This window comes from Haliotis rufescens, unplaced genomic scaffold (genome assembly GCF_023055435.1).
Source record: "Haliotis rufescens isolate VD_foot unplaced genomic scaffold, xgHalRufe1.0.p SCAF_15, whole genome shotgun sequence".
Taxonomy (NCBI): Eukaryota; Metazoa; Mollusca; class Gastropoda; order Lepetellida; family Haliotidae; genus Haliotis; species Haliotis rufescens.
Genome location: NW_025963835.1, coordinates 20,391,952 through 20,536,130, shown reverse-complemented (window position 1 = coordinate 20,536,130; position 144,179 = coordinate 20,391,952). Strand labels below are relative to the sequence as shown.

Sequence of the window (144,179 nt, the reverse complement as noted above, 5' to 3'; positions counted from 1 at the left end):
AATCTAAAAGCTCAATGTGGTTTGAACAAAAACAGATTAGAATTGGGTCGTCATTGTTTGGTAAAATTTGCAATGCCACTGAGAGAACAGATTTAAAAGCACTTGCTACAAGTTTGGCAGATATGAATGACTTATCATCTCTCAAACCTATTGCACATGGCAGGCATTATGAAGCTAAAGCGGTTAAATGTTTTGAAGAAGTGTCAAATTGTAAAACTAAAAAGTGTGGTTTGTTTGTAAGGACTACCCATACCTTGCAAGTTCTCCTGACCGAATTGTTGATGGTGTTGATGGCAGGTTGCTTCTAGAAGTTAAATACCCTTATACATGTAAAGATCAATTAATAACAAATATCACAGTTCCCTACTTGGTGCACACTGGCAATGGTGAGCTAACCCTGAAACAGAATCACCAGTGCTATTATCAAGTACAGGGTCAAATGCTGTGTACTGGTGCTCAAAGAGTTGAATTTGTTGTTTACACTTTGAAAGATATGAAGATTATGCCCATTCAAAAAAACGATGTATTCATAAAACTAATGTTAAACAAATTACAGAAATTTTATCAGACATACTTCAGGGAGGCTTTATTAAATTCTTTTTTGTACAGGAACTACAACAAGTACAACTTTGAAGGTTAAGTATGTTGAAGTTATCTTGGATCAGCATGTTCTGAATTGCATATGAACAAGATATAGATGAATCACTGTCATACACAGACTAGCATGTCAATTAATTGATTACATTCCTGCTTGTACAGGGTAACACACAATGCATTTTACTTAATAATCAAGCCATGCAACAGGAACTCTTCATGATATTGCATAAGGGAGACACGTAGCCCCATCATGAGATGAGATAATACTGGTACACATATTTTTACTGATCAGCTAATGAAATAGTGAATTTATCTGAAAATAAAACATACTGCAGGAACTACTTTCAGTCTGCCCAAATCAGGCAATGATCAGTGAGAAATTACATTTAAAACATTCTCTTTGTATTTCTTAAATTTGTAAAGCCATACTTATCTAAACACATAAATGTAGTAATCATCAATTCATGTGCACTTTATGTGAGATAATAATTATATGATTGGAGAACAATGAGAATATTCCACAATCAGTGTTTAATTTTATAACAACTTCACATATATACTAACATCCTTACCAGGGCAGTGAGAGAGGAACAAATTATTTCCATATACGTACATATCAAGAATGATTATGTTATGGTTAGGTCATTTGGCAGAAACAACATTAATAGTTTTCACACTTGTGGTGACATTAGCAGGAGGGTGCCCTGGAATGCACTGACATCATGATACAATGGATACTCAAGATTATGTAATTTCAGACACTGCACAAATACATTATCAGACTCACCATAAATATTTCAGGATTCATAAACAAAATAACACAATGTCAACACCACTTTGTGGCAGCCACCATTATCATGTAAGTACTGAAACAATGAAAGAATAATTATGATCTCAGTATTTGACTATTTTTGTACTTTGTTATGTAGAATAAATACAAGGGCTGTGACAATACGCCAACTGGTGATACAGTAGGTATTGTCAAGCCTTGCTCATGATCAGATACATATCACGACACTTGCATGTGCTCTTATCTGTGTGTGTACCAATTATCAAAGCGAACATTTAAGGTAAGAATCAATATTTTTTACTTAGTTTGTATTTTTACTTGTATTTGGAAGTAAAAACACTGCAATCCACCGATGCATCGGTATTTTGTCCCATCATTTATTAATAAAAATGTCAAGCATAATATCTCACAAATCACCAGCTGTAGTGTACATGTAATGAAATTTTAAAGATGAATTTAGGCTTTGTCAGTCACCAGCTTGTTTCTGAAATTGAATAGCATCGCACAGATGAAAGTGATACGAGAAGCTAATTTTATTTCTGTAGCATTCAATTTCTCTGTAAGAATCTTTAATGTTTTCATACCACCAATAAATCTTTCAATGTGTGCTCTCTTGCTGGATATGCGTCGATCTTTCATAACAGAAGCTAATTTTATTTCTGTAGCATTCAATTTCTCTGTAAGAATCTTATATGTTTTCATACCACCAATAAATCTTTCAATGTGTGCTCTCTTGCTGGATATGCGTCGAACTTTCATAACAGAAGCTAATTTTATTTCTGTAGCATTCAATTTCTCTGTAAGATCTTGTATGTTTTCATACCACCAATAAATCTTTCAATGTGTGCTCTCTTGCTGGATATGCGTCGATCTTTCATAACAGTTTTACCACTCTTTCCTGAAAAATGTTGGCATATTTATATGAACATCATATGGAGCAAATAAGTCCTGGACATTAAAACCTTTGTCTGCCATTATAGAATCTTTGGGGTCACACATAGAAGGTAGGGCAGAACGTTCTACAATTTGTCTGTCGGACGCAGAACCACCATATGCAGGTGAAAGATAAGAAATCAAGCCATGGGATGAGCTACAAACAAGAACTTTAACTGTATTTTTATTCTTATATCTGCTGTAAGTGACTCTCTGTGATGTGGGGTTTGATGGTCTTTTGATAGGACACTCGGTTGCATCAACAACAACTCGAGTAGAGGGATATTTCCTCCTAAAATCGGAAGGCATATGATACTTTATTAAATCTCTGCATGGCCATAAATTAAGCTCACCCCACTGCCTGGAACAAAAATTGACCCATGTAATAAATACATTCTCAGCTGTAAACTGGGATGTACCAAACTTTCTACTGAGTTCAAAGTATGTATGATGTTGTCTTAATTTTACAAGCATCAACAAAAACTGGTTCTGTGGAGATATAACATCAACTGTACCAGTGCGACTATAGAACAGATGATCAAGAGCTGGTCCAAGACTAACAAACACACACTGAAATTTGTCATAATTTTCTAAACCAGTGTAAAAATGGAGACCTTCATTGTCATACTGCAGTTTTTCAATACACAAATACACACTATCTGGCACATGGTCAGTTTGAGTTTGAGCATTATCTACATCATGAATATCAATACAAGGACACTTCTCATCAACCATTTCATCATTCTCCTCGGTCACATCAGAAGAAGTTAAGGTAACCTCATAACATACATATGGGATACAAGTGGCATCTGACTCACATTTTGCCAAATCAGCCATAAAAGCATTAACAGTCCTTCGAACAGAAGCACGTCGGTGTCTGTCACGAGATTCAGCTGTGTCTGTCGCTACAGACCAAGCGAAAATACTTGGAACAGCTCCCCTCTTCAAACGGCGTTTAGTTCTGTTGATATCTGCGTAAAACAATGAAAAGGGATATCATTGAAATTCATAATTCGTTGATATTGCTTTTTGGAATATGTTTAGTTAATGGTATTGTGTATAATACTCTTTTTAATGTTACTCGTTACTCTCCTGACAGACGCTTTCTTCAGTAAACACATTATGGCCGATTTCTAAAAATAGAACGTTTACTCGCTATCCCAACATTTATCATGCACGCGAAATAAAACATTTGAACACAAAAGTAGAATCTTTCTATATTAATCAAGTATTTGGGAGTAGTGCACTTTACTATTTGTAAATTTACCTGTAGTATTCAGTGTATGAGCGTTGAATGAGACGAAGTCTTCATCGGGAAAGTGTGCCGCACAAACAACCGAGTGGTTCGTAGGTTTCCAAGAATCTCTTTTCACAGCGAAAATCCATTGACTGCGGGTATATTCGTCGAGTGGGAATATAAATCCTCCTCTGTTGGGACACAACGACATGTTCCAGGCATCGTAAAATTATATATGAACGTGTGTCAAATAGTGACGGTTGTTATGCGTTTCCAGTGTACACAAGCTATCGAAAGTGGTGGGTTGGACCGTCCGGAACAGTGCCACCTAGCGGGTTAGTTCGGGGGGGGGGGGGTTATTTCAAAAAGATCGCCCATTGCGTGGATCGATGCTCATGATATCAATCACTGGATTGTCTTCACTCAAAAATCTAGTAATGTTTCTATTATTTTGGTTTTCAGGTAATACCCTCAAGGAAACTGTCATTCATTGCTTCAGCCAAATCAAGAAGAGGTTCTTCAATTGTGGGTTGAGGGAGGGCAGAAAATTGAACCCAGGATCAACAACAGATGCTTGTGGCGTTACCTTTTTTTAGCTCCACGTCTGTGTACCTCTTTGAAAGACTTTTAGAATGGCAACTTTCATACCTTGTGATAGGTTCTGCAGAAGGGGGCCACATTGATTTGTCATGTTAGAGACATATAGATAGTGGTAATGTTGTTTTTGGAGGGCCCAGGATATTGATGAGATTCTCAGCATGAGTGATTGCGTCGGTTTTTCTCTTTTTACCTGTTGTCACATAAGGACTGTCATCACAGCTGGCTGCTGTTCCAGGTAACGTTCAATTATGCCATAGGTGCTGTTACATCATGTTTTCAGTTCTTTAATGAGCTGATGGTCAGGAAGGTGAAAAAGCTTTTGTTTCAGCTCCAACTGGTAATTTGTAGTGGTGCTCTGATGGAAAGGAATGACAACTCTGCTAACCCTCCCAGGTAGACGTTCGACTTCATTTATCTTGAGGGCTGCAAGATTAATGACGCAAAGCATCGAATGTGAGGTGTCATCTCAGCAGGGTCAACAGCCAGGCACAGATCTGCTGTCTGGTGTAACAGGCTGCTTCAAATCCCAGTCCTTTGTGGCTTGTTTCGACACATCAGCGACATTGGCACCAGTGTGTGCCTCAAAAATCGGGCGTGTTTGAATGACTTTATTTTGAAGTTACCACTGATAATTAATCAAATTAGCTGTGATGTTGATGTTACTTTGTGTTGCTCGCGAGGTCCATGCATCAGTGTTCGGTGCATCACACAGGGAAGCTTTGAGAGCAGCCGTACTTCAATTTCTGTTTTATATCCTCATTCACAGCAGGAAGTACCTTCTTGCTGAGAGTAGAACGCGATGGCAAGGTATATTTTGGATCCAGAATCTTCGACTTTCAGAGATGGAATAAGGCATCGAGTCCGTTGCTATACACAAAGCAAGACTGATTAGTTGAGCTCTTGAACTTCCTGGAGCTAGTTTTGTTTGAAAGGCCCTTTGAATGCAGAGCTGACCCGTGAACCTGTTGTTACAGATCCATTCCTTCCCGAGTGAAAATAATAGTGGGATCCCACCGGGATTCCGGTAGGATTTCCATCCCAGTGGGGATCCCTGTGTGATTTTCATCCCAGTCGGATCCCACTGGGATATGGTAATCTTATTGGGATATATATATATTTATCATTTAAAACTTATCCCAGTGGGCTATTCCTACAAGAAGCATATATGCATAGATCTATATCTAAAGTATGTAGCAAAGTAAATGTCTGCACAAAATCAAAACATTTGTGTTGCAAATTATGCTTTAAGAGCAGAAAACTTAGACTCAGGGTTTAAAATAACACAAGTCCGCAAGTCCGACGACAAGCATAGAATTAATTAGCTCTTTCAACAACGTAGGCCGGTACGTCTGCAAAGCCGTAGTCACGTCAAAATAGTTTACAAATGTATGAACCTACCTGTCATATCATTCTTGTACTTAATCTATCACATTTTACAATGTCTGGAATACGTATTCAATTTCAATTTTTCATTTTTTATAGACACATCTAGATTAAAAATATATTCACCTTTTCTTGCAATGTTGTAAATAAAATTCTCGGACACATGCACACTTTGACAACATCGAACATGTCAAAGAGGACAAATCAAGACGTTGCAAGCAAATCTTTAAATATATTATACAAAGTAATAATCTCGATTTCTCTGCTCGGACACAATGTTTGATGCAAAAATATATGCATGAAAAATCTTTGCCACAGCTCGTATACTAGCACGATACATCCACGAAGTTTCATATTTAAAAAAAAAGAACGCAATTTCCTGCTTAAAACGTTTAGAATTTACACGATTTAACAAAACCCCTTAGATGCATTTGCATGGTATATCAGTACAGGTAGTTGATAAAAATCATATTGCCATGGCAATTTCAGATCACAAAACACAAACAATCAGGAATTTACATTGTTATTATTTCCATGTATTTGCAGAAGAAAACATACATTTGTTATTTACATGTTATTACAGAGGAAAACATCAATGTATTGTAACAACTGAGTGAACTTTCACTTCTTGAAATAGAAAGCATCAAGAAGTACTGCCCACCAAGTACATACAGCTTGCTTCTATTAGTTTGTTTCATGTTTTATCTTTAAAATATTTACTGGTACATAATTAACAAGAGGCCCATATGGCCTGTATTGCTCACCTATATATTTACACAATCATGACAAAATATACATTTGCATTGTCCATGTATATATACTACTGCAAATCATTCGTAATTTTGGCAAATCTGACAGCATGAACATGTACTTCTCTAGATACAAATGTAGCATATAAATCTGAACCGTTTCCATGTTATGATCCAGGATCTAATTTTCCAGAGGCAAGGCTGGTCCCCGGGGCGAATCCTATTGGCCTAGTTGTATTATTCACTTCCTAACAAACAAATGTATACAATATATCGGTTTATTTTAGGGTGGGCATAAATTCCGTTTGCAAGTTCGTCAAGGTTCTAACTCCTTTGGGAGTGCAGGACAGATGAACAGAAGGGCCAGTCCTGCATGGTAGCATGGATGTATTGTCTAATGAAGATGAGCATGGGTATATAGCATAGGGATTTCGACGTTTATTTAAGTAATTTTGACCCAAAGTCCATTCGGGTTGCAACAGACTCAAAGGCAGATTTTGGTAACATGAATGTATTTGTGTTATGATGTCAAGTATATGTATATATTGATTCCAAGTTAGAATTAAATTTCTCCCATCGGCCCTACTCCATCTATACAATGACGATTTTAAAATACGGTGAAAATTACTCCATCTGTACGGCAAGACAACTTCTAAAATTTACTTGTAAATCAGCTATTAAGCCCCACCCACTTTGTTTATACACCACTGAGTTTTCTTGGCCAAGTTAGGCAAGGGGTCACACCTTTGCTTTAAAAAAAGGTTTGCTTGGCCATATTTTGGTACTAAACTTAGTACAACTCTAATCAGCCATTCTGGACTAGTCAACCAAATTAATTTTAGAAAAGTAAATTAACATCCAATGGGAAATAACTTTTGTCACTATGCTGTAGTAACGGTTAGAGGGAAAAGCTGCGGTACATCACAGGATAATTATAACTTCACACGGCTATTCGGAATGAAACATACATGAAAACAAAGGCAAAGTTTTTATATACAAATTAAGTTGCTTTCAACCAAATATGGTTGATATCTAGAGTGTGTCATAGCTGTGTTATGAATTACCTGTTCATACTCCTGAGTGACATCCAGTGTGGTTTCCGAAAAAACAGAAGTACCATTGACCATTTGGTGCGTTTAGAATCGTTTATAAAAAATTCCATTGTCAACAAACAACATACTGTATCAATCTTTTTCGATCTAGAGAAAGCATATGATACAACGTGGAAACATGGTATTTTAAAAGATTTGCATGAATTTGGATTGAGGGGCAGATTACCTCAGTTCATATCTCAATTTTTAAACAACAGACAATTTCAAGTACGAGTGGGCTCTACCCTGTCTGATCATTTTGATCAAGATCAGGGCGTCCCTCAAGGCAGCATACTATCAGTCACCCTTTTCAGCATCAAAATAAATAGTCTCACTAAAGTATTAAACAATAGCATTGATGGTTCACTTTTTGTGGACGATTTCAACATTTCTTGTCGTGGTAAGAATATGAATACAATAGAAAGACAGCTACAGCTCTGTCTTAACAAAATTCAAAAATGGGCAAACGAAAACGGCTTCAAATTTTCTAAATCCAAAACAAACTGTATTCACTTTTGTCGTAAATACAAACCTCACAAGGATCCAGATTTATTTTTAGATGGTACTCCTATCAAGGTAGTAGAGGAGGCCAAATTCCTGGGCCTCATATTTGACCGTCATCTCACATTCTTACCACACATTAAATATCTCAAGGCAAAGTGCCTGAAGGCTCTCGACTTGTTGAAAGTCGTTTCAAATTCCGAGTGGGGAGGGGATCAGACCACCCTCCTTCACTTGTACAGATCATTAATACGCTCCAAACTGGACTATGGTTCCATTGTCTATGGTGGAGCCTGCAAAAGCAATTTAGAAAAATTGGACACTATACACCATCAAGGCCTAAGACTTTGTCTTGGAGCTTTTAGGACCTCTCCCGTGGACAGTTTGTATGTGGAGGCCGACGAACCTTCACTCGAACTGCGCCGCATTAAACTTTCACTGCAATATATTACTAAATTGCACTCAAATAAATCTAATCCAGCGTTCAATTGTGTTTTCCACCCTCAATATGAAAACCTGTTTCGAAATCTATCAAAATTGGTTCCACCACTTGGGATCAGAATTCAACCACACATCACTGCAGCTAAAATAGACTTAAATATTATATCACCCCACCGTCTTCTGTCTTCTCCTCCCTGGCAGATGGTGAAGCCAGAAGTAGACCTCACTCTAACCAATCTAAAAAAGTCGGCTACCAATCCTTTGGTATATCAACAATCATATAACCAATTACGCTCCAAATATAATTCTCACAGGTCCATTTTTACAGACGGGTCCAAGGATGGTGGCAAAGTTGCAAGTGCCACCGTCGTTGGATCCAGAACTGTCTCCTCAAGAATCCCAGATTTTAGTTCAATTTTTACTGCCGAGGCCAAAGCTATCCTAACAGCTTTGACCTATATTAAACAACAAAACCAATCTAAAAATTTCATCATCTTCTCTGATTCGTTATCTTGCCTTCAGGCACTTAAAAGTGTCTCACCATATCACCCTATCATCCTTGACATTTTAGATCTCTATAATGATCTTTCCACTGGCCAATGTGACATCGTCTTTTGCTGGTTGCCAAGTCATGTAGGCATAACAGGTAACTCAAAAGCCGATGCTGCTGCTAAAGCAGCTCTTGACAAACCGTTATCTCCACTTCGTATCCCGTACAGTGATTTCAAACCTACCATCAAATCTTATACTCGGGATCTTATGCAAAAGAGGTGGGACACCCAAGTAGGAAGCAATAAACTCCACGAATTGAAACCAACAATCGGTCATACCTACTTGGGTTGTCAGTCAAGACATGACGAGGTCGTTTTACGACGGTGTCGTATTGGCCACAGTCGGTTTACAAACGAATATCTGCTTAAGACAGATGAGGACGAACCTCCTAAGTGTATCCCTTGTGATGAAAGGTTCACCGTTAAGCATATATTGCTTGACTGTGTGGACTTTGCAATCGCAAGGGATTCACATTATCAAAGTGTAAATCTAAAAGATCTCTTTTCCCGTATCAGCGGGCATCTCATCATAAATTACTTGAAAGAAATTGGTCTGTATAATAAATTTTAAATATGTATGTGAATAATTAAATGCTTGTTTTTAAATTTGGTGTGATGCTATTAGCAACTGACATTATTAAAGGCTCTGTCCAGGAGGTTAACGTAGCGTAAAAATATTGTCCCCCTGTGTGACACGTAATCCTCTAGTAATGGATGTAACTATCATCAACCAGTGTTTTAAGCCAACTCATTGATGAGTATTTTTTAATATTGGCTAGTATTGTGCACAACCACCAGTGGCTAAAGTGATGACGTAAATCCTGCTGGGTATCATGCAGGAAGCAGAAGTACTGTAAGTCCCCATGATCCCCAGCGAGGTGGCCTAGCTTTGGTTACTGGTGGCCTATAGCCTTTTTTTTAACTGTATTAATGATATTGTAATGCTCATTTGTTTCATCAATTGTTTTTAAATATAGTATGCTCCAATATGTTTGATAAAGTGTTTTTAAATATGTCATTGCATAAATGACTTAATTGTATATACATTAGCTTGGTCTCGTCGCTATATGGCTGAAATAATGCCGATGTGACGTTAAATTTTAACTCACTCACTCACTCATACACTTGCATTGCATCTGAATAAACGTCACAATGTCACCTTCTTTCAAAATGTTCATTTATGATACATTTTAAAACATTTGTGCTATTGTTCTTATTTGTAGCTAAATTCTGGTTATCATTAGTGCAAAAGACTAATTTGCTTTTATGACGGACATGATGGACATTCCTTTCAAGGGTTAGAAACTAAGTTTAAGTCCACTAGTCCTAAATATATGATACATATAGCACAATCTTTTACTATCTCAAATTTCTTCAAGTCCTTATGATACGTTAACTACTGGGCACTTTGGCAAGCACTTCAGGACTAATGCCAATTTCTAACGCTGGTATAATGTTACAACTATGAGTATTTAGTTCACAATATAGGGCCTATAGAAATAGGATGATTTTGGGTGAGACTTTGAACTAATGCAACACAAGCAATATATTGCCTTTAACACACATTACCCTTTCATGTAATGGCTACTTTAGGGACGGTAATAGTAATCATCATGACATAGCAATATCTTCTGCAGATTCTCTGAAGAAAAGGTTCCAACCAAAATGTCTTAGTTGTGCTCAAACTGGTTTGGTGAGTGAGTGAGTTATGATTTAACGTCACATCGGCAGTATTTCAGCCATATCGTGACGAGAAGTACATTAATAATACATAAATGTATACAACATAAAAAGCTGTCAACGATGGACAGTAAAATTACTAGAATATCACAGATTAATATTTAAAACTAGCATACAACTATAAAAGATATCACTATATATAACGGTACAATATAAAAAAGGGCTATAGATCGCCAGCAGCTGAAGGTAGATCACCATGCTAGGGTCCATGGGGACTTACAGTACTTTTGCTACCTGCATGGACCCCAGCCGGATTTACATCATCCCTACCGCTGTTGGCGATTAATGACAAATCTAGCCAGAATAAATGAACATATATACTACGTCTAAAAACGAGCAGAAATAAACATACTTTGAAAGACGTGGTCTTACATACCCTCTCAGGGGGACAATAATTTTACACTACTTTAACCCCCTTCGAGGATATAGCCACTAACAATCCCAGTTACTGAATAATTCTACCAATTATAAAAGTTATTTATTTAATTACAAACTATAACAATCAAAATTTATGCAGTAATTCGATTTCCTTTAAAAAACCAATAATTAAATGACTACTTACCTGATAAAAAAGATCCTTGATACCTGATACCTTGAAATATTTATCCCTTGTGATGGAAAAATCAATGCAGTCAAGCAGGACATGCTTGACCGTGATTCTTTCATCACAAGGGACGCAGAATGGAGGATCTTCACCTTTTAAAATATATTCATGAGTATAACGTGAATGGCCAATACGACATCGTCTTAAAATGACCTCTTCAAATCTGGACTGACAACCCAAGTAGGTATAACCGATATTCGCTTTTATTGCATGTAATTTATTTATACCCACTTGGGTGTCCCACTTCTTCTGCATTAGATCTCTGATGTAAGATCCAATGACAGGTTTATAATCACTGTATGGTAAAAGAAGTGGTGTCACAGATTTGTTGAGTGCTGCTTTTGCGGCAGCATCAGCCATTGTATTACCAACAATCCCAACATGGCTTGGTAACCAACAAAAAACGATGTCATATTGGCCAGTCGCAAGATCATTAAATAACTCAAGAATTTCAATTAAAAATGGATGTTTAGATGACATATTTTTAATAGCCTGAAGGCACGAAAGTGAATCTGAAAATATAATGAAGTCTTTATATTTTGATTTCTTCTTGATATATTGTAGTGCTGTTAAAATTGCGTGCGCTTCTGCAGTGAATATGGAACTATTATCGGGTAAACGTGAAGATACTGTTCTGGATCCAATGACGGTGGCACTAGCAACTGCGCCACCATCCTTGGATCCATCTGTAAATATAGATTTATATGTGTCATAAGTGTTTCGTAATTGATTGTATTCTTGTTTATAAATAAGTGGATTTGTATCATATTTCTTAAGTTTTGTTAATGTGAGGTCTACAGTTGGTCTTACCATCTGCCAAGGAGGCGATGAAAAAAGTTTTGTCGGAGCTATATCCTGAAAGTTAATGTTCGCAGCAGAAATGACTGATTTAATTCTTATTCCTAGGGGTGGAACAAGAGATGTTTTCTTATTGTAAATATCTTCGTACAAAGGATTAAATACGCAATTAAAGGCTGGATTTGACTGATTGGAATATAATTTAGTGATGTATTGTAAAGATAGTTTCAGACGGCGTTGTTTAAGAGAAGGCTCATCCGCCTCAACAGACAGACTCGGAATAGGAGAAGTGCGAAAGGCTCCAAGGCAAAGCCTCAGTCCCTGGTGATGGATAGTATCAAGTTTTTTTAAATTACTTTTACAGGCTCCACCATAAACGATGGGGCCATAATCAAGTTTGGAACGGATCAGTGACCTGTATAAGTGTAGGAGGGTAGTCTGATCCCCTCCCCACTTGGAATTAGAAACAACTTTCAACAAATCGAGTGCTTTCAGGCATTTAGCTTTAAGAGATTTAATGTGTGGTAAGAAAGTTAAATGGCTATCAAAGATGAGTCCCAAGAATTTGGCCTCTTTAACAACTTTGATAGGGGTGCCATTCAAAAATAATTCAGGGTCTTTATGCGGCTTATATTTTCTGCAGAAGTGTATACAGTTAGTTTTAGACATAGAAAATTTGAACCCGTTTTCGAGAGACCATTTATGAATTTTATTGAGACAGATTTGTAACTGCCTCTCTATGGTATGCATATTTTTACCACAACAAGATGCATTAAAATCATCCACGAACAGTGATCCATCCACTGAATTACTTAAAACCTTGGACAGACTATTAATTTTAATACTAAACAAGGTGACAGACAATATACTGCCTTGTGGGACACCCTGATCCTGATTATAATGGTCAGACAGGGTGGAACCCACTCGGACTTGAAATTGTCTGTCTGTTAAAAATTGTGATATAAAATGAGGCAAACGGCCTCTCAAACCAAAATCATGTAAATCCTTTAAAATGCCATGCTTCCAAGTAGTATCGTAGGCTTTCTCAAGATCAAAGAAAATTGATACTACGTGTTGTTTGTTTACAATAGCATTTTTCACAAAGGATTCTAATCGTACTAAATGGTCGATAGTACTTCTATTTTTTCGGAAACCACATTGGATATTTGTAATTAGATTATTGGTTTCCAGATACCAAATTAATCTATTATTAACCATTCGTTCCATGGTTTTACATACGCAGCTTGTTAAGGATATAGGTCGATAGTTAGAGGGATCTGTATGATCCCGGCCAGGCTTCGGTATTGGGACTACAATGGCATTATGCCATGAAGTAGGAAAATTCCCTGATGTCCATATTTGATCAAATATGTCTAAAAGTGTCTCCAGACAAGAATCTGGTAAATGTTTTAAAAGCTGGTAATGAATGTTATCAGCTCCCGTTGCTGTGTCATGAGCTTGCCCAAGGGCGGTATGTAGCTCATGTAATGAGAAGACTTCATTATAGTCTTCACCATTATCAGAAGTGAAATTAACTTTGATCTTCTCCTGTTGTTTCTTAAATTTTTGAAACTCCGGGACATAATTAGAAGTTGAAGAATGTTTCGCTAACGTTTCTCCAAGTTTATTGGCAATATCTGTTTTATCCGTTAATAACGTGTCACCTTCCTTAAGATGGTGAACAGACGATCTTGAACCTTTGCCTTTTATTTTCTGCACCATATTCCACACCTTGGATATGGGCGTGCGGGAATTTATTTTGGAGACATAGTTCCTCCAAGACATACGCTTATTTTGTTTAAAAGCACGTCTTGCTTTGGCATTTGTAATTTTAACCTTATTCAAATTATGGACTGTAGGATGTCGGCGAAAATATTTTTCTGCTTTCTTCCTACACTTTCTGGCCTGTTTGCAGTCATTTGTGAACCATGGTTTACGAATATGGGAATTCGCAGAGGACTTAGGAATGGTTTGGTCAGCAATGTCATTCAGTAAATCCGAAAACAACTGTATCGGATCTGGAATATTCTGGAAAATGTGATGTTTTATTGTGTCAGTACACAGTACCTCATATAAGGACCAATTAGCCTTGGTAAAGTTCCATCTGCATGATGGTGGCTCATCAGTAGGATTAACAGTTTTAAGTACTGTGGGAAAATGATCACTCCCGCACAGGTCATCATGGACTGACCATGCAAATTCGTTATACAAGTTTGAGTCTGTGAGTGACAGATCGAGGGCAGAATAAGTTCCAGTGGCTGGATGTAAATATGTTGCAGAATCATCATTAAAAATACACAGGTTGTTGTCAGAAATAAATTCCTCAATGATTTTTCCTTTAGAACTGGTATTTGCACTTCCCCAAAGCGGGTTGTGTCCGTTCAGATCACCCATGATGATGCAGGGCTTTGGGAGCTGGTCATACAGATTTTGAAGATCAGACTGTCGAAGATCAGAAGAAGGAGGGATATACAAAGAGCACAGCGTAAAAGCAATGTGCAGAGTCAGACGAACAGCAACAGTTTGAAGATTGGTATTTAGGGGGACAGGACTATGTATTATCCCCTGTCGCACCAAGATAGAAGAGCCTCCCGTTGCTTTATCTCCTGGAGGAGAAAATGAATGATAATCATTGTACTGTCGTAAGGTGAACTGATCTGTAGTTTTCAGGTATGTTTCCTGAAGACACAATGCTGACGGTTGAAAATCCTGTATTAATAATTGTATCTCATTAAAATTATGCCTAAGTCCTCTGCAATTCCACTGTATTATGTTGGACAATTGAGTCATGGTGGCTCAATTGGAGATCGCTCGCGTGAATGTGAGGAGGAAGTACTCCTCCGCCTGTCCGGTGAGGACAGAGTAACCTCCATATCCAGAGGCCCAAATGAGTTCTGTAAAGGAACGTCTGAAGGTGAAGGGACGATCGGTGCTTGTTTTCTATGCAATTTCTTTTTCCCTTTTTTTGACTGATTAACAGGTTCTTTCATAGACGTTTGAGAATGTTTCTCAGGCTGAATCTCAGTTTGAGATCCTGAACTAGAGTGAGTGGCAGTAATATGTTCAGTGAGTTGAATAGTAGCAACAGGTTTTTCTGACTTGACCCATGTCAAGTCAGTCTGGCACGAAATAGAGGATGTTGCTACAGAGCGAGAGACTGCAGCAGAGTAGGAAATGGTAGATGGAGTCGTGGTCTGATCTTTAAATAGTTTTTTGGCATCCAGGTAGGATATGTTTCTTTCACATTTGAGTTTCATTATTTTAGATTCCATTTGCCACACAGGGCAAGATTTTGACGAAGCAACATGTGGGCCAGAACAGTTTGCACACTTCAAATCATGATCGCAGTCAGAGCTCTCATGGCTGTCACCACAGCGATGACATACCACAGAGTTGCGACAGGATTTGGAACCGTGACCGAAATGTTGGCACTTGTAGCATCGGAGCGGATTGGGGACATACACATCCACTCCGATGTTCATATAACCTGCTTTAATTGCCTGTGGAAGGGATGTACGGGCAAACGTTATGAGATAAGTATTAGTGTTTGTGATGACACCGTCTTTCTTCATTGTGAAACGTTTAACTTCAGTAACGGCTTGGTCTCCCAACTCTGAAACGATTTCTTCTTCAGACATGTCGGACAGACAACGAGCTCTGTCACGAACAATGCCTCGACAAGAATTTAATGTTCTGTGCACAGACACAGCAACCTCAATATTGGCAAAGGTAGAGATAGATAAAAGATTGAGAGATTGCTGTCTCCGTGCACACTCCACCAGAAGCGAACCACTACGGAGACGGGTGACGTTCTTGACCTCACCGCAAATCCCAGACACAGCCTTAGATATGGCAAAAGGATTCAATTTGATGGGTAGTTTGTCAGCAGCCTCAATTACCAGGAATCGAGCCCAGGAATCAATATTTTGAGAAACATTTCCAGTTGTAAATTCAATTTCCTCTAGACGTCTCTTTTTTTCATTTCGAGAAGAACCAGATTGTTGTTGAGCCATGATGAAAAGAATATAATTCAGCACCCCTGTTCCCCACCCGCCATCGAGTGTCAACAAGGACAGTGTTATATTGCACCGGATATCCAGGATGCAAACACCAGGGATACAGGGATGTTATACTCCAGCAAATATGACTTGAATAGCTATATTTATCTACCAGATGTAGTGCCAGGCAGGTTCAGTCCATGACAAGAAACTGGAGACATACAGAATACAGAGGTCAACATCACCAGATTGGCCCATGAGCCACCGCCTTCTGGCGTAAGACTCTAGGCAATTTATTACATCCAAAATTGAGTAATCACACAAGTTATGCACGGCCAAGACCAAAATATACAGTAAAATACAACACAGGTGTGCATATACAATATTACGCACAGGGCCTGGCATGACCAGCCGATTGATAAGACCGGGCCCATCTTACCACCCGTCTAGGCGAAGTAAGGGTCGAAGAAGTGTGTTGGGCAAAGGAACACAGTTCCAGGAACCAGTGCCCTCAACTACCAGACTCCCGTCCTCCGCCGACACAGGGACGCAACCCACGGCAAACGGGCTGCCCACTTTGGTCGCCTCTTACGACCAGCAATGGGGTGCTGTGGAAATATTCTACCCCGGTTCCACACGGGGGAAGAGCTATTAGCGCTACCCAGCACTCACCACGAGGAGGTTGCTCTTCACGAGTGCCCAAACTGGTTTGGTGGATTTGCAATGTACATCACATTGTTAATGTCAATTTGAATACATTTCCTGTGGATATGATCAACTGGAAGAAGTATTTCTTCTTTTGAATCTGTCACCAAAATGATGTGTTTGAAGGTCATACCACGATATTTTTGCAGTCTGACAGACACAAGGCTAAAATCTCCATCAGGTCCTACTGTAGAGACATTAAACAGCTTAACAACTGCAAACAATTTGTCTTCATTATCTATGAAGTACAGAATTGAACCATAACGGGTTGCATCTTTGTAGGTGAAGGAAATTTCTGATTTTGCAACGCTGGTATTCTGCACTCCACAGATGACCTTTGTCAGTTGCACAGCGGAAGAATTTATGAACCAAGCCATGTAACTGGAATTGCTCTACAGTTGGGTCATCTGCCTTCAGTTGTCTCCTCTTTCCCAGTACCTGAGCATCCTGTTTTTCATCATCTTTTTCGCCCCTGCATTAACAGCAAAAATGTAAAAATATTATATTGAAAATATACATATATGTCATATATTAGAATTTCTGAAAGGCCAGGATTATCTTGGCATAGTAATCAGAAACAAAATTTGTTCTCACAAAGTAAAAACATTAAGAAGTTGTTAGTGATGAATGTAACAAATAGAGACAAGAAACAATAAATTGTACTTCAGTTTGAAGAGCTCTACCAAGAATCGAAAAATAACCATGCATATACATATTGATAATTTTACCTACATGGTAATCTTGCTGGACAGAAGCTTGGCAAGCTTTTTTGTGTCATCACTCTCTGTTCTTTGAATAATGTTTTTCACCAAGCCAGGAAGTGAACGTGTCATAGATATGGCACAGGAGATCTTGAAAAGTAAATATATTTATCTTTATACCATGTTTTACATCATTGCATGTATGTTATAAGGGTAACACTATTTTTCAGGGTATTATCATTTGCAGAAGCCCGAGGTCTTCAATTAACTGTCCGACGAAGGAGGGCTGTTGAAAAGACCGAGGGCTTCTGCAAATGATAATGCTCTGAAAAATAGCATTAACGTTATCATAGCTAAAATGGATGGAATTTGTTATCAAATAAAAAGAAACAACAATATCGGTTTTGAAACATTTACTGCTATCAACACGAATGTCACTGACCCACTTTTACAAATATAGAAACGTCATAGAACAAACCAGATGACGTCACTATTGAACGTGACGTCACGTATCCCTATCCTATGACGTCACCTAACACCTAACGTGATAATGGCCCGTCGTCAAGAAATATGAGGGCATTATCAAGTTACAGTGGCCCGCGCATTCCTGATAACATACGGGCGTTTTAATGATAATTCTATCCATTTTAGCTATAATAAATAATATTCAATTTGAATCAATGAAATATATACTGTAGCACAATTTAAAAAGTTCCTTTTTATGTTAAAGTTAGATCTGTTTTTAAAAACAACAACATTATTTAACAAGCTTGATCTAATAACGAACAATCAGCAACAAGCAGAATACAGAATCTTCGAGTGAGTACCTGATGATTGATGTGTCTTGTTCCGTGTATCATACTTTTCAAGTGTGCATTCATTGACTCGAAACCAAAACATGAAAAGTTCCACAGTGGCCCAAACAGCCGAACAAAGTGAGGAAGGGGGGTCAGCATGTGTATGTTCATGCTCTGTTTGGCAACACCTAAATTGAAAAAGAAACATAACATAAATATCATTAAATTCATCCTAACCCCATCTTGAGTGAGTGAGTTTTATGCCGCTTTTAACAGTATTCCAGTCATATCACGGGGTTTCAGCTTAAAGTGGGAGGAAAGCCCGAAGTGATGCAGGTCTGAGACGTTTACCACTTCGGTGAAACCCACGAGCACGGGTATGGTGCTGACAAACCTAGAAACATAGTCAGGGCGTAGCAGGATTGGAACCTACAATCATAGGTTTCTGACGTGCCCCAGGGACGCAATTCTGCACTGCGAATTGCGGCGCCTTAGACAACTGGGCCACCCATCTTGAACCTTTACAGTTTGTACATACATTTCAATATGAATGTAATTATATATCCTAATATTATTTGACATCACATTTTGCCAACTTCAAAAGTGCTATACAGAATTATTCATCTTAACAAATTTCTATTCTTACTTAAATTGTTTCTAAAAATGTAATAGTATGCAGATTTCCATAATTTTACTTTGGAAGTGATTTACAATCAAGCTAAGCAACATAACTAACTCACCATATATGTCAGGAAACACAGTACAGAAGTCTGTCAACATGTCTTCGGCAACACTGATGTCTTCCACTGTTACAACTTCCTTTGTTAACAAGCTCATTGCATAAACAAGCAAGAAGTAGTGGACACTGACTGGATATTTCAACAGACCCCTAGAGCACAGGAATTGAGAAGTTTATCAGCCATTCCTGGCACTCAGTAGCTGAAACATGAAATCCACAATTGATACATATGCATGGACATACGCACATCAACCAAAGCAAAGATGCATTATGGGATCCACAAATATCTTGACCTTGTGAACCGTCCAAACTATTGCTGGGACAACTTTATATGACAGTATATTTTAGTGAGTGAGTGAGTGAGTTTGATTTTACGTCGCTTTTAGCAATATTCCAGCAATATCACGGCGGGGGACACCAGAAATGGGCTTCACACATTGTACCCACATCGGGAATCGAACACGGGTCTTCATCGTAAGGAGCGAACGCTTTAACCACTAGGCTACCCAACCGCCCACTGTATATTTGAAGATACAGGATGATGTAAAATGCTACAGCTGACCTTTGCAGTGAGCATGCTCAGCTATGCTGCTTGGTCGTCGGGCTATGAAATCCGGCACTTGAATGTGAAGGAGCCTTCTATCCATCGGTGAAACCTGGAACAACACACTAACACAGATGCTGAGGCTTACAAAGTTGTTTTCAAGACAGCAAGGATATTACTTAGAATCAAAACAAGAAGGGGTGAAACGGCACAGCAAGGTCACGATACGATATGTATCATTGAAATGCTAATTTTGCGATATTTGACTGACAAAAATGCTGATGTCATTTAATGAGTAGTAAGTGAATCGAGACAGAAAATAACATTGTGTATCGTATCGTCATTTGAAAGCACCAGTGTAACGATGTATCGTTTCACCCTTAAGAACAAGTTCATCAAAATTACACAATTGCACAATTTTTTAAATTACACTATGAACTAAGTTTGCCCTTGGAGAAAGACATGAGTGAAAAGAAACATTGTACCTTATCTCCAATATAAAAGGATCTGTTCTTGTGTGTAGGACACAGCCAAAGTTTCATCAAAGCCTTCACTGCTCCAAGGAGCACACAGTGCATCCAGTCGATTGGACAAATCTTGGATAAGTCCACATGCTTTAAGGCAAGAAGGGCAGAGCCACCTTTCATTCCTCTTACCTAAACTTAAAAAAAAAAAAAAAATTATTTGCAAGTCTGACATGTACTGTACAAAAGTAGACCATAATATATATATATAAATCCAAAACTGGCACCCACAGGATATGTCGCTTGGGTGAGATCATGCAATATCTACATTGTAAATATGGCTTCTACATTGTAGATATTGCTGCATTGAAATTGCATCACAATGCTTTGAATACCATTGTGTTGTCATTGGTTACCATGATGTCAATCAAATGACATTGCAAATGGTTCTGCTACTGAAGCTGTTAGCTTATACTTTTTACACTTAAGACTGCTTATTACTGTCAACCAAACTGAAAAAGTTGGAGGAATGATGTAGGATGATAAATAGAATCTCACCCTTGTGTCTTTTGATATCAAATATTTATTAACAAACTACATAAATATGATAAATACTTACAGCTTGTCCACTTTGGAGAGCTGTGCGGACATCATTCAGCATGGACTTGTGAGTTCTTTGTGAGCTTTCTCCAACTGGATAATACCTGATCAGTGGGCAATTTGGCAGAGTTGCTCCCTCTGCATGAGAAACATTGCATCCATATTTGCCATTAAATTGTTTCATGTTTAAGACCATGGCTCTGGCTGGCAAGTCAACACATACGGCTAGTAGGGGTCCTTTGACGAATTTCTTTCCCAAAAAGGTGTCAATTTCAATTCCTGAAACAAAATTTGGACTTAGTTATGAAATAATATAGTTCATTCTTTCACACTGGACATGATATATACACTTAAAGGTTAAGTGTGTCCAACATTAGGTCATCATAACATTAGGTTAATAATTATATACACACAAAAATGTTTGCATGCTTGTATGATAATGATTTAGTGCACAGTTCAATTCAATTCAATTCAATTCTTTATTGTATGAAAGGCCACAGGCCCATATACAACGGAGTTACATAACATATTTGATAAAATACAAAGTCAAGGTAACAATTCACTTCGTAACAAAAAAACATTATGTATGTACCAAGCCAGTTGATGTTGTGTTATAAGATCCTTGCAAGACAGTAATGAAGACAATCTTTTAGCATTAAAATGAGATAGAGACCACTGCGGTAAGTACTTAGGTAAGTCTCTTAGATTTTCGTATATAGGGCAAATAAACATGAAATGGTATTCATCTTCGAAAACAATGTCCCAAAATGGGCATAATCGTATCGATTTCTCAATAGATGAAAATCTCCCTGTGTTAATTTTTAGATCATTCAGGCCAAGTCTAAAACGAATAAGGTTGTTACGAGAATTCCTGTACTTTGATAAATAAGATTCTGGTTCAAGCAATGACTTGAATTGGCGATAAGTATCATATCTTGAACTTTCATAAATATCTGAATGCCATTTCTGATGAAACATGTCAATGGCACGCATGCGAAAGTACTTAATGAAAGCATTTGCATTACCAATTGTCTGGGACAGCCAAATGAAACACAATGCACAGAACATACCCTTTTGAAAACTATCGAGTGTCTGCATTAAGACTTGCCAAATAGGTCAGCATGTTTCGTTCCTCTGTTTGGCAGAACAACAGGCATGGCAGTAGGTACCTCCTTGAAAACCTGAAATATTTGTAAATTAAACTTGAAATGGCAATTGCTACATTTAAAAAAACATGAAGTGCATTTATCACAGTCACATACATTAAATAGGCAAGTGATAAAATATTGTTAATATTCTTTCATTTGTACATAATTAAAATACCTGCACCATAAACCACATAAATTTGCCAAACGATATGGCACACGTAAGAGCTGAACTATGGTCTAACAAACATACCTCAAAGCTATTGGAAGTTCATTAATAGCCAGATAGACTGGCCACAAGCTGCCTTTCTTTGATGAGGGAGAGACAGCAATCCCATCTATACAGGAAACGGAATTGAATTATGCACATATCATTTTTTTCACAAACAAGTGTTCACTGGCCAAGATTTGAAATTGTTTCAAGTACAAACAGCCATTTTTACTTCCTTTAAATATGTATTGGCTGATGTCACTCATCAAGTTATCAAATCTAGAGCACTAAATAATTCCCTGTTATCTGATTGGTTGTATAATTATATCGGAAACTATATGCACATTATGGGAATGCACTTCTCAAGAACATTATTGTTTGAAAAGAGTTTAACAATTACCAGTATTCAGCAGAAAAGTAAGATGAACTGTGTTGGAAGGCTGAAAGTCTGACTGGTCACATAGTAGCTTCCTGTACTGCAATCCATCACATATATCTGCCAATTGTCCATCTTTTGATGATTCCCTCTCCTTCGTTACAAATTTGCAGAAGTGCTCATCTGAACAAAGAAAAAGAATCCATATATCATAGATATATAATTCATGTACCTGGTACATTTCCTTCAAGCTACATAGGAGTACTGTGTTTATGTATTACACAAGAGACAAAGGAAAACGCTCGAGTATTTAAATCCAAATTCTAGAAAATATTGCAAATAACGTATTGACGAAAATATTTCTTTGGAAGGCACAATTCGATTCTAGACCATGTAAAGTAGAGTTATTACTTTATGATAATCTGATTACAAACCTTTGAACAAGTCTTTTATCTGTTGTTCAACATCTAAATTGTGATATTCCAACACAGAAGATTCGTCACAGTGTGACATCTATTCCGTTCCCCTGATGGAACTTCCACCTGACAGGTCTCACAGTAGAAATGTTTTTTGGGTTTCCACCCTTGCTGAACTAGGTTGGAATTATGGAGCTATAATTTGGCTGGACTAACGAGTCTATGCATAGTCCAATCAAATTCCTGTATAAAAATCGAGCGTCGACATATATTTTGCAAGTAAGTAGAGAAAGTGCAGCATAAACACACACAGTTAATTTTTAACAATGTTTTTCAAATGACTGCGGTTGGGGGGGGGAGTTAACTTTCAAAACATAACCTGAGGGTTGCAGACTTTCCTCCTGCACTAATTTAAACTTATTTAAACTGACCATTGTGATATGACTAAAATACTGTTGAAAGTTCCGTTTAACTCAAGTTCACTGACTCACTCACTCACTGAAACAACTTGGTGTAACATATAGTTCTCATTTTCAGCTTAACAAAATGGATGACAAAATGTCACAACTTTTGTCTTTACGACAACAAGACCAGGAGATGTTGAGGAACATGCAGGCCCAGATTGATAACTTCAAGTCCTGCAGAGCTTGCGTAAAGGGTGTATATCGGGTGAGATTTTAGATTACAGTGATGTTAGAAATATTATTTCATATTCAGGGTTCACTCAAGGAATTTTCTGACATGGGCCCTTTATGTGAAAAATTTCAAATAATCCAGAGGTACGCTCATACAGCACAATGTTAAAATGCCCCATTGTATTTGAAAATGTGGGCATTTTCTTCAAATTTAGTGCCTGAAAGCACAAGGCCCCCCCCCCCCCCCCCCCCTTGAACTATCTCTGCATTTTGAAAAAATATGTCCATGCATCTGTTCAAGGTCAAATGTGGAGAAAACTTTGATGGTGGTCTTCATGGTGCCGATACAGCTATATATAGTTATGTTCAAATACAAACTCCTCTTCTGCTCTTTTCTTCCTCTTAAGTATTTGGTCAAAACATGTCAATTCTTCTGTTTTAGAAAATAAATGCTAATAATAGTACAATATGTATGTGTGTGTAGCTTGGCTTCGTTTCCATGTTTTGTTTCTAAGTATTATGTTGAACTCTTACTCATTTTTCAATAAGAACCTGAAGGACAATGACAGTGGAAAGTCTTGTACCATTCAGTCACCACAGGCAAGAAAAAGCCTTTTGCTTGCTTCACCCACATTACTGCCATCTCCGCCACCACCACAACCACAACCATCATCGTCATCATCATGGGTCAGTCAAGGGCAGCCTCAAGTCCTTGAGGATATATCAGACTTGGCAGAAGATATTGTCTCCACAGTTGAGCCAGGTACATATACAAGAACACTATCTACTAGTCATTGTAGCTAGTGACCAATTTCAGGAGGTTTCTTCTGCTGAAAATAACAAGAAATTAATCCTTTGGCAATTATATAGTCATATTTTCTTTTCAGTTTCAGATATTCCCCCTCTATCTGAAAGAAACCACGGTGTGTATCCAGTTCATTGTCCATTTATCTCTCTATGGATCAGTTACTCATGTTTCTATGGGGTTTTAAACATTCCAGAACTGATTTTAATTTCCTTTGAAGTGTCAAAGCAGTAATTTGTGCCTTTTTGACTCAATAATGTTTCAGTTTATCAACATTAATTGAATAATAATGACAGAATAGTACTGACTTATCAGTACAGAAATATTCCTATAGTATGTGGATTACAGCATTTCTAGGTGATCCCAGGCATGGGATAAAGGTTAGAGCCGAGCGCCTCAGGGCTTGTGAGGAAGCCAGCACCACCCTAGTCAAGCTTGCTTTGAGCCTTCTTGTTGTGTGATATGACATGTTGAAATGTGATATAATATAGGTGTGATATATGGTACGATGGTATGTATGGTATGTTATGATATGATAATGGTATATGAAATAATACTATATAGTATGATCTTATAATAATGATACAATATGATATCATGTTATAGAATATGTTGTCTGATATAACAAGTTGTGATATGGTAAAATAGAAATTATGAAATTACAGGGTATGGTATTGTACTGTATGTGTGAAATTATGTGACTGTTGAGATGCGATGTGGAATGACGTGAGGTGATTTGGTGAGATATGTACATAAATTGTATAAAATTGTATATTCTTCAAATTGTACTATAGGCCTGTGGCCTCTTCAGTACGTGAAATAAAGATTGAGCCTTCTTCCTCTGCTGATAACCAAGGAAGACTGCAAGACGCTATCAGTAAAGGGAGAGGCTCGAGGTAAAAGGGCAATGGATGAGAATGTCCGACGAGCTCTGCAGTGTAAGTTGAACACAATATTATACAAACAAACCTGCATGGCAAAATTAAACTATTAAAAAGAAGTCCTCCAAGTATGTAGACACATTACCAGGTATAATGTCATCAACAAAATATTAATAATAACTATGTAGTTGCACAATTTCATGGGCTGGAATGTATTGTTTTCATGCAGTTCTTGTCATTTTGTCTTCATACATGCGTCCCAGTATTTTGGGAATACTTTTCCTGTTTGTAATTTTCATCACACAGCAATGATTTTCTACTTGATAACACTGAATACCTTGTTTATAAGCTTTATTGTGCCTTGTCTAATGAATGAAGTTATCCATCTATATATAATTCTGTTCTTCAGCTCACATATTCCAGATGTTTTCGGTGTCAGCGATGAAGATGGAAGAGACATGGGCAGACATTAGCAAGAAGTTAAATGATAAAATAAGGGCGGTTAAGAATTGGAAATGTAGATTAGAGTAGAGTGCTGGGAATAAAGTTAATGTTACGGGTGGTTGGGTGGTTAAAAACAAACAGGTAATAACATGTTAATTAAGGATAAGATTTTTATACAGGACAGTTGCTAGAGTTATTAATTACATTTGTATTTTTCTTTTTTTATTAGTTACTATTCAATGTTTTGTAGGGATACATGGGCGGACATATGCAAGAAGCTTAATGATCAAATAAGGGCGGTTTAGAATGGGAAATGTAGATTAGAGTAGAGTGTTGGGACTAAAGTTAATGTTACGGGTGATTGGGTGGTTAAAAACAACGAGATAATAAAATATTAAATATAAGATGTTTATGCAAGACAGTTTTTAAAGTTATTATTTGCATTAGAATTTTTTTTTATTAGTTATCAATATTTTGTAGGAAAGTCATTGTGTTCATTTTTAATACAAACCAAATGTAAATAAAATTTGCTCATCTTTGCATTCATTACAAGTCATGTCTTCTATATGTACAATTTAATCCATCAAGAATTAATTAGCAGTGAAAATCGAGTTACATGTCACTGATATATGATAAATACCGGGATGTATACATTTCAGTGGAATGAATATCATATGGATTTACTGACTATATTGGTGCAAAACATCATGGACTCCTGTGAGCATGTCAAGTTTTGATTAAACAAGGTTTGGACCAAATTTCCCACTGGGATCCCACTGCAAATCCCAGTGGGATCCCACTGCAAATCCCAGTGGGATCCCACTGGGATTCGACAGAAATTTCCTCTAGGGTTATGTACATGTGAAGTATTTCGGTAATGTATTCGACTTTCCGAAAAGTATTATCTCCCTTTGCAAAGAAAATAAGAGTGATGTCCCCTTTTCACGTTCACTTCCAAGCTCCTCACAGCGATAGTACGTTCCCGGAGCTCTCTATACTATCGCTGCCACCAGTCAAAACTTCGCACTGTGTAAGGCGACTACAGCCATGCATGGAGCTAGGGCCTAATCGTGACCTATCGAACTACAGCCAGGTGACCTTATGTTTACGCGCATGGCCGTGATAGAGCAGACGAAATTATACCAAATTAATTGTTTTGTTTGTTTGTCATCAGGTAATTCCATTTCTTTTATATTGTCTGGCAGGAAGTGTGTCGAGGATAATATTCTTGCAAAACTGTGTGTCCTGTTGGATGCCGAGACAGTTTCTTTGCTGCATGATCACCACGAAGCTGGTCTGTGTAGAAACTGTTTCATAGAAATAAATAACTTTATGAAATTTAAGGATGGATTGCAAACCAGCGTGAAGAAATATATTTGCAGAGATAACAAAATCAAAAGGCATTCACTATTGACGGATTGTTCCACACCTGACAGCAAGCGGCAATCGATTGCATGCGAGGTTGAGGATATTTCAGGTGAGCGTTCCCCTACATGAGGATCCTGATAGGTATAATGTACTGTGCCTAAAGTAATGTTAAGAAAATATGAAACTTTTTTTCATGCCCCTAACCTCCTTCTCAACAGCCCATCCGATGTTCCTTATCTTGACTTGTTTACTGCTTTACTGTTTACTTGTTTTCATACATTTATGTTTTTAGAAAGTGTGGAATGTTCACACATGTACTATTTCAGCAAGTTTATTAACATTTATAAATGGCAAATTTCTACTAGTCCTTATGATACCTTAACAATTGGGCAGTTTGGCAAGGACTGAAGGACTTGTGTCAGTTTCTGACGCTGATGAAGGGTTAACCCTTTGATTTGCAAAATAACAAAGTGTACATTTTTTAACATTGAAATTAGATGTAATGAAGCTCTTGAATGGTAGTCTGAAAGAGTAATCTTTAGACTCGGTTCGATTCCGCTCAAAGGCAAACACATCAAGAATACTTATTCACTGCGTGTATTCTTACTTTGTGATGTAATAATATATTCTTGTGTTAATATCCTTATTATTATTAATGTTGTATGTTTTCCAACAACAAAAATAACTTTAGTGCAAAGTAAAAATGTTATTTTTTGTGTTTAAATTTTTATGTTAAAGGGACACCTTTCCTTAAATAATGATTGATATGTTTTGATATAAGAAACTTCTTAAGTAAGTTATGTCAGCTCTTCTCAAAAATTTTAACAATGCATATCAAATGACTGCAGGTGGGGGGGGGGGGGGGGGGGGGGGGGGGTTAACTTTCAAAACATAACCTGAGGGTTGCAGACTTTCCTCCTGCACTAATTTAAACTTATTTAAACTGACCATTGTGATATGACTAAAATACTGTTGAAAGTTCCGTTTAACTCAAGTTCACTGACTCACTCACTCACTGAAACAACTTGGTGTAACATATAGTTCTCATTTTCAGCTTAACAAAATGGATGACAAAATGTCACAACTTTTGTCTTTACGACAACAAGACTAGGAGATGTTGAGGAACATGCAGGCCCAGATTGATAACTTCAAGTCCTGCAGAGCTTGCGTAAAGGGTGTATATCGGGTGAGATTTTAGATTACAGTGATGTTAGAAATATTATTTCATATTCAGGGTTCACTCCAGGAATTTTCTGACATGGGCCCTTTATGTGAAAATTTCAAATAATCCAGAGGTACCCTCATACAGCACAATGTTAAAATGCCCCATTGTATTTGAAAATGTGGGCATTTTCTTCAAATGTAGTGCCTAAAAGCACAAGGCCCCCCCCCCCCCCCCCCCCCCCCTTGAACTATCTCTGCATTTTCAGAAAAATATGTCCATGCATCTGTTCAAGGTCAAATGTGGAGAAAACTTTGATGGTGGTCTTCATGGTGCCGATACAGTGCCTATATATAGTTATGTTCAAATACAAACTCCTCTTCTGCTCTTTTCTTCCTCTTAAGTATTTGGTCAAAACATGTCATTTCTTCGGTTTTAGAAAATAAATGCTAATAATAGTACAATATGTATGTGTGTGTAGCTTGGCTTCGTTTCCATGTTTTGTTTCTGAGTATTATGTTGAACTCTTACTCATTTTTCAATAAGAACCTGAAGGACAATGACAGTGGAAAGTCTTGTACCATTCAGTCACCACAGGCAAGAAAAAGCCTTTTGCTTGCTTCACCCACATCACTGCCACCACCACAACCACAACCACAACCACAACCATCATCGTCATCATCATGGGTCAGTCAAGGGCAGCCTCAAGTCCTTGAGGATATATCAGACTTGGCAGAAGATATTGTCTCCACAGTTGAGCCAGGTACATATACAAGAACAATAAATTGTGTTGTTGATGTATGTTAACAGCGTTAGAAATTGGCACTAGTCCTGTAGTCCTTGCCAAACTGCCCAATAGTTAAGGTATGATAGGGACCAGTAGAAATTTGCCCTTTTTAAGGGTTTTGCTATTTTTTTATCATTATAAGGACTTATGACTAAAAATGTCAGTTTTTACCTGATATATATATTTTACTCATCTGTCATGACTGGTTCATTGCACAAAAGACATTTACACCTAGCTGTTATATACATATGTGCTTTTTCCAGAGAAGAAAATACTGAACTAAAGCACATCTACAGTAAAACATTTTGTAAATACAGTTTCATTAGATCAGTTCTCAGGCATTGCACATTTAATATTTATAAACACTGCATTTCTTCCTTCTTTTTCGATTTTATGTGGAAACGTGCTTGAACCATGTTTCCAGCTTCTGAAATAAAAACATTCACCCGGACACCCCTGCACTTCCATGGTTATGCCCAGAAACTAGGTCAATTGTGCATGACAAGCCTGCTTCAACTGACCAGTTCTGTTTCTCAACTGTTTCTCATCTCCACTGTGTGGTGACCTATTTTGACTTTAAGACTTTAACTTTTTTTTTTCCAAGTTCTGTGTAGAATTACACAGCCTGTAAACATGGGCAAAAAGGACTGGCATACAAGAATGCTGAAGCACTTATTCTACTACATCACACCCTCACTCATTCTGTTGTCTGTTGCCACTATCTACTAGTCATTGTAGCTAGTGACCAATTTCAGGAGGTTTCTTCTGCTGAAAATAACAAGAAATTAATCCTTTGGCAATTATATAGTCATATTTTCTTTTCAGTTTCAGATATTCCCCCTCTATCTGAAAGAAACCAAGGTGTGTATCCAGTTTATTGTCCATTTATCTCTCTATGGATCAGTTACTCATGTTTCTATGGGGTTTTAAACATTCCAGTACTGATTTTAATTTCCTTTGAAGTGTCAAAGCAGTAATTTGTGCCTTTTTGACTTAATAATGTTTCAGTTTATCAACATTAATTGAATAATAATGACAGAATAGTACTGACTTGTCAGTACAGAAATATTCCTATAGTATGTGGATTACAGCATTTCTAGGCGATCCCGGGCATGGATAAAGGTTAGAGCCGAGCGCTTGTGAGGAAGCCAGCACCACCCCAGTCAAGCTTGCTTTGAGCCTTCTTGTTGTGTGATATGACATGTTGAAATGTGATATAATATAGGTGTGATATATGGTAAGATTATATGTATGGTATGTTATAATATGATAATGGTATATGAAATAATACTATATAGTATGATCTTATAATAATGATACAATATGATATCATGTTATAGAATATATTGTCTGATATAACAAGTTGTGATATGGTAAAATAGAAATTATGAAATTACAGGGTATGGTATTGTACTGTATGTGTGAAATAATGTGACTGTGTTGAGATGCGATGTGGAATGACGTGAGGTGATTTGGTGAGATATGTACATAAATTGTATAAAATTGTATATTCTTCAAATTGTACTATAGGCCTGTGGCCTCTTCAGTACGTGAAATAAAGATTGAGCCTTCTTCCTTTGCTGATAACCAAGGAAGACTGCAAGACGCTATCAGTAAAGGGAGAGGCTCGAGGTAAAAGGGCAATGGATGAGAATGTCCGACGAGCTCTGAGGTGTAAGTTGAATACAATATTATTCAAACAAACCTGCATGGCAAAATTAAACTATTAAAAAGAAGTCCACCAAGTATGTAGACACATTACCAGGTATAATGTCATTAACAAAATATTAATAATAACTATGTAGTTGCACATTTTCATGGGCTGGAATGTATTGTATTCATGCAGTTCTTGTCATTTTGTCTTCATACATGCGTCCCAGTATTTTGGGAATACTTTTCCTGTTTGTAATTTTGATCACACAGCAATGATTTTCTACTTGATAACACTGAATACCTTGTTTATAAGCTTTATTGTGCCTTGTCTTATGAATGAAATTATCCAGCTATATATAATTCTGTTTTTCAGCTCACATATTCCAGAAGTTTTCGGTGTCGCCCATGAGTGAGTGAGTTGGGTTTAACGCCGCTTTTAACAGTATTCCAGTTATATCGCGGCGTGTCAGCTTAATGTGGGAGGAAAGCCCGAAATGATGCAGGTCTCAGACGTTTACCACTTCGGTGAACCCACGAGCACGGGTATGGTGCTGACAAACCTAGAAACATAATCGGGGCGAACCGGGGTTCGAACCCACAATCGTAGGTTTCTGGCGTGCCCAAGGGACGCAACTCTGCACAGCGAATCGCGGCGCCTTAGACAACTGGGCCACCCGTGCCGCCCATGAAGATGGAAGAGACATGGGCAGACATTTGCAAGAAGTTAAATGATAAATAAGGGCGGTTAAGAATAGGAAATGTAGATTAGAGTAGAGTGCTGGGAATAAAGTTAATGTTACGGGTGGTCCGGTGGTTAAAAACAAACAGGTAATAAACTGTTAATTAAAGATAAGATTTTTATACAGGACAGTTGCTAAAGTTATTAATTACATTTGTATTTTATTTTTTTTATTAGTTAGTATTCAATGTTTTGTAGGGATACATGGGCGGACATATGCAAGAAGCTTAATGATCAAATAAGGGCGGTTAAGAATGGGAAATGTAGATTAGAGTAGAGTGTTGGGACTAAAGTTAATGTTACGGGTGATTGGGTGGTTAAAAACAACGAGATAATAAAATATTAAAGATAAGATTTTTATGCAAGACAGTTTTTAAAGTTATTATTTTCATTAGAATTTTTTTTTTTTTTTAATTAGTTATCAATATTTTGTAGGAAAGTCATTGTGTTCATTTCTTAATACAAATCAAATGTAAATAAAATTTTCTTATCTTTGCATTCATTACAAGTCATGTCTTCTATATGTACAATTTAATCCATCAAGAGGCACTCGTGAAGAGCAAAGTCCTCGTGGTGAGTGCTGGGTAACGCTAATCGCTCTTCCCCCGTGTGGAACCGGGGTAGAATATTTCCACAGCACCCCATTGCTGGTCGTAAGAGGCGACCAAAGTGGGCAACCCGTTTGCCGTGGGTTGCGTCCCTGTGTCGGCGGAGGACGGGAGTCTGGTAGTTGAGGGCACTGGTTCCAGGAACAGTGTTCCTTTGCCCAACACACTACTTTGACCCTTACTTCGCCTAGACGGGTGGTAGGATGGGCCCGGTCCTATCAATCGGCTGGTCATGCCAAGCCCTGTGCATTAAATTGTGTATGCACACTCGTGATTTTTATAAATATATTGTTTGGTCTTGGCCAATACATTACATATTTGAACTCACAAATTATTTATGTTACAAATTGCCTAGAGTCTAATGCCAGAAGGCGGTGGCTCATGGGCCAATCTGGTAATGTTGACCACTGTATTCTATATGTCTCTAGTTTATTGTTATGGGCAGAACCAGTCTGGCAGTCAACTTTGTAGACAAATGTAGCTATGCATGTCATATTTGCTGGAGTATAAAACCCCTGTATCCCTGGTGTTTGCATGCTGGAGATCCGATGCAATGTAACACTGCCCTTGTTGGTGCTCGATGGTGGGTGGGGAGCTGAAATATTTTCCTTTCACCATGGCCCTTCAATTGTCTGGTTCCAACCGTCCAAAACGAAGACATTTAGATGTTGATGCAGAAACTGATGATGTATCACAACATATCGATACCTGGGCTCGATTCCTAGTAATAGAGACCCTTGATAAACAACCTATCAAACTCAATCCGTTTGCTGTATCGAAAGCCATTTCCGGAATTTGTGGAGAGGTGAAGAACGTGACTCGTCAACGTAGTGGTTCCCTCCTGGTTGAATGTGCAAAGAAACAGCAATCTCTCAATCTACTATCTGTCAAATTGTTTGCCAATATTGAGGTTGCTGTGTCTGAGCACAGAACACTTAACTCTTGCCGTGGCATTGTGCGTGACTGGACCCGTTGTCTGTCTGACATGTCAGAGCAGGAGATTGTTTCAGAATTAGGACAGCAAGGTGTAACTGCCGTCAAAAGGTTTACCAGGAAGCAAGATGGAGATGTTGTTCAAACAAATACCTATCTTTTTACCTTTTCGAGACCTACTCTTCCTACATCGATCAAAGCTGGCTACATGAATATTCGAGTGGAGGTGTATGTCCCCTCTCCACTCCGGTGCTTCAAATGCCAAAAGTTCGGCCATGGATCGAAATATTGCACTAGATCCCCAGTTTGTCAACGATGTAGTGGGAGCCATGACAGCTCAGACTGCAGCGTGGACCTTAAGTGTAAAAATTGTGATGGTCATCACATGGCCTCTTCAAAATCTTGCCCTGTTTGGATTTTAGAATCTAAAATCCTTAAATTAAAACATACAAACAACATCACTTATCATGATGCACGAAAGCTGGTTGTTCCCACGCTTCCAACAACTACATCAAACTTATCTTATTCTGCTGCAGTATCCCGTTCCACTCCAACTAATTCTATCACATGTCAGACAGATCTTACTTGGGTCCACTCTGATCAGCCCCTTAAAATGGCATCCATGAGTCAGAATAAAGGAACATCTACATCATCATCTGACACAGATATTCAGCCTCCAAGCGAGCCTGCACAGCAGCCTGCCAGTCAGTCTACACGTCAGCCTGCACAAAGTACTGAACATGCAAATATTCAAAAAAAGGAAAGGAAAAGACAAAACAAAAAACAAACTCAAAGAAGCGCATCTCCTCCTGAGGTACCTCTTACTAACTCGTTTGGACCTCTGGATATGGAGGTGACCCTGTCTTCCGAAGACAGAGGTAGAAATCCTTCTTCCTCACGACCACGTGAGAGGTCACCTATTGAACCACCGTGACTCCATCCAATAACCTAATCCAATGGAATTGCAGAGGACTTAGAAATAATTTTAATGACATTCAATTATTGATACAGGATTTTAAACCGTCTGCTTTATGTCTACAGGAGACATACCTTAAAAGTACTGACAAATTTGATATTAGGCAGTATAACTGTCATCATTCATATTCTCACCCAGGCGACAAAGCAACTGGAGGGTCATCTATTTTGGTGAGACAGGGCGTGATTCACAGCCCTGTTTCTATCAATTCAAATCTTCAAGCTGTTGCTGTTCGTTTAACTTTGAACGTTGTCTTTACTCTGTGTTCCTTGTATATTCCTCCATCCACTATGCTTCGACAAACAGATCTTCAAAATCTATATGATCAGCTACCCAAGCCATGCATCATCGTGGGTGATTTGAATGGGCACAACCCTTTATGGGGAAGTGTTACCACAAACAATAAAGGGAAAATCCTTGAGGAATTCATTTCAGATAATAATTTATGTATCTGTAATGATGATTCAAACACTTATTTACATCCTGCCACTGGATCGTACTCATCTCTTGATCTGTCTCTCACAGATTCAAATCTATTTAATGAATTTGACTGGTCGGTCCATGATGACCTCTGTGGAAGTGATCACTTTCCCACTATTCTTAAAGCTGTGAAGCCGAATCCTGAAAACTCGACATCCAGGTGGAATTTTAAGAAGGCCGATTGGTCATTATATGAAATATTGTGCACTGCAAAAATAACCCCTCATCATTTTCAAAACGTTGAAGATCCGATTCAATTGTTTTCAGATCAGCTCAATGAAATAGCTGATCAAACAATTCCTAAGTCCTCTGCAATTCCTCATATTCGCAAACCATGGTTTACCTACGAATGTAAACAGGCACGGAAGTGTAGGAAGAAAGCGGAAAAGTACTTCCGCCGACATCCCACAGTTCATAATTTAGATCAAGTAAAAATTACAAATGCAAAAGCCAGGCGGGCTTATAAACAAAATAAGCGTCAATCTTGGAGGACCTACGTCTCCAAAATAAATTCCCGTACTCCTATATCCAAAGTATGGAACATGATACAAAAAATTAAAGGCAAAGGAACAAAATCTTCTGTTCACCATTTGAAGGAAGGTGATCAGTTATTAACTGATAAATCAGACATTGCCAATAAACTTGGTGAAACATTGGCAAAACATTCGTCATCGTCTAATTATGCCCCTGAATTCATAAAATATCAGAAACAACAGGAAAAGAAACATGTTAATTTTAACTCTGATAACGGGGAAGACTATAATGAAGTGTTTTCCTTCCATGAGCTACATACAGCCCTAGGGCAAGCTCATGATACAGCGGCTGGTGCTGATAATATTCACTATCAGCTCCTGAAACATTTGCCTGATTCATGTCTAGAAACACTATTAGATATATTTGACCACATATGGACGTCGGGGAATTTTCCTCCTTCTTGGCATAATGCCATTGTAGTCCCTATCCCAAAGCCGGGTCGGGATCATACAGATCCATCCAATTACCGTCCTATATCTTTAACCAGTTGTGTCTGTAAAACCATGGAGCGAATGGTAAATAATAGATTGGTTTGGTTCTTAGAAACCAATTACCTACTAACAAATATCCAATGTGGTTTTCGCAATAATCGAAGTACTATAGATCATTTAGTACGATTGGAATCGTTTGTTAAAAATGCTATTGTTAACAAACAACATGCTGTGTCAATTTTTTTCGATCTTGAGAAAGCTTACGACACTACCTGGAAACATGGCATTTTAAAAGATTTACACGACTTTGGTCTGAGAGGCCGCTTACCACATTTTATATCACAGTTTTTAGCGGGCAGGCAATTTCAAGTCCGAGTGGGTTCAACCCTGTCTGACCATTATAATCAGGATCAGGGTGTCCCACAAGGAAGTATATTGTCAGTTACTCTATTTAGTGTTAAAATCAATAGTCTTTCAAAGGTTTTAAGTGATGCAGTGGATGGGTCACTTTTCGTAGATGATTTTAATATATCTTGTCGTGGTAAAAATATGCACACTATTGAAAGACAGCTACAATTATGCCTTAATAAAATACATAAATGGTGTCTAGAGAATGGGTTCAAGTTCTCTAAAGTCAAAACAAACTGTATCCATTTTTGCCGCAAATATAAACCGCATACGGACCCTGAACTGTTTTTGGCTGGTTTTCCTATTAAAGTTGTCAAGGAAGCCAAGTTCTTGGGTATTATATTTGATAATCATCTAACATTTTTACCACATATAAGATATCTGAAGACTAAATGTCTGAAGGCAATTGACTTGTTGAAAGTTGTTTCTCATTCAAAATGGGGAGGGGATCGGACAACTCTCCTTCATTTATATCGTTCTCTCATCCGTTCCAAACTCGATTATGGCTCCATCATTTATGGTGGTGCCTGTAAAAGCAACTTAAAATTATTGGATTCAGTACATCATCAAGGCCTGAGGCTATGTCTTGGTGCCTTTAGAACTTCACCAGTTGATAGTTTATATGTAGAGGCAGACGAGCCATCTCTTAAACACCGTCGAATTAAACTTTCATTGCAATATGTGACTAAATTATACTCAAATCCGTCGAATCCAGCATACGACTGTGTGTTTAATCCCATGTATGAAAATCTATTTCAATCAAAACCAAAGCTTGTTCCCCCTCTAGGGTTCAGAATTAAGCCACATATTACCGCAGCTACTATTGAACTTTCTACTATCTCACCATACCGGTTACTGTCTACACCTCCTTGGCAACTAGTCAAACCAGAGGTAGACCTGACACTAACTACCCTTAAAAAAGCTGATACAAACCAGTTGATTTATCAACAAGAATATGCCCAGTTGCGGTCAAAATATGATACCCATCGCTCTATTTTTACTGATGGCTCCAAGGATGGTGGCAAGGTTTCAAGTGCTACTGTCATTGGATCTAAAAGGGTGTCTTCTAGAATCCCAGATAATAGCTCTATTTTTACAGCTGAGGCCAATGCTATTCTTATAGCTTTGGACTTCATTCAAAACCAATCATCTCAACGGTTCATCATCTTTTCTGATTCCTTGTCATGCCTTCAGGCAATACATAATTGTTCTTCAAATCATCCGTTAATACTTGACATTTTAGAATTGAATAATGTTCTCGCCACTGCCCAATACGACATCGTCTTTTGCTGGTTGCCCAGTCATGTTGGCATCGCTGGTAACACTATGGCTGATACTGCTGCAAAGGCAGCCCTCTCCAAATCAGTAACGCCACTACTTTTACCATACAGTGATTACAAGCCAGTAATTAGATGCTACATCAATGATCTGATGCAAAAGAAGTGGAACACCCAAGTGGGTATCAATAAACTTAATGTTATAAAACCATCAATAGGGTATACCTACTTGGGTTGCCCTTCAAGACATGATGAAGTTGTTTTGCAACGGTGTCGTATTGGACACAGTCGATATACCCACGAGTATCTTTTAAAAGGTGAGGATCCCCCGTTCTGTGTCCCTTGTGATGAGAGAATCACAGTCAAGCATGTTTTGCTTGACTGTGTTGATTTTTCTCTCACAAGGGATAAATATTATCATTCAACATCTTTAACGGACCTTTTTTATAATATCAGTGCTCATTTAATTCTCGGTTTTTTAAAAGAAATACTATTATTTGATAAATTTTGAATTGTTTTAGAATAGTTGGATATTTTTGTCAACTGAGATGTATGTAGGCAGTGCCACTGTGGGGGTTAAAGCAGTGTAAAATTATTGTCCCCTGACAGTGGCACGTGAGTCCATATATATTGAAGTAATTAATATCAACTAGTGTTTTAATTCCTTTATTGTGTTTTGTTTTTTAATATTGGTTAATATTTCATACAACCACTCGTGACCAAAGTGATGGCATAAATCCTGCTGGGAATCATGCAGGAAGCAAAAGCACTGTAAGTCCCCATGATCCCCAGTTAGGTGGTCTAGCTTTAGTCGCCAGTGCTCTCTAGCCAGGTTTTACTTTCTAATAACTGTATTGAAAACGTCTTTGTTTTACTATTGCTCAGGTAAGTTTTATGTCTCCACTGTGATAATTACCTTACTGTTTTACTGTCCTTTGACGACAGAAATTTTAATATAATCAATTTGTTCTCATCGCGATATGGCTGCAATATTGCCGATGCGATGTAAAACTATAACTCACTCACTCACTCACTAATCCATCAAGAATTAATTAGCAGTGAAAATCGAGTTACATGTCACTGATATATGATAAATACCTTGATGCAGTTATACATTTCAGTGGAATGTATATCATATGGATTTACTGACTATATTGGTGCAAAACATCATGGAATCCTGTAAGCATGTCAAGTTTTGATTAAACAAGGTTTGGACTACCTGTGGGATGTGATTCTGACCAAGACCATGCATCCTTGGTGGGATCCAACACAAGTTTCCCACCCACTGGGATCTCAAATTTCCCACTGGGATCCCACAGAAATTTCCTCTAGGGTTATGTATATGTCAAGTATTTCGGGAATGTATACACTTGTATATAGCTGTAGAACATTGAAGACAGGTAATTATCCATTTATTTTACATTTAATGCACTTAATTATAATATAAATGACCATAAAAGTAAAAAATATAATTTTAAAGGTTAAAATATGCAAAGTCACAAGACCGCTACTTCCTCGGCCTATAAATAGATTTTCTAGATCTATCTGACAGCTTGTCAATAATTATTTAGCAGTGTCTTTGAAGACATCTATGCGTATAATAAGATCTTATTGATAGTTTTAGGTACATGGTATACAAATGCACATGCATTCATAGTTGTTAAACAATACTTGAGAAAGTAACAAATGTTATATTTTGGATAACACTTTCTTTGTAAAGTACAGATTCTGGAACTTTTTGGGGTTGAGTCCCGTCCGTGGTTCGAGCCCTTTCTGCCAGAGTGAGGCACCTAATCGCCAGCACACAAAGTCAGCGATCTAACCCACTCAGCCTCCGAGGCTTCCACAAAGAGAAAGTCCGACAACTGGTAGTATAGATCACGTACTTTGTGTACCCCTCTGACAAGTGTAAATTGGCACGGCTCCCATGGCCGAACGCTATGAACACACAATGCCTCACTCTGGCAGTGTCGGTTCGAATCCCGGACGGGACTCAGCCCCAACAAAAGTACGAGAAACTGTACTTTACAAAGAAAGTTTTTATCCCAAATATAACATTTGTTACATTTGACCACTTTCTAAATGGCATTGTGTGTTCTTAATAGTTACCAATGTTTTAAAATCCAGGACCCGTGAATATCCGTAGTCTTCGGCAACCCATGCTTGTCATAAGAGGCGACTTGTTGAGGCGAGGTCTTGTTTGATGTATGTCATCTTATCCCAATCAAGGAAGGACTTTTTTCTACATTCAAAGAAGACCCGTGAAAATCCGGGGTAGAATAGGTCTTCAGCAACCCATGCTTGCCGTAAAAGGCGACTATGCTTGTCGTAAAAGGCGACTAACGGGATCGGGTAGTCAGGCTCGCTGACTTGGTTGATGCATGTCATAGATCCCAGTTGCGTGGATCGATGCTCAAAAAATTAATCACTGGATTGTCTGGTCAAGACTCGATTATTTACAGACCGCCGTCATATAGCTGGAATATTGGTGAGTGCGGCGTTAAACAACAAACCAACCAACCAACATTCAAAGAAAATATTTGAGACAAGTAGAATTAATACCATGTGGATTCTCAAAACATCAAAGAATTTGCTGATTTTTTACAATCTCAGAAAAGAACCATTTTTCAACTTTGTACACCACTATCCCACATGACTTCAGGAAAAACTTCATTCATGATCCATGGGGCTTTTGTAACAAAATATGGTGATCATAGATATAGTTACATATTTTTTTTTTTTTTTTTTTTTATTTTTTTTTTCAAAACTGAGACAAATTTAATAAAATAAATTAATATGGAAAAACTGAAAGATGATATCATCTAGACACTCCATGACAGGTGACTGAATAAAACAACTGAACCACATTTGAGCTCACCACATACTTATTAGATAATTTTAAAACTATAATTGTTTCGTATATGCACTAACTGTCGAAAATGTCCAAAATTGAAAGTATCCAAAAGGTTTGTCCGAAAGGTCCCAAAAGGGAAAGTACACCAAATGTCCACTGTGATAGTAGGTGCCATTTCAAACGTCCACCTAACACACAGTGAAGAGACTCTTCAGGAAAGAAAACACAGTAGGCACACATGATCGTGGCTGCCTCAGGGCTTCTTCGTCCACAAGAATAATCTCCATATAGGCAGTGCTGGTAGGGGCTGGGACAGGGGTCAGGGGGTTGGGCAGGACAGATGGGGTTGATGCGGATCATCCACTCAGTATCAGGGCACTGGGAGGGGAGACAGAAAAGGCAAGTGTTTAATTGTGATTTGATTTCACCAAGTGACAGTAAACAAAACCCCAAACAAAGTAATGGCAGATATATGTTACATGATTGGCCAATACATTTGTTATAAGCTGGATAAAAAGGATGCTACAGATGTCCACGAATGTACATCACAAACAGGTTGTGTCCCTACAAGGGACCTACTGGGTGGGGGACATGAAGAACTGTTGGGGAGACTGCCTTGGGACATCCTTTCTTGTAGAGCTTGTCTTGACCTTGGTGGTAAACCCTGGCAGCACTTGCATACATGATGCAGAAATCACCAGATGGGAGAAACACAGAGCGAAATTAGAGCAGAGACGTGAGATTTGCAACTGCAATAAACAACAAAATGGCGTCGTTTTCTATAGTTACATATCGACCCGTGAAGATTCCGGGGTAGAATAGGTCTTCAGCAACCCATGCTTGCCGTAAGAGGCGACTGATGGCATCGGGTGATCAGGCTAGCTGATTTGGTTGGTTGGTTTTTTGTTTAACGCCACACTCAGCAATATTCCAGCTATATGACGGCGGTCTGTAAATAATCGAGTCTGGACCAGACAATCCAGTGATTAATATCATGAGCATCGATCTACGCAATTGGGATCGATGACATGCATCAACCTGCTGACTTGGTTGATTGATGCATGTCATCGTATCCCATCGTATCGATGCTTATGATGTCAATCTCTGGCTTTTCTGGTCCAGATTCGATTATTTACAGATCGCCTTCAGATATAGCTGTAATATCGCTGAGTGCGGCGTTAAACAACAAATTAACAACATATCTATTTTCAGACTGAGGTTCAAGCAAATTTGTATAACAACGAAAGCAAGTGCAATCTGAAGTTTACTGAGAAAACAACATGTGAAATGCTTATTAATAACAGCTATATATTATTTGGGGGTAAGACATTAAGGCAAGAAGTAAATATCCCCATGGGCACCAGCTGCGCTCCCCTTCTTGCTGATCTGCTTCATTATGCTTTGTTTGTTTGTTTGTTTCTTGTTTAACGCCGCACTCAACAATATCCCTGCTATATGCCGGCGGTCTGTAAATAATCGAGTCTGGACCAGACAATCCAGTGATTGAAATGCGCATCGATCCACGCAATTGGGATATGATGACATGTATTAAACCAAGTCAGCGAGCCTGACCACCCGACCCCGTAATCGCCACTTACGACGAGCATAGTCGCCTTTTACGGCAAGCATGGGTCGCTGAAGCATGTGGATTAGAATTTCTGCCCAGATTGGCAGTCAGTGAACATAAGCTTCAGATATATCGATGATCTGATATCGTTCAATAACCATCATACAACCAATTCCCTTCCACTGATTTACCCACCTAAACTGGAAATAAAGTGAGAACGCTTCATGTGTTTCATGTTTAGATCTTTGCATAAAGATACAGAGTGACAAAACACTCCACAAGACTGTATGACTTGAACTTTCCAATAGTCAACTTTCCCTTTATATCGAGCGATATACCTGCAGCTCCGGCCTTGGGTTCACAACTTTGGAGGTACAGTCGAGCATGCTGATGCGAGATTTCATAGAGCGTCATACAACTCTTGCTCAGAAGTTGTTACAAACATTGTGTCAGGTGTAATACCCTATTTTGACTTGTACCGTATGTTCCCGTGTTGTTAAGGTAAACAATTGACTTGTCTTTGCATGTGTTTGTGACGCATGCCACCAGTTGGGCAGGATACCCTCACCTGGCACCCGTGAAGATCCGGGGTAGAATAGGTCTTCAGCAACCCATGCTTGTCGTAAAAGGTGACTTACGGGATCGGATGGTCAGGCTCGCTGACTTGGTTGATGCATGTCATCGTATTCCAATTGTGTGGATCGATGCTCATGATGTCAATCACTGAATTGTCTGGTCCAGCCTCGATTATTGACAGCCGTCATATAGCTGGAATGTTGCTGAGTGCGGCGTTCAACAACAAACCAAACCATACAATCGACTCGGTTTTTGACAAAGATGATCATGGAAAGGGTTTTTAACGCTTTTATTTACATTATTTTAATACATTTCATCATCTCCCTGGTAATATCCAGCGTGGGCATTATCCGATGATAGACCCAGTGCATGTAGCCGGATGTGATGTGCTGTGATACTGTGGTATAGCTGGAAGACAACAGACGAATAAGATTCATATCACAAATGATATGTCCCGCAGGGAGTCTTGGATAGTTTGTCTCTGTACCCACGTGCCTCCTGGAGATCATGAATGAATTGTACCCTATTTGTACTCCATACTAAAAGGTCAGATGCATGAATTTTCTTTCTGTGGTCTAAAAAGCTTACTGTGAGGTTGTGCAGGTTTTTAGATGGTTATTGATTAAGGATATACATTTAGGAATGGTTAGGTTGAAGCTTGTGACGTTCAAACCAGCAAGCCAGCAAATACCATATACATGTACCTTGCTGCATATATTTAGGTCCCATGGGTTGCCGTGGTCCTACGGCGTTGATATCGATAGGCTGGGGAACTGATGTTTGTTTGGCCCAGGATTCCGCTGCACACCGGAACCGGAAGTCATATTCACCAGGAGACCAAAACTCAGCAGGACTCGCCTGAAAACAAAATCAATAAAGCAAACTTAACAGAGACACTGTTGCAGATGGACCTTGCTTTCGAAATGTCACGCTTGCATCCCAAGTACCAAGTTGATCTTGTTCTTTTTCATAAACCCAATGAAATCATTTTATATCATTGAACCTCCTGTCCCTTTTGGCACCAATGTTATTGATAAGATTCAGGAGAAACGTGGCAAATATGCGGACCTCGCTTTCGAAATTAACGCTTGCATCCCAAGTACCAAATTGTCCGACTCCTTATTGTTCTCGCGGCCTTAGGTTTGGTACATCCCAATCTGTTGACTGACATTGGGAGAGTACCCGGGTTTGTTCCCAGGAATACAACCCTTTTGACAATCTGGGTAATGTAGAAGGCTGCAGTGTCTTCACATTCTTCGAAAGGTCATTGTAAAAATGAATGAATATTTTACCTGTTCAAGGAAGGATCAGTGTTCATTCAAACTGAAATCCGGGGTAGAATAGGTCTTCAGCAACCCATACTTGCCGTAAAAGGCGACTATGCTTGTCGTAAAAGGCGACTAACGGGATCGGGTGGTCAGGCTCGCTGACTTGGTTGATACATGTCGTTGATCCCAGTTGCATTGATCGATGCTCATGCTGTCAATCACTGCTGGATTGTCTGGTCCAGACTCGATTATTTACAGACCGCCGTCATATAGCTGGAATATTGCTGAGTGCAGCGTTAAACAACAAACCGACCATACTGCCTATTAGGCTTATATCAAATTTGCATTCACGTAACCATCTCATCCTACCGGGTACCCATTTGCTGATGGGTGATCAGAGGCATGAAACATCATGATAAAGTAGACTTTAAAAACGTTTAAAACGCTAATAATCGGTTTCGAATTTCTGGCGATTCAGCGTGAACAGAATTTTAAGAAAGCTTGAAGTCTAACCTTAAAGTTGTCATGTATGTCGTAGTATTCCTTCTTGTTAAGACCAGTGCCATGGTATTCAACGATATTTGGCCCTCGCTTGTTGTAGAAAACGTTGTCGTAGATCTGATTGCCTTCATACAAGACACACAGTGAGTGGGTAAAACGTTGTCGTAGATCTGATTGCCTTCATACAAGACACACAGTGAGTGAGTGGGTAAAACGTTGTCGTAGATCTAATTGCCTTCATACAAGACACACAGTGAGTGAGTGGTTAGGTAATGGGGGGAGTGGGTGACACCAAGAATGAGCCACGAGGTTATTTAACTTCGACTAAGTCAACAGCACATGCATCCTTGAAACGTTACGAAGTGGTTTGTCAGCACTGTGACTATTCTTTCGCGGGTGATAACACCATAATGAACCACTGATATGTGTGGTTTCTGTCTTACCCATTGGATACATAGGATGATAGCACCACAACGAGTCACTGATATGTGTGGTTTCTGTCTTACCCATTGGATACATAGGATTATAGCACCGTAACGAGTCACTGATATGTGTGGTTTCTGTCTTACCCATTGGATACATAGGATGATAGCACCACAACGAGTCACTGATATGTGTGGTTTCTGTCTTACCCATTGGATACATAGGATTATAGCACCATAACGAGTCACTGATATGTGTGGTTTCTGTCTTACCCATTGGATACATGGGATGATAGCACCATAACGAGTCACTGATATGTGTGGTTTCTGTCTTACCCATTGGATACATAGGATGATAGCACCATAATGAGTCACTGATATGTGTGGTTTCTGTCTTACCCATTGGATACATAGGAAGATAGCACCATAACGAGTCACTGATATGTGTGGTTTCTGTCTTAACCATTGGATACATAGGATTATAGCACCATAACGAGTCACTGATATGTGTGGTTTCTGTCTTACCCATTGGATACATAGGATGATAGCACCATAACGAGTCACTGATATGTGTGGTTTCTGTCTTACCAATTGGATACATGGGATGATAGCACCATAATGAGTCACTGATATGTGTGGTTTCTGTCTTACCCATTGGATACGTAGGATGATAGCACCATAACGAGTCACTGATATGTGTGGTTTCTGTCTTACCCATTGGATACGTAGGATTATTGGAGTCGATGGTGGCTAGTTTGGGGTACCTCTCTGACCACGGCTTGGTCTTGTATGGAAACACCTGAAATCAACGAGTATTGGATGACGTGACTGTAACTTGCTCCACAGATGTGATGACGTTGGAGCGTAAAATGCCTCACGACATGACAGGTTTATCGCTAACCACGATATTTATATAACTCGAGTTATCGGGACATTCGTCCAAAAGAGTTACATCAAAAGCTGGGCCCGTCAAGATCCGGGGTAGAATAGGTCTTCAGCATGCAATGCTTGTCGTAAAAGGCGACTATGCTTGTCGTAAGAGGCGACTAACGGGATCGGGTGGTCAGGCTCTTTGACTTGGTTGATGCATGTCATCGATCCCAATTGCGTGGATCGATGCTCATGTTGTCAATCACTAGATTCTCTGGTCCAGACTCGATTATTTACAGAACGCCGCCATATAGCTGTCTTATTGCTGAGTGGGGCGTTAAACAACAAACAAACAAATCTCAGCGAGTTTGACGTCGAGGTGAAGATAAATTGAGTGAGTGAGTGAGTTGGGTTTAACGCAGCTCTGAACAGTGTTCCAGTTATATCACGGCGTGTTAGCGGGATGTGGGAGGAAAGCCCGAAGCCCGAAGTGATGCAGGTCTCAGACGTTTACCACTTTAGTGAAACCCAAGAGCACGGGTATGGTGCTGACAAACCTAGAAACATAATCGGGGAGACCCGGGAGGTGACTATAAGATAATGGCATCCATCTAGATGTGACTAATCAATAACCGACATTTTTTACAAGAGATGATATTTTTCTTTCCTAAACAATATCACTTAATAATGTACACCACATATACTATCCAACGGACTGGAGAGTGGAAGGTCGGGGGTTCGATCCCTATAAAACTAGAGAGAGAAACTTGCTCCTGGTTATGCGTGCCTAATGACTTAGATATCACTACCTTAAGTCTGTTAAATAGCGTCACTTTGTTGCTGTCATGCAGGATACCACGGCCGTCCACGTTGAGGGGGAAGTTTACAGCGTCGTAGAAAACATTGTAGCGTATGATGTTGTCACGGCCGCCTCCGATGTTGGCGTGGTATTGGTTCTGTCATAAAACATTATGTTGATGGTTGCATGAGATCTTGCATCCTCCATTAAGCAAAGTAGTATTATACTACTCAAAAGAAGTTAAAGAACGCACAATTCTTTCTATTCCTCTCTGTTTTCATTCTGAATGAAAATATGGATGCCGAACTGTTTCAGAAGAGACATTTGATTGACTGTTATTTTGAATCTTAATTCTGTGCTAATTGTAGCGAATGAGTCCAGGTATTTCCCCTAAGGGATAATACGTTGAATAATCGAGAATCGTGACTGTCATGGTTGTTCCTTTGACCGATACTAGTCATTTATTCATCTTCAGAAACATTTTCTTCATTTAGAACGCATCTGTAGTTAATGTACCTAAATATGTTTTACTTTCATCAAGTTTTCCTTACTATATTTTTAACATATGTTAAAGGGGGACTCAGATACCCAAACAAATAGGTGTATAAAGCCGTGTAGATTTAAAAATAAGAAGACAATGGAAACAATATCTGGCTCAATACAACACCTATAATGGATAAAACTATTTCGGAAAGCATTCGGAGTGTGCCTTAAGAGTAGAAGATCATAAGAGTGAGTGAGTTGGGTTTAACGCCGCTTTTAACAATAGTCTAGTTATATCACGGCGTGTCAGCTTAATGTGGGAGGAAAGCCCGAAGTGATGCGGGTCAGACGTTTACTACTTCGGTGAAACCCACGAGCACGGGTATGGTGCTGACACGCCTAGAAACATAATCGGGGCGAACCGGGATTCGAATCCACAATCATAGGTTTCTGGCGTGCTCAAGGGACGCTATTCTGCACAGCGAATCGTGGCGCCTTAGACGACTGGGCCACCCGTGCCCCTCGAAGATCATTAGATGGAGTTCTATTCCCCACCAACCCTGGTATCATGATGACAAATCAAGAATAACAAGCATGACATATTCATATCCCCCGCCAATATGACATGTCCGGGTGTGTGCAATGCATTAGCTCCTGTGAACTATGTTCACTGGACCTTTTTGTTAATGGCGTAATTGCAGCACTAAAAAAGTTATTACTGGTGTTGTTTTACCATCTGCAGTTTATGATATGATACGTAACTCTATTTTTAATTGGTTGTGCTATTACTTAAACAATAGTCAGAGAAGTAAGGGAGTTCTTACTTCACTTAGAGATTAAGGAGAGCAGGGGTCACCATGAGTTGTACTGAGAAGTACAGCACCAATCATCTGGTGATCTGAGTAGTAGACTGGAGTCCAGTATAGCTCCAAGACAGTGAGTTGGTGAGTGAATGAGTTGAGTCATTATCCGCACATTAAAGAAATCATAGATTTCACTTAGATCATAGTTGAAATCCCCAGTAACTAGGACATGTTCACATTCATGCTGCTTGGAGAGATCCTGAAGTTTCAATCAATCAATCAATCAAGGTTTATTTCAGAAGAAAGGCCATTGGCCCACGTTCAATAAATTACAAAAATCAATTTTGAGACAGATTGCGTTTTGTCTAACAAATAGAGAGTTGTATATAAACTTTGCACAATTAATCAACATCAATTGCAAATCCTGAAGTTTCTGCATGAAATGAGTAAGTGAATGTGACAAACACGTCAATGACACTTTTGGAGGAACATACACACAAGCAATGCAGAACTTGCCAACAAGAAAGGAAATGTATTCAATACTGCGAGATGACATTACATCACATAGCTGGACACTGTTCTTTAAACATACACAGCAATACCATGTGTAGTGTCTCCTGGATAGACTTGATATCCTGGCAGGTTTCTTTCAATGTAATCATTGATGTGTGCTTCTGTGAAACACAAAACATCAAGCACACCAACAAACTTACACTGCGAGGAAATGGGCTGGTTTGAGTGCCCCTGTTCATGTTACCGGCATGCACTGCGAGGAAGTAGGCTGGTTCAGGGTGCCCCTGTTCATGTTACCGGCATGCACTGCGAGGAAGTAGCCTGGTTCAGGGTGCCCCTGTTCATGTTACCGGCATGCACTGCGAGGAAATGGGCTGGTTTGGGTGCCCCTGTTCATGTTACCGGCATGCACTGCGAGGAAGTAGGCTGGTTCAGGGTGCCCCTGTTCATGTTACCAGCATGCACTGCGAGGAAATGGGCTGGTTCGGGTGCCCCTGTACATGTTACCGGCATGCACTGCGAGGAAGTAGGCTGGTTCGGGTGCCCCTGTTCATGTTACCGGCATGCGCTGCGAGGAAGTAGGCTGGTTCGGGTGCCCCTGTTCATGTTACCGGTACCCACTGTGAGGAAGTAGGCTGGTTCGGGTGCCACTGTTTATGTTACCACCATGAATGCGATGAAGTAGGCTGGTTCTTCTGCCCCTGTTCATGTTACCGGCATGCACTGCGAGAAAGTAGGCTGGTTCGGGTGCCCCTGTTCATGTTACCGGTGCCCACAGAGGAGGTAGGCTGGTTCGGGTGCCATTGTTTATGTTACAACCATGAATGCGATGAAGTAGGCTGGTTCGGGTGCCACTTGTAAATTGAGTTTTCACAATAATTCACCATATGCCTTGACCAAGTTCCTTTGTCAAGTGGTATACATCTCAATTATGGTAAGGGTTCTCAGACAACCCTGCGTGGATGTTTTTGTTGAATATGTAAACGGTTTCCGAGTTATGCTCTTGCTAAGTAAACATTCGGTAATACTCCCAAACTATCAAAAGGCACAAGTTTACCACTAGACCTATTTATATGCCAATTTTGGAAGGAATATTGTACGGTTTTCAAGATCTGTGCCAAGTTTGATGATTTTCAGTGTAAGCCAAAGTCATTGCCATGGAAACACTTCTTTTTTTTAAATCCCAAAGTATCAAAAGGCACCAGTTTTCCACTTGACCTATTTATGTGACAAGTTTGATGAAGAAATATTGTATGTTTTTCAAGATCTGCTCCGGAAACGAGGACTACCGCCAGTTTCAGTCTAAGTTCAAGTCGTTGCCATGGAAACTCGAAAAATATATTTTTTTAAAATTCCAAACTGTCAAAAGGCATCAGTTCACCACTAGACCTATCTATGTGCCAAGTTTGGTTAAGATATCTCTTTTGCACCAGAAACGAAATATGACGGACGGACGGACGGAAAGACGGACGGACGGCACCCATTCGTATATCCCCCTTCCACTTCGTGGCGGGGGAAAATAATCAGGGAGAATCGAGGATTGGAATACACGATCTGCAGATCCTGGCACGGGTAAGGGGTGCAAAGCTGTATCTTACAACTTACTCGTGTTTGTGACAAACAAGACTGAGAGAACAGGAGGACGGGTCGGGAGACATGGTGACCCCACTCGTTTACCTGGTAGAAGACGTTGTGTTCGATGAGGACGCCGGAGAACTGGTCGTCCAGCATGATGCCCCTGTTCTCCGCTCCCGGCATGTTCTTCACAACGTTGTGGATGTAGTTGTATCGGATCCTGGTACCACGCTGCAGATTGGATCGGCATGAATTAAAACAAGCATTGTCATCAGAACGGGTATTACTGATAGGCTTTTTACAGTGTCAGATGCCACTTTTGAACACCGTTATGTGAAGATTTTTTTTTATCTTTTACAAACCTATTACATGTTATATTCCGACGCAAAGTGGGGCTATTCTGGCAGCTAGGAATGGGAAGACTAACCGAAATGGGTCAATTTTAGCCAGGTCGAATTTCGTGATGGAGAGATAGTTATTCTGAACATATATTGCTGTTACTGGGGAGTTATTTTAAACCTTTTGCACCGTAAGTTCAACTTCAAACGTAACTTAACTATTGTTTTTTTAATAAAGTGTCTTGAGAAATACATTAGCTCCACGTTCTTTGCCGCAATTTTCTACAACTTGTCACCCTAAAAATTGAAAATGTCATTTTTATTCTGTATTTCCATGAAACGACATAGTTCAGTCTAAGAAGCGCAATGTAGGCAACATTATGCAATACAATTACATATATGTCTATGTAAGGTCATTTAATCATTTCTTTCGGACGTTTTGTAACCAGTTGCTGTAACCAGTAATCAAACTTGAATTTGAGTAATATTTGTTACGTTATCACTAAATGTGACGATATTTCGAACTATTCCAAGACGGCTAGCCTCGTTACTCATGTGTAGTTACCATTTTCAAAGCGTTCTTTACGTCTAGAGATAAATTGCAATTCAAGGTAATTTAACTCAATCTGTGGTTAGATTATTTCAAATTTCAAAACCCAGAAGGTTTATCTCGTCACTGTATAAAATAACACCTTGTGTTTTCTAGCTATTCGCTAACTATAAATAGTTGAACGGATTTACTCACTGCGGACCAATCTCTCCCTGCAATTATCCCGCCGCAATCAGTACTGTTCACACACATGTGGTGGATGTGGTTGTATTCAACTGTGTTGTCGTTACCCTGGCAATCAAAAGGTTGTGAGTTGGAACACAACGTCTATACTCCTCTGGTTTGAATACACCACGTTCACACCCTCCATGTATTTACGGGTGATGGAGAAACACTACGTTGGGATCATGTTGATAACCGTGAAGATCCGGGGTAGAATATAGGTCTTCAAAACCCATGCTTGCCGTAAAAGGCGACTATGCTTGTCGTAAGAGGCGACTAACGGGACTAGGTGATCAGGCTCGCTGACTTGGTTGATGCATGTCATCGATCCAAATTGCGTGGATCGATGCTCATGATAACAATCGCTGGATTGTCTGGGCTCGATTATTTACAGACCGCCGTCATACAGCTGGAATATTGCTGAGTGCGGCGTTAAACAACAAACAAACAAAGAAGCACCATACCCGTATTCGTACGCTTCACCAAAGTAGCAAATAACCGAGATTGTCTGCATCGAGCTGGCGCGCTGTGATATAACAAGCTAGTGGCATAAAACCATACTCACTCATTAACTCGCTAATGACTAATGACACAATGAAGATATAGGGGGTATAGTAGGTCTTCAGCAACCCATGCTTGCCATAAAAGGCGACTATGCTTGTCGTAAGATGCGACTGACGGGATCGGGTGGTCAGGCTCGCTGACTTGGTTGATGCATGTCATGGTATCACAATTGCGAGGATCGATGCTCATGATGTCAATCTTTGGATTTGATGTGTCTTAAACAACGTGTTATATGTCCCGACTGAGTTACTTTAGAGTATAAACTATATACATTCGTATTCATTTAGCGTACCGCCAACCACATGCCGGTGTATTGGCCGTCATGGAGGTGGTTGTGACGGGCTACGTTACCGATGCCGTCGAAAAACACAGCGTTGTAACCAACGCCTCCGACACGACCAAACTGCCAAATGTGGTTGTCTTCAACTAGGTTGCCAGATGGCGTTAACGTCATCCGGTCTCCACCTGTAAGTGTACCAAACATAATGAAAAACATCAACAACAAAACAAAACAACAGCGTCTTTAGTTTTCTTTGTTTCGGCGAAACGAAGTTGTACAAACAACAAAAACTGTGCGAACTGACCTCTGGACCTGACCTCAAGAACTATCATAATTTAATTGCTGCAATTATAAACTCGGAATTCTGAACGATAGGTTGTCTTCAATAGATGATTTACGGTATATACAAGAACATTAATCGTAATTAATGAAGAATGTATGCTATTTATTGTGACTGACTGACTGAGTATGGTTTTACGCCGCTTTTAGCAATATTCCAGCAATATCACGGCGGGGGACACCAGAAATGGGCTTCACACATTGTACCTATGGCTATTTATTGTGATTTTTGTCTAAACCGGCAAAGTTACGAAGTTCCAGCAGACCCACGGAACCAATGGCATAATGTATTCTCGGAGTTCCTGGCAGTGACGTCAGTGATCAGGATATGCCACTGGATATTCAGTTCCAGGTGACAATGTCCGAGAGTATTCAGACTCCAGGTGTTCGCGAAAAGGGCAAGCAAGTAAGAATGGTTGGTTGGTTGGTTGGTTGGTTTGTTGTTTAACGCCGCACTCACCAATATTCCAGCTATATGACGGCGGTCTGTAAATAATCGAATCTGGACCAGACAATCCAGTGATTAATATCATGAGCATCGATCCACGCAATTTGGATCAATGACATGCATCAACCAAGTCAGCGAGCCTGATCACCCGATCCCGTTAGTCGCCTTTTACGACAAGCATAGTCGCCTTTTACGGCAAGCATGGTTGCTGAAGACCTATATTCTACCCCGGATCTTCACGGGTCCCAAGCATAATGTATTCTCGGAGTTCCTGGCAGTGACTACTAGTGATCAGGATATGCCCCTAGATATTCAGTCCCAGGTGACAATGTCCGAGAGTATTCAGACACCAGGTGTTCGCGAAAAGGGCAAGCAAGTAAGAATGTGTTTGTTGCCTGACACCGCACAGCAGTACTCCTGCCATGCGACGGCGGCTTGTAAACAAACCAGACAATCAAGTGATTGGCCTGAATGTCTAGTAACTCGATAGTGTGTTTACTGATTTTGTTAAAACTGAAATGGAAATTATGAATTATGCCCAATTTTGAATTTAGAAAGATCTTATTAACATCTCTCACAAGTTGAGATCCGGGGTAGAATAGGTCTTATGCAACAATGCTTGCCGTAAAAGGTGACTATGATTGTCGTAAGAGGCGACTAACAGGATCGGGTGGTCAGCCTCGCTGACTTGGTTGATGCATGTCATGGTATCCCAATTGCGTGGATCGATGTTCATGATGTCAATCACTTGATTGTCTGGTCCAGACTCGAATATTTACAGACCCTCGTCATATAGCTGGAATATTGCTGAGTGTGGCGTTAAACAAACAACAAACAATTTGGACACACAATGGCCAATGGTTTAAGAGAAGTAGCAGTTATTTTATTTCACAACTTCACAAATTACGGCGGCCATTTTCAGTGTTTCAAAATGAAAAGTTTACATCATTTTAGCTTGGGACAGAGACAAAATGTTATGTGAAAATGATACTGATGTGATCAATAGATTAAAGTGGCACTGATCTAAGGCAATTCCCCGGGACTGGTTGTTGCCTTTGTTATTGTTTTTTCCCAGTGAGTACCCGGATGAAGAGCAGAAATCTAGGCTAGTTCGCGACCTCTGCTGCGCCATTCGTAAGCGCATTAGTCATTTTTATGGGTAGTAATAAGGGCGTATGGTCACATTGATCAACAAAATGAAATACAGTTTTCGAGATAATAAGGAAATGTAGGTATCTTTGTGGGTAGCATCGGTAATGATGACGAAGTTTTGATATGTCACTTGCTTGGTATTTTGCGGTTTTCGTTTACACTATTTTGACTTGCAACACAAAGTAAATATTTCACCTGAGCATTGCTTTTTTTATAGTGTGTATATCTTTTTACTGTCAAAATGTGTAACATTTTCAAATTTATTAAACGCCTAAATATTCAGTTATTTTACAAAGTGACTGAAAAACAATTCCATCTGTATTATTATGATAACGAATTCCAAACATTTTGATGTTTAATGTCATCACCAAGAGACTGAAAATGTTACGTTGAAAAGTACATTTCTATGTTGTTTGGCTTCTCATCCTACATAATAATCTGTTGTGATGTTTTTAGGCCCGTTGGATCGTCTTAATCAATTTTAGTCAATCTGGACAGATTTTTCAGTCAAAATGCCTGAAATATTTACACATTTTATAAATTGCCTGAGAGAATCACATTTTACAAATTGACGGTAATATATACACGCTTACAAAGGAAAACAACGTCTATCGCGCATTGAAGAATTTCCCAAACAAGATGTAGAGGAACAAGAACGAATCGGTTCAATGCTACAGCAAATGAAGGAAAACAAAATGTAAATACCATAATTACAACCTACCAAATTTATGTGTATAAATTTTAGGCAGCTTCCTTGTTCGAGGAATGTATCCGTGAATATCCACACAAAGGAACAATATCCTACTCGTCTGCAGCTGTACAAAGAAACTTATTCGATGTCACGTGTCTCTGTAACAATCAAATATTTTAAAAGATATATATCGTTTCGGGATAATTATAACCCGTTTTCGTTTGTCAACTGATCACTTAGATTGTTTCAGGTGTTTCACATAGGTGTCAAGTCTCAAGGGTCGGCTGAGAAAGCCCACGTGACAACTATTTTCATAACGTCCACGGTTCCTAAAAAATCCATAAAGTGATAGATAACAATGAGCAATCAATCAACGTATTACCAGTTAACCCTTTGAACAAAGTATGTTGTTTTTACATCGGCACTTCACGCCATGATATGAGTATTCCCTTTGTTTTAGTAAACCTAGACATGTAAACACTCACTTTTGACTTATCCACTGTGCAAGATAACAGTGACTAATCAATCAACGTATTTTCTGTTAATCCTTTGATGACTAGGAACGATCCGTTGATTTACCAAAAAGGTTAATCAACTGATCATTCACCTCTTGCTGGGCTGCCACGTGCATATTACATAACACACATTTCACCTCACTTCAAACCTGTATATAGATTGAATAATTACCCCAGACACAATAAATGCCAAATGGGAACCTTTGTCAGGTAATCTAAGTCGTGCTACCACTAATTATACCCGTAATAAATTCATTAACTGAGCATCAAGTGAATGACGACAAATACACAAGTGTAGGGTTATACCAGAAAACGTGGATGACAACAAGGGACTAGTAATCGTATTATCGACGCAATCCGAAATACGAAAATGCTTTCACTGCATGGATACTTTATTTAATTATTAAACAACAACCATCAGGTGTTTTTTTCTAAATGACGACATCCGATGAGCTCCGCCGTTCTTTTTGTCTGTTTGTTTAGGCTGAAAAAATTATTAACATGCGCCCTTTGTCGAAATCTTTATAGATCACAGTTAACCAATCAGTGTTCAAAAATGCGTAAAACAAATATTGCCTCCAGCCTCCAAGTTTATTTAGCTGTCCTTGCAGACGGTAGCCCAGTCTCTGGTCACGCTCAGCTGCGTAGCGTATCATCCGGGTACTCACGGGGAAAAAAACAATAACAAAGGCAACAACCAGTCCGGATAATTGCGTTAGATCAGTGCCCCTTTAAGGGGAAAAGAAAGTTTAAGTTTCAGTGCTAACGGAAGGATAAACGCCAGACGAAGATCTCTTACCTGAGAACACAGTAAAGGTGTCAACGTGGTCTAAAAATACGGATGCATGAATAATGGAAACAGTAAGTAAGTGAATTATTTTGTTACCGGTCAAGTTGACGCCACCATTTGTGTAGTGGATGTCGCACCGGGATACGGTGATGTTGTTGCTGTCGCTGAAGCTAACGCCATAGGCACCTGAGGATAAACGTTAATATTAAAACAAACAATTGATTATAAAAAAAGAGATAAGATAAGGGTCTATTCGGTCCGCTGGTAATATGAAATATTAAGGTGATAGAAGACTTGGAAATATCTGTATTCAATTATCAGAATTAGGTTCAATGGCTGACAGTCATCTCTATTTTCTTACGCTTACGACCTGTGAAGATCCTGGTTAGAATTGGTCTTCAGCAACCCATGAATGTCGAAAGGGGCGATTATGCTTGTCGTAAGAAGCGACTTACGGGACCGAGTGGTCAGGCTCGCTTACTTGGTTGATGAATGTCATCGTATCCCAGTTGCGTACATCGATGCTCATGATGTCAATCACTGGATTGTCTGGTCGAGACACGGTTATTTACAGACCGCCGTCAAATAGCTGGAATATTGCTGAGTGCGGCGTTAAAAAACAAACAAACAAACAATCGCACCACCTAAATTATGAAGCTCTACCAGATATGTTCGTCCGAAATAGTTTCAAGCACTCACCTACATTCTTAATTTCCATGTTTTGAACGATGATGTTGTGTACACCTTCTCCAGTGATTCCCGCTTTGCGACACGCCTCCAAAGTAAACCCCTCAAAATTGAGGTTACTCACGCCTCGGTCCAAGCTGCCAAAAAACACACCGTTATTCCGTGAATCAAACTATCTTCATTGAAATTCGCACCCTGGCGGCATCTGGCCTATGTCTTCTCTGATGTCAATAAGTGAAAACGTTAAAAACATTTCCCTGATCAATTTAACGTTTTCTCTGAATCAACAAACGATTGGTTGGGGTATAAGAGCATATGTGTACAATTACTTTATAAAAAAAGAGACAAAGTCATGCTGCAAACGATAAACTCATGGAACGAAAATAAGGCGAGACATGACATCATTGTACACAAATATTTACTTTACTCTGATGTACAACAAACTACAGTACATACAGTAATGATGTTTACTGTGGTGTAGAGCATTACCCCATCAACATAAGTCATGTTTTGCTACCTTAGTAGATAGGATGCTCACATCAACGTCGCACATTACTTGCAGGATGTGTGTTTGTTGTTTAACCAAGTCAGCGAGCCTGACCACCTGATCCCGTTAGTCGCCTCTTCCGACAAGCGTAGTCGCCTTTAACGGCAAGCATGGGTTGCTGAAGACCTCTTCTACCCCGAATCTTCACGGGTCTGCTGGGTGTAGACGAACATATACCGAATACATGACTCCAGGATAGACGTTCCCTTATTTCATTCAACAGTCTTCTAAGGCAACTGCTGTGATATCCCCCTGTGACTATTTTGAGCTGAGCCTGTCACGGGTTGAGCGGTGCTGGTTGTTGTATTAAGATAACCCGGAAGTACTAGTAGAATATTTCCAAAGTTGACGCATCGCTGACAAAAATTATGTTCGATGCAATTGGCTATTTTGACTTGTACCATGTTCCCGTAATTGTTTAGGTGAACAGATGACTTGCCTTTGCATGTGTTTGTGACGGAGTCACTGGGTGGGTAGAATACGCTTACCTTTTCGCGAACACTTGGTAACATCACTATTTTATAGTGACTTATAAACACATGCTTCTTAATAAAGTCGGAATCATACAATGTTTTCATTAGGGATTTCCTACGGTAATGGAAGTGATTTTTATTGTTTTTTATTGATAACATCGTTTGTGTTTCCCGGGAATGACTTCAAAATGAGTTCTTAAGTCAAACTACGTGCCCGTCAACCTCACGCTAATAGCTTGAGACACACCTATGTCTTGTCATTGTCTCGTCATGGTCAGAAATAATAATTGACGAACTTTTGTTTTTGTTTCTGAAACGTTAATGGTATTTCATTTGAAACTTCTCGTGTGTTGACCATATTTTCACTCTTAAATAATTATTGACAATGTTTCTTGTTTTACTTGTACAGGGTCAGGCCTGTGGTTGTGTTCAAAAATGTACTAGACCAGGGCCAATTGCCAGTCGTTGCAAGTCGTTGAAACATACAAGTTGATAATGTAAATTATTTGACTAATTGCTAAGAAGACAAGAATTTCACACAAAGTCGAACCACTGAGTGGAAATGGACACCGGATCGGAATGTTCCCCCAAGATAACGTAACCAGACATAAGTCACTTCTGCCTTTGGATTGGACGAAGATGGGGGCAGAGGGACAAAGAAACGTGCCTGATGCAGTCGTTGATGAGGGACACAGTGATGATGTCAGAGGAGTCCACGGTGCCCGTCTTTGTGTTGGGCCAGATGTACAGGTTGCCATTGGACCGGTCCAGATAGTACTCTCCCTGTACAGAACGATAACGCAAGATACTAAGGACGTTACAGTAGTGTGATCACCTGGCTTAGTGTGTGTCGTTGATGTTTGCTCATCCTAAAAAACAGAATTTGCCTTGACCAAGATAGATTATTTACAGACCACCGTGGTAAAGCATCAGTCGTTGGAGACAACCGGAAGTGGTGGAAATTCCAAAAACTGACTTTTAACATTATGTGTCATGTAAGTGTGATATTTATAAGTTACAGAAAGAGGAGTAGGTGGAGGAGGAGGGGGTTCTTCTCACCGGCAGATCCAGCTCTGACAGCATGTTGATAACCCGGAAGTAGCCACCCTGATTGTCAGCATAGGCCAGATGGGCCGGGTTGTAATGACCTGGACATAATGGAACCAATCTAAATCGCCACACTTTGTACTGTTCACGTATAGCTGAACTTTCAAAGTACGTCATATTCTCTATCATTGTAATATAGTCTGCATTTCAAAAGCTCAATAAAACTCTTTGCGTAATGTGATAGTAATCTATCTGCTTATTGTGACTATATTCGAATTTGTTGGAATGATTTTTAAGCACAATCTGTTGCATACCATATGTACATGTTAAGTTCCCTGATATTGACGACCGCCTCCGTGGTCTAGTTGGTAGAGCTTCCGCTCTGAGAGTGGAAGGTCGGGGCCAATCCCCGGCCGCGTCAGACCAAAAGACGTTTTTAACTTGTTACCCTGCCTGAAGCTCGGCATTAAGGGGCTAAAACAAGGACTGGTCGGCTCGAGGTCAGTATACTGTGTCTGATTGGGGTACTCCTGTTAATCTGTGGCATGGTATCTCAGTGGGCTAGCACTATAAATCGGCATCAGTCCGGACTAGTACAAGCAGCCACACACACTAGCGCATGCACGTCGCTGTATAAGTGCAATAATCCTGGAAGTTTAACGTTTAACCCTATTTCACCTAACCTCACCCAGTTATTGACATCAAGCACTGTTCTACTCATAATAAGGATATTCAACAAATAGCATAGCTATTTCTGACCACTGAGTCACCGAGCTACCCAGCCACAAGGGGGGATTAGTAGTACAAACAACATGGGATGTCCTTAGCTCTACTGACCTACTCTGAGTCCATAGTTCGTGTCGTTTGCCAGAGTGATCTGATGTTTGCTGATGTCAATGTCGCTGATCCCAACACCATCGTCCGCCCAGCTAAAATACCTGTTCAGACAGCAGCCTTGAGAATTCTTTGACAAGACTTGAATTTGTTATTGAGTCATACATTCTTATAAATACGTTGTATGAGCAGTGACATCTTTATCATTTTACCCGACATTAATGCTACTACAATAACATAAAACATCCATCCCATTCCATTACACACATTCTCCATCCCATTCAACGTCATCCGTAACGTAACTGCCGCCGCCAAAGATCGTTATATGCAACATCTGGGTGAAGGAACCACAACAACAACAACCCTGTGCTACGCAGAAACGTTGACTATTCAGTGTGTAATCGGCTGTGGGACGCATGATTTCTTGCTTGAAGACTAGTTCGACACACATCGTCACCTGGCTGAAAGTCGGCAGTGGTGCAGACAGAGCGAGATGGCCACGTGCAAGATGAAAGGCCGTTCTGTTCAGAGATGAGCTTTCCACTCCGACCTGCTGATGGGCATGCACGTGTCTACAGACGTCAGAACGAACGATATGCCCTAAATTGTGTGCAGCAGGTCGACTGATTTGGAAGTGGGATCATGATCATGGTGGCCGGCCGGAACCTGCTATCCGCTATCGAGATGAGATCTTGCAACGTCAGGTCGTCCTGTTCATTAACACCAACGGTGTACTTTTCCAACAACGCCTCATAGTGCACGTGTCTGCCAGGCCTTCCCACAACAAAGCAACATCCAGAGGTTACGCTGGCCTGCTCGATCACCTTCCCTGGACAGTCATATGCGCCGAGGGAATCCACCAGTGCATACACTCCAAGCACTGCTCATGGCACTTCAGAAACTTTGTGGCAGAACTTTCCTCAACACGTCATACAGGATCTCATTGCCTCCATGGGTCACCGCAGTCAAGTTATCATCAATGCTCGTTGAGGCCACAACAGATCCTGACGTTTTGGTTTATCATATTGTCTTTACCCGACCTCCGTATGTTGTTCGGTCAGGTCACATGTGATCATGTGATTTGTAATCAATCATATAACTTTGTTCATAAACTGATAAAATCTATGTTAGGTTTCTTTTTGTAGGAAGAGTTATACATCTTCTAAACACACTGTTACTGTTTTCTGCAATAAATCCATTACGGTTGTGGAAGTCACGTTGAATGTTACCAGAATCCGTAGGCCCATGGTTCCTTCTCGTGCACCCATCTGGCGTCTTCTTTCGAGTTGTAGGTGAAGACCCTGCTACGTCTACCTCCAGGAACAGAGACCAGGTTCAGGAATTTCTGCAAGAATTTCACACATTTGTATATTTGTTTGTTCTAGGATCTTGGACAGTGTTTAGTGTGTGGTCGATACAATATGTTCTACCTATTTTGCCGATAAGACACACTTGTCTATTGAATTATCACAGCACACTCTGTGATCAAGTGAGAATTCTGTAAACAAAATACTTAACAAATAATATGAAATCATATAACACGGTAACACCCACGCAACCCACACTCTAACAACACACATTTGTATGTACACGAGCGTTAAGAGTCTGTGGTCAAACAAATATGTTTTCAGTCTGTCAAGAAATGGGGCTGTTCTGAGGGCAGATGCAAGAGCATTCCATTTCTGAGCTGCAGTAACTTCATAAGGTGGCGGGTTCCTGGATGGCTGGTACACATGAACAGCAGTACTTTGTTACTGGACATCCAGAGCTTAACATCGGACATACAAGTTTCCATGTTACTCACGATACCTTGGTGTGGTGACTGGTCGAGGGAAAGACCGTTCACCAGCTGTGAGTCGTAAGCATAAAAGTAATGGTTGATACTGTGCTGGTGATAGCATTTCCGAGTGGACACGTACACAGAGTAAACAGGACAGGCCCTAAACAGATCCTCGACAAATTCAGACTGGGTATTCCTTATGATCACACACTGTTTCCAAAGGCACATTGTAAGCTTCTCAGGAGCTTCTATTTATCTACTGTGTCGAATGCTGAAGAAAAGTCTCGCAATACCAACAGAAAAACATTGCCATTCTCAGTAACCAAGATAATATCATTCAGAACACGATTCAATACTGTCTCTGTCTGTGATCAGTTCTGTAAGTTGACTGGTGTATATACATGAGGTTGTTCGCTACTAAATGCTCCATTAGTCTCTGTTTGACCGTTTTTTCACCAATTATTCAGACAAATGTTAAATTTGATTCTGATCGGTAGTTCTTTATCACACTGGCAATGAGAACTTTTTTAACAAAGGCTGATAAACAAAACTGAGTTAGAACCTCGGTCCTCCCAAAGTGCTCTGTAATCCCGAACCTTGACCTAAGTATTTTTAACCTTGGAGCTCTCAAAGGTTCCTGCCATGACATGGAAAAGATAAGATAATAACGATTAACATAAACACACAAGGGCAGATACAATACATTTCAGGGCTTTTGGAAAATTATGGGATTTTATAGTTCGGTACTAGAACCAGTCTTGGTCTTCCTTCCTACCTCATTGGGCTACTGGGCCAATCTGGCTCTACCTTCCTATCTCATTAGGGTACTGGGCCAATCTGGCACTACCTTCCTACCTCATTAGGGTACTGGGCCAATCTGGCTGGCTCCCCATTGATAAAGATCTCCAGCCATGACGTCCTGGATACGTAGAAGCCGAACTTGGACATCTGGCCGTAATCTGTGACGCCGGCACTAGGTAGGTGCAACTGCAACACCTACAGCACAGTAACGTGAGCAGAGTACCATACTCCTGTAAGTAACATCTTCTAAACTGTGGGTTTCTATTACTCAGAGATACTTGAGATATGATTACAAATGTGTCAAATAGGCATGATCAATCATTTGAAATCACTTAACCAAACACTTACGTGTTATATGCAGCAGCAGCAATAATACTAATAAAAATACTACTACTACTACTACTACTAATACTACTACTACTACTACTAATAATAATAATAATATGCATCCCAAGTAGCAAGTTATCCAACTCCCCATTGTTCTTGGTGCCTTAGGTTTGGTACCTCCTAATCTGGTGACTGACATTGGGAGAGTACCCGGGTTTGTTACCAGGAATACAGCCCTTCTGACAATCTTGGTAATGCAGAAGGCTGCAGTGTTGGGGAGTCTTCACATTCTCCGAAAAGTTCTCGGTGGTTTCGACGAGGCAGCGCTTCCTGGGAGAAGTCCCATTCGCTGTCTGAGCTACGTGTAGAGGGGGCCAGGGGGCTGACCTGATGATGATCCTAACCAGCCTAGCTGTGCCAGGATCACCCAAACCCTCTTTGCTGCAGTTTTTATTTTAATCTTTACATAATAATAATAATGGTGATAAACATATATGGCGCTGATGTCACTGTGATTTCCAAGAACGATCTGATTTTGATTTTGGAACCTGCAGCAGGAACTGCTGATTTGACAGAAGTGCATGACATAGTGTATTGTACGATCTTTGAGATATGATCAGCTGCATGCACGTCTTGATACCCCAATAAAAGAAGCTTCAAATCAATTCTCTCACGTATGTATGGCCAATTGCCAATGTAGGGACTTTAAAACTGGTTTAATATTTGATCTTAATTTCGTCCGAGAGATGATTCATGGTGCAGTGTTTTGGACTTCTTGCAGCCTTTGCAGTTGTTGAATTGAAATCCCTGTCAACAGTCTGTTGCAGAAGTCCAATATCTTTAGCATCACCATTATTAGTGTTATTACTACACAACCGCCACGTTTCACCATAGTCATTTAAAAGAATGACAGTATATTCATACTACCTTTGACCTTGAATTTGATGGCAGCATATTCAGCACGTTGCTGTCTGTCACGTGGGTAAACAGGTTTGCTGGGATCTGCTTGCCTCCTGTCTGGTGACGTCACAACAGAAGAAGATTGTTATATACAGAACATAAAATTGTTATATTTATTGCAATTCTCTGTGATCTGAAGGGTTAAATTCATGTATCTGTTATATGACAATGATATCATACTGAAGGTAAATGTGTTGGCTTTGATTGTGATTCTTTTATGTGCAATTCAAATATTTCGAGGACTTGAGTTTGTTTCCAATAATAATAAATAAAGGCGAAAACACCCTTTCTGAATTCGACGATTCCGACGATAGCACGAGCGCGTGTTATTGAAGTAATCAAATAGTGGACCATGTGTTCGCGAAAAAGGGAGCGTAATCATAAGAAATCATAAGAAATCCATAATCATAACTGCCAAAAAGCAGGATCCATTGTACGAGTCAAGTGAATACATTCATCACGAGTAGAAGCAGGCATTGGTTGCAACTGGAGGTGCATTTCCTAGCTTTGAGTGGAGAAATTTTAATTGACAGGCCTTCGACTCCAGACTGCACGCCGAACATTTTGACAGGGCAAAGCATGAACTGTTGGGAGTGGAAGACTACTGAGGGTTGTTTCATTTGCCCTGTGGATATTCAATACGTGTCCTTCTATACTTACCACGTGTGTCCCAACTCACCACGTGGACCTCCCCAGTAACCACTCTGGCCTCCGCACTTACCACACGTGTCCCAACTGACCACGTGGACCTCCCCAGTAACCACTCTGGCCCCCTCACTTACCACGTGTGTCCCAACTCACCACGTGGACCTCCCCAGTAACCACACTGGCCCCCTCACTTACCACGTGTGTCCCAACTCACCACGTGGACCTCCCCAGTAACCACTCTGGCCTCCTCACTTACCACGTGTGTTCCAACTCACCACGAGGACCTACCCAGTAACCACTCTGGCCTCCTCACTCACCACGTGTGTCCCAACTCACCATGTGAACCTCCCACTTACCACGCGGACCTCCCACTAACCACGCGGACCTCCCCACTCAGCACGTGTGCCCCACTCACCACGTGGACCTCCTGGTCCTGGTAGGCTCTGAAGGTGACAGGCTGGGAGTAGGCGTGGGTGAAGTGTAGGGTTGACTGCAGGTTGTGGTAGCCTCCCATCAGCTCCACGTACACCGCTGCAGGAAGAGATGGGAGTTAGAAATAAGTTAAGTTAAAATCCACTTGAATGTATTTATGTCAATCTGGTATATATAAGACAATTTAACAACATATAAATTAAGAAAATTATTTCATACATACAAGAGTTTGAAGTTAACATTCTGAAAGGTGAGCTGCAGAACCTACTCACTGTTGTCCTTGATCCCACTGCTGTCCAGTAACTGCCTGGCCTTGTCCAGGGTGGCAACCGGGTGGGACGCATCCAACCTGAGTACAAGGCACATGTTTCTATTTACTGGTAGGGCACCTTTGCAGGGCATTTTAACTATAGCAATCATTTAAGCACGATACAGATATACTATTTCGATACAGTGATCAGTACCTTCACCGAAATATAATTTGCCAATGCAAGAGAAACAGGGTCCATTTGGCGTAAATAGCTGTGGAAAAAATTTGAATGGACCACTGACAATCAGTGATGACACCTGGTGTTCGTGAAAAGAGTAAGCATGTCCTGCCCTACCGGCAGAACCCACCATTCATACAATTTGCAAAAAAAGTAAGTATTTATTGACTGACGCAGCACAGCAGTACTCCTGCCATGCGACGTCAGCCTGAAAACAAACCAGACAATCAAGTGATCAATGAACCAGACAATCCAGTGACACGACAAATACAAACCAAATGTCCGGACGGTATGCCATGATGTTATGGGCGTCTTCAGAGAGTTCATGGGTAGTGATTCATAAACACATGATCATGATATAGTCGGAATCGTATCATCGACTCATATAATATCATCGCAGATATATCTTGCAGGTTGTATTTACATGTCTCTTCAGACAAGGTGAGGGGGCACAGATGTTCAAGTTGTCTAAGATGTGGCAATTCTCAGTGTGTCCTTGGATTCCAATTCTGGTTTGGTCTGGCTAGGTATCTGAGTTTATTATCACCACACCCGTGTGGTTGTAGCTGCAGTCACTTCCTCGCCAAGTAAACATATGGCTGTGTTAAAATTGCAATCAGAATCCAAGTATATTCTTTCAAAATTAGACGGGGAACGGGTGGCCCAGTCGTCTAAGGCGCCGCGATTCGCTGTGCAGAGTTGCGTCCCTTGGGCACGCCAGGAACCTATGATTGTGGGTCCGAATACCGATTCATCCCGATTATGTTTCTAGGTTTGTCAGCACCATACCCATGCTCGTTGGTTTCGCCGATGTGATAAACGTCTCAGACCTGCATCACTTCGGGCTTTCCTCCCACATTAAGCTGACACGCCGCGATATAACTGGAATAATGTTAAAAACGGCGTTAAACCCAACTCACTCACACACTCTAAATTAGACAGCAACTGTTCTGTAAAGGTGACAGGTTCCACTGTGTAATTTCAATTACTATTCCTTATCTTTACTATGCCCATATTAGGACAGTATGAACACCGTGAGCATTGGCACTTACACTTTGAATATCCCATTGAAATAGAATTCATAACGTTCCACAGGGTTGATCTATATACCTGGTATTTTGGTTCTGTTCTGGTACCGTGCGGGTCTTATCTGACAACGAACCAAAATGCCTTTGGCAATAACGAACCTTAATAAACGTAACGCGCAGATCAATGTCAGACGGATATTTTGCTAGGAACCCGGGAATCTACCATTCATATGTCAGTGAGTGAGTGAGTATGTTTTTTACGCCGCTATTGGCAATATTCCATCAATATCACCCGTTGTACCCATGTGCGGAACCGGACGGTTCTATGGCGTGACCAGCGAACGGATTTTACCACTAAGCTACCCGACCGCCCCCATTCATATATCAAGCATGCAGTTTCAAGGATCAATAAAACTAATCTTTTATAAACAATAATACAATGTTGGTAATGTCAGCACGTTTGTGTTTGTTTACTCCACAAACAGCAGTGATGTGCGTTTCAAATGGCTGTACATTCAGCCTATGTGACCATTGCAGCGGCAGCATCATACGTCGTTCAATATGCAATGTATTCCGGCATATCGGCATTTGGATAAATGTCGTGCGACACCAAATAAAAACACCTTCAGCAATTTATCAACCTATATAAAAAGAATTGCTTACCCCGAGTTCCCGTCTGAGCCCTTGGGGCTGACGTAGATGTGGACTGTCTTGGAGTGACCCAGGGGCAACAACAGCCCCAGACACAGAGCGACTACCCACGTCATTGTTTGGTTTCAAGTGTCACAGTGTTGAAGATTACAAGCGTCTAATGGATTATATAGACAGCTGAATTGCATGGCCTTGAACGAGATAAGGATAACAGAAACTGCATGTATTGACAAAACAAATGTGGAAATGTCCTCCACGTGTCCACCATAATATCATTCTGTTCAGTCCTGTACATTTCATCATTGGTAATCATAATCTCGTATATAAATACAATTGTTACGCTGCAAATCCAGACTGAATTTGATGAACGGTTTGTATTGTTTGAAGGCGGAGCAATACGAAGTTTATTATACTGCAATTATACAGTTATAATATACCGTAAGCATTTTCCAAATGGGCCAAAGCAATGAAAATACGAATGTGGTTCAATTGATCTACATGATTCATAAAAGTTTTCAAATTTGTTTATCAATACAAATCTATAGAATGTATAGTTTTCCTTGGAGAAATATATATTTTGGTCCAAGCTAAATGTTTTGATCCCAGGTTACTTGTCCCAATTTATACACGCGCTGTGAATCCATTCGAGTTAAATCGGTGAAGACATTCCATTCCTTGTTTGCACTGTATTCCATAACCAAATTCCAAAACCGTCGGTATAAAGAGAGAAATATGGATGGGTCCAGCAAATGTACCACGAAATCCCTATCTCAAAGAATAACCATAGTCCTTAATTCAATCAAGGAAGGAGTTTCTTTATGATTCGCATAAGGCATTTGAGACATATGGAATCAATACAATGTGTATTCTCAAAATCTTTTGGAGGTCAGTCTCAGAAAAACAAGCGCAATTCCGTCAAAACGGTTGATTTTTCAGCTTTGTACCAAACTATCCAACACGACAAAACTAAGGTTAAATGTCATTCCTTGATCCATTGAGCATTTGTTACTGAACGTGGTGACCATAGGTATAGTTACTTGGTTGATACATGTCATCGTATCCCAATAGCGTGGATCTGTGTCCTTGATGTCAATCACTGGATTGTCTGAACATGAAACAGAAACAGTTAACGCCCTTGCTTCGGAAAGATGTCCCTTTCAGACTAGCAATGAGATGCTGGGGACACATTCTATCTCTGGTCCCCACCGGTACATACTAGAATACCAAAAATATGACCGTGTATGGGACATCGGTTACCCGCTCAGTAGCAACGGGTTTACACTGTACAGAACTTTGGGGAAATCTGCTTGTACACAACACTTTTGTATTGAGTGTCAAAATGCAGACAATTTGCAGTGACGTTCATAAAAGACTAAAAACATTAGCATAGCTTTTGAAAAAAATACTCAAAAGACAAACATTGTGTCAGTTGGTGGAGCTGCCGGTAGAGAAAGACATGCTTTAGATCCTCTTTGCGAACACCTGGTGTCATCACTGATTTTCAGTGATGCATGTGTATAATTTTCACCACTATGTTGCCCTATACGCCCAGTTGAATCTGTGTAATCTAATTAGTTTCATTTATTGATTCAATCATGAATAAAAGCATTGTAAGGAATATAACTACCAAGGGATTGATATTATTTATATATGTATTCTGATACGCGTCGGGGAAATATAACTTTCGATTGCTGATATAAATATTTTCGAATCAATAATGCAACTTGTAAATAATGACGATAGTGCATTTTTTTATGTTCTTAGAGTTATTTTGAACTTTCTTGTTGTTCTACATGCATTAAACAGAACAAGCACAATGGCTGCTGTGTCAATCAATGAGTGAGTGAGTAAGTGAGTGAGTTGGGTTTAACGCCGTTTTTAACAGTATTCCAGTTATACCACGGAGTGTCAGCTAACTGTGGGAGGAAAGCCCGAAGTGATGCAGGTCTCAGACGTTTACCACTTCGGTGAAACCTACGAGCACGGGTATGGTGCTGACAAACTTAGACACATAATCGAGGCGAACCGGGATTCGAACCCACAATCATAGGTTCCTGGCGTGCCCAAGGGACGCAACTCTGCACATCGAATCGAGCCGCCTTAGACGACTGGGTCTCCCTGCCCCCTCAAGCAATGAAGATTGTTAGCCTGTCACAGGTGGGTTTTATCAATGCACAAGGCTGTTGTGCTCCACGTTCTTCTGGCAGCTTTTTTGTAATATATCTAAGGCTGCAATTTATGCGTTTTATTTCGAGTAAGTCCTACAGTACCCTTGAATAACACTGGACAACTCAGGTTGAATGTAGTCAATTCTGGTTGCCAGATAGTGATGACCTCGGTTGACTCGCGAATTAATGAAGACACGTAGCGTGATAAGAAGACTATGTGATAGACAGGTGACGGGGACAGTAAAGAAGAGGCCTGGACGTCCCAGGAAACTGCCCCACAACAGGATAGTCAAAACACTTTACATGCCAGACGAAGAATACATTCGTGAGGCCCTAAAAATGACTTCGGAAATGTTATGGGCGTTCAGACCTCTACACAACATTCTACACATACAGTAAACTGCGGTTATAACGAACTCAAAGGGACCACTAATTTTAGTTCGCAATAACCGTAGTTCGTTATAAGAATATCTACAACAAATGGCTGAGACTAAAAAATAAGTTCGTTACATCGGTCAGTTCGTTATAAACGAAGTTTTCCGTATTCTATTAAAATGGGGCAGTAGGGTAGCCTAGTGGTTAAAGCGTTCGCTCGTCACGCCGAAGACCCGGGTTCGATTCCCGAGATGGGTACAATGTGTGAAGCCCATTTATTGTGTCCCCAGCCGTGAAATTGTTGGAATATTACTAAAAGCGGCGTAAAACCATACTCACTCACTCGCACGTAGGCCGGCAGTATGTCTCCATGTGACTGCAGATGTTTGATGGCACCAGAGAGCTGAGTGTCGTTCCTACTGGAAGTCAGATAATTGGTACCGTATTCGACGCTCTAATAAGCGCCCACGGCGATATTTGCTAATATATTGGCTAGTGAACAATCCCAATTGGCACCCTTCCGATTGATCAATGAACACAAGACCTATTTTTTCGCGTATAATACGCATTCGTGTGTTATATGCACCCTTAATTATGGGCAATTAAATTCTGGAAATATATATGTCGTACATAAACATTTCAGGCAGTCGGTATAAACCACGAAATTTATCTTTCAACTCTGTTTTTATTTTCACCAAAATAATATTCTAATAAGAGCCCCCTAGTTCTAATTTTGAGAGTGCCCAGAGCGCTTATTACGTCGAATACGGTAATAGGAATTATTTCCTGTCCCTGGTTGCCTGGCCATATACTGGCGCGATAAGAGATTATTTCAAGTAGTTTATAAATGTTAAAACTGCATTGAGAATCAAAGTGTCAAATTCTACAAGGGGTATGAATTCAACTTTCCAATAGTCAACTTTCCCTTTATGTCGAGCATTATTACCGAAGTTTCAGCCTTTGGTTTCATGTATTTCACAAATGTTAGGTACAATCGAGCATGCATTTTCAATGAAGATTTCAAAGAGTGTCAAATTACTCAAAAGTTGTTTCATCAGGGCTACAACATTCAACCAAAGTAAAGCTTTCGATAATGACGTCCGATGCAATTCCTTAACTTGACTTGTACCATTCCTGCAACTTCTTAATGCCAAACAAAGGTGAAGCAACCATAGATGAATTTGAAGGTTGAAGATCAAATAAAAATTTAAGTTATATTCAGATCTAAAAACTAAACTCCAAACCTTTAAGCCTTCTCTGAACGAATATCCAGGCTCAATCAAAATTAAAAAAATTAATGACCGTCGGCTAAAAACAGAGTCATCACAATAGAAGGCAACATGAAATTATAAGATTGATGATCCTGCAAAGATCCGGCCTGCATCAGAAGGCTTTCGTTGCAATGTGTGACAGTTTTGGTTTGGTTTATTGTTTAACGCTGCACGCAGCAATATTCCAGCTATATGACAGCGGTCTGTAAATAATCGAGTCTGGACCAGACAATCCAGTGATTAATATCATGAGCATCAATCCACGCAATTGGGATCGATGACATGCATCAACCAAGTCAGCAAGCCTGACCACCCGATCCCGTTAGTCGCCTTTTACGACAAGCATAGTCGCCTTTTACGGCAAGCATGGGTTACTGAAGACCTATTCTATCCCGGAATCTTCACGGGTCGCAATGTGTGACAGAAGGGAACGAGATAGCGCACATGACATAATGGTTTTTTTTAGCTTTTTATCCAGTACTAAATTACGGGTGATGATTAGTGACGTTCGTAAGAGACTAAAAAAAAAACCAGCCTGTGAACATTCATGAAATTATGCAAAATGCAAATATCCTGAAGAAAATAACAGTAAAACCATGCAGCCGGATTAGCAAACAGACATCACACGTGAACCATGCATAGTGCCACTCAGTAGGTATTATTATTATTGACACAGATCTCAACGATACTGCTTATCTCTCCGCTGATTAACTCAATGTTTTGATCCTAAAACGGGACAGACGAGATCGTTGGTCTACTTTCATCCAGTGTCAAATCACGCACACCCAAGATTCAAGTAGTCTCACACACAACTGAACATTTACAACTTTAGTTACACTGTAATAATCCCGGTTCGCCCCGATTATGTTTCTAGGTTTGTCAGCACCTTACCCGTGCTCGCGGGTTTTACCGAAGTGGTAAACGTCTGAGACCTGCATCACTTCGGGCTTTCCTCCCACATTAAGCTGACACGCCGCGATATAACTGGAATACTGTTAAAAGCGGCGTTAAACCCAACACACTCACTCACTACACTGTAATAAAAGACAAATACTCAAGTCGCCATGTCCAAAATAGTTGTATGGTAGGATACAAGGCAGAGTGAGTTAGTGAATATGGTTTTACGCCGCTTTTAGCAATATTCCAGCAATATCACGGCGGGGGACACCAGAAATGGGCTTCACATATTGTACGCATGTCGGGAATCGAACCCGGGTCTTCGGCGTGACGAGCGAACGCTTTAACCACTAGGCTACCCGACCGCCCCTTTTCGTCTAAGTATCTCCTACGTAGGACTTAGTATCTCCTACTTAGGACTTAGTATCACCTATGTAGGACTTACTAAGTCCTACGTAGGAGATAGTTATTCTAGTCCATACTAAGTCCTACGTAGGAGATACTAAGTCCTACCTAGGAGATAGTAATTCTAGGCCATACTAAGTCCTACGTAGAAGATAGTAAGTCCCACGAGGGGATAGTAAGTCCTACGTAGAAGATACTAAGTCCTACGTAGGAGATAGTAATTCTAAGCCATACTAAGTCCTACGTAGAAGATAGTAAGTCCCACGAGGGGATAGTAAGTCCTACGTAGAAGATACTAAGTCCTACGTAGGAGATAGTAATTCTAAGCCATACTAAGTCCTACGTAGGAGATAGTAAGTTCCACGAGGGGATAGTAAGTCCTACGTAGAAGATACTAAGTCCTACGTAGGAGATAGTAATTCTAAGCCATACTAAGTCCTACGTAGGAGATACTAAGTCCTACGTAGAAGATACTAAGTCCTACTTAGGAGATACTTAGACAAAAAAGATCACCGTGGCCCCACTACGCTTCCGTAAAAATTAGCTAAGGTGTGGAAAAAAAAATGTAAATGGGGTAAGGCACACATGAGAAGAGGGTTACCTTTCAGAAATCATGTGTTTAATTTAATCTATACACAAATGTTTGACTCCTTGGAACCCAAAGAAAACACCGTCCGTCCAACACTTTTTATTGCTGTATACTGAATAGAATACAGAACTGTTGACAATTTGTTGGTGTTGGCAAATCAATAGATATATTAATTAGATCATCCTCTGAGGTTGGCATAAACGTTCACATTACAACATATACATACAGAGCAAATTTACATTTACTATTGCACCTGTTCCATTGAGTGAGTGAGTGAGTGAGTGAGTGTGGTTTTACGCCGCTTTTAGCAATATTCCAGCAATATCACGGCAGGGGACACCAGAAATGGGCTTCACGCATTGTGCCCATGTCGGGAATCGAACCCGGGTCTTCGGCGTGACGAGCGAACGCTTTAACCACTAGGCTACCCGACCGCCCGCACCTGCTCCAGACATAATGGAAATGCGTTCCTGGTGTAAATATACACACATTAGTAAACATAAAAAACCTGGCTCCTTTTTAAAAATATGTAAAACAGACTACCGCACATTGTACAGGTCCTTTGATAAAGGTATGTGTGTCAGTGTTGCGGGAAAAGGCGGGAAACCCGTCTTCCCCACCCACGCTACAAACTCCAGACTTGTGACGTTTGTTTGTAGTGTCACAGTTTCGACTAACGCTACAGTAAGCAACAGACAAACAGTCAGTAATCGAGGCTGGATCAATTTGGATCATCCTGCATCAATGTGGACCGGTGGTTAACAGCATGAACAACCCACACTGTCCTGGACCGAGGACACAAAACCAGCAAGGTCACTCAAACAGCAGTTACGACAAGAATGAAGCACTGTGGGCGAAATCTGCCTTGGAAACAGATAGAATCTAGTTAACATTTGAAAAAGAATAAATTTGAGGTAAGAAAATTACATGCAGTTGTAGTTCGGATTAGCGATCAGTCGACAACCGATTATTCATATTTGTTTGTAAGGGGTTATCTACCATGTATATATAAGGAGTTTTCATGCCACGAATGCATCAGTAGATTTCTTGGCAGCATTGAGTTTAAAATATTTTACGAGTGTTTCAAAATCTCTCGCGAGACAGAGTGGCTTCCCCCGTGGAGACTCTCCAGGGAAGAGATTTTGCGGGAAAGAGAAATCAACATTTATGGAAACGGTAACAGAATTGTTTTTGTTTACGGTTTGTGTAAAAATGGCAGAGTGCACAATTTGCTTATGTAGGTCCAACATTGCTAAGGTATATTTATTGTGTCTTTTTACTACTGCATCTGAATGAATCTGTGAATGTTCTGCATGAACAGACTTGTACTCCCAGTCCCAGATCATTGAGTTTCATATGTATTGTTCGTTTAGACTCATCTCCAAACTCTGCTAAATTAAAAGCATTCCATTTTAACTTAAAAAGAAGTATGTTGTGATAGAAGAACACGCATCAGAAAATGAATAGAAATGTGTTACCATCATATTTGAAAGTATTCGTGTGAATTGACCAGTGCATATCAACACATCCCAGTGTTATGGGTTTTCGGCCGCTTCAGAAACATTCGTACTTTTCTCTCTAATTACATGAACGACTTAAAACATCTCATTCACTTATAAAAGACAACTTTCTCTGGAAAACAAGCAATCATCTGACTATGCACAATGTCTGTGTCATGCTACACTCCTGTTAAGGCGGGAGTAATCGCGATAAACATTGTCGTTCTACAACATATGACGTTCGAATACCAATGATACTACAATACATCATTCTTGAAGATCCCGGTTGGAATAGGTCTTCAGCAACCCATGCTTGGAGTAATAAGGTGACTATGCTTGTCATAAGAGGCGACTATGCTTGTCATAAGAGGCGACTAATGGGTGGTCATGCTCAAGACTTGATTGATGCATGTTATCGTATCCCAATCGCGTAGATCGATGCCCATGATGAAAACCACTGGTCCAGACTCGATTTTTTAAAAACTGCCGTCATAAAGCTGGAACTTTGCTGAGTGTGACATTAAACAACAAACAAACAAACAAAACATGTTATCCTGATTCAGGAGTGTGCTGACAGAATGAAGCGATTTCCCTGGGCTTGGTACACCATGATCATGATGATAACTATGCATACAAAATGTTTCTCTTTTCAGATTTGTAACGGTGGGAAGCTGATTTCACCTTGACTTTAATTGAAAGTGGGACCCACTGTGCGATGTGTTTCGTGCCTTCACAGACTCCAGTCGTCATGGTGTGAATAATGACCTACCTATTGTACGACCTTTAGAAGCGTGTATCCCAGACAATTCTCATCCAAAAACACTATTCAAGCCATGGTTTTCGGTGGAGGCATCACAGCAGCAGCATCCGATGATGACTGGTTTGTGGAGGGCAGCGATGAGGAGGGTGGCGCCGATGAACAGAAGGATCCTCCAGTCAACTGGACCCCAGATGCCAAGGACATCCTGGCGATGTTTGAAAAGCTGGACAAGGACAAGATGCTGGAGCTACGCTGGAAGTGTCCCGGGAGGAGGGCGCCGTCCCCGGAGAAAGGCAGCGCGGACTATGATGTAGGAGATGAGGAAGACATGTACAGTGATGATGACTCCAAGGAAGAGGAGATAAAGTAGGCATTATATTGATGTAGCGTATTCGACGTAATAAGCGCCCCGCTCCAATAAGCGCCCAGGGCGATATTTGTTAATATATTAGCAAGTGAACAATCCCAATCAGCACCCCTTCCAACTGATAAATGTACACAAGACTTGTTTATTCGCGTATGATACACACTCGTGTGTTATATGCACCCTTAATTATGGGCAATTTAATTCTGGGAAATATATCTGTCGTACATAAACATTTCAGGTTGTCAGCTTAAACCACAAAATTTATCTTTCAACTCTGTTTTTTTTCACCAAAATAATATTCTAATAAGAGCCCCCCTATTCCTAATTTTGAGAGCGCCCTGGGCTCACAAATACGGTAGTGTCAGAAATGGGAGGAAAATGGTTTTGGGATGCAATTTTATTGAGAGAAACATAAGCAGGGCAAATATAATGAAAAAACTTCAGTTTTCATAGGGATATTTTTCTCGAAGTAGAGACAATTTATGGATAACAGCTTCTACATTTACTGTAAAGGCGACGTTTCGGTATAGATCCTTATATAGATCCTTATATACCTTTACAGTAAATAAAGAAGTTGTTATCCATACAGAGGCAATGGGGTAGCCTAGTGGTTAAAGTGTTTGCTCGTCACGCCGAACACCCGGGTTTGATTCCCCACATGGGTACAATGTGTGAAACCCATTTCTGGTGTCCCCCTGCCGTCATATTGCTGGAATATTGCTAAAAGAGGCATAAAACCATACTTACTCACTGTTATCCATAAATTGTCTCTACTTTGTCATCCATCAACTTCTAAGTAATGCCTATCTAACAATTGATATTTTTCTCTCTCCATGAACATATCTGATTATCCCTTTCAAAACTGGAGTAGTATATTATAGCATCATCCACAGTACTGCTACTTCTCTTTACTGTGACATGAGGGGCAGTGGGGTAGTCTTGTGGTTAAAGTGTTCTCTCGTCACACGTAAGTCCCGGGTTCAATTCCCCACATGGGTTTTATGTGTGAAGCCCATTTTCTGGTGTCTCCGCTGTGATTTTCCTGGAATAATGCTGAAATCAGCGTAAAGCCATATTCACTCACTCCTAATATAGGGATATTTACGATATGGAAACAAATTCGGCACAAGAGGTGTGTCAGTGCTGTCCTCAAACTAAAATTGAAACCCCACTCACTCACTTGCATTGCTCATGAGAGTAATTTGATGGCTATTTTTAGAATCATGCAAATTCACAACGATGCTATGTTAGCAAATGAGTCCAGGGTTTTTATAACATCTCTCCCGCTATGATGTAAAGTTATAATGACGGCAGATGAGGAGGACTTTTCATTTTAATTATACTGAGATGATCAGGCAATGCTCTGAAGATGTAGTTTTGTTTTCAGTTTCAGCTCAGGTATATTAATCAGATATCACTAATCATCAATTCATCAATTTTACAGAGCTCCTGAAATCAGCGAGTTTGACTTTGATGATTTTGGATCGGAAGCATCTGCGAAGCCCACTCCGAGGAGGACACCAGGTCTGTTGTTAGGGAATTGGTATCTGTTAGACGGGGGCAGTTGTTAGGGGATGTGTATCTGCCAGTTGGCTATGTTGTTAGGGAATTGGTATCTGCTAGTTGAGGTCTGTTGTTAGGGGATGTGTGTCTGCTAGGCCAGATCTGTTGTTAGGGAATGTGCATCTGCTAGTCGAGGTCAGTTGTTAGGGGATGTGTATCTGCTAGTCCAGATTTGTTGTTCTGGAATTGGTATCTGCTACAATACCTGTTATATCATGACATCCGCTATGCAGGTCTTTGACATGTATGGTGCTGACAAACCTACAGCGTTAGAAATTGACATGGGTTGGGTGTCTAGTTGTGGTGTAACGATACGGCAATACAGTATTGTATCACTATATGAGGTCCATGATACAAGACATCTATTTACAACCCCTGTGACCCGTGAAGACCCGGGGTAGAATAGGTGTTCAGCAACCCATGCTTGCCGTAAAAGGTGACTATGCTTGTCGTAACAGGCGACTAACATGATCGGGTGGTCAGGCTCGCTGACTTGGTTGATGCATGTCATCGATTCCAATTGTGTCGATCGATGCTCATGATATCAATCACTGGATTGTCTGGTCCAGACTCGATTATTTGCAGACCGCCATCATAGCTGGAATATTGCTCAGTGCGGCGTTAAACAACAAACCTACCAACCAACCAACCGTCATATAGCTGGAATATTGCTCAGTGCGGCGTTAAACAACAAACCAACCAACAACAACCCCTGAATCGGATATATACAATACATTTCATTGCAAGTTATATTGGTGTAAAAACATGTGAATAATAACAGAAACACCATCTTACGCAGATTCTGTAGTATTGCATGGTTTGACATAAATAGCATAACATTCACAGTGCCCCGTACCAATATGTTTCTGCGATACAATATCCCACCTTTGATCTTTTGAAATTTAATAGTCAATGATTCAGGGTTGTGATACACTTGCAAAAGAAAGAATATCAACTTTTAATGCCACGAATGCGTCAGTTGATTTCTTTGCAATTGAGTTTAAGATAGTTTAAGAAGTTTTTAAGAGAAGTGTTTCAAAATCTCTCGCGAGACAGAGTAGCTTCCCCTGTGCAGACTCTCCAGGGAAGAGATTTTGCGGGAAAGAGAAATCAACATTGATGGAAACAGTAACAGAATTGTTTTTGTTTACGGTTTGTGTAAAATTACACAAAAGTGAACAATTTGAGTGTGTCGGTCCACACTTGCAAAAGTATATTTGATTAACTCTTAGTGTGTCTTTTACACCTGGATCTCTGTGGTTGGTCTGCATGAACAGACTTGTACTCCCAGATCATGGAGTTTCATGGGAAAGATTAACTCCAAGATACTCCGTATCCCAACTCCAATAGTTATATATGAATGCATTGCCGCTCAGTCCTTTTAATTATTCTGTAGTATTGCAAGGTTGGACATAAAAAGCATAACATTCACAGTACCAATAAGATTGATGGTGGTCAGGGCTCTGACAGAGGAACACTCAGATATGACAAAGGTGTGTTTGTTGCCTAATGTGTCCTGCAAGGGCTATAGCCTCCAACTCACTGCTTGAATGTCAGGCAATGGGTTTCAACAAGTGTACACACAGAGAAGGGCGTATTTGACTTCTGTGAGTTATCTGTATATGGTTCAGTTTCATTAACTGATTGAGAATAGACACTCATCACCACTCCACCACACTCCAGGCACAACATTATATCAGCTGCTGAGAAGAAGCCATTGTATTCCATGTACGACATAGTTAAGAGTACCTGTGAAGACCCGGGGTAGAATAGGTCTTCAGCAACCCACGCTTGCCGTAAAAGGTGACTATGCTTGTCGTAAGAGGCGACTAAAGGGATCGGGTGGTCAGGCTTGCTGATTTGGTTGATGCTTCTCATCGTATCCCAACTTATGCACATGATGTCAATCATTGGATTGTCTGGTCCAGACTCGATTATTTACAGACTGCTGCATATAGCTGGAACATGCTGAGTGTGGCTTTAAACAACAAATGGACGAGTAAACTTAGTTATGAGTAGATATAGGAGGTACCTCTCATATATTGTATGGAAAAGACAACCAAATTCAAGAAATTTGTATTTTTATACACACTGCCAAGAGAAACATGAATACCATACATGTTGGTTAATATAAGAAGAATTACTCATATTCAAGAGGCATTACATTGGTTTGATGCATAAACGAACATACAGTTATGTTGCGTGAACCGACGCTCATGAACACATCACATGTGACGTCAGAGATGCACCATTTGTCTTGTGCAGGGTTAGCATGTAAAATTTAGAAATCATGTGCAGCATATTATAAGAATTAAGAGATGCAACGGTAGCACTTGACTGATTGTTAGTTTTGTCATTAAGTGGTACACATTGGAAACATCTCTTCTTAACATACCGGTACATGCTTCTCTCTATGTGTCTATGGTTGGTGTTTCTTTTGGCGTTGAGTATATTAATGTTTTACCTGACACAGTGATATGAGAATGCTATGTAATGTTGCATTCATACTTATTTCAATAACATTTTTGCTAGTCCATTCTAGTTCCAAATTATATCTTGCCAGACAAAAAACTATAATTAAGCCATAATTTTCATCATGTAGGAAGCAAGACGACACCAAGGAGCCAGAAGAAAGTTGCAAGTATGGATAATGTTCTGAACAAGATTCGACACCAACAGATTGAAAAGGCAGCCATCAAAGAAGCTAGAAGAGGAATGTCAAGGTCACCTGCAAGTCCAGCCCGGTTCCGACTGGGCATGTCCGGAAGTCCTGGTCCCGCAAGTTCACGTCGACCTGTAAGTTCCACAGGGACTCCACTGAGACCTACATATGATCCAAGTGATGACCCGTTCGCCTCATCCACCAGTTTGTTTAGAGACAGTAAAGTGCCCCCGGCGCCCACCACCTCCGAGGTGCAGGGTGTTCCGGAAGTGAAGCTAGAGCTCCCTGACACGGCGGAAACACCCACCAGTGAAACAAAACCAAACGATTAAAGATTCAATGTTCACTGTGGTGTTTTTGTTTTCTGACGTGACGGGACCATAGTTGTCATGATGGTTGTAAATAATGAACCAGTGCTTGATAATGTGAGGTGCATGTCTGTCTGTGTGTTTCCGTCTCTGTATGTGTGTGTGTCGCGGTTATTAATCAACAAAGATAGCTGCATGTGTGCTATCCTTATAAAGTGAAAACATTCGTCAACAAGGAAAACCTCTTACAGTAATGACAATAATTGCAAAGTCTTTTGGTCAAGAAGGGGTCCAGACGGCCCAGTCGTCAAAGGCGCCGCGATTACCGAAGTGGTAATTGTCCGAGACCTGCATCACCTCGGGCTTTCCTCAAACATTAAGCTGGCATAATGTTAAAAGCAGCGTTAAACCCAACTCACTCTTGCCAAGAGTTTATTGAGTTTGGATCACATGGTTACAATATGGGTGAAACTTGGCACGTAGATAGGTCTAGTGGTAAAATGCCTTTTGACAGTTTGGGATTTTTGAAAAATGTAATTTTCGAGTTTCCATGGCAACGACTTTTACTTGTGTTTTACTCAGATTGAAAATGGCGGTAGTCTTCCTTTCCGGAACAGATCTAAAATCTATAGAATATTTTTATTTGATTTTTGAAAAAATTATTTTTCGAGTTTCCATAACAACTTCGACTGAAAATGGCAGTAGTGCAGATTTGAAAACCGTACAATATTTCTTGCCTTGCACACAAACGGACATATCATATTGGCAGGCGATATGAGTATTTCATGCTTGTTAGTTTTATGAATTCAGTCATGGGTGGTATTTAATCGTATTTTGTAGCACCTTATGCATGTTATCTTAACCAGTAAATGGCCTGGACTCAGTTGTACATCCGTCCTTACAACTATCTTAATCATGTTAATAGACTCTGCTGTGGCTGCCATATTGAAAATTGGATCAAACTCCGAACTGAACAAGTTAACTTTTCTTTGAGGGAATATGCATGCCAGTGTACAAAATTAAGCATGAAAGCCCTTGTGGAAGGTTCTCTCCTAAAAGTTTAGGGGGTACCGAGATTCATGTACTATAGGAGCAAGCTTCAAGGAGCCCCTGCTTATGCCAATCCCTGTATGGGCGATGGCGATGCAAATGCGGACACTTGAAGGTTATGTCGGACTTTTACTGCTGCACTGATCTTTTTTTCAAACCAAGTGGTGTTTGCACATCACTGGAATATCATGTGTATTTCTCCTTTATAGCCCTGGGAGAATAATATTCAAACCGAATTACTTTCAGTTAACTTGCATACAGAAACGCATGCATTTAAAGAAAAACTCAAATTATAAAAACAGCATACATAAGTACCCAATGAAGCTTTTTCAGCATGCGTACAAAGGAGCTAATTTCAGAAACATAATTACGAGCTAATTTACTTTCCGAGTCAAGCCTATATATTTACAACAGTTATTTACATCTAAAACATTATTTCATTTTTTTTTAATCTTAAAACCCAATAGAGTGATGAATGAATGAGTGAAAAAATATGGGTTATCCAATGAAAAATGCAATACCGTAACCCAATGAAAAATGCAATACCGTAACCCAATTAAGAAAGAAACCCCAGAGTAAAAACTCAATTGCTTAAAAACTTATCTTGAGCTCTGGATTTGTTTAAATGCTTTGTATGTGGATGAACAGATGTAGGTGCAGGGATTTGTCTGGGATTCTAAACTAGGTGTCTTTGACAGGAAAATAAGAATCATTCTGTTCCATTTTTAAAAAAAAAAGATCTTGTTCATTGTTTAACATCGCAAGCAGCCAGCTGTATGATGATGATCTGTGAATAATCTGGACTTGACAATCCCCTGACTGATATTGTGAACAACGATCCATGCCATCAGGGTACAATGACACACAAACCAAGTCACAGAACCTGACCACCTAATCCATAAGTTGCCTCATACGGCCAGCATGGGCTTTTTGAGAGCAATTCCAGGCTGAAATCCCTGTGTGGACTCGGCCTCTGCGCAGACAAACAATAAACCCCTATATGTGTAGGACATGCTGTTTTTTTTATTGTTGCATTGAATTCCACCTAAGGACATATTTTGTTTATCTTATTTGGTGGATATCCTCTTGGTATGTCCTTGAAATACTTGTCACTGATGTTAAAGGTCAAATTCACTCTCAAGGTCATACACTTAAATATGAATTTTGTTCATGATAATTTGAGAAGTTCACAAACCAGGACTTTTCCAATCATCAATGTGGTGGCACAAGGTTCTGTGCACAGATCACAAATCAGGTGAAGTTAAGTAACGTCAGTCGTGGGGAGTCGGATGGGTGACCTTGTTTCGGCAGCTTGGCTCCTGATAGTTTCTGGGGCTTTGGTCCTGCCCCACACTGTAACATGTGGTGTCTCCTTGGGCAAGTGAGTTTGTTTGAAATGTGCCTCCACCCCCAGCAGTGAATGGGTAACCAGTGGGGTGAGTTTGTTTGAAATGTGCCTCCACACCCAGCAGTGAATGGGTAACCAGTGGGGTGAGTTTGTTTGAAATGTGCCTCCACACCCAGCAGTGAATGGGTAACCAGTGGGGTGAGTTTGTTTGAAATGTGCCTCTTCACCCAGCAGTGAATGGGTAACCAGTGGGGTGAGTTTGTTTGAAATGTGCCTCCACACCCAGCAGTGAATGGGTAACCAGTGGGGTGAGTTTGTTTGAAATGTGCCTCTTCACCCAGCAGTGAATGGGTAACCAGTGGGGTGAGTTTGCTCGAATTGTGCCTCTTCACCCAGCAGTGAATGGGTAACCAGTGGGATGAGCTGGCAATTTGGTTAAGCTTCTAGCGCCTGACAGGCAGCTTGGGTTGTATACTCCCCAGGGAGCTGAGAATGGTTGCTGTGTGCTCACTGATCCAGTGACCGGGGTAATAATAGCACTTTCAGTATGCCTGTGTGGCATGGAAATATGAGCAACATAAATGGCCTATTTACTATTATAATTATTATTATTATTATTATTCCACTAGTTGCCCAAGGTCAGACCGAACAAAAAACAACAACTTGGTATGTGAAATTTATTCTGCGGCAATACAAGGTCAACTAAGAATACATCAACAATGTCTAAAGTTTGGACAATATTTTTTTAAGTTCAAGAAAACTGGACCCAAAAATAAATTTCAACAAGCAGTACCCATATACATAACATTAATGAAAATTAAACTTTGAAATAAGATACAACATGTGTTTTGTCATGACACCCATTGCAGGGGCCACAGACTTGTACAATACACAAGAACTACATCAACTTGTGTATTGCAAACTCCTACCTGCCTCAAGGCGTTCTCTTGTATTTCTTGGTTCACAGAACTGCTGACTCAACAGTTTGAATAAAACAACATTTGAAGAAGTTTTATCTTCCCACTGAACTTACTGAATATGTTGCCAAATTTCACCAAACCCCCATAGTGTCAAAATGGGAAAGCATGTAATTCACCAGCTGATCAATGTTTCTGAACCGCTTTGGTTTTGACAAAGATAAATTAATTCACATTAATGAGCACAATGTAAAAAGGAAATGTTTTTTGTCAGTTCCTTAATGTACATACTGCTCCATTTTTGATAGAGATACATATTTTTTCTTTCCTTTATACACAAAACTCATTCTCATAATGTCAAGAGTATGTTTAAACAGCATGACATGTCTGATTATCCCTATCAAAAGGTGAGTGGTGTATTATTTTCATATTGAGCACAAACATGGTATTTAGATCTGCAAACCAAGGAACTCCAAAGATGGGCTGGTCATTTATTATGGAAGTTGGCCAAAGATTTGTCTATTGTCACATCAAATACAACCCTCCCCAAATGTTGTTTGTCTTTTCATGACCCTCCCTGTAAAGCCTAACTTTATTATTCTCCCAATATTTATTTAATCAAATATCTAAATAACAAATTAAATCAATTATGTAGACCATGATCTTAATGTTTTCCCTCCAACGATACTGGATTCTCGTTGAAAAGGCACCCTTTTTTTTAAATAAATGACCGGTCCCTTCACTGCAGCCAGCAGTTGCACACACATCTTCATGTCCATGTAAACACGTTGATGCAACCTTCTAACAGAAATACTAAGTATCAACAACTACGCCTGGGACAAGCTGTGGGGTATAACATCCATCAGACCACAAGAAGTTGATTAGATATGGCCCATCTCCATTTCAGGGGATGGCTGATTTCTTGTTATGATCAGAATTTAATCTTTTTCCTGAACTATCTTGTGTAAATTTACTTAGGCCAAAACAAACTCATGTTAAGATATGCAATCCTTTTGATTAATTAAACAAAATGTGTTTTGAAATTTTGAAAATAACTTGACTGTGTTGTGCTGTGCCATATATATACTACTTAACTTTGGTAAGGACATTTCTGTACAAGGAGTAACAGAAATGTCCTTATCCAAAGTTGTGTTGTATATACTCTTAAATAAATTGTATACTACTCAAAAGAAGTTAAGGATCACCTGATTCTTTCATATTACTATAGTTAATCTCTCATGTCATGACAGATTAACTTTACCATTATGAAAGAATCGGGTGATCCTTAACTTCTTTTGAGTAGTATATTTTAATTTAGAAATTGCATGCGTAGAACAAATAATTAACTTGATGTGTCCCAATGGCCCAGTTTAAGAAATGTACAGAAGCTTTCAATCTCAAGCTGTTTATGAAAAAAAACCTAAACATATCTAACGTCATTCTCACAGAGAGCAAAGGGCATAATAAAATCAACATCCAACTTAATCCAATGCTTGACCCTAATAACTACCAAAACATAACAGTCGTCACAGCACAATGACATGCAATCATTTTTGTGCAACAGTAGAAAATCCACATCAAGGCCTTCAGTTCAAATGATCACACGGACAACTGACGCATTGCAATACCAAGTTAAGGTTTGGTGGCTTGTCAAATATTGACCAGTATTATCAACTTGATACACTCTATAGGAAGAATAAACCACTGGTCTTAAACAAAGCCAAGTGCTATATTATGGAGAGTAGCACCAAGCTAGAAAGTAAGTGACAGTAATTGTCAAGAACACCATCTTTTTATCATGAAATCATTTAATACAATAATCAATGTGTCTCAAACACATTGTCCTATGACTGTCATTTCTGACAAACTAATACTTTAGCTTTCATCAGTGGAGACAGAAGAATGTTGATATTTCACCTGAGTTGGCCAAGTCTAAATGCAATGCTTAGCTTACTATGCCATTAAACTGATAAAGCCTTGATGAAGTATGTTACAAGGCTTTATGTGGTACGGAATAAATGAAGTGAATTTGTGAAGCTTAGGCATGAATCTAGGAACAATATCAAGCTTTGGGTCCTATTCCAAGAAGTGAACTTTTCCCAGGCATCAGGTCAGTAGTTTAAGAAGAGAGCTAGTTAAGAATTAGTGTAGACAGCTCTACATGAGTTTACTAAGATATATATCCCTTTACCACCAGAACTATTATACAAGTCCTAACACTTAGAGGAACAAGACTCTGGGACCTCAACACACAAATGATCAAGACTTGGTCACATTTGTTTTGCCTTAAGGATCCGCTGACTTTAACAAGAAAATTCAGATAAAAAATAACATATCAATCAGAATGACAACTTTTTTTAAAAACTGTCGACGATAAAGATCACTTTGATTGTGTCCATGGTAGTCCTAGGACCATCATGTTCTAAATCCAGTGCTTTAATATGGACTGAGTCTGTTGCAGCACCTATACACTGCTGAAGACCTTTGCTTGTTGCAGTCCTAAGATCATTAAGTTGTAATTTTTATACTATACTATAGATATATATGCCTGTTGTAGCCCTCAGATAACTAAGTTGTAACACCTATACTTAGCTATAAACTTATGCCTGATGTAGTCCTAAGATCATTGTAATTTCTATACTTTGTTGTATACTTAATACCTCTAGTAGCCAAAGGATCATTGTAATTTCTATACTTAGCTATAAACTTATGCCTGTTGTAGCCCTAAGATCATTGTAATTTCTATGCTTTGTTATATACTTGATGCCTCTAGTAGCCATAAGATCATGAAGTTAATTTTAATGCCTCTAGTAGCCATAAGATCATGATGTTTTAAGTTTAATGCTTCTGGTAGCCATAAGATCATGAAGTTTATATTTTAATGCCTCAAGTAGCTAAAGATCATGAAGTTATAATTTTGATACCTCTAGTAGCCATAAGATTGTTTTTGTACTTTTTATACTCTGCCCTGTCCTAACATCATTAATTGTAATCCTATACCTCTGCGTGGCCAATGATGTTGCAGCCCCAGAATCACTTTGTGGAATAGGACCATGTTATTGAGGAAATCAAGTAAACTTTAATGCCTATTTGGATTACACAATATCATTTTGTTACAAAAGGACCAGCCTTTTCCTTAAACTTTAGAAACAGTAACAGATCAATAAAGACGAAAAGCAGATAGAAATAACGACCACCATGCAAAGTTCTCATGCTCAGTACTCCGCCACCAGGTTCATGTTGCATGACCTACAAATGTAACGTTCGCACAACTCATTGTATTAATTCGAACATTACCTTTAGAACTGCAAATCATAAATTTTGTTAGCTGTTTTCTAAATTCATTTTTTTCCTTTAATCATCAATTTAAAGGCAAAAAAAAAATTAATTTATTTTGTGCAAATACTTATTTAAAGTAAACATATCTTCAATTCAACAAATTGCATCCTATGACCAATCGACACAACTCGTAACTTTATGTCATGTACATGGCCTTTGTGATTCTTCACATCTCGACAACATTGCGCAAATGTACGACTTGTATCACAAAGTAACAGACTGGAGGATTGCATCAAGATTTATTTTCGTACACATAGAAATGCATTTGGAGCTGTACTGTGTGAAATGATGATATAAACAAGAAAAGGGGATGAAACGATTCACCAAAGCGACACAAAACGATTCATAAAACATGTACACAAATCAGCAAAACATCGAACAGCATTATCTTGATATAACTGTAAGGGAAAGGTATATTATGAAACACTTAAGGCCGGACCACCCATGAACAAGGAGCAGGACTAACTGGGGGGTCAACATGCACAGAGACAGTCATGGAAATTAACAACTTCGGTGTTTTTGACATGAAATCAAAACCTTTTTATTTGTACACCATGCTTAAGGCATCACAGGTCAAATTTTTCACCAAAAAATCTTATTAATGCTCCAATGAAAAAATCACAATTTCAATATATTTTCATGCTGTTACAAGTATTTTCAGTATGATTAATATAGTCGGCTTAATGCGGATGGAAAACTCAAAGTGACGAAGGTTTTGGACGTGAAACCCATGTACATGAGTTTGGTGCAGGGAAACCAAGGTTCAGAATTGGCAGAATCTGGGACTCGAACCCCTAATTTACTGAATACTGGTACGGCTTAAGGATACAAATCTTCACAGCGAGTTGCACTTCTTAAACCATTGCACCACCTTTTGCCCCATAAAATCTATGAAAATAAATTTGTTACACTGAAGATGATAGAGCATGGAACAGTTTGTGACCTGTGCATCATGCTGCAGACTTTGATGTATCATTTCACCCCAGTAATAGATGAAGAGTGACTGGAATGGTACAGATATGGGCGTATTCAGAGTATGACATCATATCACATCAACTGGGGAAGAAGAAAAAAATATACACAAGTACTTCACTATAAATAACATATTAAATATTTTCCAAATATTCATTGGATTAATCGACAGTCTTGCCCATCACACTTGCCTACTTTACTTGCGTAAATGGTTACCTTGACCTCTGGATGATCGAATGATCACCTTGACCTCTGGATGACCGAATAAACACCTTGACCTCTGGATGACCAAATGATCACCTTGACCTCTGGATGACCGAATGATCACCTTGACCTCTGGATGACCGAATGATCACCTTGACCTCTGGATGACCAAATGATCACCTTGACCTCTGGATGACATTCAAGGTCAGATTGCAAATTTTGGATCAACCATGCTACAGTAACAGTGTTGATGTGAGCCGCAAAGTAAATCATCCCTGACAACCCCCATTCACTTTTTACTCATAAAACAAATGTTAAGTCCCCATAAATTTGAAAGGTATGAATATTTCTATATGACAAAATATAAGCATTTCGAGTGTTGGCAAAATGTACACAAGAGCCTCTCGTTTGGTAAGGATATAAGTGTACTGTGCACTGCCATGGACATATAACAGCTTAATAGTACTGCGCAGCGTCTCTATGATAAAGCATATATTGGATGTTTTATTGTGATGTAAAAAATATAAAACACATCTAGAACTAATGTAGAATGTGGTATTTAGGTAGTTGCAGTCCCTCACTGCTGGTAGGATATAAACTGGTAACCATGGTAACACAGACTATGTTATTGTATAATTGTCTGTAGAATGGTAGTTGTTCAAAGGTTTTCCTGTTAACACTGTCAAATATTATCCATTTCACAAGTTAGCAGCAAATGGTAGAATTTTCAATGGTTAGCAATATATAGTAGAATGTTTCACACAGTTAGCGATATGGTAGAATTTCCACATGGTTGGCTATAAATGGTATAAGTTTTATACTGGTAATAGAATAAAAGATCAGCATTCTGACAAGGAAACCAATACCATTATAACTAATACAGATGGTAGACCGAGGACACACATCACTCCCTCCACACTTCCCATCACTACTCCATTCTTCAGTAAACATCTTGTCAGATATTGAGGAACCAGATCTGAAACTTGGACTGGATTTGTTTAATAGTATTTCAGTTATTTTGAATAGTATTTCAGTTATTGTAAGCTATATGTTGGAAGAAAAGCCAAAGTGCAGTAGGTTGTCGACATTTACTATTTTTGTGAAGCCTACAGACATGGTACCGAAAGATTACTACAGGCATCGGTATGGTTACAACCAACCACAGGCATCAGTATGGTTACAACCAACCACAGGCATCAGTATGGTTACAACCAACCACAGGCATCAGTATGGTTACGACCAACCACAGGCATCGGTATGGTTACAACCAACCACAGGCATCGGTATGGTTACGACCAACCACAGGCACCGGTATGCTTACGACCAACCACATGCATCGGTATGGTTACGACCAACCACAGGCACCAGTATGGTTACGACCAACCACAGGCAACGGTATGGTTACGACCAACCACAGGCAACGGTATGGTTACGACCAACCACAGGCAAGGGTATGGTTACGACCAACCACAGGCAACGGTATGGTACTAAGAGACCAACCAGAAACAGCACTAAGTCAGTCCATATGGGCTGATTGTTTACATAAGGAAATCAATGATCAGCCCTATCCCACCATTCATAACATAACATCTTTCCTCTTTAAAGTAAATACAGATGGCACTTTCTTACAAATGTAAAAATATGCAATTTTTCGGAAAACATTTCAAATCTAGCCAAAACCTTATAGTCCAAATGATTCCACCAGTCGAGAAGCAGCCACGTTCATATACCCTGTGTACCAAAGGGTCTTGTAGCTCCAGGGGATGCGCTGCCGGCCACATCTTTCCCCAGGGAAATCAGCACACAGTGATGTGCGTCTACTATACAGGTGTAGGACCAGTCTACTAGACCGGGTGATGGCATGTACCTCTGCATCTCATCTACACACATCTGGTCTACTGGAGAGTGGTGTCCATCACAACGAAACACGGAAGAGGAAAACAAACATAAAATGTCATCTAATGTATAAATAACCATTGACACACAGAAACATGAGAATGATGAAGTTTGGTAAACACTTGAATAAATACCGCAGTTAGTGGCGAAAAGAAAATATTTTTATTTATGGTTCAGTTGTAACCATGGTTACACAAGCAGAAATGATAATCCTGCAAATAATAAGTTTCTTTTAACAGTTGGCAATGACCAGTGTTTACATACGAGAAAGATATGAAATTTGAAGTCGTCTACGCGATGAAAGAAGTGCACACAGAAAACCCCAATACGAAATACTTCCAATGAAATGCTTTAACACTGGGGACTTCAGTACAAAGTCAACTTTCATGCAATTATTATTATTGTTTATGATTGTTATGATAATTGCCATACTTAGACGACAAGTTGAAACTTGAAATGAAGCTGAAAATATGCCAATTTCTTGTCACTATAAAATACTATTAGTACGACAACATCCCTCCATGATTGTTTGTTCGCTGACTTCTTTATAAATCTTTGGACTCATTCTCTGAAGGATGGGTATTCGGGAGGGAAGCAGGGGGACTTAGTGGACTGTAAAGGGTATTTATCCCGGTGCTTACACTTCTTTCTCTCATTTGAACACCAGCTTGAGACAAGATGCTGATCGTAGTCAACTCATGCTCCTTTTCACAAAATATACACGGCATGTCTTGTAGAACAAGTCATTTTGGCAGTACTTTACACACAAATCCAGAAACAACACGCAGAAAGGCAACTTTAAGACTCAGAGACCATTCTACCGAAGATACATAGAAATTTACATGTCTGATATGGTTGGTCGTCACAGCAGGGACAAAACTATCTATCTGTAATGAAGACAAAAAAAGACTTATTTTGCTTGTAGAAAAACAGCAAAACGCAGTACTTGTGTAGGTATCACATATATATAATATAATATATTTATATATTTCTCCAAATTTAAATACACATTTATCAAAATTGTAAGACATCGTAATGGAGGAAGCTGATATAGCACTTATACTGAATATAGAGGATGGGGATCACAAATATTTCGGATTTATTTTTTTGGGTAGTGAGACTGAGCACACAATTTCATAAAATATCCTAAAAAATATTCATGATCTCTACCTTTTCGGGTTCAGTATATAAAACAAAGATAACAAACACAGTATTGGAATCAGTCTTGTGGGGAGTAGTTTATCACAAGCGCAATACTGAAGTAGAATTTGTGATTTACATTTCAAGGGAAAGAAACAATAACAGATTCAATCTTGTATACACTATCTGAAGACAATCACAATGTTTATATGATCAAGAAAGTCTAAACTTGTACTTTGTTAGCATCTTGCTTGATGGGAGTTGCTGAGCTGTTGGTTCTCAGATGAGACTAAGATCCGTAATTCTTTTGAAGATTCCATCAAACACAGTTGTGATTACATAAGCATCTCAAGCAACTCATCTCGTCATATTTTAATTTAAATCTGAAATAATTGACAATTTTAATTTTTCTTAAATTCATTTAAAACACTTTTATTTCTCATGTAGAAAAAGATACTTGTTCACATTATTGCCCCTTTTATCAATGGAGTCAATATCAGGGGGTTTCAAACAAGCTACCAACGTGCATCTTGGCACGATATAACAAAAGTCTTCAGATTTAGGTCAGGACAATACTGGCGATGCGAAAATGATCAAGATGAGAATCATTCTTATTCATACTTGTGTTAATTATCACCGGCAGATCAGGAACATCGATTCCTTATCTATTTCCCAGTTCCCGTGTCGCTACTGAAAATTCTCCCTCTGTGGATTCGTCGAAAATGTGCACCACACAAAATAGAAACGGTGGAAAAAAACAGAACAGTGAAAACTGTCTATATTTTAATCTGGGGAGAGGATAGCATCATCCATTTCCTGGTCCCAAAATTCTTCAAAGTAAGCACCATACGCCCCTAACTAAAGGCTCTCTCACCCATATAGCTTTGTAAAATGTCCTGGCCCAAACTGAAATTCTTTGGAAAGGAAGAACATTTTACAAAAAGGTGAAATCTTTTTCAAAAAATATCTTGCTTCCATTATTCACCGCAGCAGTATAGCTAAGAAATAGTAACAACACAGTCCTAGTTAATAATATTAGTACAAAAGTTTGTTCTTTGCAAGATGATAACGAGGACTGAGAAATCCACGTGACAACATTGATGTATGTATACACAATTGGACCAATCATCGACTGCAAATAACAATGGACCAAACAAGATCACAGACCTCCCTCGCTATAACAACTACTGGTTCCTCTTTATAATGCACACTTCGGTATTCAACAATCGGATTTCTCAAACTGAAAGGCCAACAAACATCCCTTTGTAGGAAATGCATAAAGAGCACCATCAAGGTTTTTTGTAAATTATCTAATGACTAATAATTTAATGATGTCAATAAGTTTTTTGGTGAAAAATGATTCAATATCTCCAGCATGAAACTCCTAGAATTGAATTCTGAATGATCAATTTTCATAAAACTGATTTGGAAGGAATGAATATTTTTTTGTTAGATACTTTTTTGCTGACAGTTTCTCCTGTAACAAGAATCCTGCTGACTGGTCAGTGATGACTGACAAGAGCAACCAAGCTTCATCACAGCGAGGGAGTGCTACTGTTTACACTTGACCTGGTCATCTAGAAGGGAACTGTTTGGACGCTGTGAACATGGTCTTCTTACATCATCTCTGTCGTCACAGCTACGTCTCCCGCTAAGGACAGTAAGACAATATCAAACAGTGAGAGACTGTGCCGCAGCAGACACGGCCATCTATACAGGAAGTAGTAATCAGAGTTATCTCTCCTGGGTCCACCATAACTTGTACCTGATGGACGTGGAAAGTATATGGCCAGCGGCATTAAATTGAAGCTCACTCTGATGTTCTTCAATGTTCTGTCCTTGGATTCTTCATAGTGTCAGGAATATGGTTTCTAATAAATTCATCTGGCCTGGAAGAGTGAAACATATGTTTGTACTGACAGTATTACTGAGGTTGGTTGGTTTGTTGGTTTGTTGTTTAACGCCGCACTCAGCAATATTCCAGCTATATGTCGGCAGTCTGTAAATAATTGAGTCTGGACCAGACAATCCAGTGATTGATATCATGAGCATCGGTCCACCCAATTGGGATCGATGGCATGCATCAACCAAGTCAGCGAGCCTGACCACCCGATCCCGTTAGTCGCTTTTTACGACAAGCATAGTCACCTTTTACGGCAAGCATGGGTTGCTGAAGACTTATTCTACCCCGGAATCTTCACGGGTCGTATTACTGAGGAAACTGCTGGACATTCGAGAAGCTTGTTTTACTGGTTATTTAAACAACAACAATATTCCAGTCATGTGGAGAAGACATTACGGAGATTGTTTGTTTGTTTGTTGTTTAACGCCGCACTCAGCAATATTCCAGCTATATGACGACAGTCTGTAAAAAATCGAGTCTGGACCAGATAATCCAGTAATCCAGCAATTGGGATACGATGACATGCATCAACCAAGTCAGCGAGTCTAACCACAACAGACTATATAGTCGCCTTTTACAGCAAGCATGGGTTGCTGAAGACCTATTCTACACCGGATCTTCACGTCCATTCCAGTGACAGATATTATGAGCAACAATCCATGCTGTCGTGGTAGCACACTTCTTCCAGATTTTCACTAGTCTGTCACAAATAGGTATCAAGCTCGCCTAAGGGATTCAACTGCATCGCGAATCATGGCACCATAGACGACTGGGCCACTGGGTGAGTGTGGTCGTTACCTTCTAGAGGTTCTTGTCCGCCCGCTCCTTGATGAGGATGGTCTCCTGAAAGATGAGCTCCTTCAGTCGCTCTTTAGGCAGATCGTCAAGCTCCATCTCGAACGTGAAGGGTTCCTCCGCCACAGGCTGAAACAAGTGAGTGACCAAGTGAGTATGGGTCAGCCTTCAAAATTAACGCCAGTGCTAACAATAAGGTTATCACTAGTCCTAAAGTACTACTGTACTACAGCAATGTAACCGCCTGTCAGCTGAGTGAGTGAGTGAGTTGGGTTTAACGCCACTTTTAACAGTATTCCAGTTAGATCATGGCATGTCAGCTTAATGTGGGAGAAAAGCCCGAAGTGATGCAGGTCTAAGACGTTTACCACTTCGGTGAAACCCACAAGCACGGTGCTGACAAACCTAGAAACATCATTGGAGCGAACCGGGATTCAAACCCACGATCATAGGTTTCTGGCGTGCCCAAGGGACGCAACTCTGCACAGCGAATCGCGGCGCCTCCGCCTGTCAGCTGAATGTTAGGAGCCTACAGCAAAGCTCCACCCAGACTTTCACTTGGACATGACATATCTCACCTCTTCCACAGGGTCTTAGTATGGGCGAGACAGTGACCAACGAATCTCACCTCACCCACAGGGTCTTTGTATGGGTGAGACAGTGGCAGTAACGATGTCATCTCACCTCATTCACAGGGAGTAAGTATGGGTGAGCAGTGGCAGTAACCACGGCATCTCACCTCATCCACAGGGTCTACGTATGGGTGAGACAGTGACAGTAACCATGTCATCTCACCTCATCAGCTGGGTCATAGTACTGCTCTAGGTATGGGTGAGACAGTGACTGCTCTACTGTTATCCTCTTCTGTGGGTTGAACGTCAACATTTTGTCGAGGAGATCCAGAGCTGGAAAACAGAAACAACGCTGTCATTACAGTGGAAACTATGCACTGCAATCAGTGAATGAGTGAGTGTGGTTTTATGTCACTTTTAGCAATATTCAAGCAATATCACCTCAGGGAACACCGGAAATGGGCTTCACATATTTAATGTGGGGAATCAAACCCAGGTTTTTGGCATGACAAGTGAACACTTTAACCACTAGGCTACCCTACCTTCCCCACTGTTATCAGAAGGACAGCGTTCATACATCTTAAGTTGCCATTGCCATTTTTTTCTGCTTAACACAGCAATATTACATCACGCAAACCATTTAAATAATTGGCAATGGCAAATTAGTCGGTGACAGCATGAGTGAATGAGTACGGTTTTACGCCGCTTTTTGTAATATTCCAGCAATATCACGGCGGGGGACACCAGAAATGGGCTTCACAGGTGACAGCATGAAGCTTCCGTGCCATCAAGGCACAATGATACACACAGTCTAATCTTACACTGTGACTACCTGATCTCCACCAGTGGTTAATGTGACGAGCAGAGTACTGGGAACCTATTCTGACCCAGAATCACCCCCCAGTTTCCGGTAGAAGGATAATTGAAAGATTGTGCATCTTAAACTCACCACCAATGGATTACCGTCTCTTGTTTGTGTTTTTTGTAAGCTCTTGCACATAGTACTCACTAACAATTCCATTCCATAACAAAGGCCCCTAAATAATCAAGCCTGGACCAGACAATCCAGTGACTAAGAACCAACACCATCAACCAAGTCACCGAGCAATTTTATCACCTCTTATGTTTGTTTTGTTTGTTGTTGAACGCCGCACTCAGCAAAATTCTGTAATATATCGAGTCTGGAACAGACAATCCAGTGATTGACATCATGAGCATCGATCTATGCATCCATGCATCAACAAAGTCAGCGAGCCTGACCACCCAATGTCGTTCGTCGCCTATTATGACAAGCATAGTCGCCTCTTACGGCAAGCATGGATTGCTGAAGACCTATTCAAACCCGGATCTTCAAGGGTCTCACCTCTTATGACAAGCATAGGTGGCTGGGAACCTACTGACAATATAATCCCTTCAGGGATAGTTCCCACACTCTTACGCCTCTGTGAACTCTACGGGGGACAGCTGTACATTTACCTTTATCATCTGCCTTAGTGAATAACCTGTTCCATGGCACCTTGGGCTTGAACGGCAGAGACTGAATATACCCACGTGCCTGGAACAAAACATGATATGACATCATCATCATCATCATCATCATCATCATAATAATAATAATAATAGGCTATTTATATAGCGCATATTTCCACACCATTCACGGGCATGGTCAAAGCGCTATTACTATTATATAATATTACCCTGGTCCCTGAATCTGTGTGCACTCAACAATCATTCTCAGCTCCCTGAGGAGTACACAACCCAAGCTGCCTGTAAGGCACGAGAAGGTTAACAACCACATTGCCATCTCATCCAACTGGGTACCCATTCACTGCTGGTTGAACAGAGGCACATTTCGAACAAAGTCCCCTGCCTAAGCAGACACCACGTGCTTCAGTGTGGGGCAGAACCGAAGCCCTAGAAACACTCAGCAGTCAAGCTGCCTTGACGCGGTCACCCATCCGAGGACTCTCCACAACCAACATTGCTTAACTTCCTAACTTCCACAACATGAGACAAAATGTCCGCAGCAACCATTTTTTCAAATCATATTATTCATATGGGCAAGAGCAATGGCAATCATGCAATCCCCTCGAGGGACTACACTGACAAACCAAGGCCTATAATCAGGTCAGGCGAGGTAAAATGGGGTTTAACCTTGCGTTCAAGATTATTGCAATTCCAAAGCATGTTTGTTTATTTGTTTGTTTGTTGTTTAACGCTGCACTCAGCAATATTCCAGCTATATGACTGCGGTCTGTAAATAATCGAGTATGGATCAGACAATCCAGTAATCGACATCATGAGCATCGATCCCAGGAATTGGTATACAATGACATGCATCATCAAACAAGTCAGCAAGCCTGACAACCTGATCCCGTTGGTCACCTCTTACGAGAAGCATTGTCGCCTTTTACGTCAAGCATGGGCTGCTGAAACCTATTCTACCCCGGATCTTCACGTCTGAATATGTAGCATGTATGTGTCTGCCTGCTTGTATTAGTGCAGAGTAAAGTCGGCTTAACAGAGCTAGCACGCTGAGCTACCATGTTGCATTTCAACATGGACATCCAGCTCAGTCACAGTATACTGTCTCTGAGGCGATCAGGCTTTGTTTAATCCCCTTAATGTCGAGAAACAGGCAGTCCCGTCTTTTAACATCTTTTGTCATGAAGCAGCTGGTGATCAAACCACAGACCTCCTGCTCTCCAAGCAGACACTCCATCTACTAGACCATGGAGGCAGTCGCCAACAATCAGGTGAGGTGAGGTGAAATTGGGTTTAACGTCGCGTCCAAGATTATTGCACTTATATAGCGACGTGCATGCACGTGTGTGTCTCTGGCTGCTTGTACTAGTCCGGAGTGATGCCGATTTATAGTGCTAGCTCACTGAGATACCATGCCGTAGTTTAACATGAATACCCCACTCAGACACAGTATACTGACTCCGAGCCGACCAGTCCTTGTTTTAGTCCCTTAATGTCGAGCGCCAGACAGGGTAACAACAAGTACCATCTTTTAACGTCTTTTGGTATGATGCGGCCGGGGATCTAACCCCGGACCTGCCGCTCTCCGGGCTGACGCTCTACCACAAGACCACGGAGGCGGCTCCAACAATCAGGAAAATCTGGGATTTGTACCTACAAGAGACCAGCCCCTACACCAGTGATTGTACCTTCTCATTGATGATACAGTTGAGATCTTCTTGACTTGGCGAACCCAGCACGCCCAGGATGTGATTTAACTGATCAAGATCTACACATGTTAAGGCATAAACAATACATAAGTTGACAAATACTCTCATTTACATACAAATTTCTGATAATTCTGATGTAAGACATCTCTTTTATTAATTCAACCTTTTTATAACAATGAGCTTTTCAGCATAGTGAGTGAGTATGGTTTTACGCCGCTTTTAGCAAAAGTCCAGCAATATCACGGTGGGGGGACACCAGAAATGGGCTTCACACATTGTACCCATATCGGGATTCGAACCCGAGTCTTTGGCATGGCGAGCGAATGCTTTTACCACTAGGCTACCCGACTGCCCCTTTTTCAGCATAGGAAAACGGTACCAGGATATACTTAAGATATTGACGTTGAAGAAAAAGATATTGACATTGAAGAAAAAGAAGATAAAACAAGTATTTGTCAGAGAGTGACGAAATATCCCCAGCCATATACACCATAGTACCAAATATGAAGACAATCCAGCGATTAGTTCTTGAGATATTGTGGCAACACCGTTTTCCAACTCCAAAAACAGATTTGCCTGCTGTGACCTTGAAAATGGGGTCAAGGTCACCAAATCTGACAGGTGTATGCGGTGTCTGTATATACACTATAGTTCCAAATATGAAGACAATCCAGCGATTAGTTCTTGAGATATCGCGGCAACACCGTTTTCTAACTCCAAAAGCAGATTTGCCTGCTGTGACCTTGAAAATGGGGTCAAGGTCACCAAAACCGACTGGTGTCTGTGGTGTCTGTATATACACCATAGTTCCAAATATGAAGACAATCGAGAGGTTTAGTTCTTGAGATATCGCGGCAACACCGTTTTCCAACTCCAAAAGCAGATTTGCCTGCTGTGACCTTGAAAATGGGATCAAGGTCACCAAAACCGACTGGTGTCTGCGGAGTCTGTATATACACGATAGTTCCAAATATGAAGACAATCCAGTGTTTAGTTCTTGAGATATCGCGGCAACACCGTTTTCCAACTCCAAAAGCAGATTTGCCTGCTGTGACCTTGAAAATGGGGTCAAGGTCACCAAAACCGACTGGTGTCTGCGGTGTCTGTATATACACCATAGTTCCAAATATGAAGACAATCCAGTGTTTAGTTCTTGAGATATCGTGGCAACACCGTTTTCCAACTCTAAAAGCAGATTTGTCTGCTGTGACCTTGAAAATGGGATCAAGGTCACCAAAACCGACTGGTGTCTGCGGAGTCTGTATATACACCATAGTTCCAAATATGAAGACAATCCAGTGTTTAGTTCTTGAGATATCGCGGCAACACCGTTTTCCAACTCTAAAAGCAGATTTGTCTGCTGTGACCTTGAAAATGGGATCAAGGTCACCAAAACCGACTGGTGTCTGCGGAGTCTGTATATACACCATAGTTCCAAATATGAAGACAATCCAGTGTTTAGTTCTTGAGATATCGCGGCAACAAACAGGTGGGACGTACGGACGGACGTACGGACGGACGGACGTACGGACGGTCGTGAATACTATATCCCCCGCTTCGCGCTTTCGCGCGGCGGGGGATAACAGACAATTCTCAGTCCTTTGTAACATTTGTGCAAGCAGGTCTACTTGTTTGTTTGTTGTTTAACACTGTACTCAGCAATATTCCAGATACATGACAGCAACCCTTAAATATTCCAGTGATCAATATCGTCAGCAACGATCTATGCCGCTGGTGTACGATGTCACGTGATCAACCAAGTCATCGAGTCTGACCACCGGTTCCATTAAGTCACCTCTTTCTCAGCATAGTTTGCTATTATTTAAATAAACTGTGAAATAACTGGTAACAGTTTTTGTAATTTCAAACTTTCATGTTTTGTCACAAATCTACGGAAGCCTTTTAGGGCGATCAGTTTTTGTAATTCTTTCATTGACATTTCAAGATGCTAAGTTGAAATTTCAAGACAATAATTTGAAATTTCAAGACACTTAGTTGAAATTTCAAGATGCTATGTTGAAATGTCAAGATGCTAAGTTGGATCTCAAGATACTATGTTGAAATTCCAAGAAACATATTAAGTTGAAATTTCAAGAAAATGAACATATGTATCTGGAACTTTCAACACAACATCTTGAAAATTCAACTGAGTATCTTGAAATTTCAAGAAAAAAAACAAATGGCCCTAAAAGGCTTCTGTACAAAAACAGAAACAATCCACACAAGTGGATGCTTTTAATGACATTCATATGTCTATAGCTTCAGTTAATACAACAAACAGTGAACAAAGTATAAACTGCTATGGTAGGTGTGATGTGTCACATGGACTTTGCCCCCGACATAGATCTTGGTTACAATGGGTTTATAAAGGATACAGTGTTTCCCTGGAAACAAGGGCCTGTTGGAGAGCATCTCAGCGAGGATACAGCCAACCGACCACACATCAACTGAAAACATGCTAAGGAAAACATTTGAGGAGAACACGAAATGTTTCTGACAATAATACTTTGCTGAACATCTAGGTTTTCAGTTCATATCGTATTGTAGTATTTAAATTGCATTTTGAACTTGACGATTGACATTTTGTTAATAGTGGTAAAATTGTTAAGAGTGTGTCAGTGAGAATGGTTTTACGCCGCTTTTAGCAAAATTCCAGCAATATCACGGCGGGGGACGCCACAAATGGGCATCACACATTGTACCCATGTCGGGAATCAAACCTGGGCCGTCAGCGTGACGAGCAAACGCTTTAACCACTAGGCTCCCCGAGCGCCCCTAAATTGTTAAGAAGTTGGTGAAAGTTTGGGGGCCATATTTTTATGAAAATGTTTGGAAATATTTATGACTCACACCTAGCATGTCAAGACATTTCTTTCCATCATCTGTTGTGGACTCCACATTCAGTAAATAAGTATGACGAAAATGTGTTGGGAGTGAATGTTGTTTTTGCCACAGTCAGCAATATCACAGCCATGTCAAGCAGTAAACTGGGCTGGACAAACCTGTGGCTGACAGCAGGATTTGTTTGTTTGTTTGCTGTTTAACATCACACTCAGCAATATTCCAGCTATATGACGACGGTCTGTAAATAATTGAGACAATCCAGTGATTTGACATCATGAGCATCGATCCAGGCTCATTGGATACAACGACATGCATCAACCAAGTCGGCAAGCCTGACAACCCGATCCTGTTAGTGAGTGAGTTGAGGTTAAGGCCAGTATTGACTAGTATTCCAGTTATATCACTGTGTGTCAGCTTCATGTGGAAGGAAAGCCTGAAGTGATGTAGGTCTCAGATGTTTACCACTTTGGTGAACCCATGAGCATAAGTATGGTTCTGACAAACCTAAAACCATAATTGGTGCAATCCAGGAATCGAAACCCCAATCGTAGGTTTCTGGGTGTCCAAGGGATTCAACTCTGCACAGGGAATTGTTACAGATTGTTACTATTGGCTTTGAGTATTAGCATTGTGTATTTGGGACCTATCTCATGTAGTATCTACACTGAGTGTTCTCGGGCCAAGGATACTGGACTTTGTGTACCCCTTGGAGTTGAGCATGATCTCGGGAGCGCGGTACCACCTCGTGGCAACGTATTCGGTCAGGAAACCTGTGTGGTCGTGGTCAGGGTCGGCCACTCGCGCCAAACCAAAATCACAGATCTGAAACAAAACATACACATGTCAATTTCATTCAAATCAGATCTTTTTCTTCAATACGTAACCTCTCTGTATAAAGATCTGGGGACACTTCCATTGAAGGTCATGTCAGGTGAACTTTATAATCCAGGAAGTATTACCCATTGTGGTCCAAAAAAACTAGCTGATCAGTTCAAGTAAATACAGTGAGTAAAATAGTCTCAAAGTATTGCTGGCAAGATGGTCTAGCTAGCTAAAAGTTACAAGCCAGTTTCAAATTCCGCAAGCATAAAAATGTAAGAGTTTTTGTCCCTACAATGTTTGACATGGCTAATCAAAGTTTGTTAAGTAACACAGCTTGTGATTGGCATGATTGGTTTAAGTACAAAATACAACCAATTTAGAACAACTTTGTTATACCGAAAGAGGATAACTCTAATCTCGCAACCTCGATCGCTACCGAAATTAATTTTTATTCTATTTAATTTTGATGGTCATATAGATCTACAGAAATTAAAGGACTTGTTTTATGCTAATAAACAAAGTGTCATGCATAAACAATCCCCATCAAAATTCTGTAGAGAGTCACTCTTGGGACATTTCAGAACCTTGAGCCCGACCAAAATTTTGCACGTCACAGGCTAGCAGGCTAGCAGGCAGGCAGCAATTTCGCACACTGATCCTGGTTGCCTGTATGTATGGCAGACAAGTTTGGGTGAGGGTAAAACAATGTTGCTGACAAAGCATGGCCAACATTCCATACAGTACTGACTCACCCTCAGCCAGGCACACCAGTCTGGGTTTGTACATTTCTCGGACATGCCTCATTCTGGTTTACCCAGGCAAACCTATACACTTTGTAATGAGTGAGTGAGTGAGGTTGGATAAACGCCGCTTTAAACACTATTCCAGTTATATCGCGGCGTTTCAGCTTAATGGGGGAGGAAAGCCCAAAGCGATGCACGTTTCAGAGTTTTACCACTTCGGGGAAACCCACGAGCACGGATATGTTGCTGACGAAGCTAGAAAATTTCATCCCAAATTTCGGCCCAATAAATTCTGCAATGGAAACATGCAAATACAACTACATGTATATATGTTTGTAGTGAAAGACCCATATGGGATGTGTGTGTCAATAGAGGGATGAGGTCAACATAAGATCATACATTGTTTTACAGATGGATGAGAACATTTTGAGATCACATCTGTTAAGTAGGAGATAGAGGTGCAGTGATAGAAACTAACAGTTTTAGTCCACTGGTCCTTATAATGATAATATACAGCAAAACCCTTGAAATGGGCAAATTTCTACTAGGCCTTATGATACCTTAACTATTTGGCAGTTGGGCAAGGACTATAGGACCTGTTCCAATTTCAAAAGCTTGCAGTGGCTGGAGGTCCTACCTTGAGATCACATGTTGTGTTAAGTAAGAGATTGCAGTGGCTGGAGGTCCTACCTTGAGATCACATGTTGTGTTAAGTAGGAGATTGCAGAGGTTGGAGGTCTTACCTTGAGATCACATGTTGTGTTAAGTAGGAGATTGCAGAGGTTGGAGGTCTTACCTTGAGATCACATGTTGTGTTAAGTAGGAGATTGCAGAGGTTGGAGGTCTTACCTTGAGATCACATGTTGTGTTAAGTAGGATATTGCAGTGGTTGGAGGTCTTACCTTGAGATCACATGTTGTGTTAAGTAGGAGATTGCAGAGGTTGGAGGTCTTACCTTGAGATCACATGTTGTGTTAAGTAGGAGATTGCAGAGGTTGGAGGTCTTACCTTGAGATCACATGTTGTGTTAAGTAGGATATTGCAGTGGTTGGAGGTCTTACCTTGAGATCACATGTTGTGTTAAGTAGGAGATTGCTGGGCTTGAGGTCTTACCTTGAGATCACATGTTGTGTTAAGTAGGAGATTGCTGGGCTTGAGGTCTTACCTTGAGATCACATGTTGTGTTAAGTAAGAGATTGCTGGGCTTGAGGTCTTACCTTGAGATCACATGTTGTGTTAAGTAGGATATTGCAGTGGTTGGAGGTCTTACCTTGAGATCACATGTTGTGTTAAGTAGGAGATTGCTGGGCTTGAGGTCTTACCTTGAGATCACATGTTGTGTTAAGTAGGAGATTGCTGGGCTTGAGGTCTTACCTTGAGATCACATGTTGTGTTAAGTAGGAGATTGCTGGGCTTGAGGTCCCGGTGCAGCACGTTGGCGGAGTGAATGTATTTGAGGCCTCTAAGGATCTGGTAGAGGAAGTAGCAGACATGGTCGTTGCTGAGTTGCTGGGTCTTCAGCAGTTTGTACATGTCTGTCTCCATCAGGCACTGTACAATGTAGCTGTCACCGTTAAGAAAGATGCCACACAAACTGGAGAACACTGCCGAGGATGAAATATTGTTGGACGCCATAGTTGGCAATATTAGCATTAGCCATATGCTGGGCGTTTAAGAACTGTTTGTTGTTTAATGCCCCACTCAGCAATATTCCAGCTATATGACGAAGGCCTGTAAATAATCTTGTCTGAACCAGACAATCCAGTGATTGATACTGTGAGCATCAGTCCATGCTGTCGGAACACAATGCCATGCAATGAAGTGCTCGGTGATTTGGTTGATGGTCTGTCATCATTCCCTTATGGTGCAGAAAAGTGCTCATAATATCAATCACTGGATTGCCTGGTCAAAGACTTGAATATTTACAGGCCGCTGTCCTATAGCTTTTTCAGTGCCGAGTGCAATGCTAAACAACAAAAGAACAACATCTTGGTCGCCGAAACAACATAAGCATTGATATTGAAGGTATGCAACTTAAACACTCGACCCACTTGAGTGGGAGGAAATTGGTACTTCACATCCAGAGCCAGATTTACGCCTTAGTCTTTGTTGCTCAACACGACACTCGCAATATTCAAGCCACATGAAGGCAGCCTGGTTTGTTTGCTTGTTTATTGTTTAACGTCACACTCAGCAATGTTCCAGGTACATGACGGCAGTCTGTAAATAATCGAGTCTGGACCAGACAATCCAGTGATTGACATCATGAGCTTTGATACACGCAAGTGGGATACCATGACATGCATCAACCAAGTCAGCGAGCCTGACCACCCGATCCTGTTACTCGCCTTTTACGGCAAGCATGGGTTGCTGAAGGCCTATTCTAACCCTGATCTTCACGCCTCTGCTGGGACCTGGAATGGCCACCAGAGACAACAAGTGGATAATAATTGTGGAAAGTCCAGACCTGCAGCTCATTATGTTTTTGATTTTACTAAGGCTGTAAAGGATACACATCTTTCATTTCTTCTATGGATGGCGCTCGCAGAATATCACTGATGTTGATGATCTGAAAGGAAAGGGTGAACAGATTGATAACCGCACTTCATTTCATGCCATGTTACTTGAAGACAATGGCTCTGATGATATTGATTGATTGGTTTGTTGTTTAACGCCGCACTCAGAAATATTCCAGCTATATGACGGCGGTCTGTAAATAATCGAGTCTGGACCAGACAATCCAGTGATTAATATCATGAGCATTGATCCACGCAATTGGGATCGATGACATACATCAAACCAAGTCAGCGAGCCTGACCACCCGATCCCGTTAGTCGCCTTTTATGACAAGTATAGTCGCCTTTTACAGCAATCATGGGTTGTTGAAGACCTCTTCTACCCCAGATCTTCACGGGTCGGCTCTGATAATAAGACAGGCAGGTGCTAATAGAGTGAGTTAGTGAGTGAGGTTTTATGCCGCTTTTAGCAATATTCCAGCATTATAACATTGATTGAACGCCGCACTCAGAAATATTGGATTTAGATTTTGGCGAACTGTAAATAATGGAGTCTTGGCCAGACAATCCAGTCATTGACATCATGAGCAACGATCCATTTAAATGGGATACGATGACATGCATTAAACCATTGACGGCTCTCTGGTCAGACGCTCCAGGGGGGCAGACAAGTGAGTGTGATTAAAACTTGGGCTGTTACAATTCACTCACGTATTTGGTGAATCGAGCCGTATCCCTTCATGAATTGAATGTTATTCGTAGCCACTAGAATCGAGAATGTATGATTCTTGAACTCGTCTGTTATTTATCAAAGCGAGATATGCAAAATGGAATATGTTCAAGCCATGTAGCAACAATTTGTGTCAATTTTCAAAGGCAACTTATGGTACTGCCAACCAAAACTTGAGGATATAAGTGGCATTGTCACGATGTACTACTTGTTTGCTTCACAAAAGACAACATTGAAATGTTTCAACCAAGGCAATTACATGACGTACATTTACCTACATTTTAATAAACTTACGTTTTACACTGACACCATGTTTTACCCCAAAAGCAAAGACAATACAAGCTGAGCACATACGACTGGAAGTAACTTGTTATCGTATTCGTGAATAAATGTTCGTATTCATTACCTTATATTCGTGATACGTATCGTATTCGCCTCTGAGTGTATTCATTGCAGCCCTAATTAACACTACTTTACACTGAATCTCAGCCATATAATAGGGGGTCGGTTTCACACTGGAATAAAGCCTGAAGTGATAAAGCAGGTCGTCAACATTGACCATTTTGGTTAAACCCATTAGCACAGGTTTTGTACTGACAGGCCAACAAACACAACCTGGGGCTGAAATTTGATTTTGACACAACCAAGCATACAGTGACTAGAGAAGCATTGTATTACCGTTATACCACGTTGGAAGCGCTAATGCATACATATCAGCTGACTGACTGAGTATGGTTTTACGCCGCTTTTAGCAATTTTCCAGCAATATCACGGCGGGGGACACCAGAAATGGGCTTCACACATTGTACCCATGTCGGGAATCGAACCCGGGTCTTCGGCGTGACGAGCGAACTCTTTAACCACTAGGTAACCCAACCGCCCCGCATACATATCAGAATATGTTTGGAAAATAACAGTATGGTGCAATACATTGTGGTATGTATAGCATACATGAATCAATATTGCAATAAATTGCAATACGAAAAAGTCAGGCCAATACCCATCACTAATAAAAGTGACCCCTTGACCTGTGCCCCGAGTTGAGTGAAGCATGTTAGCTGAATGTGACCATCTTCCTGAGGCAAGGAAGTTAACTGACTGTAAAATTAGTTTCCACCCTTGCCAAACTAGACTGGAATTTCTGGGCTCGAGTGGCTATTACCAGGTATGTGCCTTCTATGTCCCTCCTACTGACTAATCAGATTCCACCTTTTGCTTATAACAAAATGGCAGTGCCTAGTCAAGACAATATTGTAATAAAACTTTGCAAAGTGCATCAAATCATGTGAGCACCTTCTTAAGAAACATGGAACGATTTGGAAAATATCTGTTAACACCGAGTTGGTGGTACACATGCTTTACAAATCCTTCAATCGACCGAAATCTGCACGGCAGTTGACAAACCAGATGTCGATTTAGATACACGATGTATAGACTCATTAGCCTAGCCAAAATAAAACTCCATAATTGCAGCCTAGTTCGGCAAGGGTGGAAAGTGGGGTTTTATAGTCAGTTAACTCCCTTGGCTTGGGAAGATGAATGTGACAGGAAAGCAACCACATTGGTGTATCAACAATCCCAGATATATGCTGCCAGACCAAGTACGAGGGGTGTTCATTAAAGATTTCCTCTAAACCACTTAGGGTTATCATATTTGGTTGAAAATTCACATGTGTAATGATACATGTATCTATAGGCTATGTCTGAATTTGCAGCACTGAACTATTAATCTTACCACTTTTACAGGTGTTATGATCGAGTAGGGTGTGACAATGGTGCCAGTAGAATACCGAGCAGTGATTAGGTTTTTATATTTGAAAGGTCGCACACCAAAAGAAACTTTCGATGAAATGAAAGCAACTTATGGGGAAGATGCCCCATCATATGACGTTGTTAAACACTGGCATCGCCAGTTCAAGTGTGGTCGGACATCTGTGGAAACAGCTGCCATTCCTGGTCGCCCCCATTCAGCCATTGATGAGGACACTATCCATCAAGTGGAGACCGCCATTTTGGCAGACCGACGTATAACTGTTCGCCAGTTAGCACAAGATGTCAAGATCAGTGTAGGGTCTGTGGAAAAAATCATCCATGACAATTTGAACATGCATAAGGTGTCTGCACGATGGATTCCCAGGTTGCTAAAACCCTTCCAAAAGCAGGAACGAGTCAATTGCTCAAAGGATCTTTTGGACATGTGCCAAAAAAAACAGGCAAACTTTTTTGACAGACTTATCACACAGGATGAAACATGGGTCCATCACTATGATCCTGAGACTAAAGTTCAGTCGATGCAATGGAAGCATGTGGAGTCGACCCCCCCAAAGAAGGCACTTGTCCAACCCTCTGCAGGCAAGGTCATGCTCACGGTGTTTTGGGACCAGCACAGAGTAGTGATGATGGATTTTTTGGCAAAGGGTACCACAATTACAGGAGCTTATTATGCTTCACTGCTGCGGAAATTGCAGGACGCTATCAAGCTTAAAAGGCGCAGCATGCTAACCAAGGGTGTCCGTCCCCTGCAAGACAATGCTCCAGTACACAACTCTCATGTTGCCCAGACAGAAGCGCTATGAAATCCTTCCACATCCTCCTTACTCTCCTGACCGGGCACCATCCGACTTCCACCTCTTTTCAACCATGAAGTCATTTTTGAAGGGAAAACGTTTCACACATGATGAAACACTGATTTCCGAAGTCAAGTCCTGGTTTGAGGCCCAAATGAGGGCTTTTACAAGCGAGGTCTCCATAGTTGCATAAAACGATGGGAGAAGTGTGTAACTCTTGGTGGTTCCTGTGTGGAGAAAGACTAATATACCTATGCCAAGTTTCATTCCACTAGGTCCATCGGAAGTGGGTCAGGGGAAATCTCTAATGAACACCCCTCGTATCACAACCAACAATCATCAGACCCTGACTCAGCTGAGGGATACAAACATGTCAGCATGGACCACTGTGCCACCCATGTGACTCTGTTGCCGAACCATGTACACTGCACTCTGTTTTCACAGCACAATAGCCAACGACAAGATTTATACGTGAGGTGAAATGGGCTTAACGTCATGTTCAAAATTATTACACATATATATAGTGTTGTGTGTTGCTGCTTGTTCTAGTCCAGACCTAGTAGTGTTAAACTATAGTGCTTACCCACTGAGATAACTTTCCACAGTGAAAAATGAATACCCTACTCAGACACAGGATACTCCACCTGACCAGTCCTTGTTTTAGTCCCATAATGCCAAACACCAGGCAGGGTAAAAAGAAGTATCACAACCAGGGATCATACCACCGACCTTCCACTCTCCAGACAGACGCAGTATCCACAAGTTTTATAAGTCAAGGCTTTTTTTTATTTTTAGGATTACGGATTTTTCAGCCTAAAGTCCAGGGTTGGAGGAGGGGGAAAAAAAAGAAGCTAGATGCATTTTTTTAATGCAGAATGCCTCTGGCATACTTTATCAACATATTCTGTGCTCAAAAGACCGCCATTTGTGACGATAAAGCCCCTTGTAACAATAAAAATTTGACCACTTACAACAAGGACAATTGGCAAGGTAGGCTATTCATGTTCGGCTTCGAGATCAACAAAGATCGATTATGTATCTCTTTACTAGTTCACAAAGGTAAATTCATATTATTTTTATTAAAAGGTGATGATAACAAATAAAACAAGCATGAAATACTCACATCCCCCGCCAATATGACATGTCAGGTGTGTGCAATGCATTAGCTCCTGTGAACTATGTTCACTGGGCCTTTTTGTAAAGAAATATAGTACGTTTTTCAAGATCTGCTCCGGAAACAAGGACTACCTCCATTTTCAGTCTAAATCAAAGTCGTTGCCATGGAAACTCGAAAAATAACTTTTTAAAAAATCCAAAAACTATCCAAAGGCACCAGTTCACCACTAGACCTATCAATGTGCAAAATATGGTGAAGAAAAATGGTACAGTTTTCAAGATCTGCTCCGGAAACAAGGACTACTTCCATTTTCAGTCTAAATCAAAGTCATTGCCATGGAAACTCGAAAAATAACTTTTTTTTAAATACCAAACTATCAAAAGGCACCAGTTCACAACTAGATCTATCTATGTGCCAAGTTTGGTGAAGAAATATGGTACGGTTTTCAAGATCTGCTCCGGAAACGAGGACTACCGCCATTTTCAGTCTAAATCAAAGTCGTTGCCATGGAAACTCGAAAAATAACTTTTTTTAAAATCCCAAACTATCAAAAGGCACCAGTTTACCACTAGATCTATCTATGTGCCAAGTTTGGTGAAGAAATATGGTACGGTTTTCAAGATTTGCTCCGGAAACGAAATGTGACGGCCGGACGGAAGGATGGAAGGACAGAAGGCCGGACGGACAGCACCCATTCCTATATCCCCCTTCCACTTCATGGCAGGGGATAATTACTGGCTACGCGACTATTGGCGGGGAAAAAAAATGTGGAAATTTGATTATTTTATTTTTTTTACATTTTCTCAAAAATCAGAGTCGGCGGGTTAGTAATCCGAAAAATATAAAATGCCTGGCCTAAAGTTCCTCATGGAAACGCTACAGTGTAGCAGAAACTTAGCCAATGCAACTTACATTTTCATGCTTGAATCTGGTGAGGATCTTGATCTCTCTTAACGTTCTTTGGCAGTATGTCTGATGCTCAAACGGTGATATTTTCTTGATGGCTACTTTTGACTTTGTTTCAGTATCAATAGCAGATCTGAAAACAGATGAAAAAAGGCATAATTAACCACATCACTGGAATGTCAAGTACAAATTACTTCAATGGTACAATTCTTCAAACCATCGATACAGCATTGTACAGTGCAAGTGTCCTTGGCCCAATGACAATGCATCAAAATTAATCATTTAATTGTGTTTTCTTAAATCAGCGTTTTTTGAAGAGGCAAGTTAATGTCCATTAACACTCATTGATATATTTGATATCAAAAGACACTCAGGTGAGATTCTCTATTTATTAGATTTCATTATCATACAGTAAAGTACGCTTATAACGAACTGACGGATATAACGAACTGATTTTTTTGTCCCGACTATTTGCTATAGTTATGCTGTATATATGCTTATAACAAACTACCATTATAACAAACTAAAGTTAGTGGTCCCTTCGAGTTCGTTATAACCATAGTTTACTGTATATAAAAAAGAAACTTGTAATTTTCTCTCAAGCATGTAAAGTACATCATTAATCTTTTACACAACATATTAATGTCCATTACACCATGACCAATGGGGACCTCTGAACACTAACAAAAGGATCGTGTGACACCTCATCGATAACAACATCTTCTATGCAGAATTTATACAGGGCGTGACAACCTTGTTATTGTCAGAAGCCACTGGAGAACAGAACAGCATCATTGACACAATGCTAATTGGATCTGCGAAAATATTCTTTTTCTAAACATACCGGAGCAAGAAAGGAGTTTACTACCTACCCATGATGCTCCCAGCCTATCATTCAATACACAGCCATGTCAAACATATAACAATCAATGTCTCATGAACATGTATAGTATTATTCAAACCACCTTGTTAGCAGAGGCTCATGGGAAGAATACACACCAACATACAGGAAGTATTTACATGATTAATGATGAATCACCATTATTATCTCATATATGATAGCTACGCGATAAATCACAAAGAAAAATGAAGAACAAACCGTGGTCTATTTCATGATGAAACTTTGTTCTATCATGAGGTCATTTTTGGAGATTCGAACATGCGCTCCAAACTTGATGACGTCATAAATAGGACGTTACTTTTGAGAGGGAAGTGTCTGTGATTGGTTCCGCATAGATCATGATAGATGTTGCTGGACAGCGCAGATGAACGCAATGGCTGAATGGTCGCACCCAAAAGTGGGAGAGATATGACAATCGGTATTGGGAGAAAAGGTGCAGATAATCAACGTGAATACTGTGAGAATACCAAACTTAACCCCCCTGTACATAAAATGGAGTTGTCCGACATTGCTGAGGTCTGATTGTATTCCGGGGAGTCATCATTATTTAAATACGGGTAAATGTTTTTAAAGCTTGTACAATTTATTGACATCCTTAAAAAGGCTTTACAAAATGTTGATATCTCATATAAGAAATGGACGAGTGGGAGTTGTTTCTCGTACAATAAAACACTGCAGAAAGAACAAACCACTAAGGCCTTGTAGCATTGTTATTAAATACTTAAATAGACAACACCATAAAATGCTGTTTAACAATCCACAGGGTTTCAGCATTGCAATACTTAGCATGCTTAGTGCCTCATATAAGCATATTATGAGCATGGTGATGTCATCGCATTGTCATTTATTAACATAAAATTATAAAAAAGATGCAGAACTTATCTAGGAAATGTAAAATGGTATGAAAATGTATTGCCAATTATTTTTCTGACTGCATGGGTTCTAAGAGTTCTCTGATAATGTGAATCTACATGTTTTTGTTAAGTATATTGTGTTTCACATATTGTCTAGATATTGCTTAATTTTGATCTATTTTTTCTCTTTGCTAATCCTTCATACTCACTTTACTGCTGCTATCTTATGCATGAATAACTTCATCGCAATAAAGATGAAATATCGCTCATTCACTACAAGAGTTATCAAGCCACTGTTAATGTAGTATTCACAAGAGTTCTGTTAATGTAATATTCTCTACAAGAGTTCTGTTAATGTAATATTCACTACAAGAGTTTTGTAAATGTAATATTCACAAGAGCTCTGTTAATGTAATATTCACTACAAGAGTTCTGTAAACGTAATATTCACTACAAGAGTTCTGTTAATATAATATTTACAAGAGCTCTGTAAATGTAATATTCACTACAAGAGTTCTGTAAATGTAATATTCACAAGAGCTCTGTTAATGTAATATTCACTCCAAGAGTTCTGTAAATGTAATATTCACTACAAGAGTTCTGTAAATGTAATATTCACTACAAGAGTTCTGTTAATGTAATATTCACTCCAAGAGTTCTGTAAATGTAATATTCACTCCAAGAGTTCTGTAAATGTAATATTCACTACAAGAGTTCTTTTAATGTAATATTCACTACAAGAGTTCTGTTAATGTAATATTCACTCCAAGAGTTCTGTAAATGTAATATTCACTCCAAGAGTTCTGTAAATGTAATATTCACTACAAGAGTTCTTTTAATGTAATATTCACTACAAGAGTTCTGTTAATGTAATATTCACTCCAAGAGTTCTGTAAATGTAATATTCACTCCAAGAGTTCTGTAAATGTAATATTCACTACAAGAGTTCTTTTAATGTAATATTCACTACAAGAGTTCTTTTAATGTAATATTCACTACAAGAGTTCTGTAAATGTAATATTCACTACAAGAGTTCTTTTAATGTAATATTCACTACAAGAGTTCTGTTAATGTAATATTCACTCCAAGAGTTCTGTAAATGTAATATTCACTCCAAGAGTTCTGTAAATGTAATATTCACTACAAGAGTTCTTTTAATGTAATATTCACTCCAAGAGTTCTGTAAATGTAATATTCACTCCAAGAGTTCTGTAAATGTAATATTCACTACAAGAGTTCTTTTAATGTAATATTCACTACAAGAGTTCTTTTAATGTAATATTCACTCCAAGAGTTCTTTTAATGTAATATTCACTACAAGAGTTCTTTTAATGTAATATTCACTCCAAGAGTTCTGTAAATGTAATATTCACTACAAGAGTTCTTTTAATGTAATATTCACTACAAGAGTTCTTTTAATGTAATATTCACTCCAAGAGTTCTTTTAATGTAATATTCACTACAAGAGTTCTGTTAATGTAATATTCACTACAAGAGTTCTGTAAATGTAATATTCACTACAAGAGTTCTTTTAATGTAATATTCACTACAAGAGTTCTGTTAATGTAATATTCACTACAAGAGTTCTTTTAATGTAATATTCACTACAAGAGTTCTTTTAATGTAATATTCACTACAAGAGTTCTGTTAATGTAATATTCACTCCAAGAGTTCTGTAAATGTAATATTCACTACAAGAGTTCTGTTAATGTAATATTCACTACAAGAGTTCTGTTAATGTAATATTCACTACAAGAGTTCTTTTAATGTAATATTCACTACAAGAGTTCTGTAAATGTAATATTCACTACAAGAGTTCTGTTAATGTAATATTCACTACAAGAGTTCTTTTAATGTAATATTCACTACAAGAGTTCTTTTAATGTAATATTCACTCAAAGAGTTCTGTAAATGTAATATTCACAAGAGCTCTGTTAATGTAATATTCACTACAAGAGTTCTTTTAATGTAATATTCACTACAAGAGTTCTGTAAATGTAATATTCACTACAAGAGTTCTGTTAATGTAATATTCACTACAAGAGTTCTGTAAATGTAATATTCACTACAAGAGTTCTGTTAATGTAATATTCACTACAAGAGTTCTGTAAATGTAATATTCACTACAAGAGTTCTGTTAATGTAATATTCACTACAAGAGTTCTGTTAATGTAATATTCACTACAAGAGTTCTGTTAATGTAATATTCACTACAAGAGTTCTGTAAATGTAATATTCACTACAAGAGTTCTGTAAATGTAATATTCACTACAAGAGTTCTGTAAATGTAATATTCACTACAAGAGTTCTGTAAATGTAATATTCACTAGAGTTTTCCAACCACTAACTGTTTACTTCTTCTGAAATTCATTCGGAAAGTAATATCTGAACATGATAAACATCATAAGCACTTCCAACATTTCCAGTTAGCATGATCAGTGTACGTGATGCCATGGCCGATAAAGAGAACGCTTCTCAGCTTTGCCTTGTGGTAATTGGTACTCAGTCTTTGCCTGCACTTGTACCATTGTAGCAGATTCTATTCCTTTCAGGGCTTGATGTAAGGAACCTGACTTAATTTGCACCAGGTACATATTGACATGAAAATCCAGTTGCACAAGACAAAACCAGGTTGCACCCATTTATCAAAGTTGAAACATTGGCTGGTCTACTGCAAGTTTCACATAAATTAATGACGTATTGCTGTAAAACATAATAGGAACATGTGCACCAAATCTTGGAGTACCCACAGTTTGATGATGTAAAAACCCACGAAAGCATGACAAATTACATATACCGTATTCGACGTAATAAGCGCCCAGGGCGCTCTCAAACTAAGAAATAGGGGGCTCTTATTAGAATATTATTTTTGTGAAAAAAACAGAGTTAAAAGATAAATTTCGTGGTTTATGCTGACAGCCTTAAATGTTTATATACGACAGATATATTTTTCCAGAATTTATTTGCCAATAATTAAGGGTGCATATAACACACGAGTGCGTATTATAAGCGAATAAATAAGTCTTGTGTACATTGATCAATCGGAAGGGGTGCTAATTGGGTTTGTTCACTAGCCAATCTATTAGCAAATATCGCCGTGGGCGCTTATTAGAGCGGGGCGCTTATTACGTCGAATACGGTAATGTCGGTATTAGTGATGTAGTATAGTAAACAAACCTTAGAGGTATTGAATGCACTCAAAGATTCATGTTGTGTGGACAAGTTAGGGTTAGGCAGACACAAATAACAATTGTTTTGACATGCATGTTGACACAAATATTTGGTTGCATTTTCAATAATAGGTTGCACTGGTGCATGTTTTCTATTGTTAAAATAACTTAATAAGCCCTGTTTACTAGTCATATTGGGTACTGTCTATTGTCTGTGAATGTCAAGTCTTGTTTACGTATCGTATTGTGATCATATCCCCACGTCACTATCCAGAAATCTATCGGGTCACTATAAAGCATATCATTACTGGGCCCACTTGCACAAAGCGATCTTAGCGCTAAGTTGATTGTAACTCACTAAGTATGCGATCTTAAATTTTTGTTATGATCAGGCGCCCATTCCACAAAGCAATCTTAACTAAGAGAGTTGTGAGTTAAGATCAAAATGCTAAGTTGCTCCGGAACAACTTAGGATTGCTAAAATCGATCTTAAATATTGTACAATAACAACAAAGATGGCGACTTTTATTATGGTGTGCAAGGAAATGCGCCATCTGCTAAACATGACCAAGGGAAAATTTCGTATCTTTATGGCTGAAGATTCCGATCTTTGTTAAGATCGGCTACTTAAGAACTTGTAAAGTTACAATCCCCCTAAGATCGCTTTGTGGAACGGTTGTAAACTTTAGCTAAGACAATTTTAGAATCGACGTAAGTCTCTAAGATTGATTGTAGTTACGATAGCTTTGTGCAAGCAGGCCCTGGATACAGTTACTGGCACAAGTCTCTGGACCAACATATTTGCCGATCCTTGTATACAATAACATTTTTAGAGTTTGATCAACAGTGCGAGTCAGGGGTATTGTATGTGAGGATTGTGCACCGTCACGACCTGATGTGCATGTTCAACAGCTGTGGACTGGAGCATAAAGACTTATCAGTGCTGAATGTATTCCAGCTGCTTCTCAAGAGGACCTGTAACAACAGCGACCCCCTGTGTGTCACCACGCCTGACCTCACCAAGATACAGGCTGGGAGACAGAATGAAGGACTGGTCTTGACACCACACACTAGTGTCACACTATATGATGTACAGCTCAGATTGGTCCACATGCTAGCTCACAGCCAGGGGCTAAGCTAGGGGAAATTAAAATGGAAGCACTCATATTGCAGTACTTACTTTTCTTAAACACTCATATTGCAGTACTTACTTACCTTTTTTAAACACTCATATTGCAGTACTTACTTTTCTTAAACACTCATATTGCAGTACTTACTTTTCTTAAACACTCATATTGCAGTACTTACTTTTCTTAAACACTCATATTGCAGTACTTACTTTTCTTAAACACTTATAACATTACCAAACACAAGCAGGCCAGAGTGAGTGAGTTGGTTTAACGCCGCTTTTAACAGTGTTCCAGTTATATCACGACGTGTCAGCTTAATGTGGGAGGAAAGCCCAAAGTGATGCAGGTCTCAGTGTACCACTTCGGTGAAACCCACGAGCACAGGTATGGTGCTGACAAACCTAGAAACATAATCGGGGCAAACTGGGATTCGAACCCACAATCATAGGTTTCTGGCGTGTTCAAGGGACGCAACTCTGCACAGCGAATCGCGGCGCCTTAGACGACTGGGCCACCCGTGCCCCCCAAGCAAGCCAGAGCAATATATCTTACACAGAGATATCACAAAATATCCTTACCATGTTCTGTACATAACACATTTCTATGAATCAAACAGTTTGATTATTGTGATCAAACCCGGATATCCTCATAAGATATAAATTCCAGTTGTTGTGAAGGGCCAAATGGCTGTGAAAATTAAATGAATAGACCACTGAAAATCAGTGATGACACCAGGTGTTCGTGAAATGTAACAAGCAAACAACAACATAGAACCAACTCATCAACCACAATTTTGACACTGGAAGGCGGTCAACCTGTAAATTAACACTTTCCCTTTCTTTGTTATTTAACGCCGCACTCATCAATATTCCAGCTGTAAATAATTGAGTCTGGACCAGACAATCCAGTGATTGACACCCTGAGCATCGATCCACACAATTTGGATACATTGACATGCATCAACCAAGCCAGTGAGCCTGACCACCCGATCCCATTAGTCGCCTCCTACGACATGCATAGTCGCCTTTTACCGCAAGCATAGTGGCCTTTTCTAGCAAGCATGGGTTTCTAAAGACCTTTTCTAACCCGGATCTTCATGGGGAGCTGTGAATGTGAAGGTGTGACAGGTCTGTCTATGATGGCTTACATACCACAGGCAAGAGTACATGCAAGTATCGTGAGACGAGCTGGATCATGAGCAAGGTATCGTGATATGTATCAGATCACACAGTTGGACCTAACAAATATACATAAAATACAGTACATAAGGTGAGGTGAGGTGAGGTGAAATGGGGTTTAACGTCGCGTCCAAGATTATTGCACTTATATAGCGACGTGCATGCACGTGTGTGTGTGTGTGTGTGTGTGTGTGTGTGTGTGTGTGTGTGTGTGTGTGTGTGTGTGTGTGTGTGTGTGTGTGTGTCTGCTTGTACAAGTCCGGACTGATGGCGATTTTATAGTGCTAGCCCACTGAGATACCATGCCGCAGTTTAACATGAATACCCCACTCAGACACAGTATACTGACTCCGAGCCGAACAGTCCTTGCTTTAGCCCCTTAATTCCGAGCGCCAGACAGGGCAACAACAAGTACCATCTTTTAACGTCTTTTTGTATGACGTGGTCAACACAGATAAAATCTAAGGAAACAAAGCTCACAGTTCACAATCAGGAGTCAATTTAACTGCTGGACCGTTGGCCCATGGCCAGTTAAAATTACAAAGGGCATGCTGAAACAAATTAGATGGCTCGTCTGGCTAGTCAAAATTTCACACCTTCTCTATGTTTGTTTAATTTTTTTAATTGGACACTGCTCGTGAATCATGTAATTTCAATGAGAAAATATTTAGGCGGGATGAGGTTGTGTGAATGGTTGGCTCAAAGATCATCTTGGTAGAATGACACAGCAGGCGGCCATTTTGTAATGTTCTGTACAACAACAACATCTCTATCTGCTCATTAAATCGCCACAAAATGAGGCAAATGGAAGTGCATGAAATGATGCTTCAGGGGTGAGGAATTCTAAAATGTTCGGAGCCCCCTAATAACCTCAGTCAGGGCCTCCAACATTTAGTTTTGGGCCAGTTAGTTGGAAGGGCCAGTAACGCAAGCCCAGCTCGCTACATATAAGTTTGTTGTTAAATCTACCCCAGGTACATTGTAGACAGAGTAGACAAATAGCATTCACATAGTCAGGAAGGGATTTAGCCAAGATTCAAAACAAAGTGACCTTGGCAGGCAAACTGGAAAACAGATGTTATTTAGTTTTAACTTGACTTTTTCATCAAGTTCTTATTTTCTTAATTACAGAGATATCTTAATGCTGTAACGCAATAATGTAACATTATACCACTTCCTCTTTCAGTTTATTGCCCCTGCGACCTTGACCAAGCCATTACATATTTATAAACATCATCATTATTTGGGAATGTTTTTCTTCTCACAGGGGAATAATGACTGACATTTCTAGATAAAACCATGTTCAGGCATTACTATATTGATTATCTGACCACAAAGTAGAGTAAGGCTATGTTTACATATTGCGACCTGTGAAGATCCAGGTCAGAATTAGTCTTCAGCAACCCATGTTTGTCCGAAGAGGCATCTAACAGGATCGGGTGGTCAGGCTCACTAACTCGGTTGATGCATGTCATTGATCCCAATTGCACAGATCGATGCTCATGATGTTAATCACCAGATTGTCTGGTCCAGACCTGATTATATTTACAGACCGCTGTCATATAGGTGGAACATTGCTGTGTGCCGCGTTCAACAAGAAACAAACAAGCATCACATATTGCACCTTTTAAAGGTTGAAGGGGATCCATTAGCCACACAAGTGGCTTTATGAGCAGCATGGGGTACCAATGACCTATGCTGCCCTCAGTAACCCGAGTGTGATGGACAAGGAAACAGAGTGAGTACTCCACAAATTTTAATTTTCTGCATATCCCTATTTATTTATTTATTTATTTATTTATTTATTTATTTATTTATTTATTTATTTATTTATTTATTTATTTATTTATTTATTTATTTATTTATTTATTATTTATTTATTTATTTATTTATGGTACGTCTTGAGAATGCATTTATTTATTTATTTATGGTACGTCTTGAAAATGCACTACCAAAACTACATGGCCCGCCATTGACGACTGTTTTGTAACCATTATTTCAGTACTGTAAACTAAATATGCAAAACCCAATGTTAATTTCCTGCCATATATTATGCTTCATGTGACCACTGCACTCATAACTGTGCTGTCAAAAGATATTAAAAAACTTCAGCTTCAAAGAATATCATTCCAACTCACTTAAACATCCAAGACAAGTTATATAATTTGATAATATCAACCACGAAACCCTATCACTGAATGCATGGAGCTAAGCAAGTGTCTCTCTTACTTCACTTCCTGACCTACACAAAGCTTTGACCTACATCTTCCCGACCATCAATTGAATTCTTAACATGTTTACCGCAAACTTCCCATTTGACATAATTCATTATCTAAAACCAGCCTGGATTTATTTCCTCCGAGACAGATGCAGGAAAGTGTTGCAATCTTGTCAAAATTGTGAAACAGCCTCTCCATCCACAAAACCCCAGCCGTGTGTGGACACACCTCCAGCCTTCACGCACCCAAAGCAAACAAGATGCCCCACCTCAATGTAATAAAACACATGTCATAGCTGAATGAGAGTCGTGCGTAGGTCCAATGCTGATGAAATAATACACAGCTCTCAAGCCTCGGTCTTCTAGCTAACAACCAAACTCTAGCCCTTCCAATGCAGGGCCTTATAATCAATACACCGACTGGCGTTACCAGCTCATACACATATCCCGGAATATGTCACATCACTGTGAACCCCAGTTGACCCTTCCAACTGAAATGAGATAATACTATAGCAGGCAGGGGGATTTGTGGCTGCCTCCTCCTCCTCCTCTGACACAAGCTGTTGTCCTAGGTGGGATAGGTTCAGTTCAAGGGCATGTTTCTGTCCTCCTTGGGGTTCGAATGAGGAAGTAGGTCAGCTCAGCCCATTTCTAATGCTCAATTAGGTTCCAGATCTATAATTTAAGGATCATGTGTTTGACATCTTTGAGATCACTGTGGTGAACTAGGTCATGACCCATTTCCCTACAGCTGCATATGGTCATTATTTAATTATAATTCATAGCTTGGCGATGTGGGAAAGATGTGTCAAAATACAATGCAACACGTAAGCATCAAATAGGATGCTAATGTACTAGAAAATCGACTCCCCAATGTATTTTGTCATCATCCTGACCCTTCTTTAATCATGGTAATATTAAACATGGCAAAGGATGTGGAATACTCTAATTGATTAATCTTGGATATAAAAATGCATTAACTCAGGGTGCAATGTTTATCAGTTTTTTTTCAACCATGGCAACAGAAAAACCATTAGAGAACTATAAAACATAATTATAATGCAAATATTGTGATTTCAAATAAGCTCATTTTTAAGGACGTACAAATCCTACTCACACCATGCCATAACAGTGCGAATCGTACCTTTTCAGACCATACCATATCAAAGTGCAAATCCTACTTAGACCATGCCAGACCAGTGTGCAAATCGTACTTAGACCATGCCAGATCAGTGTGCAAATCTTACTTAGACCATGCGATCAGAATGCAAATCCTACCTAGACCATGCCAGACCAGTGTGCAAATCTTACTTAGACCATGCCATATCAGTGTCCAAATCTTACTTTGACCATGCCATCAGAGTGCAAATCCTACTTAGGCCAATCTATATCGGTGTGCAAATCCTATGTAGGCCATTCTATATCCGTGTGCAAATCCTACTTAGGCCACTCTATATCAGTGTGCAAATCCAACTTAGGCCCCTCTATATCCGTGTGCAAATCCTACTTAGGCCACACTATATCCGTGTGCAAATCCAACTTAGGCCACTCTATATCGGTGTACAAATCCTATGTAGGCCACTCTATATCCGTGTGCAAATCCTACTTAGGCCACTCTATATCCGTGTGCAAATCCAACTTAGGCCACTCTATATCCGTGTGCAAATCCAACTTAGGCCACTCTATATCGGTGTGCAAATCCAACTTAGGCCACTCTATATCCGTGTGCAAATCCTACTTAGGCCACTCTATATCCGTGTGCAAATCCAACTTAGGCCGCTCTATATCCGTGTACAAATCCAACTTAGGCCACTCTATATCCGTGTGCAAATCCAACTTAGGCCACTCTATATCCGTGTGCAAATCCAACTTAGGCCACTCTATATCGGTGTGCAAATCCTACTTAGGCCACTCTATATCCGTGTACAAATCCAACTTAGGCCACTCTATATCCGTGTGCAAATCCAACTTAGGCCACTCTATATCGGTGTGCAAATCCTACTTAGGCCACTCTATATCCGTGTACAAATCCAACTTAGGCCACTCTATATCCGTGTGCAAATCCTACTTGGGCCACTCTATATCCGTGTGCAAATCCAACTTAGGCCACTCTATATCGGTGTGCAAATCCTACTTAGGCCACTCTATATCCGTGTACAAATCCAACTTGGGCCACTCTATATCCATGTACAAATCCTACTTGGGCCACTCTATATCCGTGTGCAAATCCAACTTAGGCCACTCTATATCGGTGTGCAAATCCTACTTAGGCCACTCTATATCCGTGTACAAATCCAACTTAGGCCACTCTATATCCGTGTGCAAATCCTACTTGGGCCACTCTATATCCGTGTGCAAATCCAACTTAGGCCACTCTATATCCGTGTGCAAATCCAACTTAGGCCGCTCTATATCCGTGTGCAAATCCTACTTAGGCCACTCTATATCCGTGTGCAAATCCAACTTAGGCCGCTCTATATCCGTGTGCAAATCCTACTTAGGCCACTCTATATCCGTGTGCAAATCCAACTTAGGCCACTCTATATCGGTGTGCAAATCCAACTTAGGCCACTCTATATCCGTGTACAAATCCAACTTAGGCCACTCTATATCCGTGTGCAAATCCAACTTAGGCCACTCTATATCGGTGTGCAAATACAACTTAGGCCACTCTATATCGGTGTGCAAATACAACTTAGGCCACTCTATATCCGTGTGCAAACACAACTTAGGCCACTCTATATCTGTGTGCAAATCCTACTTAGGCCACTCTATATCCGTGTGCAAATCCAACTTAGGCCACTCTATATCCGTGTGCAAATCCTACTTAGGCCACTCTATATCCGTGTGCAAATCCAACTTAGGCCACTCTATATCGGTGTGCAAATCCAACTTAGGCCAATCTATATCCGTGTGCAAATCCTACTTGGGCCACTCTATATCCTTGTGCAAATCCAACTTAGGCCACTCTATATCCGTGTGCAAATCCAACTTAGGCCACTCTATATCCGTGTGCAAATACAACTTAGGCCACTCTATATCCGTGTGCAAATCCAACTTAGGCCACTCTATATCCGTGTGCAAATACAACTTAGGCCACTCTATATCCGTGTGCAAATCCAACTTAGGCCACTCTATATCCGTGTGCAAATCCTACTTAGGCCACTCTATATCCGTGTGCAAATCCTTCCTTGTCTCTGCCTCATGTCAACCAGCCCAGTTGTCCATTGAGTGAGTGAGTGAGTAGAATTGTGTGTGCTGCTTCGAACAGTATTTCCTAAACAGGTATACTGCTCCAAAGAAGTTAAGAACATCCGATTCTTTCCTACTACTACTATAGCTAAACTGCCATGCCATCATTGCCATGACAGATAAACTATACTAATACAAAGAATCAGGTGACCTTTAACTTCCTTTGAGTAGAATGCAATGTATTTTCTGATCACATGCCTAAATTGATCATTATTTTGCAAAAGTCAAAATGGCCGCAGTCGTTGAGGGAGCAGTACAATAGCCACCTCCATCATGTCCATTGACAAGTCACAGGAACCAGTCGCTTTCCCAGTGTTACAGGAAACGAGAGACACGTCAATATTGTTGTCAGCAAATATGAAAAGGTCGTCCACCTCTACAACACTGCATTAAGCAGCTCACCATCTATAAAACCAACAAGACTAAAACCTTTGAACAAACGAACAAATGCCCATACTCCCGCCCCTAACATCAATTTAAGCAAAAACCCTATTTTCTTCATGGATTTTTGTGAATGTACGGCTTAGATTTCATTAATTAACATGCTGAATCGAGTCCAATAATCTACCATATTTGCTAGACAATTGAAAAATGGCCAAAAAAAACATGTTCGTCTCTTTGGTCGATAAGGCAAAGAAAGCTTTTGTAGACATGGTAGATCATTCATGTTGATAAATGATTGGGCTGCATTGAATAGTTCATGTTGCAATTCCAAAATTTCAGTACTGCAGAATTATAAAATGCACATATTTTCATATAGCTCTGTATCCATGCCAGAAATAGGCCACAACACCCTCCTGGTGCCACACCATTTTTACCAAAGGCAAAGATTCAATCGAGCACGCAAATTACCCCCTCACCTCCCTGGGGAGTATACAACCGCGCTGCCTGTCAGGTTTGCATTCACACAACCATCTCATCGATCTGGGTACCCATTTGCTGATAGGTGAAAAGAGGCCAATTTCAACCAAAACCACTCGCCAAAAGCAAGGCTCATTCTTCAACTCGGCACAGCAGCATTACTGTATCTGTTTCACTTATGACGTGACCTGTAAAGATCCATGTAAGAATTGGTCTTCAGCAACCAATGATGCTTGTCGTAAGACACGACTAACAGGATCGGGTGGTCAGGCTTGCTGACTTGGTTGATGCATGTCATCTGTCCCTAATGCGCCGATCGATGCTCACAATATCAATCATTGGACTGCCTGGTCCAGATTTGATTATTTACAGCCCATATAGCTGGAATATTGCTGAGTGCTGTGTTAAACAAAACAAATCTATCACTTATACACAGCCTACTAGGTGGGTACATGGTTTCACAAACAAAATAACCTCGTACCTTCAAAACAACATCCACAACATTAACTTTCGTCAACCTTCTGGCCTTGCGAGTATATTTACCATATTTACCATAATAAGCGCCTTGGGTACATAGAATACTGTAAATAAGTAAGTGTGAGTATGAAATTAATGCGAAATATTTTTCTTGCTGACATTAATAAAGTGACACATTTTGTAACTGGACATACCGGAGTATATTGTCATGTCAGGTTCACGGCACTTGGGCAAACAGTGACATAACAAGGCTCACAATAAATAAACATAACTATGCGCTAGATTTAGATAGTAACTGGTCAGTTTGATCAAGCTGTGTATGACAGGGTCTTTGTTGTTGAAACCTTGTCAAATAATGTTATTACAATGAGTGAGTGAGTGAGTGAGTGAGTGAGTTGGGTTTAATACCTTTCAACATTATTCCAGTTATATCACGGCATGTCAGCTTAATGTGGGAGAAAAGCTCGAAGTGATGCAGGCCTCAGAAGTTTACCACTTCGGTGAAACCCACGAGCACAGATATGGTGAAGACAAACCTAGAAACCTAAATGGGGCGAACTGGGATTTGAACCCACAATCATAGGTTTCTGGCGTGTTCAAGGGACACAACTCTGCACAGCGAATCGGGGCGCCTTAGACGACTGGACCACCTGTGCCCCCTATAACTACAAACAAAACACTGTTGCCAAGTAGTTTTAATAGTTCCATGACAGGGCTACTAGCATCCACTTCATGACGCAGTTTAGTCCAATAATCGACACACATTAATTTGGTGATGCATCAATATTTACTGTATTGACATGGCAGGCGCTTATTAAAACCATTTACAATCAGCTAAATTTGTCGTCCGAGATCGACCAGTAGTGAACCTACAATGTTTTCAATAACAGTTACCAAGTACTGATGTTTTTTGTAAATAATCTGCAACCTACACAAGAAGTAGGTCAGGGGATGCTTATTGAAGCATGCCACCTAATACCACGATTATGGTACACGAGAAAGGAACAGTTTGTATACAAGAAACCTAGTGGGCTAGCAGACTAGCGTGATTTTGAAGGCTGCCACTGTACCACCAGCACAAACAAATACCAAGTTAGTGAGCAGCCTTATGGTTCTTACAGATGGGGGATTTAATTGTATTACGTGACGTACAAATGTGCGTCCATTACTCACAAATGTTGAGATTGGAAGCAGAAAGAAATAAACTACATCCCGAGGGACACACAATAATATTCACTGTCCACATGATCATTGATTCATTGCAGGCTCTAAAGTAATTATCAAAACATACATACATACATACAGTACACTACACCATTTCATTACTTTACAGGGCCCTCATATTGCCTGTAAGGACCCTGGAGCCCCGCTTTTGTAAGTCAATGTAAAGTCCTGTTGTATCAATGGAAACTTAAAGACTGTGTGATGAACACCTGACATGGACTGTCCGAACATCGATTGTATTTCTTATCAAAACTGAAAAATATTATAAAAATTAGTTTCAATCTTTGCAACATCCATACCCTTTCACGTTTACTGGGACTAGCACTCTAGCAGTGAATATTATTTGTGTCTACTCTTAATATATAAAATTATATATGAATATAAGACGCCATATTTTGTGTCAGACAAACCCTATTTACTTGATAGTGATTGGTGCACATTCCAAATGCCATCAGTATTGTGATGGGGCATTTTTCCATGTGTTACATCCACTACTCATAATAGGGAATGGCAACACAAGACTGGACGTTGCAACATGTTGCCGGTCAGTTTCCTTTTGACCTTTTGCATTCATAGCAACAGATTACTAATATTCCCCGAAGACATTTTGCCAGAGTTGTCTGAATTTTGTCAGTTGCCATGTTCTCTAGTCATGTCACAGATAGGGAGTCGGCATTTTACCATGATCACATTGCTTCAGAGAGAAATGGACAGGTAACAAAAATCTGTAAAACTACCCTACTGAAAGCAGTGAGTGATTGAGTTTGGTTTTACGCCGCTTTAGCAATATTCCAGCACCAGAAATGGGCTTCACACATTGTACCCATGTAGGGAATCGAACCTGGTCTTCGGCGTGACGAGCGAACGCTTGAAACCACGAGGCTACCCGACCGCCCTTACTCAAAGCAGACGACCACAGCATGATGACATACAATCAGCCAAGTCACCAAAACCGATTCCCAGGCACCCAATCCATGAGAGAATTCTACCCTGGAATCCAACCTGCCGTCAAGCACCCAATCCTAGTTACCCGTGAATGCCCAAAGGATCAAAATCAGAAAGCCTCGAACAACCCTTAAAACTACTTTTTATATCAGATTTTGATTTACCATGTTACCTTCTGCTGATAGTGCTGAGGCTTGGGGCAGGTAACTTGTATACGCATATTATACCTGGCTGGGTTTCAAAAAAAAAAAATCAACCTGGATGATTTTTAATATATACATTGAAGTTTTGAGGCATTTATGTTCACATAAACAAACAAAAATAGGCCACACCCAATAGCAACCTACTGCTTTCTGATTAGCTGGAAACAGGGTGGGCGGGGCTTGGGTCGCCTTATTGCGCTGATCAATTCCACTGACTTTGAATGGTCGTCTATACAGTTTTGTGTGTTAATGATTAAATAAGCAGTCTGTGCAGTTACTGTTGGCTTATTCTTTTATAAGAATTGACTTCTTCAACATGTTTTTTGTTTATGGAGGTATAAACGAAAAAGAAAAAATGTGTGCACAGTACTACACACAGTGTAAATCAGCATAGCAGATTTACATAAAGTGGGGATACACAAATTGGCACACTGGTTTTTATGTTTAGTGAGTGAGTGAGTGAGTTGAGTTTAACGCCGCTTTTAACAGTATTCCAGTTATATCGCAGCGTGTCAGCTTAATGTGGGAGGAAAGCCCGCAGTGATGCAGGTCCCATAGTGTTCTAGATCATTTTTGCCATTAAACAATTATATAATCACATGACTAACCACAGGTCCGGGTAGTTCTGTGGGTACACGAGTCCTACTCAGTATGCACCCGACCCGGCTCTACAAGAGGAATAATAAATTTTTAACGTTTCAAGGAGTGTCCTCATTCAAATAATTATGGGTGCAGTGATTCACTGAATGATTGGTACTCACAAAATATATAATATATCGGTAGGTCAGGCATCAATACAAACGACACAGTGATTGATATTCAGGGACTTAGCTAGGATTATAAACGATGTGCCCTTGGCAGGCAAATTGAGAACAAATTATTTTGTTCAAATTAAGTATTCTTAACGTTCTTAGTTTCTTAAAATCAGAGATATTTTAAAATTGCATTATAACACTGCAATAATTGCAAAATGTACAACTTAGCATAAAAGACTCTTCCTCTATATTTTTACTACCGTATTCGACGTAATAAGCACCCAGGGCTGTACATTGATCAATCGGAAGGGGTGTTAATTGGGATTGTTCACTAGCCAATATATTAGCAAATATTGCCGTGGGCGCTTATTAGAGCGGGGCGTTTATTACGGCGAATACGGTAGGTTCAGTCGGACAGTCGGATGTTATTTTTAATGCTCTTCCCCTTTATTGGCCCTGTTATCAGTGAAATACAAGTCACAAGCCAGAACATTAGTCACAACTACATTAACACAACTGTGAATTATATAACTCCAATTTGGGAATTTTTACTGACATTTGCTGCTGACTTGTTGACAAATATCAGCATCGGAGCTAGGCTAGATTAATCCCTGATATGGTTACCAATAGTTGGTGTATACGTACAGATGATTGAATTGGTCCTGTTTTTAAAGTGTTAACTTTCTTCGACCTTTAAATATTACTCCGACCATTCGTCTAAGGAATTCTATGGTGAATTCTATGTAAAACAAAACAAAAAGTGAGTAGGACTCACTAATACCCCCAACTTCAGCAGTGAACTCCAACATATTTCTAAGTTCAAAACATGAAAAAATAAAATCGATATTTACCCGAAACATCCACTTATCGAAATGAAACTTTGCACTGCACCTCTCCTATTGGTATATAGAAATTGTACCTCCAATTTGAAAAGAATCCATTAAGTAGCTTTTAAGTTATAGGTCGCACAAATGTTGAAGCAAAAAATTATAAGTTCACAACATGAAAAACATCCTATGTTTTCAGAAAATACACTCATCTAAATTAAACTTTGCACTGCACCTCTTCTATTAGTATGGAAACTGTTCTCTATCTTTGAAAAGAATCCATGAAGCAGTTTTCAAGTTATGGGTAGCACAAATGTTGAAGCAAAAATATTCTAAGTATAAAAATGAAAATGCAAATATTGAAATGAAACTTCACACTGCACCTCTCCTATAGGTATTAAAAGTGTTCACCAAGTTTGAAAAGAATCTGTTTGGTAGTTTTCAAGTTATAGGTTGCACGCAAAAATGTCCCCAGAAGATCGGACAGATAGACAGAAGGACTGACATAATTCCATGTTATATAGATAAATTCCTTTTAGATCAGGGGTATAATAATGATGTTGATGGTGTAATAATTATTGAAACATTGATGAGTATTTTGCCCCCTTATCGCTGTCTTCCGCAATCAATGCTGTGTGTATTGTCACCGTGTGGAACAGATGTGCCAGAGGTGGCTGATTATCTGGGCAGTGGGATGTTTTGAGTTGTACATTCCACTCGTGTATCGCATCATGTGCGTACATATAGTACCTGTCGATCTGATTTACGAAGCCACTGACAACAGCTTTTAAAAAACATGGAACTGTATATACTCAAGCAGTATTTTCACATCGAACTACTTCACTGGAACATGTGACAATCAGTGAAAGCATGTAGCACAGGAACTTCACAAGCTAACATGAAGTGGTCACCCCTAAAGAAAACTAAGTAAGCCATGCAAGGTTTCATTCTATACTGGATGTCACTAGTATGACATCATATCACTCAGTGTAATGTTGTTTGTTTGTTGTTTAACGCCGCACTCAGCAATATTCCTGCTATAAGACGGTGGTCTGTAAATTATCAAGTCTGGACCAGACAATCCAGTGATTGACATCATGAGCATCGATCCACGCAAATGGGATCGATGACATGCATCAACCAGGTCAGCGAGCCTGACCATCGGATCGCGTTAGTCACCTCTTACCACAAGCAGTCGCCTTTTACAGCAAGCATAGGTTGCTGAACACCTATTCTACCCCGGAACATCACGGGTCTCGCCTAAGGATGATACCTATATATATGTATACATATATACATATAATGCTGACCACTATCATAAATAACGTGATGACGTCCCCATTGTTATAATTATTGAAACATGATGAGTACTATCACTCTCTTCCACGATCGATACTGTGTGAATACGGTCACCAACAGGAACAGATGTGACAGGTAATTATCTTGGTAATGTGATGTTGTGAGTTGTATATCCTTCACGGGTCCCACCTGCATGAAAATCTCAACCACAAAGACAAAGATTCCATTCATGTCCAGATCGACATTTTTGAATACATCACAGGGATTTCCTTGAAAAAATCCTTCATTTTCGTTTGTGTAGTAAACATAACAGTCGCGAGTATGACAGACCTTGCTTACATCAAACTACTAATGACAGATTACTTTGTGATTAATTTAAATACAGTTTCAATAAATAAAAATATCGCGCACAGTGAAATTTCAAATGCAGGTTTGATTACTTTTCTACATGATCTTTCATGCACAACTTGTTTTGAAATGTGTGATAATAACTAGATAAGCGTGAATCCTGCAATCGTGCACCATCATGGCATGCCAATATCTATGCATATTCGTTACAGGAGATAACAAGGGAGATAACTTCAGTGGAAAGATAAATGTAACAGCGTTTCCGGTCACTTTGCCAAATAGGGTACCTATAAAGACATTAGTATTAATGCACTAATATTGCAACAACAAAAACACACCACTGCATTTGTCAAAAACACCAGCGAGATAAGTACTCCTATGTTCTTACATGTAGATTTCCTATGTCGAAAAAAGCCAGGAACAAGTCCTATTATTCCAGACATTCACTGAACATGCTGAAGAGATAAGGATTGTTAGGAAGTAAAGAGAGGTGCCTCTGATTAGAGCAGTGATTTATCTAAGATTCCAAACTAAGTGCCCTTGGCAGGTAATTAAGATCAAAATTGTGATATTTTTCAAAATTGGATTTTTGCTGTTCTCATATTTATAAATTCTCAGGAATTGGGAAAATTTTAATTCAAATTGGGGATTTTTACTGTCTTTTGCTGCAATAGATAAATCCCTGTAGAGCGACGATTGGGGTTATTTTCACTATTGTAATGGTATTGTGATGGTATAAAACCAACTTTAAGCATGATAATTATTTTCATGAATGTAACAGAAATAAGGAAAGTATTGCCGACAAGGTCAAAATCGGCAATTTCTTCCCTGTCGCCACACCAACCAAAGGGATGTAGGTCTAATCTGAAGTTGTAATCCTTGCTGATCAATATAGAAATTCTGATGTGAGTTTTCTGATACATAATTTATGTTTTATTTTTGACTAATTGCGACTACCAAAACCAACTGTGATGCATACTATCGACAACGCCGTTAGCGTTTTTCAATCCCTTTCAATCCCAGTACAAACCCAGGGCAAAGAATTACAATACATCAATATAGCGTTACACTCCTACATCTGATCATGGTCAAAGGTCTGATTTCATAAAGGTTTTCTGAATAGATCAGGTGAATACCCACGTCTCTTAAAGCAATGTGTGTGTGTGTGTGTGTGTGTGGGGGGGGGGGGGTTATAAAAAAGAAATAATTAAAAGGTTATTTTGTATTTTGTTGCTGTCTATTGATAGTGCAACAAAACATGATGTTGACAATTGATAATTCAATTTGTCAAGGAGGCATTGTCATATAGTGCCATCAATTTGATACCCCTACTGTAAACTCATGTCAATTGTTATTGACATTTGACATCCGAAAATGTTAAAATGTTAAAAGTGAAACAAAATACCATCAAAATTCATAAAACATATTTGAACATTAATTCCTGAGGAGGGGGTGGGGGATAAAAAATAAGAGGGTGGCCCTCAGCAATGAGTGAGTGAGTGAGTGAGTTTGGTTTTACGCCGCTTTTAGCAATATTCCAGCAATATCACGGCGGGGGACACCAGAAATGGGCTTCACACATTGTACCCATGTCGGGAATCGAACCCGGGTCTTCGGCATAAAGAGCGAATGCTTTAACCACTAGGCTACCCGACCGCCCCCCTCAGCAATGAACTCGACATAACCTCGACCTCATGGTCCCAACTGCTATTATTGGCAGTTCCCTAAGTCTGATTAGGAACGTCTTATCATGCTACTCAATCAAGCGGACCGACAGTCCAGTGACAGTCATTAGGTTGTCTTTTATATAAGATAAGAACATGTCACAACACTGTTCAGCCTTCACACTAGTGCAAACTTAATCCAAAAATGCAGCATGACTTTTCTACCACAACTAAATATTCAACCATTAAGATTTTGGTAATCAAATTACTCCTACAAATTACCACTTTTTCGATAAAACAAATTATCAATAATAAAACACAGACAATATGATGGTGTATTATTTGGAGAGATCTGCCACTGCAGTTGACAGCTATAAAGAAATGGTCAAAATGTACATTTTCCATAAGGCATGCAAACATGACATTGACATCTGTTTATTTACCATGACAAACATACAAAACAGTAATTTATCTTATTCCTAATTTAGGACAGCTTCAAATCATGACATTAAGACCCTTAAATCGCACTTGGGGGTCATTTCGTTTTTTAGAAAATAATGAAAATGATATCAAAAGCCCTACCCATTATGCCTTATGACACATTGTTTATTTTTGGAAAGGTTGGGGTTTTTTTCTGATGGGAACAGATTATTACCAAAGATTCCTTGGTTGCTGGTGGCAATCAACATTTCTTAAGCATGTTAAGTGGCTGTTCCCTGTATCGCCTCACCCTAAATAATCTGCATTATTTCACAAATGTAAACATTTGACTGCCATTAATGAATACAGCCTGTCGAACATTTCGTAAACGACCATTGCTGCATGCTAACCTGTGTGTACCGTTTAAGATCGCGCGACTGTAACGTTGGGAATGTATACTAGGTCATATGAAAAGACACTGAAACTGCTGATAAGTGTTTGGCGAAACCTACTGTAAACATAGGAATGTGAGCGTATGACTGTAGCTGCCGCACGCGCGACAGAGCACGAGCAGTTTCTGTCACTTTCTCGATTGACAGCTGTCCATCACTGCAACATTTCAGGTGTGCTATGTGCGTTATGGCTTAATTAACGACAGGTGACTGGGACTGAGAGTGTTGTAGGGACTGTTTGTGGTTGAAAGGGAGGGATGACCCGGAAGCATGGGGGTGCGTTCTGGCGAGATCACTGGACCCCCGTCAATAGTCAGGTGTCACCGCGCACTCGGGGCTGCATGGCGAACAGTCTTACGAGGTCGCCTCGTTGATGGGGTCGGGAGAGTCAATAATGCATTTATACTTACACCACCATGCCATAAGCTCCTTCTCCTATGTAGTTCAAGCTGGTATATCGTGGACCCACTTCAAATATTTGGCCTCGCACAAGTTCACCAGCGGTTTTCCCACCAGATTTCTGCTGATGTGCCGGGGCTGCCATCTTGAAACTGACGCACAGTGCTTGATCACGTGACTACACATACGTGACGTCATACTCATGCAAGGAAGCCCTCCAAACAAAACTGATAGGTATCAAGATGACTGAGAAGGCATAATGTGCCGCAGTGTTTATGAAGCGAACTGAGCATAACCCATTTGACATTACAGAAATAGCTGCTCGTTTTTTTGTTAAACGTCAGATATGTGCTCATTAACGACCAGCTGTGTGTTATTTTGAACAGTAAAGATATCACAATCAAGAATTTGATATGCATCATAATATAGCGTCGGCCTTGGAATGTACAAATGGAAGTCCAAATTTAAAGAGTGTTCGTTTCCATATATTTGTCGATTTATAGAAGATAGATTCATACATATGGAAACCCTAAAATATTACATTCTCTTTAATGGGGACATTTTAAACTGTGTCTACGCGGGCAATGCTCAGTTAATTAATTAATTAAAGCAATCCAAATGGGTATTGAGATACTTGTCTGTCAGGGTATATCGCAACCCTGTGACGTTAAATGTACTCCTACTACTGTTTTGTCTGCTCCACGTATCTCGGGACTGACACCAAAATTAGATGGTGATCGGATGGTCACAATGACTTCTGATATTAATCATGATTCGAAGGGAGTCGAAAACAAAATTTTCTTTGAACTGTTACCTTGGTGATTGTGTGTTCGTGCCCGGCTTACTTCACCCTCGATTATCCAGTATATTAACCTCACTGTGCAGTCTGTTATGATAAATACTCTGCACTCAATCACCAACACATATATAGCTACGTTTGGGAAGTGACGTCACGATCTCGATCTCTTTTTATCCGTAATCTCCCACATAATTTCTCTCGCGCATCAGTGTAATTTGATTAGACGTGTATTTTAACACACTGGTCGTTCGTCTTTACACTGCACCTCATATTCTACCACTAATGGGACCTCATCGGTATTTCCTGTAAAAGCAGGTCCCAAAAATACCAAATGCTTGTCTAAATTGAAGATCAGATGACAATGTATGGCCAGCTGATGAAGTGTGTCATCGTACCCGATGGTGCGAATAGTTGCTCCTGCTGTCAACCACTTGTTTGCCCGGCCCAGATTCGAATACATACAGGCCGCCGGAACATATTTTGACCACCTTTTAACGTCGTTTTGTATGGCGTGGCCGGGGATCGAACCACAGACCTTCCGCAGTCCGAGAAACGCTGTATCTACCAGACAACGGGTGCGGTCCCGTGTTAGAAGGATGGTACATATAACTGAGACCAAAAAAAATCCTGTTGATTCCTTTTCCCCAAAACACGATCCGAGTGTACCAAATAAATCCCCGATAACAAAACATATTTAATTGGGCGTATACATACATAGAGATGATTACATTCCTCCTGTTATCAAAGTGTCGAGTTTCGTCGACCTTGGATATAATATAACTTCGCTAAAGGTTTGGTTTGGTTTCTTTGTTGTTTAACGCCGTACTCACAAATATTCAAGCTATGTGACACCGGTCTGTAAATAATCAAGTCTGGACCAGACAGTCCAGTGATACACATCATGAGCATCGATCCACGAAATTGAATGCATCAACCAGGTCAGCGAGCCTGACCACCCGATCCCGTTAGTCGCCTCTTACAAGCATAGTCGCTTTTTACGGCAAGCATGGGTTGCTGAAGACATATTCTACCCCGGAACATTACGGGTCTCGCCTAAGGATGATACCTACCTATATATATAATGCTGACCACTATCATAAATAACGTGATGACGTCCCCATTGTTATAATTATTGAAACATGATGAGTACTATCACTCTCTTCGGCGATCGATGCTGTGTGAATACGGCCACCAACAGGAACAGATGTGACAGGTAATTATCTTGGTAATGTGATGTTGTGAGTTGTATATCCTACAGTCGTGTTTCGCAATATTTGCGTACATGAGTTATAATCCGGTATACGTTGTTGATGTTGATTGTTGTTTAACGCCGCACTCACCAATATTCCAGCTTTATGACGGCGGTCTTTAAATAATCGAGTCTGTACCAGACAATCCAGTGATTGATATCATGAGCATCGATCTACGCAATTGTCCAGCCACTCGTTAGTCCAGCCAAAATGTAACTCCATAATGCCAGCCTTGTTTGGCAAGGGTGGAAACTGGACTTTTATTGTCAGTTAACTCACTTGCTTCGGGAAGATGCGTCAAAATGGACTTTTACCAAATTTTTTATCAAGGTTTTTGATAGGGGCTTAATCAATTTGAGTGAGTATGGTTTTACGCCGTTTTTAGAAATATTCCAGCAATATCACGGCGGGGGACCCCAGAAAAAGGCTTCACACATTGTACCCATGTCGGGAATCGAACCCGGGTCTTCGGCGTGACGGGCGAACACTTTAACCACTAGGCCAACCGACCGCCCCTAATCAATTTGAGACGTCATGAACAATGGATGGCGTCATATCGTATTTTTCTCAAATATGAAGCACTTTGACGTCATACAGCTTCAATGGACCAATCAGCATTGAGAATCGCTAAAATGCACATGTGGTGTTGACTTATCAGAGTTATATCACACGATCATTCTTCTCTCATGGGTGATAATATATAGAGAATCTCACCCGAGTGTCGTTTGATATCAAATATATCAACACGAGCTGATAAAAGTGGAAAAATTCCGAGGCTTGCCGAGGATTTTTTCCACTTTTATCAACGAGTGTTGAAATATTTGATATCAAAAGACACGAGGGTGAGATTTTATTTATCATCCAACATCATTCTTCCAACTTTTTCAATTTGTAGACAGTAATCAGCAGTGTCTTCAGTGTAAAAAGTACTGCTAACAGCTTCAGTAGCGGACCCATTAGTGATGTCATTTGATTGTGACGTTATGGTAACCAAAAGTGACGTCAAAATGGTCTGCAAAGCATTGTGATGTAATTTCATTGCAGCGATATCTACAGTGTAGATCTACAGTGTATAGATATCGCTTGATCTAATCCAAGCGATATCTACCGTGGGAGCCAGTTTTGGATGATAAATACTGAATATTGCTGAGTGCGATGTAAACAACAAACAAACGTGAATTCCACATGGTTAAATATCGATATACGTGAAGATATACACAAGAATAGGTCTTAAGTAACCAATGCTTGTCTTAAGAGGCGACTAACGAGATCGAGTAGTCAGGCTCGCTGACTTGGTTCATGCATTTCATCGTATCCCAATTGCGTAGATCGATGCTCATGATGTCGAACACTGGATTGTCAGGTCCAGACTCGATTATTTACAGACCAACGTCATATAGCTGGAATATTGCAACGTGGCGTTAAACAACAAACAAACAAAGAAAGCCGTCACAAAGATGGAATATTGCCGAGTAAGGCGTTCATCCGAAATCTCCATGTGAAAATGTTTCGTAAAAAATAAATTAATTATTAGATTTCCACACAAATTTATACAATATGTGAGGATGGCAGCATTGATTTTGATATCAGTTTGTACAATATATATATATATATTGTACAAACTGATATTATATTAAACATTCCGTGTATATTTATCGATTCACCACAAGCATGAATGTGTGGTAGGACAATGTATCTGGTGTATTTCGTGCTGTAAAGAAGGTGACACACATAGCGAATTTCTTACTTGTGGACGGGAGGCGGGGTAGCCTATTGGTTAGAGCGTTCTCCCGTCACGCCGAAGGCCCGGGTTCGATTCCCCACATTGGTACAATGTGTGAAGCCCATTACTGTTGTCCCCGCCGTGATATTGCGGGAATATTGTTTAAAGTGTCGTAAAACCATACTCATTCTCTCACTCACTTGTGGACAATAAAATATTGTGTGCTGGGGTCTTAAAATTTGGCCATAATTTGTATGAACTGAAAGTCTCCACGCCACGGCAACAAAAGAATTTGGCATCATTCATCATTTACTGTGCCGTCAGTAAATTCACGTAATCTGACGTTCGTATTAGGTGTACAAAGCTGTCTGTCTTCCGCACTTTTAATGGGGCGGTCGGGTAGCCTAGTAGTTAAAGCGTTCGCTCGTCACGCCTAAGACCCGGGTTCGATTCCCGACATGGGTACAATGTGTGAAGCCCATTTCTGGTGTCCCCAGCCGTGATATTGCTAAAAGCAGTGTAAAACCATAGTCAGTCAGCTGATATGTATGCATTAGCGCTTCCAACGTGGTATACCGGTAATACAACGCTTCTCTAGTCACTGTATGCTTGGTTGTGCCGTGATATTGCTGGAATATTGCTGAAAGCGGAGTAAAAACCATATTAACTCACTCACTCCGCACCTTTAATTTCCGGTATTATATTATTTTGAACTGATTAAAAGTGAACTTCAATATACTAGTATTTTGCCTTTGTGGAAGTAAAACTCCTCCATTTAAAACAGTTCTAACTCAACACGCAAATACTGTAAAATACTGCCACACAATGTTTCACAAGTTATCGTTATAAGTTGTGTGTACTTCCCGACCCGAGTATTGGTCATAATTGAATCATACGATTGCGAAACTAGGCCAGAAATTACGATGTCGTCATCGCCATCGGCAACATACACCGTGCCGTGTACCAGCTCAACATCACAGTGACGGAAATTGATGAAACGGCTTCAGATGATATTATGGATCAATAAGCGCTTTATTTAAAGGTCAAGGTCAAGCGTATATGTTCTATTTTAAATTATCCCTATTTTGCCTTGGAGAGACAATACGTATAACACAGCTGTATGTAGATGTATGTAGGTATTATACTTGTTGATATATGACAGCTAGCTGGTATATCCTAATGCTATAAACGTATGCACGTCTCTCGAGGTTCATTTATAATGAGTGAGTGCGTTGGGTTTAACGTCGCTTTGAACATTAAGTGCTTGCGTGTTTGTGCGCGCGTCTGTGTCTTTCTTCCTGCCTGTGTGTGTGTGTGTGTGTGTGTGTGTGTGTGTGAGAGAGAGAGAGAGAGAGAGAGAGAGAGAGAGAGAGAGAGAGATCTGATTGAACCCGACGGCGTAGCCAGCTCTCTCACCCTTCGGAAATATTTCCGTCAATTCGGGGAACGTTTGGCTGCTCGTGCTATCAACCACAGGTTAGCCTGACCTACTTTTGATGTTGTGACTGCAGTGTGAAGCATCGAACACATGTCCAGTCTGTAATACCCATGAATGCACGGGTGGTCCATTCGTCTAAGGCGCTGCAATTCTCTGTGCAGAGTTTCGTCCCTTCGGCTAACCAGAAACCCATGATCGTGAGTTCGAATCGCGGTACGCCAAATTTTATTTCTAGATTTTCAACACCACACCCACGCTCGCGGGTTTCACCAAAGTGGTAAACGTCTGAGACCTGCATCACTTCGGGCTTCCCTCCCACATTAAGCTGACACGCCGTGATATAACTGGAATACTGTTCAAAGCGGCGTTAAACCCACCGCACTCACTCACTCTGCGTCCTGATAACTTATATCGCACCACAACCATAACTCACTATTTATCGTCACTCACATATGCAGGTGACCTTGTAGGGATTCCGGGTTACAGAATGAGGCCCCAGCAACTTATGCATGCCAAATGAAGCGACGCGACTCGATGGATCAGGTGGAAGTTGGGGTAACTTCACTGATTGTTGCCGTCGTATCTCGACGGCATGACATATATAAACATGCCCCCATATCAATCACTGGATTATCTGGGCAAGACTCGTTTATTTACAGACCCACCCGTGGAGATCCGGGGTAGAATAGGTCTTCAACAAAGCATGCTTCTCGTAACAAGCGCCTATGTTTGTCGTCGGAGGCGACTAACGGGATCGGGTGGTCAGGCTCTCTGACTTGGTTGATGCATGTGATCAATGCTCGTGATTTTCACAGACTGTCGTCGTGTAGCTGGGATATATTGCCTAGAGCGACGTTAAACAACAAACAAACAATATTAACAGATCACCGCCATGTAGCTGGGATATTGCTGAGTGCGGGGTTAAACAACAAATAAACAATTCTTTTACAGAGCACCGTCATGGGCTATTGCAGAGTGCGGCGTTAAACAACAAACAAACTCTATTTACAGACCGCCGTCATGCAGTTTCAATCACTGGATTCTCTGGTCCAGATTATTTACAGACCGCCGTCATATGGCTGGAATGCTGCCGAGTGCGGGGTTAAACAACAAATAAACAATATTTACAGAGCACCGTCATTTAGCTGGGCTATAGCAGAGTGCGGCGTTAAACAACAAACAAACACTATGTACAGACCGCCGTAGGGTACTTCAAACACTGGATTCTCTGGTCCAGATTATTTACAGACCGCCGTCATATGGCTGGAATATTGTTGAATGCAGGATTAAACAAACAAACAAACAAACAAACAAACAAACAAACAAATAATATTTACAGACCGCCGAAATGTAACTGGGATATTGCAGAGTGCCACGTTAAACGACAAACACGTAAAAATCATCAGTCTCGTAAACGTATACGTTACCTGGGTGCTGAAAGCTAGCACGTCCCCCCTGCGTCTGTTTACAGTGTGATTTACACCATGTGCCACAGCGACTGATTTCCACAACACTGAATGAAGACCATTTAGTTCCTAAGGCTGATAATTATGTAGCCATGACATGTACCTGTACGTGTCTATTGACTCACGTAATTGCCATTACTTATTAGAACCTTGACCCGTGAAGATTTCGGGGTAGAATAGGTCTTCAGCAACCCATGCTTGCCGTAAAAGGTGACTATGCTTGTCGTAGAAGGCGACTAACGGGATCGGGTGGTCAGGCTCGCTGACTTTGTTGATGCATGTCATCGATCCCAATTGCGTGGATCGATGCTCATGATATTAATCACTGGATTGTCTGGTCCAGACTCGATTATTTACAGACCGCCGTCATATAGCTGGAATATTGCGGCGTTAAACAACAAACCAACCAAACCAAAACTATAAGATCCTCATCCCCATTGTTAATCCTCACCACCAACGTATTGTACATTTTCTGCTAGCCAGAGGGGCGGTCGGGTAGCCTAGTGGTTAAAGCGTTCGCTCGTCACGCCGAAGACCCGGGTTCGATTCCCGACATGGGTACAATGTGTGAAGCCCATTTCTGGTGTCCCCCGCCATGATATTGCTCGAATATTGCTAAAAGCGGCGTAAAACCATACTCACTTACTCACTCACTCTGCTAGCCAGCCTAATCAAGTGGTGCCAATTAATTACTGTTTTTTACATTTATGACTTAATCCATTTCAGGTCACCTTGTCTATATAAGCATTGGTCCAAAGACGAAGAAAAGACGTCTTGCCGAGAGCTAAGCTTGGGATATGCGAGGTTCTCCCGGGCACCAACACCACTACCGCACTATGTGCTGACCTGGCACATATAGCTTCTTGTATATATCTACTTGTAGAAAGAAAACTTATACATACCGCAAGCTATCCTACCGAGAGCCGTATACGTGCATATAGGAATACGCACTCATTGATTATCAACGTCGAAAGCCCTTCTGGGGCGGTAGGGTAGCCTACTGGTTAAAGCGTTCGCTCGTCACGCCGAAGGCCCGGGTTTGATTCCCCTCGTAGATACAATATGTGAAGCCCATTTCTGGTGCCACACACGTAACATTGCTGGTATAGTGCTGAAGTCGGCGTTAAACCATATTCACTCACTCACTCACACGTTAATACCGGGTCACTAATAGATATACATGGTCTTCAAAATAGGGGTCACGATCCGCCCGGCTTCCACTTTTTGGGACTAAACGGTGTCTGTATCATACAGTAACACCAAAAGCATTGATTTGCAAAACATTCCCAATGAATGTATTGATTTCGTGATTTACAGGTTCCAGATAACCTGTCTTACACACGGACTTTAAAAGACGCTTGTCCTGTTCAAACAAGGGTAGAGCAGGTCTTCAGCAACCCATACTTGCCGTAAAAGGCGACTATGCTTGTCGTAAAAGGCGACTAACGGGATAGACCCGTGAAGATCCGGGGTAGAATAGGTCTTTAGCAACCCATACTTACCGTAAAAGGCGACTATGCTTGTCGTAAAAGGCGACTAACGGGATCGGGTGGTCAGGCTCGCTGACTTTGTTGATACATGTCATCGATCCCAAATACGTGGATCGATGTTCATGATATTAAACACTGGATTGTCTGGTCCAGACTCGATTATTTACAGACCGCCTTCATAAAGCTGGGATATTGCTGAGTGCGGCGTTAAACAACAAACCAACCAACCAACCAATCAAACAAGGGCGCGGAGCCCGACCCCGTTCTGTGGTGTCTGTCATATTCTGACCATTTTACTGTTCTAGTGAGTGAGGGAGTGAATATGGTTTTACGCCGCTTATAGCAAAAGTCCAGTAATATCACGGCGGGGGACACCAGAAATGGGCTTCACACATTGTACCCATGTCGGGAATCGAACTCGGGTATTCGGCGTGACGAGCGAACGCTTTAACCACTCGGCTACCCGACCGCCCTTTACTGTTCTAAAACAAGGTTGAAAAGTATGATCTGTGATATTTTGCTGGTTGTTGTACTGTCCTTCGACGACAGTTTTTAATGGTAATGCACAACTTGTTCAAGTCACGATATTGCTGAAATATTGCCGACGTGACTTTAAATTTTAACTCACTCACTCACCCTACTTCCCGGTGTCCTCCAAAATTAACAAATGTCTGAAATTTAATCCCTACTCCTCGACTATTCCACAACAAAAGTGGGTAATTTGCCTTTGTTAAAACTGAGTGTAGTGATTTTGTCATGTTTATATGTTTATTTGTTTGTTTGTTTGTTTGTTGTTTAACGCCGCACTCAGCAATATTACAGCAGTATGACGGCGGTCTGTAAATAATCGATTCTGGACCAGACAATCCAGTGACTGGTATGAGCATCGATCTACGCACTCGGGACCCGATCCCGTTAGTCACCTCTTACGATAACAATAGGACGGGTCCAGCAGTTTTAAAAGGGAGGGATCCAACAACATACTACATCATCCCCCCCCCCCCCCCCCACCCCCCCCCCCCCCCACCCCCCACCCCCCACCCCCCACCCCCCCTTTACCGCAAGCATGGGTTGCTGAAGGCCTGTTATATAAACCCGAATCTCCACTGCTAGTTGTTTTGGGGAGACAACCTTATCCCCGGATCCCCATCCGTATCTTCACATCACACGCGTGGCCAGTAATGTGATAAACAACTGACGTTGTCTTGTATTGATTGTCGAAGTAAGCTTATCATTAGTTAGCGCAGCTATTAAATTACACGCGCTACATGGCACATATTGTATTACGAAGTTGACAATTCAATGTCCACATATTGGCGACAATTAGGTCCCAGTCAGTATAGGAGGTCGCCCATCCATTCGGAGTGAACACGAAGGGGACATGCTTTTGTCTGCGACAGGCGACAATATCCGCCGTCAACTGTCGGATGCTGTTCCCGAGATAACCGGACTGCATGTGTACACTGAACTAATGAGTTCAGCATTTGTATGGTAGTGAGTAGAATATCACGGGCCTTTGTCCAGATCAATAACCGCGGTGTATTACATTCTGCGGGGCATGCCTTTTCTGTACTGTATATGGTTAAGGACCATTTGATTTCTAGGGAAGGGGTGTTTAAAAACAGGTCATAATTTTGTGTACATAAAATCTCGAAAAAAATCTTTGACATGGTGGACATGATTTGTTTGTTTGTTTGTTGTTTAACGCCACATAGCAATATTCCAGCTATATGACATTGGTCTGTAAATAATCGAGTCTGGACCAGACAATCCAGTGATTAATATCATGAGCATCGATCCACGCAATTGGGATCGAGGACATGCATCAACCAAATCGGCGAGCCTGACCACCCGATCCCGTTAGTCGCCTCTTACGACAAGCATAGTCACCTTTTACGGCAAGCATGGGTTGCTGAAGACCTATTCTAACCCGAATCTTCACGGGTCACATCTTAGGTACGGATAACAGTTATCACTGCGGTCTCACGCCTGTGATGAACTTTGTCAGGGGTCGCTGAAATATTTTTCAAGGTATGTTAGTACCGACGGGATGCTGGTTTAGATACGAGTCTGGCAAAGTGACTGTCGATGTTTTCTCTTTAGTTGCTATATACATCCCACAGGAGGATATGGCGTCGACCCAAACGGGCCAACATTTCTGCAAAATGACCCAAAACTGGAATGTGGGTACCATATCATTCATGCATCAGCTCGTCCGTACGATATAAAGATATTGGAACCATTCAACACCATCAAACGTGTTAGAACCGACTAAAATGGTCGAACAGTTGTCAGATTGAGTGGAATTGTGTTGATTGACAGATTCTAATTTCAGCTTCTGGGTTGTCTGGTCCAGACTCGATTATTTATAGGCTACCGTGATGCAGCTGGAATTGTCTGGCTGTGACATAAAACAACATTAACTCATCAACCTAGAAGAATTATGAATAGAACTTTGACTAAGATATCAGACGAGCACAAGTTGGTTGGTTGGTTTCTTGTTTAACGCCGCACTCAGCAATATACCAGCTATAGGACGGCGGTCTGTAAATACACAAGTCTGGACCAGACAATCCAGTGATTAATATCATGAACATCGATCCTCGCAATTGGGATCGATGACATGCATCAACCAAGTCAGCGAGCCTGACCACCCGATCCCGTTAGTCGCCTTTTACGGCAAGCATGGGTTGCTGAAGACCTATTCTATCCCGGATCTTCACGGGTCAAGAGTCCAAGTAGAAAGCCACAATGCTATTGTTAAAAGGCAGATGCAGACATTCAAGTAGAATAACCTGCGGTTGGAAACATGAGCAATGACCGACTCCATTATTCACGATGACATTATCAGCCAGATTACACATTAATTCTCTCTTTGTCGTTTTAACGTCCCACTCAGCTTTATGACAGTGGTCTGTAAGAAAATTGCGTATGGACCAGAGCATCCAGTTACTGACATCATGGATATCGATCTATACATTTGGGACATCCGTTATTGCTCACCCGATTCAGTTTGTATAATGTTAATTGTATCTTTTGGGCTAGTAGAACTCATGCCTTTTTGATAGTTGTGTCTTTAAATATGGTCCAGGAAACGTCAGGTTCAGTTCTACAGTTTAGAGTACTGTTGACTGATTCGAACCCACATTCAACGGTTTCTGGTGTGCCCAAGGGAGACAACTCTGTTTACTAGGCTGCTACAATTGTCATGGGTACGTGGCTGCTACAGCTGTGATGTGTACTAGGCTGCTACAACTGTGATGTGTACTAGGCTGCTACAACTGTGATGTATACTAGGCTGCTACGACTGTGATGTGTCTATGCTGCTACAACTGTGCTTTGTACTATGCTGCTACGACTGTGCTGTGTACTATGCTGCTACAACTGTGGTGTGTACTATGCTGCTACAACTGTGCTGTGTACTAGGCTGCTACAACTGTGCTGTGTACTAGGCTGCTACGACTGTGATGTGTACTAGGCTGCTACAACTGTGCTGTGTACTAGGCTGCTACAACTGTGCTGTGTACTAGGCCGCTACAACTGTGCTGTGTACTAGGCTGCTACAACTGTGGTGTGTACTATGCTGCTACAACTGTGCTGTGTACTAGGCTGCTACAACTTTGCTGTGTACTAGGCTGCTACAACTGTGCTGTGTACTAGGCCGCTACGACTGTGCTGTGTACTAGGCTGCTACAACTGTGATGTGTACTAGGCTGCTACAACTGTGGTGTGCACTATGCCGCTACAACTGTGCTGTGTACTATGCTGCTACGACTGTGCTGTGTACTATGCTGCTACAACTGTGATGTGTACTATGCTGCTACGACTGTGATGTGTACTATGCTGCTACAACTGTGGTGTGTACTAGGCCGCTACAACTGTGCTGTGTACTAGGCCGCTACGACTGTGATGTGTACTAGGCCGCTACGACTGTGATGTGTACTAGGCTGCTACGACTGTGATGTGTACTAGGCCGCTACCTGTGCTGTGTACTATGCCGCTACATCTGTGCTGTGTACTATGCCGCTACAACTGTGATGTGTACTATGCCGCTACAACTGTGATGTGTACAAGGCCGCTACAACTGTGCTGTGTACTATGCTGCTACAACTGTGATGTGTACTATGCCACTCCAACTGTGATGTGTACTATGCCGCTACAACTGTGGTGTGTACTATGCCGCTCCAACTGTGCTGTGTACAAGGCTGCTACAACTGTGCTGTGTGATATGCCACTACCTGTGCTGTGTGCTATGCTGCTACAACTGTGATGTGTACTATGCTGCTACAACTGTGTTGTGTACTATGCTGCTACAACTGTGCTGTGTACTAGGCCACTACAACTGTGCTGTGTACTATGCTGCTACAACTGTGCTGTGTACTATGCTGCTACAACTGTGCTGTGTACTATGCTGCTACAACTGTGATGTGTACTAGGCCACTACCTGTGCTGAGTACTAGGCTGCTACAACTGTGATGTGTACTAGGCTGCTACAACTGTGATGTGTACTATGCTGCTACAACTGTGATTTGTACAAGGCCGCTACAACTGTGTTGTGTACTATACTGCTACAACTGTGATGTGTACCAGGCCACTACAACTGTGCTGTGTACTATGCCGCTAACTGTGATGTGTACTAGGCCACTTCAGCTGTGATGTGGACTATGCTGCTACAACTGTGTTGTGTACTATACTGCTACAACTGTGATGTGTACCAGGCCACTACAACTGTAATGTGTACTAGGCCGCTAACTGTGATGTGTACTAGGCCACTTCAGCTGTGATGTGGACTAGGCCACTACAACTGTGATGTGTACCAGGCCACTACAACTGTGATGTGTACTAGGCTACTACAGCTGTGATGTGGACTAGGCTACTACAACTGTGATGTGGACCAGGCTGCTACAACTGTGATGTGGACCAGGCTGCTACAACTGTAATGTGTACAAGGCTGCTACAACTGTAATGTGTACTAGGCCGCTAACTGTGATGTGTACTAGGCCACTACAACTGTGATGTGGACTAGGCTACTACAACTGTGATGTGGACTAGGCTACTACAACTGTGATGTGGACCAGGCTGCTACATTGCGATGTGGACCAGGCTGCTACAACTGAGATGTGGACCAGTCCACTACAACTGTAATGTGTACAAGGCTGCTACAACTGTGATGTGTACTAGGCCGCTACCTGTGATGTGTACCAGGCTGCTACAAATGTGATGTGTACTAGGCTGCTACAACTGTGATGTGTACTAGGCTGCTACAACTGTGATGTGTACTAGGCTGCTACAACTGTGATGTGTACTAGGCTGCTACAACTGTGATGTGTACTAGGCTGCTA

At 40.3% G+C, this 144,179-nt stretch overlaps 3 protein-coding genes across 4 annotated transcripts; 1 reads left to right on the top strand and 2 right to left on the bottom strand.

Moving 5' to 3' along the window:
- Window positions 1–42,084: 42,084 nt before the first annotated feature.
- On the bottom strand, window positions 42,085–65,795 carry LOC124135173. The gene is made up of 19 exons (XM_048396280.1): window positions 65,668–65,795; window positions 63,761–63,837; window positions 63,472–63,587; window positions 62,376–62,465; window positions 61,176–61,316; window positions 59,770–59,885; window positions 58,544–58,644; window positions 57,719–57,807; window positions 57,327–57,442; window positions 55,652–55,776; window positions 55,049–55,138; window positions 51,030–51,202; window positions 50,147–50,242; window positions 49,166–49,294; window positions 45,700–45,846; window positions 44,735–44,819; window positions 43,611–43,723; window positions 42,534–42,687; window positions 42,085–42,237 (listed from the first exon to the last, which is right to left on the bottom strand). The coding sequence occupies exons 1-19, from the start codon at window positions 65,769–65,771 to the stop codon at window positions 42,176–42,178; spliced, it is 2,124 nt and encodes a 707-aa protein (XP_048252237.1). The 5' UTR covers window positions 65,772–65,795; the 3' UTR covers window positions 42,085–42,175.
- Window positions 65,796–72,468: 6,673 nt separating this feature from the next.
- On the top strand, window positions 72,469–78,557 carry LOC124135172. The gene is made up of 4 exons (XM_046500401.2): window positions 72,469–72,536; window positions 73,513–73,985; window positions 75,431–75,510; window positions 78,152–78,557. The coding sequence occupies exons 2-4, from the start codon at window positions 73,693–73,695 to the stop codon at window positions 78,541–78,543; spliced, it is 765 nt and encodes a 254-aa protein (XP_046356357.2). The 5' UTR covers window positions 72,469–72,536; window positions 73,513–73,692; the 3' UTR covers window positions 78,544–78,557.
- Window positions 78,558–81,580: 3,023 nt separating this feature from the next.
- On the bottom strand, window positions 81,581–130,852 carry LOC124135171 (mitogen-activated protein kinase 1). 2 transcript variants are annotated; one of them, XM_046500400.2, is made up of 12 exons: window positions 118,663–118,671; window positions 115,066–115,068; window positions 108,101–108,227; window positions 102,772–102,827; window positions 101,633–101,822; window positions 99,383–99,515; window positions 98,225–98,296; window positions 95,829–95,908; window positions 94,132–94,210; window positions 92,879–92,988; window positions 92,087–92,212; window positions 81,581–91,274 (listed from the first exon to the last, which is right to left on the bottom strand). In XM_046500400.2, the coding sequence occupies exons 1-11, from the start codon at window positions 118,665–118,667 to the stop codon at window positions 92,090–92,092; spliced, it is 978 nt and encodes a 325-aa protein (XP_046356356.2). In that variant the 5' UTR covers window positions 118,668–118,671; the 3' UTR covers window positions 81,581–91,274; window positions 92,087–92,089. The 2 variants fall into 2 exon arrangements, with proteins under 2 accessions (XP_046356356.2, XP_046356354.2); XM_046500398.2 differs by lacking the exons at window positions 115,066–115,068; window positions 118,663–118,671 and adding an exon at window positions 130,683–130,852.
- Window positions 130,853–144,179: the final 13,327 nt, after the last annotated feature.

What these genes read in the sequence shown, in the direction of transcription:
- LOC124135173 (XM_048396280.1), bottom strand. Translation starts at nt 65,771, where the DNA reads ATGACGTGGGTAGTCGCTCTGTGTCTGGGGCTGTTGTTGCCCCTGGGT. An exon ending in CATCAAATTCAAGGTCAAAG is followed by an intron (nt 61,317 to 62,375) that starts GTAGTATGAATA and finishes ACTGTGCTGTAG; the next exon opens with GTGTTGCAGTTGCACCTACC. An exon ending in CCATGGGCCTACGGATTCTG is followed by an intron (nt 58,645 to 59,769) that starts GTAACATTCAAC and finishes CTGTCTGAACAG; the next exon opens with GTATTTTAGCTGGGCGGACG.
- LOC124135172 (XM_046500401.2), top strand. Translation starts at nt 73,693, where the DNA reads ATGGTTTTCGGTGGAGGCATCACAGCAGCAGCATCCGATGATGACTGG. An exon ending in TCCAAGGAAGAGGAGATAAA is followed by an intron (nt 73,986 to 75,430) that starts GTAGGCATTATA and finishes TCAATTTTACAG; the next exon opens with AGCTCCTGAAATCAGCGAGT. An exon ending in CACTCCGAGGAGGACACCAG is followed by an intron (nt 75,511 to 78,151) that starts GTCTGTTGTTAG and finishes TTCATCATGTAG; the next exon opens with GAAGCAAGACGACACCAAGG.
- LOC124135171 (XM_046500398.2), bottom strand. Translation starts at nt 130,816, where the DNA reads ATGGCAGCCCCGGCACATCAGCAGAAATCTGGTGGGAAAACCGCTGGT. An exon ending in CCAGATTCAAGCATGAAAAT is followed by an intron (nt 102,828 to 108,100) that starts GTAAGTTGCATT and finishes CTTTCCTTTCAG; the next exon opens with ATCATCAACATCAGTGATAT. An exon ending in ATAGAAGAAATGAAAGATGT is followed by an intron (nt 101,823 to 102,771) that starts GTATCCTTTACA and finishes TAACGGTGACAG; the next exon opens with CTACATTGTACAGTGCCTGA.